General features: G+C 45.1%; 2 protein-coding genes across 3 annotated transcripts; one reads left to right on the forward strand and one right to left on the reverse strand.

Annotated features, from left to right (window-relative positions):
• Window positions 1–5,385: 5,385 nt before the first annotated feature.
• On the reverse strand, window positions 5,386–60,449 carry PRIMA1 (proline rich membrane anchor 1). Of its 2 annotated transcripts, XM_049828816.1 has the most exons (5): window positions 60,252–60,449; window positions 53,857–54,007; window positions 29,902–30,031; window positions 13,296–13,526; window positions 9,762–9,828 (listed from the first exon to the last, which is right to left on the reverse strand). In XM_049828816.1, exons 1-4 carry the CDS (start codon window positions 60,342–60,344, stop codon window positions 13,511–13,513), a joined length of 390 nt encoding a protein of 129 aa, XP_049684773.1. In that variant the 5' UTR covers window positions 60,345–60,449; the 3' UTR covers window positions 9,762–9,828; window positions 13,296–13,510. The 2 variants fall into 2 exon arrangements, with proteins under 2 accessions (XP_049684772.1, XP_049684773.1); XM_049828815.1 differs by lacking the exon at window positions 13,296–13,526 and having other exon boundaries at window positions 5,386–9,828.
• Window positions 60,450–117,179: 56,730 nt separating this feature from the next.
• On the forward strand, window positions 117,180–118,049 carry FAM181A (family with sequence similarity 181 member A). Its single transcript, XM_049828806.1, has one exon. It carries the CDS (start codon window positions 117,180–117,182, stop codon window positions 118,047–118,049), a length of 870 nt encoding a protein of 289 aa, XP_049684763.1.
• The last annotated feature ends 1,755 nt before the right edge of the window (window positions 118,050–119,804 follow it).

The raw sequence follows: 119,804 nt of genomic DNA on the forward strand, positions 1-119,804 counted from the left end.
AGATATCCAAAGATGAGAGCATCTAACTCTCTAATTATTGCAAATATTTGGAGTAAACCTGCTAATTTTGAACTGAATTTGCAAATGGTTTTGATCCTCCAAAACTAGAGTTTTTAAAACAAATGAGTTAAATTGCTGTTATTCAGCCCTACCCTTGACTTTATTCACAGATATTGAATTGATTAATTCTTGGACAAGAACTGATGGAAATTCAGTGTCTTAATTCTAATAGGAATGTCAGACACCGAGCAACCTCACCGCAGACAGACTTTTCAGAGGATTTACCTGTCCAGCTCAAGTGGTCTGTAAGGAAGGGAAACCGTGAGTTTCCAGAGGCTTGTAACTGGCAGTAAAAGCATTGATCTGCTTGTCAAATCTAATCCCTTCTCCAAAGACTTGAGGATTTAGAGATTCTCAATAAAACAGTCAGAAGATACTGTTGAGTTTTGTTTTAATATCTTTTCCCAAAATATCATTCTTGGAAGCAACGGAATTGTTCTGCAACTCCTAGATGAATACAAAGGCCAGCTTGCAGCAGACAGTCAGCATGGAAAATTTCAGCACAAACGGTTCACACTTGAATAGGTTATAAGCACACTGGGCACCAGGTCTTCAAATAGAAAGGCTCAAGGAAAATTACCACGGCGTCAGGCATCCACATGTACTGTACGTACTTTTTGGGGTTTTATTATCCAAACTTGGTCCTGTATAATGCTTAAAACGAAGAGGGGATGGGTGTGATACGTTCCCGAAAATTTTGCAGGTGAGTTTTCCTCCTCCGGTAATTCTCTGAGGAGCCATTGAAGGGACACCAAAGGCATGTAGCCTGCCAGAAAAGTTTTACTTGATGATTCATGATGCTTTCATCACCTGCCTCTAAAGTTGTTTCCAAAAGAATGACTTTGAGCAGCCCAAATCTGTGTCCATCAAAGCAGTCTTGCCTGCCAGCCAGCCGGTCGATAGGTTAGCGTGACCTTCTGCTTCCAGGGCAGTTTGTTGGGGAAAAGACAAATAGCTTTCCTTCCCCTGGATTCAGAGGTCACAAGGGACAACGCACGCATTTAAAGCAGACAAGGCTCTGAAACATCCTTGTTTGAAATTCCCCCTGCAATTCTTGCATAATTATTACAATACCCAGTGTTCCAACATGACGAAGCTATCACCCAAGCAGCCAATATCTCCATTTTGTGGGCACAGAGCCATGCACCCCGTGGTTCCCCCCCCCAGGGATCTGGCTGCCGGCAGCCAGCCGGGGAGCGCAGGGCAGTGGACACCGGGCTCGGCCCCTGACCCCTTGTAGGCTCCACGCGTGACACTGGACAAGGGGCCGTGCAATGCCTTGCCGTCTTTGAAATGGGCACAGGGACGGGTTTTCCTGCTCTCCGACTTCTCCCTCCCGTCTCTGAGCGGGCCACAGGTCCGGGCAGGACTTTCTCCTGCTGTGCGGGCACAGTGACGGGACCTTGGCATCAGGCGATGCCTCCCGAAGCCTCAGTGCTATTGAGCATGGGCAGGAGGGATCCAGCGTTCCTGAGCAGCTGCAGCTCCCTTCCATTTTGCTCCGAAATGCCTGCCTGCCTTTCAGCTACCACCACAGAGGTGGAGCAGGTGGGCGATCAGGTGCAATTGTATTTTAATCTCTCTCTAAAAGGAACATACAGGCCTTGAAATATTCTGTTAAGCAAATGGCTGCAAATTAGGTGTGAAGACCCCAACCAGGGTATACACCTCATTCTGCCGTTTGTACTTCTCTCACCCTCCCTTGTGTCCCCTCGCACCCCCTCCCCCCTTTTTTTTAAAATTTTCCAGAAGGCATCAATTAGGTGAGGGCTTTTCATTTTAAACATTGGGATTTTTACTTGGCCTTGCTAAGGCTGTCAGGTCTAGTTTGCTGCTGAACAGTTCATGCTTTGGTGCTGGACAATGCATGAATGTTTAAATTGCTTGAAATGTCTAATTGAATTATCCTCAAATTACAAATCAAAATGGGAAAGGCTGTCTCTGGCTCACAGGCTCATTCACGGGGATGTGTCTGCCATACCGCTGCTTTTCTTTATATTCTCTTTTCTGCTTCCGACTATGACTGTGTTAAATGAAACCTTAAATACTGAAAGCATTTCTGTTTGTGTGTGCAGGGGGAAGCGATGTCGAATGTAAAGGGAAATTTATTCACGTTCTGGCTCCGAGTTCTTTTTGTGCTGCACGAAAACGAGTTCATGAAATTTATATCAATGCATAGGAAAGCAAAACAGCCAGCTGCTATTTACAAAGGAACTTCCTTTCTCTTTCAGCCACTGTGATATATAATATAAAATACTTTCAGGCAGATACATATAAATACCATTTAACTGGTTTTTTTTTGTGAGCTCACAGATTGAGGAAACCAACAAGCCAGAAAGAAGATTTGATCTATCTAGCCAGCACTCATGATAAAATCAGCTCTTCAAAGCCTTACGATTTATACAGTGAGGTAGAAATTAAAGCCTGTAGGGTTTTCTTTTATAAGTTGTTAAGGGAGGCAGAGCTGGGTCTCCATGCATGACATTCGTCCTGTCCAGCCCCCTCCCCAGCAGCACCAGAGGCTGATCAGAAACTCTGGTCAGTGTAATAATACTTCTTTCACAGGTATAATATTTTTATGGTATTTTATAATATACGATAAAGGGAGCTTGACCACCTACCCCCAGCATCAATCATTTCGCCGCTATACCTTAACTTGTCCAGTGACTGACTGTACTGGGGGCACAAAGTGGGTGTTGGTGCTGCATCCTGTGCCCAGCAGCTGGCCCCATCCCTCCCTCCTCCCAGAAAATATGCTTCAGGGGCCGCACACTTCATCCAGGCATTGGTGCCTCCCTCTGTGGCTGCCAGGACATCCCATGTGTTACACGTTAGCTGCTCAGGTAAGGAGCCCTTGCCAGGGCTCGCAGCACCGCGTGGATGCTCACACCAGGACGAGCTGTGCCGGGAGGACACCAGCGTAGCACAGGCACTGCTCAGATGCTCAGTCTAATCAGGAGAATTGCTAATGCCCATGTATATACCAAACTGTGCCACAGTGCAAGATAGGAGCAGCAGGACAAGTGTTTAAATGTGGCAGTGAGTGCTTTTGTTTTAACTAGAACCAAAAATAAAACAAGTTCAGAACATGCCAGGAATCTTGGTATTAATATTCCCAGTATTTTTTCCTGAATACTAAAAAAAATAAATTAGACTCAGGCCACTTTCAAGGGCAACTTCTCTGTTAGCTTGAAACTAGACAATTGTTTCTGTGCTATAAAAATGGTTGAAGACATAATAGTTATGAAAGAACCTTAAGGAAATTGCTTAGATAAAATCTTATTGAACAGAAGGTCAACTCTGAAGGGATATTTTTGAAAGAAAAGAAATATCTATTAAGAATGTTAACACTTTAGTGGCTGAAGACTAATACATCCTAAAACATCAGTTGTGGGTTTTTTTAAACATCTGATTGTTCTGGGACCAAAGATTACACATGCATGAATCAAGCATGCCCAAATCAAAGCATCTTTCAGAAATGGAGACGGCTGCAATTTGAGACTAATTGTACCAGACATCTATTAAAATGATGTAGACCTTGGCAATGGACATGTCCAGATGAAACCAGTGAAATGCACTTCATAATGATTAGTTATTACCAAAATCACAGAATACACTGCATGTGTCATTACAAATCTCTTGCTCCCTCTCCAAATAATATCAAAACCCAGTAATCTAATTTCTCTCTTGGTGTCATAACACTGGTTCCCAGTGATGGGGCAGTGGAGGAAGAGCACTCCATGCAACACGAGGGTCTTCAGCATGGCAAGTTGTGGTGTCTTGTATTATTTACCAATGTTTTCAGCTATGCCCAAGACATAACCCTGGGTTTAGGTTTGGAGCTCTTCTGCTATGCTCTAGTCCAATCAGATTTGCACCAAATACTCCCATTGCTTGCTGAAGAGCACCAGTATTTGGGTCATTTTTTAACGTGTTCGTGCATCAATTCCTGTGACCATCTCACCATGACTAAAGCATGATGAGAACTCAGCCAAATGGCTGCGAATACTGGGCTGATATTTTTACTGTTAGTAGGACTTCAGGGACCTCACCTGAATTTCACCAGGGCTGTGCCCTACCTTTTTCTGCTGACTGGTTTCCCAGTGGTCGCTTCCCAGTCATGGCAGTCTCCTCTTCAAAGTGACGTCCTTCTTCCTCTGCTGCAGACTGGAGGTACGGATGTTGACCTGGCAGCTTTGATGCCTGAAGAAGGGGCCAGTGCCTTCCAGAGGCATTTTCATTCTCAGTGGTCACAGGGAGATTTTAACGTGAAAGTTTTCTTTTGCAAAACATGTCTGATATGTAAGCCTGCTGGATATCGTAGTATATGGCATAATGGTTATTTCTGTAATTCATGAAACTGCCACCTGAGCACTTTGCATTACTGTCGGTCTGTCTCATTTAAGGGCTTCCTTAAACTTGGGATATGAAATCATTCCCAAGGGACCAATGAAAACTGTTAGGGAGTACTGTCTTGGGAATTAAAGGCAACCAAAATGTCTTCCCATTTAAAATAAAATCCTCCCACCCCCTGGCTGGTATACAGCTGACCTCGCTTAGGTACCCGGTGGTCCCTGGGGAGTTACTTTAGCGTCCTTCCGTGGCTGGCAAAGGAAGAGCTCCACCGTGAAGGAGGGTTCAGGTTGTGATGGCCCCTTGGCTTCAGAGGACCTCACACAGACTGTGTTCTTCACCCCTGTCTGGTAAAGGCATAAAACTGTAAGGGGCAAATCCTGGCCAAAGGATCTGGGTTTAGCTACTGTAGGTCAGTGTTGATCTGCTGAAGAACTGGTCCATAATTTGCTTTTGTTCTTGTGTGGAAAAGGGAGGGTGAAGTCCACACAGGGAGTTATAATATAAAATGGTGCACATCATCTCTTGCACCAAAATAAACAAAGGCCCAGCGTATTATGTGAAAGATAAAGAATTCACTCTAAAACTAGAGTATGTTGTTAGGGAAACTTGCAGCACCTTTGGCATAAAGAGAAGGGGTTTCTTGAGCTTGGGGGGCTGCAGGAGTGCGCAAGTGTAACTCCTTCGTTTATGAAGCACCAGCGGTGCGTGCATCTGGGACTAAAACTGCAGGGTTAGGTGAGACAGAACCAGAACCCAGCTGGGCACAGGCATGAGCAGCAGCCACGGGTTTCTCCAAAACCAGAACAGAAAGTGTTCACACAAAGCAAGGTTAATTTGAGCAGTAAGAAATGTCCCTGAAGAGGCACTGCAGCCATTCCTCCCTTCAGCCTTTCTCGTCAATGTGTAAGACTCTGTTCTCAGCTACATAACTGACAGGACACAGGAAACTTTTTACAAGTACATTTTTATTTAAAATAAAAATTAATTATGGTGCCTTTTTAAAATAGGGTACTGCACAATCTGTATATGCAACACAGTTTTTGGTACGGAACATACTTATTGAGCAATATCCTTAAATACTAAATATACATTAATGGCTTGTTTGAGAAACATGACAACATTTATTCTGATATTTTTTTTTCTCTTTAGTCATTTAACCACTGATACAGATTTCCTATAAACAATATTTGTTTTCATCTGTACATGTGGTACACAGTCAAGAAGGCAGATCTTAGAATATTTACATTCATGCATTGATTTAAACACACTATTTTGCAGTTTAAAACAATATATTTTTGTCTGTACAGGTGCAGGGAGTATTGTAAATACATATCTACCATAGGCCTGATTCTCCATTGCTTGGCAGCATCTATGGTCATGACCTGGTTGGAGCAGAAGGCCCACACTCGCTTCACATGCTGTGACCATATGGCATGCAAGACTGGACAATTAGGTCTCTGTATAGATATATATAAATATATTTATATCTTATACTTAGTAGAACTTTCCTCTTTCCTTCCATGTCTGTTTCTGCAGCATCTATCCAAGGCAGAGATGCTTTCCTGGGCACACCGCCGTGTCGGGTCTGGGCGAGGAAGGGCAGCAGGGCTGGGGCTTCAGCTCTACCTTCCCGGCGCTGCCGAGGACCGAGGAAACTCACCACTTGGCAGTTCAGGCCCTTAAAGTGCATTCCCTGCTTGCGTCTGCCAGTGGCGATCCTTGAGAAGAAATTTTGAGTTGATGCTCTCCCTCAGACTGAACACCGCAGTTTTCTGAGTCTGTCTGGTGGCGGTCAGAGCAGAGCAGTTTTAACTTCTGCGTAGAAATCGGCCACCTTTGCACCTGCTGGGGATCTGGCTATTTTGTGAACAGAGCTACGCAGGACCTTTCTACGCCTGATATTTTGGTGGCTAAAAACAAACTCAAAATGCTTGTAAAGCTGTATTTTGGACTGCCAGGTGCCCAGATCCAGGGTCACGGCTTAGTGAAGCCCTTATCCATCAAGCCTACTCCTTTCCCTTTGTATCTAAGTATAGTACTATAAGGAAGCACAAAAGCCTCTTTTAGAAAAGCTTTGCAAGTAGTCTGTAGAGTGTTAAATGCAACCTTAAACCACATCAGCAAACTTCGAACACCATTCCTCAGTGACACCACCTTTCTAGCCTCTCTTTTCTGAAGACTTACATCTGCTTCCAGTTTACTTTTCCAAGTGCCTTTCTGAAGATCACCTTAAATTTTGGTGCAATGTAGTCAACTGTACTTAGTCAGGAATCTCAAGGCAAAACTACCCCATACAAGATTTCCCATCGTTCCCTGCCATGCAGCTGTGTAAGTGCTGAGAGCTAGAGAAGCAGAGGAGCAGCTCTCAGCCTGTGTGCTGCTACTCTTCTGTGGCCAACGGATTATAAAAGCACAGTGGGGAATGTTTGTTTAAGAGATGCTATGGCAATGATGTGGCCAAATACATTTATTTAACGTCAGCACGTTGGATGTAATGATAGTGTATATCTGCCTGTACAAATAAGATACATCTATATCTCTCAAAATGCTGTCACAGAGCTGGTAAGTATTTTTATCTCGATTATACAGATGGGTAAACTGAGGCACAGAGAGGCAAAATTACTTGCTAGTAAACAGCAGATCAGTGGCAGAGTTGAAAATAGATCCTAGTCCTCGTGCTGCTTCTTGAAATGCCCTGCCTCCCTGCTCTCCATGAAGTTTTTAATGTTTATGTTCTCCTGAGAAGACCTCAGGGGGCCTGGGGTGGGTTTGCTTGTGGGCTCTGTCACGCACCAGGGTTTTCTCTAGTGAGGACACTTTACCATTGACATCACCGAAAATCAGACAGCATTCAGTGACCATCTCTTTAGACTTTTTCTTGCAAAAACAGACACATTTTTATGGACATAATGAGCTACAAATCCCTTTTATGATTTTGGCCCTACAGAACATGCCTTTAAAGCTGTATTAGGAAATAAATAAAATCAACAACCTTTAGGAGAAAGTGCTAATCCTGAGCCAGTATCATGCTAAACTCATCTGCATTTGTACTGTCTACTCTCAGCTAAACATGCAACCAGTCTCAAACTCTGCCACACTTAGGCAGAAACAACTGGAGTAAAAAAAGAAAGGCAAACATAGGTAACTACACCAAAATAAATGTTATAGCTTAAAAAATAGTCTAGAAATATACTTGCAATATTTTTATTATAGTATTTAGGGGCTAAGTGCTTTAGGCAATCAACATTTGGGATACTAGACTCAAAGTGTAAATTCAGTCATTTTTATCCCACTTTGGATCTAAGAACATATCTCTGTGTCTTGTGCAAGTACACAAAATGAATATGGCAGGGACTGATCGTACTCTTGGGCAAAGGGTTACTTATTCCCTTTCACTTTTGTAATTGCATTCACTTCTCAAGAAAGTCTAGCCTTTAAAAAATAATTTTATGAAGCTAAACTTCTACATAGTGATGACAGGCTGAAAAGCTAAATTAGTAACTCCATAAATTCCTCAACAGCAGTATATAGCAGCATTTCATTTTATCATTGAAAAGATACTTATATTTACATACACCTTATTATTCAATAGGTAATAGAAAACTAGGGATGGGCCTGAGCTGAGACTGCTGATTTGAACATCCCGGAGCTTTTTTGGAGAAGGTCTGCAGAACATTGTCTTCCTCTACCATCAGGCTGAACTCTACATCCTGGCGATAGACCAACCGCAGACAGGAATGCGTTGGAAATCAAGGTCTGATTTCTGCAGTTCAGGCACATCCTTATATAAAACTGAAAGCATCGGTGTGTAGCAGTACCGAGGGACGCAGCAGCCGGGGCACAGCCATTATCCTGGAGCGAGACTGGGTCGGTGCCTGGGAGCTGCTCACAGACACGGAGACCAAGTGATATCGAAGCTTGATGTCCAGACAAGAAGCCAGCGTGGAAATTTGTCTTTCACTGCATCGCTACTTTCAGCACAGAGGTAATGGAGACATACATGTGGCGGTGTGACACGAAGGAAAGTTTTCAGGAGGTGGGGAAAGACCAGTTTCTCAGCTAGTCTCATCGCCTTTATCCTAAGGGTTACTTACCAAGTCTAACCTGAGATCCTACGTGAAATGAATTTGGGTGGATTCAGCTTTGCTTTAGGCAGTATGCAATCCACATCATGGAAAGTACACCACTAAGCTATTACTCTGAATTTGGCACAATCGGCAATCTCTGCCCAGGAGGGGAAGAGACTGAGTTAACGTGGGCACAACCAGCTTACCAGACCCCCAAAAGGGGTCCTCCAAGCCATACCTACAACGTCCTCCATGGGTCAGTTCAGGAGACTCGACACTTTCAGGAAACAACACTAATCAGTGAATGAGGAGGACTTCAAAGGGCTGCTAGTCCTTTCAACAGAATCCTGCCCAAATACTCACACCAAGATGTAAGCAACATCTTTTCTGTGGGGTCTTGCCTGGGGATTCAGCGTGATGCAAACACAGAGAAACGTGCAGAATTTCACAAAGGAAGAACTTTTTTAAAGACAAAAAATAAAGTGTGATGCAAAAAAGGAGGCTGATTAGGAAGTAATAACGTACAAAGCACCTCAATAATATCTCCCTTTCAATAGCAATGCTAATTGCTAAAATCTTACATTTTGATTTCTTTTGCCTGAAAAGTCTTCAGCCATGGAAATTGCATAGTCACCAGACCACAGATGATTTTCCTGGGATAAGTCACAAGTTCATGCAATTTTGGGTTGCCTGATGGCTTAACAGAAACCTTTGTTCCCTTTTTAATAATGAAATAGTAAGAATGGTAAGAATGAAGTAGAAGCGTATAAAACTGCACAGGCTGGAGAAGCACGTAGGTGACACCTCCGACCCTTGACCCTCAGACCCATTTATAATAAGCTGCTCCCACTCTGGCAGATCACCTTCTCCTCAAAAGATCCTACTACTTCAGCAGCTTTTTGTGGACACTCAATTCAAACTGGAAAGTGCGGGGGGAGGGGGGGAGAGGAAGAAGTGGGAGGCATCGCGACATTGCTTTCACGAGATGCAGCATGCAATGCTTATGCCTTTGTGAGGCCTTTTCTCTGGGCAGCCCGGTTGGGTGAGTTTATCCTCCCTTGGAGAAGCAGCAAGCCTGAAGAGCAGCCTGCTTTTCTCTTCTGAATCACTGATGCACGTGCTATTTCTGAAATGAAGTCCTTGGCCACAGAGCTCCTTTCGTTGCCTTATTTCACCCACCTTGCATACTCCGTGTGTGTGCTTTGAAAGTTTACCACCTCCTGCGCCTCGGCGGGGTTTCGGGGATTATACGACTGCATTGTTATCAACTGTTTTGCTGTTTTGGGAGGAGGTCATTGCATATTCAGCTCGACTGGTTCCGTTCTCTTCTTTTCTCATTGGTTTCCTTGGGTGATCCCAGGTTCAGTGATGTATAGGCAAAGTGGAGGAGAAGAAAGGACAGAGATAAATATCTTCTTTGTCAATACAGATTGAAAGCAAGGACATGTAACGTGCATCATAATACTGAACTTTTCCTGCCTCTTTTTCCCTTTCTGAACACAGGCCAAACCAGCAGTTCATTTTGTCCAGCCTCATGATCCACCTGGAAGGTGAGAGGTCTGCTCCTAAGGCCTCATGATAGGCTGTTGGTCTCCCCATGCTAGCCTGTATATAGATACAGGCACGCATGTTGCATGAGACGAGGGCTGCTGGAAGGAGAGCCCTCCATCCCCACCTTCATCCCTGGAACGGAGTCTGGGGTGCTGGGTCAGGCTCTGCCTTGGGGCAGTCCTGGACCTTTCTCCTCAAGGTGGTACATCACTCAAACTGGGATGACGACCCGTCGTGTCCAGTAAGGATCCAACTCACGCATCAGTCATCATAAAACCACCGTGCTTGGTCACTAGGAGAGGACTCAGCTGACCAGCGTAGGTATGTACATCTGTGGTGACCGCCCCAGACTACCTTCACAGTCAATGGAAAGAAACAGGAACTCTTAAAACACAGTTCAGAACAGCTTAAAGTGGATACCCAAAATAAGACAGATGCTTTGTGCCCAAGGCATTCATGTTTCTCTGCATCGTCTGTGAAGGAAGGCTAGTTTGCTAGCCCAGACACAGATGTCCGTGTTCTAGGTGTCTGAGTTAGTGACTGAAACATGGTGCCCTGCTGTGATCTACCAGCCCCCCAACACCAACCACTCTTTTTATTTGGTTTGGTGGCCACTGGTACCATTTGGTAACACAGTCCAGGACCACCAATGTGAGACAATTCAGGAAATGCCCAGCAAGTGCGGAAAACTAACAAGCATCTGCCCATCACAGAGCAAAATCATCTTACTTGGGATTTTAAAGTGACTCTGGAAAGGGAGACCTAAGCATAAGTCCTGTAACAGACGATGTTACATCATGTAAGTGTTTCCCCTACAACTTCTCTTCTCAAAAGTGGCGTGACCTTTATTTAAAGCTGAAGCTTTAAACATAGTAGGAGGAGAAAACTTTGTGTTTTCCACCCAGATATTTCAGACACTAGTGCCTTGAGTTTAATGTGCTTCTGAGGGCAAAAAGAGGACCAGATAAATGTAATACAACAGTCAGTCTGTGCTATTGTTCTTGACATTGTTTAACAAAACAAACAACAATTAATAAAAAATGGTTAATGGCATTTAATTTCAGCAAAGTATTAATGAAAGATTTATGGACAATGATTACAGGAAGATAAATTTGTTTTGCTTGTCATCTCAAAGAAAATACTTCTGGTTGTGATACCTTATGCCTCTTTTTAGCCGGTAAGAGTTAAGGCTTGTTAGTATCAGCCACGATTCCAGCAGTTAGAGAATGGAAATGGAAAGGAAATGGAGACTAAGAGTGGTTGAGACTAAGGGTTCGTTGAACCATTTTTCAGCCATTAACATGCTGTGCCTGTCTGTATCTGACACAAGGTCCTGTGGCTCTGTCTTTCGTGACATTGTAAAGCACCCATCCACCCCGCCACATCCCTGACAAGAGGAATGGAGAACCTGATGGCAATAGTTCTCTTATTTTTTCCTGGGCAGGAAAAATGGTGTGGCTGTCTTTAAATTCCTCTGCTGCTTTCAAAAATTCCATTTTTTTTTCTTTTTCTTTCCCCCCAGTTCCAACCCTGACGATCAGGTCTGTGAATTGTCAAAAAATGAAGACATTTTGGCCACTTCTACTTGCTCTCTGTTTGTCTCCTCTTTACCCCTTCTTTATTTTGGTCTCCTATGTGTTTCTGCACATCTCTAGTTCCATTTTCTTTCCCTGTCTAGCCTTCTTCTTTCTTCTTCATGTTAAAAAATGTCTTCATTTTTATCTACATTTTTATTTTTTCTAGAAGTGATTTCAAGACTGACTTCTTCAGTCCTCCTCAAAGTCTTTTTCCTTTCCTCCCTCTTTTTTTTGCTTCAGTTTCTCTTCCCTGAGAGCTGTCATTTGGTCTTTCCCCTCCCCAGGCAGCTCTCCCAGCACAGACCTGGGAGTTTCAGAGACTCTCCTCCGATGGTGAGACCTCTCTGCTGGAGAGGTTCCTGGTAATGTTACACCACTGGCACTAGCATGCATTGGAAATGTATTTTTTCAGAGCCTGCAAATAGTTGAATGGAGATTTTATCAAGGTTCTGCCTTCTGCCTTATCAACTGCTTAGGGCTAGTGCTAGCAAAACAGAGCAACTACTTTCTCGGGTCTCAATGGAATGGCTATTTGAGGCAGTTATTTATTTTTGGCAGACACAAATGTTCAGACTTGGAGACTGCTCTGTGTAACTCCTTCACTCAATTTGTTTCCAAATGCATGTCAGGTATGGCTTTGGGGTCAAACTTGACTCAGTTACACCATTTAAATCACTGGTTTGGCAGACTTGTATGCACTTGTCACAGTGATTAAAATTGACCGATATATTTAGATACACAAAGTCATTTTGGCCTGTTGCGATTTTTCAACTGCAGCTCTTTTTGTGCCACTAGCTCTGTGTGTCACTAGGGTTTTTTTACCTCAAATTTCATTGACTGTTGTCCTGGTTTCGGCTGGGATAGAGTTAATTTTCTTTCTAGTAGCTGGTATAGTGTTATGTTTTGGATTTAGGATGAGAGGAATGTTGATAACACAGTGACGTTTTCAGATGTTGCTAAGTAGTGTTTAGACTAAGTGAAGGATTTTTCAGCTTCTGATGTCCAGCCAGCGAGAAGGCTGGAGGGGCACAAGAAGTTGGGAGGGGACACAGCCAGGGCAGCTGACCCAAACTGGCCAAAGGGGTATTCCATACCATGTGATGTCACAGCTAGTATATAAACTGGGGGGAGTGGGGCTGGGGGAGGATCACTGCTTGGGAATTAACTGGGCATCGGTCAGCAGGTGGTGAGCAATTGCATTGTGCATCACTTGTTTTGTATATTCCAATTCTTTTATTATTATTATCATATTATCATGATTATCATTATTATTTTCTTCCTTTCTGTCCTATTAAACTGTTCTTATCTCAACCCATGAGTTTTACTTTTTTTTTTCCTCTGATTCTCTCCCCCATCCCACTGGGTGGGGTGCAAAATGAGCAAGTGGCTGCATGGTGCTTAGTTGCTGGCTGGGGTTAAACCACGACAACTGCTGAGATCCAAACATGCAAGTTTTCCTCTTACACACCAAGGGGAACCCTTTTATCCTATTTTCTGCCTGATAAACTAGATTATGCATGATCTTCCTATGTGTAATAATCCAAGCCCCCTTTTAGATGAAGCGCTACGGCCATGTATTTATGCATTTCGTTTCCATTCCAGGGTTGCTCTTCATTGGTAAAAGAGTTGTTTCAAATTAGTGAGGGAATGAGTAGGGAACTGTTCACATCTGTGACATACTCACTTGATGGTAGGTGAAACAGACTGTTCGCTAACAAGTGGTTTGCATTGCTTTACAGTATGATTTGCTACACATTGTGCTTTGATGTTTAGCAAACAAATTGGAGCGCTCTTCTTGCCAAACATCTGCGAATGAAAGGGACATGCAACTCTGTACAGCTTAGTACACGCCTGAAATGATGCGTCAGAGTCCATAATGACCTCTCCACCATGCATGCATTAATTTGCATGAGTCCTAAAATCAAGAAAGCATCAAACAGCCATTTAATAGTGTATTACACGTCAAACTTAAATTTCACATGAGGTTCTGATCACATTATAACTTATTTATCAAAGAAATTCATAGTGGCTTGTGATATTGGCTTGTACCAGTTCTCTCCAGAGCCCTGCATAAAGGTCAATGTAATGATGCACATTCAAACGTAATTTGTATGTTAGAAAATTTCCTAGAGGAAACACAGTTTTTGGCCCTTTATCATGTCTAGTCACTAAACTCAGTTGGTATATTTGACAAAACCCTCCCTGCCAGCTTTAGCTACTGGTGTAAGTTTGGCATAGACCTACAGTACGTATGGCAGTTTTGTGGTAGAGTACTGGGGGAGGTTTTCACCTTGTGTCTTACTTGTACACACTTAAGAAAATATCTATATATGGCTTTTCAGACAAAATCAAGCAAAAGCTGAGCAGACTATTCATTTAATCTGGACTTTATTTTGCCTTGTTACTTATAGACTTATTGAAGCTTTGAGGAGAATAAGATCACCAGGAAATGGGAATAGAAGTTTTGTGCAGAAGAGTAAACTGCAACAGAGTTTAAAAGACACAATGCAATCCGCATGCTCATGCTCCTCAGGGTGCTTTGTGCTTGGAAGGGATGAGAGTTTAGAATAAAACCTGATTTTGTAAGACAAGCCTGAGCATTGCAAACCTGTTTCTTACTGCCTACCTCCATAGCAATGTCTTTCTTGAGTGCCAGTGCACCACGGCCAGCATCTAGGAAGGTTGGGCCCCAGAGAAACCCAGCCAAGCTAGGAGGGGGTGACCTTGGGTGGACAGCAGAGAAATGAAGGGATCTTAAATTCACCTCCTTCTGGGGCTCCCATACCTGACTCAGCACTGCCAGGAGATGCCTGCCTCCGCTTAGGATCTGTTGCCCTGGATTATCCTCCAAGGGAAACACCTATCTTGTTTCTTACAAAATGGGAATAGCATCATTCTTCTTTTGAAATGCAGTTAGAGGAGGAAAGGCTGCTTTGACCTCCCTCTGCACGTTGCTAGAGGAGATGCCCAGTGCTCAGAAGACCACGGTGCAACTCCACTCTTTCCTGAGCAGTGGTACAAAACTGTAAATCGTACTTAAAAGGAACCTGTAAAAACATATATTAAAAAAAAGATTGCACTGTATGGGTATCAGTATCAACTGATAGAGATTTTACCAGCAGTGAGATCTGTGAGGCATCTCTGTACTGCCTTTGCACAGCTGTACCTGTGCCAATGTAAAAGGCACCTGTGCCAAAAATCCTTTCGCATTTTCAGTTCCTCTCATGAAGGTGCTTTTAGTAACACGTAAAGAACTCGTCTCTCCTCTCAAAGCAGTTTCACCTCGAGGTGGCTCCTACCATGAGCAAAGCTGCTACCAAGCTATGCGGGCAGCCCCACTTTTGCATGTCACAGCACAGGGCTGTGCTACGCGGAAAGATAAGCAGCCGGAGAGCTGCTGTACCGGTGAGCATCACCGCGGCTCGCATGTCCCTCCTGCGTTGGCGGTGGCATGTGCTGGGTCGCGTCTGCGCCTGCCGATCCCTGGGGCAAAGCGGCAGAAGGGAAGAGGCAAATCAGAGAGCTGAAGATGTATTGCTTATACGTGCAATGACTTCAAAGCTCTTCTCCATACCAATGAATATTTCATTAGCTATCAACACATAAAAATTAATGATTTTCAATAAAATTGGGTCTCATGCGACACACCCATTTGCTTCATAGGATTGGTCTATCCTGATGTGCCCCCAGCACGCAGCAGAAACATCCAAGCTACCTATATACCAGTAGAGATACAACTGCAGCAGCATCTTGCTGGGTTAAAAAAGTCACCCAATTTCGAAACAGGGCAAATATCTGGTAAGTGTATTTTCACTCAGCTCCATCTCCTGGGCTAGGATGCTAGCAGTACCTTTGGCAGCTATGTTTAGAGCTCTTGGCTAGACTTCACTGCTGGAAGCCCAGACAAGATGATGTGTGGGCTACAGTCACACTTCAAAAACATCCTTATTTAGCAGATACAGGATGGGAAGAATAAATTTTGTAATGTTATTCAATTACTAGACCATCTCTCCGAATAACCTGAATGTTTATAAGAACATAAAGAACGTGAATGGAGGTTGTTTACATCTCAGTACTGGGGGCGTTCAGCAAACAGCCACTTGATTCATGCCGGCCATCAGCTATCAGAGGTCAATCAGTTCCCACAATAGCAACTGGTGGGAGAAGCAAACTTGCTTTCTACGACTGGTTTGTGAACAGGACCCCTGCTACAGGGGCTCGGTGCACTGACAACAGTTGCTTTCTGACACACAGCCATTGAATTTATGTGCAGCTGCCCACAGCGAGCCTTGCCTAATGACTCACCTGGGCTGGCTAGCCTGCTGCTATGGCCCAGATATATGGGACTTGTTAAAGAAGGACACTCCTCTGGAAAGAGTCATGGAAAGAAAGTCACATTCTGACTTCTCCCTTTGACTCTCTCAGAGTGACCAGAAAAATTCAGTCTGGATATTCTTTATTTGACAATGTAAAGATAGAAATCAAAGAAGAAACCCTAATGATGAAAATTCCCTGAAATCTTGGTTTTTTTCTATTAAATTAGTTAACAGCCATATGTGGACCATCTATCCGTCCAGAAAACAAGCAGCACACTATTCATTACTCGTAGGAAGAGGTTACTGGCTGAACTACCTCCCACGTACAAAGCAAATGTTTTACAGTTATAAAAAAACCCAGCAGCTCCATCTGGACAACTTTCAGCAACGCACTCACTACTACTCAATGTTTGTCAAGGACCAGTGTTCAATACTCTCAACCTCACAAGGCTTTTACATGTATTCCCTGTATTTGCATCTCCAGTCTGGTAAGCGAGACAGTCCAGCATCTAAAAGACAAACAAACTGTCTTGCCCCAGTGTTTATTACTTATTATCACAGTATGTGATGTTTCTGCCTTACTCTTCCAAACTAGAAAGTTTTATAGGTAAACTGGATGATATTACCTGCACCATTTGGAAGGACTATGTATATTGGGTTATTTTCAGTTGGGACATTTGATGGAAGCCTCCTTCCTCAAGCTGCATTGCCCCTTTGCTCCTTATGAAGAAAAAAGAGGTGTCTTTTGTGAAGCAGACAAGGCCGTTCTTTCCCTAGAGACCTTTGAGTACTTCACTCTTGGCCAAACAAAACTAGTGGTCAGCTGATAAATAAGATTTACAAGAGAAAGTAAGCACACAATTTTTAACATCTTCAGATCTTTTCTGTCTGTCTTTTGTGTGTGGAGAAGGGGAGAAGATCTGTACAAGTGCACAGTGCTAGGACCATTATGCAAAAGGGGAAACTCTCTTCCACAGTACTGCAAGTCATGTTGCTGCAATAGGCTTTGATCTAACCCCAAGATACCATCTCGTAAGGAGGGTTTGTTCTTTTCCGGCTATTCACATGAGCATTTTCAAGCCATTTTTAGCTGACCAGTTTCTGGAGTATATTTAAGCAAGCCCTGCAGGCCTGTGGGTGATTTCTGTTTTGGGATGGTTCCTGCTCCCCTGTGACAGTCAAATCCCCCTTGCTGTGCACGGATTGAAGATCTAGCCTTTGCTGAGTGCTTCTCTCAGGGAAAAAAAAATCCACACGGAGCCACTCTGCAGCCATTCATCAGCACTTAGAAGTTGCCTGAGCTGGTGCGTGCAGGCTGCAAAATGTGGTGGGCAGATCTCTTTCTGCAGAAGTGCGTCTATCCCAGCCTGCTGAAGTCGCTCTGGGTATATCTGAAGGGAGGATTTGGCCTGTTCAGATTGCAAGTAATTGCAGTAGATTGCTGAGCCACACGTGAAATTTAAGAAGTGGAGTTTAGTCTTCATTTATTTTCAGCAGTGCAAAGTCAGAGTAATTCCACAGACTTTGTTGGACTTGAGGAGATTTTGTTCTGATGTTACAGAGGAAGATCTGTCCCTGGGAGACTAAGGTGATGCAATCACATTTCCTACTAGATCTTCAATTAAGCTAACTTCAGAATTATGCTCCTGCACAAAACCAATCTTAAGGAAGAGAAGCACCTTTATTATTAGGATACTGGGCTATTCACTGACATAATTGATAAAAGTACTTTCAGTGACCCCTCACGTTAAAAACCATTCTTTGCATTCCCTATAATGATCCTTAAAAGGTTTTATTGACTGGAAGGATATTACAGCTGATGTTATCCATCGGGTGTTCTCAGTGCGGAATACATCGTCGATATGTTTTGATGATAAAAAAATGAATGGGCCTAATGTAAAAAAGTAAGCTCATGTTGCTAGCCTTCCAGCCTGGCAAAAAGCCACTAGAGGAAAAAAAAAAAAAAAAAAAAAAAAAAAGACATTGAATAGACATTAAATGCACGGAATGAAGGCATGAACAAAGCCAAAACATGTCTGGAGGATGGCCATGGCCATGGCTGGCAGCGTGCTGGGCACTGGCAGTGCCCTTTGGGGATGAGCTGGGCACACTCCTGCACCTCAAAGGCTTTTTCAGCTGCAGAGCAGTGTAGGCAGCTAAGGTACATTAAGGGAGCTCAGTTCATGCACCACGCTCTGCCAAGCAATGCAGAAACAGCCTCGGATTGTCAATATATGTGTAGCACCCAGATAACTGGGATTACATGTAACTTTATTGCATTAGGCACCATCTGCTCTAACAAGTCTATAATTTACAGAGTAGCCAGCTCAAATTTCTGTCCCACTTTCTTATAGAAGAGAATAAACAAGCTTGAACAATCTAGTCTAATGGAAAGAAAGAGGGGATGGAATTGGTCTCAGGGAACACCAGAAAAGAAAAAGGGCATCTGAAAGGAAGAAATGGGAAGAAGCCATAGGTAAATTTAGGCTGGAGATGAAAAAAGGTTCTTTTACTCTCAGAAGAATAACGGTTTGAACTGAGCCTGCTGCAGTAGGGAGCAGGGAGAGAGGGAAAACTACACAGCTTCAAGAAGGAGACTGATACGTTTATGAAAAGATCAAACACCACAGCGCCTGCAGTATCGGGGGCAGGCAGGGTGACCCAAGGGTCTTGTTCCAGTCCCATGTTACTAAGCTGTCTAGGCTGCCACCCTGAAGTATCAAAGAAGGCACACTGACTGCTTCAGGGAGCTGAAACAACCAATGTAACAGGAGAAATAATTTCACTGAACTTCAGATGCAGCCTCAGTTTCCCTGGGGTTGATTCTCAGCAATGAAGGCAATACCTATGGCCAGAGCTGGACACAGGGTGAGTTGCTGTACTATACCCAGGTCTGGGCGATGGCTGGGAGTAAGTAACAGCTAATAATGAAGGCAGTATACTCTCCTACTTTGTTTTTTCCCCATTTCATGCAGATCAGAAGGGGGAAGAGAGTAGCATTTCCCAGAGGCCTCCTCTGAATATCCTCCAGACTAGTGCAGACCAGATGCATTACTGCAGTAGTGGTATTATACTGGTGTCTCACTAAAATCAAAGTCATGGAGCTTGTGTAATGCTGGACAAAAATTTAAGGCTGCTCCCAAACTGGACTGTGCATACTCTGGGCTTTTCTGTCCACAAGGTGAATGCACATGCGGGTTTGATCCTTCATTTCTGCACACATCTGTGAGCTCTCTGTGACCCCCACAAACGGAGATATGCACGTTCTCACAGGTGCTGGCATGAAGGCAACAAACACTCCTCTGCTTATCTGCCACTCAGTAGTATAAAAACACCAGTGGAAGCCCAAACCGAGATCTTTCTTAGTCCTTTAAAATTCTCCAGTCCTTCTAGAACAGATTGAACAACACTAGCACTATTCAATGCTTTCTATCTTCAAAGTGCTTAACAAACATTAATTAGGCAATTTGGAGAAGCATGTTTTTCAAGTGCCCAGCTGTACCAATCCTGATCAATACCTTGTTTTTTTTTTATATAGACAACACATCTAAACATATACATTGAACAAGACATGACAACTACCTAACTGCTTCTGCTCAGCTACAGTGAGGCCAGCAAAGACATTTATAAACTCTTACTTAGCTGGGCTCCCAAATAGAAGTTGTCCTTACAAAAAGGTATCTATATTGGAAGGGAAAGTGCAGGAGGGAAAAGGTGCAGGAATCCCCTACCATGTCTGCAAACTGCCTGGGTGGTGATGCCCCCTGCTCCAGGTCAAGGTGGGCATCGGTACTGGAAAAACAGGGGATTGGAATAACAAGGGGCAGAGAGAGGAGATGAGCAAGGCCTGCTCTTCACTGCTCTTTCACTGTCTCTGAAGGACAGTATGACTCGTACCAGCCAAGTGACTGTAAATACTGCCATTTTAGGCAATGAACATTTTCATTCCCAAAACAAAGTTGATCTTCTGTGCTACTTTGTGCTTAGATTTTTTGCTGAATGTAAATAACTACCTTGCTATTTGGTCCCTTGCAAACATAGGCAACAATTTGAATGATGGACTTGATCCATACAGAAGAACAAGGCTACTGCTATTTCACAGAATCATTTAAATAGAATTTTGCAAAATTATTTAAATAGTAATGATCAATTTCTGTGCAGATGAACCAAAACTCTCTGCAGCTTTTCTGTTACAGAAATGTTTTTAATAGAAAAGTGTCTGCAACACAAATAAAGGCAAGGAGCTGAGAAGAAAATTAAAACTTGTAAAATGAACTGACCTTTGCAACTATCTAGATCACTTTGCATTTGAGGCAATCTGTCTCTGCCACCAACTAGAGTAAGACCACTGATTTCCAAGCAGCTGCTTCTGACTTTCTCCACCCACAAAGAAGAGACTGCAGAGCCAGACCCTGCTCTTTACAGGATAAATGCAACCCACTGGAAGTGGACTGCACAGGGCGGTCCCAGACTTCCCGTGCTCTAGGTGTGCAACGGGGCAAATCCATACGGAGGCAGAGCAACCAGCAAGTCGTGCACACCTTGATGTCTATGCAATGATGTGATTTTGTGCAGTTTGGGAGCCAAGTGGCTTTAGACAATTGTAACAGGACAATTTCTGAGGAAGGGTTTGAGTTCAGCCAGTCTCCACACTAGCTTCCCAGGGCTCAGAGCAACTGAAGGGAAGAACCAGGTTAGCCTGCACGTCCTGCTTCTTGGGAGCATTAGCATCTTTCATGAGGTTTCATGCTACTGCCTCAAAAAGCAAGCACCAAAGGCGGCACCATTTCTCCACCTGGGACCTCTTTGCATGGCCTCTTTTCAAAGGCCACAATGAGGAATGTCCCTATTTCCCCACTCTTGCCTTGCACACAGCTGGGATCAGACCCTTTACATCAGACCCCCTGTTAATGTTTCACTCCATCGCCTGGCCTTAGCTTGGGGAACGGATGCTGTGATGCTCATCTCCACAAATGCTCTCTGACATGGCTATTTAGCCAACAACTCTCCAAGACGGACAAACCAGGAGCATCATTCTCCAGCCCAGCCATACCAGGGGTGGTGGGTGGCCACATGCCTGCTGACAGAGGGGACACTGGAGTCAGAGTGAGGTGAGCATGTGGCAGGACCACCCCAGCAGATGCCATCTTCTCCCACCCCCAGTTCTGCCCACGCTGACCTACTGCGTGTCTCGCCTTCACGGCACCGCTCTCCCGAGCAGGGAGCTGTGTGCTGCTTAGCAACCCCAGAGCATGATAAATATTTAGCAGTAAGTATGGGGGGTGCAGAGAAGGAAGGACGGAGGTAGCAGAAATCAGACGGTGCAGCCACAGGAGCGGTGGCAGCACAGCCGCGAGGGGCTCGAGGGCGGCTGCCGGCGATCAATGTCCGCCCGAGGAGCGTTGCAGCTCTGCAAAGAGGGACCCTGCCTGCACCCTTTCCCCTCCCAGCAGTGTGGCTGCACGGCAGCAAACACACAAGGTGGGGGTGTGTGTGATGTGACCTCCCTTCAGAGCAGTGGGGACCCCCGAAACCAGCTGGTGTGGACAAGCACTCCTGAGCCTTCCTTTAGCGACACCTGCTCTCAGGTAAGATCAGGAAAAGCTGAGATCTTGTTTGCACACCAAGTTGTGACTAGTTAGACAAAGGTGTGAAACTAATGCACATAAATTACAGCGGGAAGTAACACTGCCGCCGTCAGATGCCTCCTTACCTCTGGCTGAGAGTCCCTACACAGGAGGAAGCGCGTCCGAGCGCAGCTCCTGCCATTCCCTGAGCTCTACCTTTCCCCGGCGTCTCTGCACACACAAGTCCCAGTTAGAGCAAGGCATCAAAATCAAAGTCAGCAGAAGCCACGAATTAGAGGAGCCAAGGGTGACACCAAGCCAAGGCTGCTGGCCAGAAGAGTGCCGAAAGGTCAGGCAGGAAGGGGGCATCTTCTGCGTGGTCATATCTGGGGCAATGTGGGGGTGATGCAGGAAATAAAGTTCCACAGGAACCAAGAAAGGGCAGAGACTGGGGGGGAATGGGGCATGCACATGGGGCTGAGAGGTGTGCTGAACCGTCCTGATCATCCCAGAAGGTGGCTGGATGCATGTGGTGGGCAGGGCTCAGACTGGTGCTTAGCTGCTCCACGGTGAGGTCTGGCTTCTTGTCACCCCGAGGCGGAGCAGAATGAGTCTGGGAAGAGCCTGCCTGGGCATGTATGGGAGCTGCTAGGGTACTCCCATACTTTTCTGGGTTTCTCCTTCTAACTTTTAGGGTTTTAGAGCTCCTGCAAAGCCAACGTGTCCATTGAACCCACTGGGAGCTGCAGCTGTTCGGCCTCTGGAGACAGGCTTTACTGCTTTTACTACAGATGCACTGCAAATCCTTTGTGGAAAGCGAAAGGGGGCAATAAAGGCACCCAGCAGGTTTCTATGGGATTCTTGTTGTGTAGAGGGAATTGATCTTGTTGGGTGACACAGAGCTAGAGTAACAGATCTACACCCCCCACCCTACTATTGTGGGTGCAGTTTCCTCTGAGGCATAAAAAAAGATTGTCCCAGGCATCCCAGGATGCTTCTGCTGGGTTCTTGCAGGCTGTAACAAACACAGTCCTAAGCTCAGATATCCCAGATAATCAAGCCAAAAACTTTCTTCAAATGTCCCTGCACACTGTGCTGGGTACATCTCAGCCACAGCTGTGGCTTTTTACCAGCAGGGTCAGCCACAAGTGCCCCCGTGTCAGCTTGTAAAAAGTACGATTGGCTTAAAAATTAAATGAATTTCTAAGAAAACTTTATTTCTTTGCCTTGTAGGATTTTGAATGTGTAAGAGTCCTGAGTTTAATGTCACTTTTTAGACTAGTAGGTAAAGACAACCTTGATCTCATACTTATTCAGATTTCTTCAGAAGTTACGGCTTCAGGAAAAAATGTAATAAAAAACTTCATGGTAAACCTGGCAACTCTCCTATATGTCTCAAAGCTCTAGTATCCACTTGTATCTTCTAACTGTGCTGGGGTAAATCAGGAATATTTCAAGCAATACAATCAGACCAGCACGAGCATCACATTCTGGCACGAGCCTGTAAAATCCACCCATGGCTATTACAGAGTTGCACTAAGGCAGTAACTGTACAATACTTAAATCTATCACAAGACTTCGGCCCATTCGACGTGGTACCCTCATCCACAGTAGAAAACAGGAAAATGGCAATTTTGTTTCTGGTAACAGTGAAAAGTTAATTAATCACAGGATAGACCATAATGCTCTACAGACATCACAAATTAGGAGTGATCAGGTGAAAAATGACCCGTAGGAGAGTATTCTGTGAAACATTTGGACCACTCGTTTTATGCTAAGGACTAAGGCCTCCCTAAGGCTTCCAGTGTTCCCAGTTATGAGAAGCAGTGGGGCATTTTACTCATTTATGACAGCAAACTTCCTCCCTAGCAGAATGTGACTTTGGTATACCTTAAAAGAGACAGAGAAATCCTGCCCTGTAATAGTTATGCAAACACGTAGTGCTTATGAAAATCCCAGACTGACAGCACTGAAGAGCAGATCCTCCTGCTTATCTGACCAATGCATACTGCACAGGTAACAGCAAAACAAACTTCCCTGCACAGCACTGCCCATGCGGCTTGGCTCGGCCATCTCTCCGACTGAAAGGGTATTTCATCCACTTCACTCATCAGCCCTTGATCTCTCAAATGAACCTGCTAACAAGTACCAGCAATACTTTTGCTATTCTATTTAAAAAATGAGGCCAACCCTTCCTCATCTTGATGCATCCAAAAAACATAGGGCAGCGCCAACTACTAAGTCCCCCATCCAAAATCTCCAATGATGCCATGGAATCAGCAGAAGAAATACAGCAGAGCTCTGGCATCTCCAGTGGGCTTGGGTCAAGTTGTAATGCTGTTCAACAGCTTGTCTCATATATACTACCCTGGAAACTGTTGCACAACCAACACCCAGGGTTCGATACTGTTTGGAAGAACAACTGATTTTCCTTGTACTAGCACTCCGTTTTCATCAAGCAGGGCTACATTTAGTTTAACAAGTAGTGATAGCTTTGAAAGAACAGCTCTAGGTGACTCTGTTAGAGCAGAAGTTTGGACTAGATGATCTCAAGCTGTCCCTTCCAACTTCAGCCATTCTGTGATTCTATGAACTCATTTCTTGATGGTTAAAAAATGGGATCTCCTGCAGAAAGATTGGTTGCTGGTTGCTCAGGGTATTTAAATTGTCATAAGTAGATCATCTGCAACATCATTCCAAGGATGGGAGTAAATTCACCACTGGGACATGATTAGGCATAGACGCTAAGCAACACATGGGGACATTGGGTTTTGGTTAGAGGTGACGGAAGACCTGGACAGTGGTGCTCAGCAGTAGATGCTGAACCTGTTGTTGATAAGCATCAACATTCAGCCAGTGGAAAAGATAATCAGTCTACAGTGTGACTGTCTTTTCCTTGCTTTTCCAAAATTTTGAAGTTTGTCTTTCTTTCAACTGCCCTCAGTGATGCTCCCAGGTCTTTCCAATGAAGACCATCTTCCCTTTTGAATGGCACTTCTTTGGGCTTGACCCCTTTTGCAGAGCTGAACTGGTTTGATGTCAATGAATTGCATCAAAGACACACAGATCTGCCCCCACAGACTTTCTTCTTCTTCTTCTTCCCTTTGAGTGTCCCCCACTCAAACAGTACTTTTTAACTCGGCTTTTCCACGAACTCTCTCACTTTACCTTCTGAGTAATTACTGTCTTTCCAGGCACCTGCTGAGAATTAAGGCATCATTTCAGTACGAACCCTTCTAATGTGTCAGGGAGAATAGAAGAGATTAACAATCTCAATTCACCTTGACCTGTCTGTCTTCAATCATGACGTGAATATCCACTTCAAAGCAATTAAGTAAGTTTAGGACACTGTTCCATCTTCTCTCCCCGCACTGAGAAGCATTGTTTTCTTGCAGTTAATAATGATTTTGGACTAGATTGTGGTTGGTCTCAGTGGCTCATAGGAGATGGCCATGTGAAGGACTACACAGTCCTTGCTCTTTGGGGAGTAAGTGGTACAAAATGGGCTGGGGAAGAGGTGCAGGGCCATGGCCTGCTTAGTGGGACATACACCCCTGCACCAAGGGACACGCTTACTGCAGCCCCAACTCCCACTTTTTGCCCTCCTTAGGAAAGCCTCAGTGTTTTCCCCTCGCAAGCACCTGCGGCATTTTGTATAAACAAAACCAACTTTCAGAACCTTGCTCCCACTACAGAAACTAGACCTTGCAGTATACAGGGTCCATAAATCATACACTAATGCCAAGTACCCTAGAAAATACCTGAGCAATGAATTTTAAGACAGTTTAAATGCGACCTGTCATTTTATTTCAGTACAATGTTTTCTTCCATTTAATTATTATTGAAGGTGACCTCAGCGCCTATTTAAGGAAATGCATATGTAGGCATTTATGGTACCTTTCTTTCAGGCTATGGGACACATACAAAACAGTGGCTTGACAAAGTTAGAATAGTGAGTAAAAGGTATATCATGTAAAACTTTGCTATCATCAGCCTGCTTTCTTGGCTGACTTAGCAAGAGGGCTCTTTGGTAGCAAACCCTGCGGCACATCTGAGAGCAGAGGTATCCATCCTACCTAAAATCCAGCAGAGCTGAGAAGTCACATCCCTAGGCATAAGGGGCTGCTCGTGGGTCATCTCAGACCACATGGATGTTCTGGAGATACTAAGTACAGGTTTTTCATGTGTTGGAAAACCATCTGAAACACCTCCTGCCAGGTTGCATAGCTGGTGCATCAGCTGGCATGGAGACCAGGATGCTCAGCTTTGCTTTCCCCTTTGAGGTTTGAAAGATGGCTCCAGTACCTTAGTTTTATACAGGGAGCCAGGGATTTATTCTTCCTGCTTATGCAAATATCTTACTCCCCTCACAGACACTGACACACCAGTGAGCTGCAGAAATAGGAGTACGTACTGTAGGTCCCTCTCTCCCCCATCTCAGTTGCTTATTTACCAAACAACCCTTGTTAATCCTCTTTACTGTGTTTGCTTCCCAATTCCCTCCCGTCTTACTGTCTAACTATTATTCAGGTGCTTGAAGATGTTTAAAAAAAGCTTAAGACACAGTCACCTCCAGGGCTGACTAAAATCAATTGAACTCCACTGATTGTTTTTTGAATCCACACTGATTTACACCAGATGAAGGTTTTTTAGAGCTGCTGGCACTCATGGTGCACTTGACCAAGTCCACAAACCATGTAATAGTGAAATGATCCAGCCTCCTCTAGCCTGTGCTAGTTTATGAATTGTCCTTGGACCTGCTGCTTCTGCTTCTTGGTGACAGTCTTCCAGGGAAAGAGAAAGAACGGCAGGCTTTTACAGACAGACACATGGTAAAGAAATACCTGCAGGTATTCCAGATTTTGAACCAGTTATTTGTGTGCTCTTGCTGTGTGTTATAGAAATCGCTAGTTGTGAGATCACTTTCCTTATCCATGAAATGAGCAGAAAAGTCCCACTGTTTACAGTGGGTCTGAGCCCTAGCCAGTGATTAAGCTTGTCCTAGAAATCTACAGATGTCACAGGCTGTGATTGCTGTCGGTGCTAAGTGCCAATCCTTAAATTTTTTTTAAAGTGCCATGGAAAAGTTTCTTAAGAGAAAATTTACATTTTGTAAGAAGAGGAAATACCCCTCTGTCACCAAGACCAGAGAAAATAGCTGTTCCTCCACTGCCAAACTGAGGGTGCTATCACCACATGTGTAACCATGCTGCAGCACAACACAGTATCACCTGCGATCTCCTCTGGTGCTTGATCTGTGCAGCAGCACACATCTGTACCTGGTGTGCCAGTCATGCAGTGTCCAACACTGCAGACACCAGCATCACACATAGGAAATTTAGAGGCTGCTTTAAGAGCCTTCGAAGAATTGCCCCATATGTGTCTTCCCAAGATTTTAACCTGTCTAGCAGTTCTGAGTATTAAAGCTGATCGACAGGTTTTGGTATTAGTTCCCTCATGGACCAGAGAGGTCAAATCCATCCACCGGAATGGACTTCAGCATTTCTTATGACCATTTCATATTGGGAGAACCTGAGTATTTCCAGGGGAGATGCAGGGATGGAGGTAGCAGCATGCTTGCTTGGTTCTGGTAGTTATTTTATATGCAGAAACACCAACCCACTAGGTTGTACTTTATCACAAAAAGCCTTAGTGCCTAAAATTGGTCATATGGTGAAGTTTTAGCTTTTACGAGGGAAAACAAACCAACCCAGGAGAAACAGGTTTTATATAGATTGAATAAAAATACAGTTGAGTTATGTTACCTAGAGGACAGTCACTCCCTCTCCTCCTGCTACAGAAAAGCAGAGAGTTTGATTGGGTCTGGGCCTTTGAAACCAGTAAATGAGATTTTAACGCAATAGGATTTTTCTTTTTCTTTCTACTTCAAGTTCGATTCTTATGAAAGTGAGGGATTAATACAACAGATCCAACCTTTATGCAAAGAAATCCCCGCTTGCACTTTCCTGCTAAAGTATTTAATTCTTGCTACACCCTACAACCAGATGACTGCTGTTATTTCACTCTTCAGTATCTCTTCAGTGGAAGTGGGAGACAGATTTTTCAGAGATGCTGCAGTGACAGAGGTCCCAATTCCTGGACAAGGGCCCAGGAGGAGGACTGCAGAGGAGAACTGGTGGGATGGGGGTGTGAGAAAGAATGGGGCAGAGCACGGTTGTGGAGCTGGAGGCTTGGAACACACTGGAGGGACTCCTGGCTTCAGCATCACCCAGATTAATCCCCTTACTCTCTCTCTAGCCACCTCTACCTCCCAGCAAAAACTAGAGTGAAGGATTTCTCACACTAGCTAAAGCCAATTCAGCTCAACAATACGTGATAATACCCTGTGTCAAAGGCAGAGATGCTTCTCTTGTGAAAAGCCTTATCTTATTTCCAAGCGTTTATCAATAGATATCTTTTACAGTGGATTAAGGAACCTGAACTACTAGGGAATGCTGCCAGGCACTTTAGGGCACCCTTTTAGCAGAGCTGTTTTAGGAAGGACTCATTGATGAAAAGAAATGCTCTAGTTTTCTGTAAAAATATAATTAATAAGATCTTATTTTATAGCTGTCCAGCCCACATCTGAGCAGTTTTCAGCTTAGCGTTTCTCAGCAGTATGAATGTCAACAATAAGAAGATCTAAGAGGAATTTTCGCTTCTCCCTGAGCCTAATGCCTATTCAAGTGGCTGACTTGTACGTTGATATTCACACTGTTGACAAATAATGGGTGTCTTCATCAAGTATTGGTATTATTCTTCTCCGACATGAAGCATGAGACTGTTATGTGAACTCCCAAAGCCTTTTCAAGGCAGCTCTGAATTTGTATGCTTGAATTTCTTTTCTGTTCCTCCCATCTACCAGCATCACAGCAGATTTGAAGAGCAATTCCTCGCTAGCCACAAGTTGCCCTGGAGAGTTACTGCTCCTGTAGGTGTATTTTGCAGCCTTGGCAGAAATCATTCACAATTTGGCACCAGGCAGACCAATACAATAGCTGTTTTTGAAACTAATACAACTTTCCACATGGAATTGGATCAATCCCCTATGAGCAGCCAATGGTAGATTAGGAACTACAAGTAAGAGATTTTGCACTGTGGTACCAATCCAATTGGACTCCAATCTCAGTCATCCAGAGACGATTTTTTAAAAGTGCAGTTGCTAGAGTGAAAGCTTTCCAACTCCTCAAAACTAATAAGCATTCATTTTAGCTAAACTAGAATAGCAAAGGTACTTATGTAAATTTAATAAGAAATTAAATACAGACTTCTGTCTTCTCGTTTGAATTCTCCCTTTTTGATGCTCTTGGATACACCATCCTTCAAATCCTGCATAAAACTTTCAGACAACCATAAAGCATGTGCAATGCTCCACCATTCCAATATCCCTGATAAAGCTCATAAAAAAAATCTTGCGATCACTTTGCACACAGATAACATTTTTCATGAAAGGTACTTTCATTTCTTTTCCTTTTTTTTTTTTCCCCAAAAATATCACTCAAAAATCACAAAGTTGAGAAAAAACATCATTTAATCCAAGCCACAATTCAGATGTCACTGCAGTATCTCATGAGTTATGGATTGCATATTGTATTCTCTACTGCAGGCTGGGTGTCCCAGCTGTACTACCAGCTCCTGCCCAAGACTCCCATGGTATAAACCAGTGACACCATGAAGCCACGACTGTGGCGTGTTGTCAGAGCTGTACTGAAAACAACAGAGGAGAAAAGAAACTCCATCCATCTGGGCTACAATTCCCACAAGTTACTTTCTTCTCTAAATCAAAACTGTGGACTTGCAGTTGGAGCCTTCATACAGAAATGTTCAAGTTTTGACTTTTTCCACCAGAAATATTAAATATTACTTAGGTGAAGAAATTATTCCCACTCCCATTTTTCTATGTAACTTTCTAACTACTGGAGGCCTATGCAAGCTCATCTATTGCAAAGACAGTGACCTGAAACGGTTACTACACATCCTGTTGTACATAAGCTTCACACAAGCTTTTACATTACAAGAGACAAGCTTTGAATTTGATTCAAATACTACCAGAAGTGGATAGGACAGGGTTTCCTACCTCTACACTTGGCCAAGCCAAAGCTATTGACATTCCCCAGCAACCTGCAGCAATTTGACTTCGGGGAAGTTCTTATTAATCTGAACATTGTGGCTCTGTCCCACTTCTAGTTTTTTGCCTCCTCATGCCTGTGACCGTGCATTGAACCTCACCCTTTACATAGGCAGGATACAGTACATAAAGTGACTTTCCAGTGAAAACACACATTGACTACAGGATGTATTTTGCCTTTAGGATGCCTTTAAACAGAACACGGTGTCAGCCAAGTCTTGGGACAACCTTTGTGGGGCTGCATTGCCCTAAGCATAGCAAAAGCATCTGGAGTCTTACCTTTTTATGGCTTTGTAGCAAATGATGACAACTACGAAGAGGAACACTAGTGTGGCGCAGCATACTGCAATGATAATAACCAGGCCTGGCCACCAGGTCTCTTCAGTGGGACAAAAGGTAGACTTGGGAGCTGTAAAAACAGTGTGGAAAAATACATGAGTTCTCCCAAATGAACAGTGTATAATCAGATACGCTTCAGTCACCCATGCAATAGTACTATGCCAGGGCCATAGATACATGCAAAGAGGTTATTTCACATTTAGGACCCATTTTTTTTCCAAGCAATCAACTTCTCTGTTTGGTACTAGATATTTCTTGACATGGTCCCCAGATGACCAAGCTCTCTGTGTCAGTGTTGTCCACAACTGGTGCTCAGCATGAAACAGAAAGGCTCAGCTCTGCTACCCATGGGAAACCTCTTCTCCCTCTGCATGTACCATCTCCTGCTGCATCAGATTTAGTTTTGGAGAGAGATGTTGGGGCTTTCAAACCCCATTAGGGGAGGTTTATCAGGGAGCTGCAGCAGTGCCTACCAATCAGTATTGCAGCCGCTATCATTTTAACCTTGGAGCAAGGAAGGGGGATTTGTTTTAAAAGAACAGGAATTTTATTACACTTATTAATTGCTTTTAGAGGACTAGAGTTGACAAGCTTCTCTCCTGTTGCATTGTCTTTGAATTGTAAGTCCAATAGTTAAGAAATGTTAACAAGAAGAAACATTAACTCGTGCAAATACAAGCAATTATTATTACATTTTTTCTTACTCGATTTAGGGCTAGACTTGTCTTTGTAAGTACTGCTCAAAACAAGCAGTATTTTGCATCGGAAGGAATACTGGTGGCATTTAGTTAAAATATTTTCCATCAGGGCCATATTCCTTTTCCCATGCTTTGAGGAGACACTTGCTTCCTGAAGGGTGGTGAGCAAGAGACAATGCCATGTGCAGTACCAGTGTATTGCAGGGGGGAAGAGTGCAACACAGTGTGTGTAACCCCATAAACTCCATGAGAAATTGGGTCGCTTTAAATGAAGTTTAATAATGAATCAGTCAACAGGACTATCTAAATCTACATGTTCAGTTAAGTAGGGGAGAGAATTAAATATAGCAAAAGGTGCTTTTTTTTTGTGAGTCTAATTATTTGATCCAATATATCCTGTGTTCTGAACTTCCTGTTATACGCATCACAAATAGCTGCACAAGTTCAAATATGGCATCACACCTGCATCATTTATTGTGATCTGGCATCTCCTGTGCCTCTCGTGTTTGATTAGGAAAAGACATACACATACTCTTTGGTTAATCCTCATTAGGTTAAATCCTGAAGTACACAACTACTGAGAGAAGATTTTTTCCAGTTGCATGATCTATAGAAGAACTAGCCACATTCACTCCGAGAAATCTGCAGGAGCACCTTAGAAAAAGACTAGGTAAAGAACTGTAAGAAGCAATCAAAATAATAAAGCCAACAGCTTGATAATTTATAGGCAGTTCAGCATTTGTTGCCACATAAGAGGTCCTATCTTTCTCACATGCATCAGCCTTCAACATGTGCTATCAGCATGATCATACTCGTCTAGCAAAAATTGCCTTCAATTTATTGTATATATATTGACTGTGAGGGTGGGTTTTTTTGTGTTTGTTTGGGGTTTTTTTCCTACAAGAGAGAAAAATAAAGCTGAAAAATTAAGTGATTTGAAGAACTAGTGGTTCCTGGCTCCTCTTTTGACAATGTGTCCACTCCCAGACTATCTCAGCAACTGAATTTCTACTTTATTACTATGTCAGCTGCAGAAGTCAGTTTTCAGTGGGTGATGGAACTATTTATTGTGTTGTGATAAAGCTAATGTTTTTAATATTCTCTGAAAGCTTTCAATATTGTTGTTTTCTAAGATTCCAGAACAGAAGGCATTTCAAAGATGACAAAATATTTGCATGAAGGAGCAGGCAGTGTCAGGGCCAACTCTACGCTCCTGGTGTTGTCCTGAAAAACACAAAAGGTTGCCGTGAAATCAAAGAAAACACATCCATCAGCAGATGCCATGTAAAATTAGATGAGATCATAAAAAAACGGGGCAAGTACATGTATCCTTCGCTAGTCCTTGTTCTTCCTCAAAGGCAGGATCAACCAAACTAGTTGTAAGGCAAAATGAGATGGTGAGACTGCGTTGTTCCTCAGCACAACAAATGAGACTGACAAATGGCAGGGACAGGGTATAAAGCAAGGCTTGCCACGTGCTTGTGCACCGCGTGCTCCTTGATGGTTTATTGCAGCATTTTTACATGGAGAATAAACAGATATATGTGGGATTGGATAGTGAATATTACTCCTGACAGCCTGTATGTAGTTATTAATGACAGGAAATAAGAATTGCTGATGTGGAGGCGACCCCTAATCCACCTGGCTCAGTTCCCTTCCCCACTGACCCAGACCAGGCACTCAGAAAGAAGCGTAAGAAATCACACTGGAAGCTATCAAAGTCAGTTTCTTAGTGGCTGGTGGGTTTATATAGCTTTAAAAATTCTTTGCTATTTCTACCCCTTATTATTCCAGTGCTGGGTAATCTTGTTTTCCTTAGAAATGTCCACTCTTTTTCCAATAAGCTCCTAGTTGCGTGCTCTTTTCTGCATTTCTCAGTAGGCATTCACACAGCCCTCGTTACCGTGGCATCCTTAATGCATTTCTCCTCACAGTTATCCTCTGAGGAAGAGCAGAGCTGCCTTTAATCCCCTTGCGCTGATGGGAAACCCAAGCCCGGCCCGCATGGATGCCTCTGTGTGCAGCTGGGAAAGTCAGCCGAGAGGGGAACTTCCCCAAAAGCCAGCAAGGTGCCCGAGAAGCGCCGTGTCCTCCGAAAGGTGCCTCTTGGTGAGTCCCACAGTGAGCTCTTGACGTTAGGGAGGCGTTGATGACTCCGTCCCCTTGGGCTGGGGCTCACAGCTCTGCTCCCTGGGGCAGCCCAGGGCTGGGGAGGTTCTTCCTCCTGTGCCTGGGTCCCAGACCCTAGCTCATCACCGGCAGTGTAGAAAGAACAGGTCGCACCTGGGAGGGGCTGAGCCTGCACGTGTCATGCCCTCAATCAGAAATTATCCTGGGGTGAGAACACCTGCAGCACCCTCTTGCAACTTTGCATGGAATAGCAATGCATTTCTCGGGAGCTTTCCGGAGGAGCGAAGACATGGGTCCCAAACCCTCCTCTACGGAGATACTGAAATTATTACAAAAAACACCGAGCAGAAGATGTCCCACACTACCGGTAACAATGACAATGTCCAGTTGTTTCATCGTCTTACAAAACCCTTGACAAAATGCAGGAAAACACTTCAATTCTCATGGTCACCTCCTTCTTTGTACCACCTCTTTCAAATCCATTAAAAAAACCCCAAAACATGTATGGTTTCAGAACCCAATTGTGCCCTTTCCCCCTTGTCGTGTAAAGAAACAGCCAGCCAAGTACTGCCGTCATTCACAGCAGCGTATTTGGGGAGTGGAGGACATCCCTGGGCACAAGGAGTCCCTTCGTCATCACCACAGGACTACCAAGAGCTGAGGGCTGGCCAGCCTGGCCGTGGTGTTTGCTCCCTTGGCACCCATCGCTGGTCTCATGTGAGCAGTGTCAGCTGCTCCCAGCGTGATTGCCTCCTGGTTTGACTCATTCCTGGCTGCTCTTCATTGGTCTCAAAATCAGCTGAATAGAGAAAGTGATTTTCACAGTGCAAAACAACTTGAGGAAAATGTGCTTTTCCTTCTAAGCCCTGAAGTGTCGTTCTGCACGTTGAACACACTGTTGGGTGGAAAGTGGTAGGAAAGTGGTGACATTTTAAAGAAGATAAGCAGGGTGAGCTAAGCAATCACAGCCCATCATCCTGACAGAAATCCTGCCAAAATAATGAAGATCTCATTCAATTAATATAATATTATAATAAATAATTGATGCTAAACAGCATCAATTCTCATGATGTGTTTAGGAAAACACATCAAACTAACTACATATTTTCTGAGAAGAGTACTAGTTTGGTAAATAGATGTATTAGATCTGGTCTGATAACTTCAGACTTTGGTTTGACTTTTGACTTAATTCCACATGATGTTGGGGTTATAAAACTATAAAGCTACACAGTAAGCGTGGCACACATAAATTGAGTTAAAAGCCAGAGAACTGGGATGTCTCAAAATCTAACTATAAATGGAAAGTCACTGCTGACAGAATTTGTTTTTTAACAATGACTCCCCCCTTCCCCCTAAAATAGGGTGATGGATACTGGTAGAGTTTGTAAATGACTCAGGAATGTACTCCATTACAAGTGGAGACTAAGCATGTTTAGATTAGAAATAGGGTAATTATTATCATTACGGGTAATTACCCATTATAATAGTCTACCAGCTCTGGTGGAGTATTTAACTGAAAAATTTAGTTTAAGGTAGACTTTTCATTTTCCTAAAAGAAGTCTAAATTCAGCTAAAGAGACTGGACTCAGAATAAGAATTAAGTAAAGAAAATGCTCTGTCTCTGGAAAGTCCACATGACCACAATGCTTTTTTTCTCTTGGCCTTAAAATTTATGAAGTACAAATGTTGGTTAAGTTTACTCTTAGAGGGCCAACACCTTCTCCTATCCCCAACAGTACCAGGCCTAAATAAATACAATGAATAAATAAACCCATTGCAGATCTGCAGTGGGTGGCTGGATCCAACTTACTGAAAACAAATTAATGAAAAAGTACTTTTAGAGCAAAGGCATCCCGCAAACTATTTCAGCACCACAAAAATCTTATACACTTGCTTTCTTTGACTAAGTTTGTTTTGAAGGCTCAGCATAAAGACACAGCTCCAGTTCTAATGTTAGCAGGTATTTGTACACACATGGCTCTAGCCAGAAATGTGCATACCAGGAAAGTTATCTCAGCTACAGAGGGTTTCCCTCAATGTCCAGGCACAAAAATAGAGGTTGTGTCACTGGAAAGGAAGTTTCCATAAAATTACAAAGAAGGCTCTGATTTCTTTTTAGCAAATCTCAGAGTGGGTCACTCTCAAAATTGTCCTGAGCTACTAAAACCAGAAAACAGTGATGAAGCTGTCTTAATCTTCTGGATTAAGCATCGTTTTGTGTATGTTATAAAAGCCACACATACTTGTACTGCCTGCGACAGAATACAGAAACGGGACTTGGAATCCTTTGATATGCCCTCAGGTTATCTTTAGTGGACAAGGCTGTACTTTATAAAGCTCAGATTTTGGAAACCTAGTACTCCTGTCATTTATTTTGATTAGGATTATTACTTTCCATTGCAATATGGGTTGTAGGCTAATGGCTCTTCACATGGGAATGCCGGGACATTAGCAAGTAAGACCACCAAGTCTGTCAGGAGAGAGTAAGTGCTCCATCAAGGGGGTTACACTGGGCTGAGTGGGTGCCTGTGTGCAGCCCTCAGCAGCGACGCCGAGGCAGGGAGCCTGCATCAGGGCATCTCTTTCCACTGGCCCTCGCCCATAGGCCAGCCCAACAAAGCAAAGCAAAGCAAAGCAAAGCAAAACACAAACACAAACCAAACCAAACACAGGGCTGAGCTGGTGAGTGTGCATTGATGTGATGTGGAGGGGTGACAGTGACCACCCTCACCTCTCTACGACAGTAACTTCATGCCTAAAAAAGGAAGAGTGCTTTCAAGATAAATCAAAACTGACTACTGTTTTTCCTCCTGCTTTTATTCCTGTTCTTGCAGAAAGGTCAAGAGTGCTGGCGTAATCATCTTTATCAGACATCTGCCCGTTTTTAATAGTGTACACTCACAACAGGCTAAACCCTGCCACTCTATGCCTGCAGCACTCCTCTTGCTATTGTAGGGCTGCCTGAATCAGCCATGCACTTTTAATTAGCATGCTAGGAAGCGAGACTGGATTTTATTTTGAAGGCAGGATCATATTCTGAGGGCCTCAAGTGTTTTATCAGTCTTGGTTGGAACTTAAAAAGGAACTGGAGATGCAGGCAATGTGTTTCTAGCAACCTCTGTGTATGTCACATACTTCAGAGACCTGTTGATCTGGTGGCTAAGACAGGGTTTGGGGTTATAGTCTCATCTGCATTCTTATTTGCCTTATTATTTCAATATATTTACATAATTTGCATGTTGGCATCTCCATTTGCAAGACAGAGAGAAGCCACTAGTGCCTACAGCCATTATCACACTGGGATGCAGGAACAAACCCAGAAAACGTGGAGAGGTTTAGATGTGATTTCAGATGTCAAAAGTATATGAAAAGACTCCCAGGACACTCCATGCCCAGTTAAATACGGAGAGGTATTTTGAATCTATTGCAGCCTGGGTCTCTTCACATCAAGGTGTCTCATCCAACCCCCTGTGGAATAGAGTTTAATGAATCCCCTTACTAATGTGAAATAACTTGGGTTGTGGGAGGAGAAACCCTACAGAAGAACAGTTACACACACAGAGACACCAAGGCTCAGACGCTAACTCTATAAGCATTGTATTGTGCAAAAGATGAGAAACAAGGAGAGCCTCCTCCATCACATGCCCACATCTTTTCTGAGAAAGCTGATTTCAGTGCTGAGCCTGAGGTCACTTGTCTACTTTTTCACGTAAGGCCCTTCACTCCCCCCAGCAGTGTAAATTCACCCCAAAGTGAGCGCTCATTAACTTAATGCTGATTAACTTAATTGTACATCAGAATGAAGCCTTAGGCAGCTAATTAAAAAAGGCCAAGAGCTCAAGTGATGTAAACTGGTAGAAGTCCACCCACTCGTGAGACTGGAGACAGCTGAGGACCTTGTCCCAGCATCTGCATGATGACAGTCATAAGCGCTGCTCCAAATTTTGCTGAAGGTCAGGAGCTCAGCCCCCAGAGCCCTGGAGGCTGTGGGCTCCCTGGGTGCAGTTTTGTTACCTAACCCGGGGTGACGTGGAGAGATCTGTGAGTCAGTGTCCGCTCAGGCGTCCCCTCTTTGTTTGCTGTATTTCGTCACGTAGGAACCGCTACAGATGTGTTTGGGTAATCCACGTGGTAGGAACATGCTGTGTGTACCCAGGGCTGCTAACAGTGAGAGGCGGCCAGCACAGGAAAACCAAATCCTTCAAAAGAGCCTTCTAATGAAGTTTGTGGTACTGCTAGACCTTGATACAAACATAGATCTTCAGCTGTTATTCTAAAAGGCATTTCAGGAACAGGCAAAGTCTATGTTCCCTTTGAACCATATCCATCAGCACTCTTGGATTTGAGGGGAAAATTTCCTGCAAGGACAGGGGACCTGGATATGGGGGGGTCTTGGTGCCTCCTTCCAGGGCAGAAAGACACGCAGGCGTGCATGCCATGCAGTGGCTCCTCCGCTCACCTCAGCCTCACATTTCACCCTGACACGCAGGCCCTGGGGCTTGCGCGTGGCCAGAGGGAAACCTCAGCTCGTGTTCACATCGCAACCACAGCTGCCCACAAAAGGCAATGCTCAGGCTGGTGATCAGGAGAAAGACAGGCTCACAGAAGGAAGGATTGCCATTTTCCATGGGCAGGTGAAGAAGAGGCTTGTCTAACTGTGTCAGGTTTCTGTGTGCTGTGAGAGGAGCTCCCTGGTGTTTGTGTATATACATATATATACACAATATATATGCATACGTATATGTATATACATATATGCATACATGTATGCATGTATATTTCTGTGTATAAACACACATATATATGTGCAAAGGATATATATGATATATATTTTTAATGTATGTATATAAAGGGGTATACATATGCATCCAGGTAAATGAAACTGCTGCCAATAATTTTGTTAAATGTGTTTGCATTCTGAGTGGCTCCTCAGGATTAATTAGTAAGTGTTGGTGACAGAATATGTGAGAAACTCTACCAACTCCTTTTCTACTTCTCCCTCTTCCCTGCACTTGAGATTCCTTACATCGGCTGAACATGTAAAGGCAAACATCCACATTTGGGGCACCTCTGTATGTGTCTGAAATGATTCATTTTGAAGATACAGGAGCTAGAAGATATGAATGGATGCACTTTGCTGTCTCCCTGGCAGGTCCAAAAATCACCTCATCAACCTCCCTTCACAGCTGCTGCCTGCAGACAGCGCACCCAGCCACGCTTCAGCTGCTGAACAGGAGATGCAGGAGCACATCACATCAAATGCCAAAGGCAATGCCGGTATCAACGTGAGGCCCGGGGCTGGGTCAGCCCCGCTCCCCAGCTGGCTGGCCATGGCCCTGGAGGCAGCCCACAAGAGGCCATAATCCTCCTCTGCGCTGCCTCCAGACCGCACAGCAAATGCAGAGCAAAGACTGTGAGCAGACTCAGGGAGGGGAAGGTAGAGGCATTCCCAGATTTCAGCTACGGGGGATCCAAGACAGGGGCAGTCCGCGCAGGTCCAGCCTTGATCAACCGCATGAGCTGGTGGTGGCACCAGGCGCCACTGCCAGCAACGTGTACGCACAATTAAACGTTGAAGAAAGATAAACTGGATTTGGCCACAACTGCAATGGGGCAACTTCTTTGCCCCGTGGTAAGCCACGGTCATAACCAAACCCACCTAGCTGCTGGCTGGAGGCCTTCGGGCACAGACTGCCCCACTCCTGGCACCCCAATGGCAGCTACAGTCTCGGCCCCCCAGCAGGTATGAAATGATGTAGAGGAGATACTGGGAGCAGACCACCTTAGAGGAGTAAGACGGTATCACACGCACTGCCATATGCTTGCACATATTTGCCCAGAGAAGTTGTGGATGCCCCATCCTTGGACGTGTTCAAAGCTAGGTTGGATGGGGCTCTGAGCAACCTGGTCTAGTGGAAGGTGTCCCTGCCCATGGCAGGGGGGTGGAGCAGATGAGCTTTAAATGTCCCTTCCAACCCAAACCATTCTGTGATTCTATGATATTTAAATGTCCAACAGGGAGGTGCTTTGGCATTGCAGCTTCTGGGCACAACAGTTAGGATGTGGCCCCAGCCCTGCTGCTGCTTCGTCCTTGCTTCCTCCCCATGAAGCACAAACAAAGCAAGCTCCAAAGGAGAGCTCCAAATGCTAAAGCAGTGTCGAGTGGATTAAATCCAGCAAATACAATAAAATATGAGATTCCCACAGCACTGTGGCTTCCCAGGGCTGTTCTGCTCTAAGCAATGGACATACTGTTACCTGTTTAGAAAGTCTGGGGGAAAAACGGTGCAGGATGGACAGCACAGAAAGCCAGACCTATTAACAGCCATCATTAACTTAAGGTACCGGGCCAATGCAGCGGGAATGTAAAGCAGGAATGGATGACAGCTTCAGTAACAGATGAAGTCCACTTGGGGTGAGTTCACCTCCAGTAGATCCAAACATGATGGAAAGGATTTGGATTACCACAGTTCTCAAAGAGCAGTGACCCAGAAAGCTGCTTTCCTGGACCTGTTCCCTGAGAACCTGCTACAAAGAACCTCTACAGGAGGAGCCAGCGAGGAAAGACGAAAGAACTGTTATAGATCAGCAATATCCTATCCCACCACCCTCACCTCTGGAGCATGGCTGTAATTGTACACAATGTGCAATAGACTGGCTTAAAGAAAATAAGAATCCCCTAATTTTGGAGCAAATTTTGATCCAGAAAAAAAAAACCAAAACCTATGTGGGTTTTCTTTCATTTTTTTACTTCCTTACAGATCTGCACCCTTCCTGTTGCTTGTAAACTTAGGGCCATTTCCAGAGCGCCATGAGCTAGTCGGGTAAACAACTACTACCAGGCAACAGTGGTGTGCTCAGCAGAAAGCCTGTCCTGATTTACTGTCTCCCCGGAGTAGCTAGATTAATAATACTGGTAGAAATCAGCTATTCCTGTAGCAAATGATACTTCTATTTATCACATTATGTTGCAGACAAGTTTATATCATGCAGCTGCTCTGTGCATATGTTCCTACTACAATTTTAAGGGGGATAGTGCAATCACTACGCAGTGGGAACTTCTGCTATAACAAAAACATGTGTGGGATGATGCCGGAGAAATTCCCTCCCCCGCAGCTTTTACATTGTAGACGCTGTTATTCTACACTCTTGGTTCCCTTATCTCCTTAGTTTTCTCCCCCTTTCTAAAAATACTTCCCTTCTGAAACAAGAAACATGCTCAGTTTTGTGCTTAGTTTTGGAGACTGGAGTTTGCAGGAGGTGGAGGAAAGGGGCAGTTCTACAGGAGTTTTCTGAAGGTCATGGGCAATAGAAGAATGCGTGGCTCATTGCAAGAAACAGGACTGGAACCGCCAGTGAAAAAAAATGAGCCCGGATACAGCCAGTGAAAAAGAGAGGACCTGGGTGGGGGAGTTTTAAGTGTGGTGCTAGGATCTAAGCTTTAGAGGTTATGGAACCTGCATGCATTTAGGTTTGGGTTTTGCAGTGGATTTCACTAAAGCCCCATGTTGCTCTGTTGTCTTGGTAGGTCTCGTGCAACTGCTTTTCCCTGGCAGATTTGAGAGTCCTTTAGATAATGAACATATCATTAGGACCAAAATAAAAATAATAGCAGATGAAAGTATCGGTCGCCCAGGCAAAGGTGAAGCACATTGTGAGGAAATGGCTTGCACAAAGTCACCGCAGCTCAGTGAAAAAGCCAGGAAACAAAATGTCTTTTGACTCCCAGCCAGTCGCACCCTCTGGATCATGTTGCCTCCTCCTTGAGATTAGACGCAAACACTGGATTTGGCCATAATTACATTACAGGGGTGGAACCAGCAAACTCCCTTGTTGACTTTCCAGGCAGGTGCCAGATCTCTGCCCCAAGCCTGCCCCCGACCTCTGTGAGGCTGAGACCTATGGGCAGAAACAAGGTGGGATCCCAGAAGGTGCCCAGGAAGGGCTGATGCTAAGCTTGTGGGATAACTTCTATTGGTTTTGCACGGCTGCAGAGGAAAACTAGTATTTCAGTTGAGAGTCCTACATGCTTATGGAAAGACGATGATGCATACAGCAGAGCAGCCAAAGGACTATCAAAAAAGTTAGGGAGGCAAAGTCTGTTCTCCAAGCGATCGACAGGCTGAGGGCCAGATCTGCCAGCCTTAATCCTATTTAGATTGTTGGTGAAGCTCATGGGACCTGCCAGAACTGATGTACGACCCCACAAATAGGAGCAAAACATGGTTTCAGCTGCCAAGGTCTTCTGGAGGAGAGTGGGGTTAGCGAGCACAGAGGGACAGTCTGTTCTCTAAAGCATGATCTGGAGAAGCAGTAGCATTTAAAGGCCTTGTGGAAAAAAGGCTTTTAAGGAGATTACATCATAGCTAGTTTCAGTGTTAACACTCGGCTCTGGCATTTATCTTTACAATGGACACTCACGTCAGCCACTGCCCTCTGCTCTGACTTTGTCACATGTTTTTCTAACCAGCAGTCTCCCGATGAGATGCCGTTTCTCCCTCACCATCTGATTCTCCCTCAGCAAAAAGGACTGAATTGTTTTTACCCTGATTAAATCACACACTATCGGTTTCTGTCCCAAGCAAATGAGAACTGAAGCCTGTGCCTTGCAAGGCAGTCTCCTCGCAGCAACGTGGTCATTCTGGAGGGCCTCGTGGGCACCGCCACATTTCCCTGCTCTCCACAACCTGGATCAGCGCCAGGCTGGGCAGCACCGAGATAGTCCTAGTGACACCCCCAGATAGTCCTAACTGCTGCCTCCCCATGAAAGCTGTCACTCAGGCAAATCCTGCCATACTCGGTGGCCTGCTTTCTGAAACGCAGGAGTCATCGATGAGATTAGTGGGTATGTGGTGCCTCTAAGAAACAGGTCACAAGTGCCTGAAAATCTGCTGTTAAATTAGTAGCCTGGAATTTATTTTAGAAGGTAACCTGATTTCCAGAGGTTCTGAGCACTCAAAAAGCCAGGATGCTCTAACTTGGCTATGTAGCTATATAACCTTAAGTTTAATCTTCTGAGTTTTATCACATAGGATTTAACCTCTGTTTACTTAGGCAGAGTGTCACTGTGGGTAGAAGACAGAAATTCCTCTCAGCTTTCCAAGCTGTTGCAAGATGTAGGGATAAAAAGTGCAACATAAGGCTGCATGTCAGCACTGTTGTTATTCCTTTCCCAATTCTCTGATAGGGTAAATACGTAAATTTTTAAGTACTTCATCTATATTTCTACAAGATCTAGCTGTATTTCCCTGACCTTCCCCTCAACTACCTATTCAAGCCAACACAGCAGCGAGGCCATGGTCTATGGCAGAACAACAGCAGCACAGCACTGACCTGGGGACAGTAATTCTCAGTTCTTTTGAACAGAGGCACCACTGAGAGGCACAGAGATGTGCCAGCACAGTACCATCCACTTCATTGCACAAACACACAGTCTGGCTCTCCAGCGGCAAGCAATGCACACAGAGAGCACCGGCTATTCTTCAGTGGGGAAAAATCAGTGCTGAGGATCATCTGCTTGCCCCAGCAAACTGTGGGACCTCGTCCCATTATGGCAGTGAAAAGAGCATCCTGGAGAAAAGAGGCCTGAAAACACTGAACATTCATGCTAAGTCTGCCTTTGCCATTTCGGCACTCTGATACCTGAAAGCATATTAGCATCAGTATTCATCAAGCACACACACAGGCACACATACCTACATACATAGAGATATCTATATATTCTATATATATCTATAAACATTCTGCTTTGGCTGGCACAGATTTCCTAGAGAGGATCTAAAAATGAGTATGATACTTATGAGTGAACTCCCAATGTGTTTTAAGAATGAACTTAACGCCTGTAACAGGCTGTAATCAGCCTTGCAGACCAAGCGAGTAGTACAGCCCATCCCCTGCCAGTGTGTCCCAGGTATGCCTGTCTCGTGGCCACTTCTGTAAGGAGCTGGTCAGCCACCCCGCTGTGTGAGGCTCTGGTTTCCTCACTGCATCTCATAACAAGGTTGAAGAAAATCAGAAGCTTCTGTTCTGGCATTTGCTGTGGCAGGCCTCCTGCCTGCTGAGACCCGCAGAGCTCAGTACAGGTGTGAGCAACTTTAACATGGGCAGGGGGAGGTTTGCTGCTATGAATCAAATACATGGGGACTTCTTCAAGCTTATTGGGAAAAGGGCTACCTTTGCTTGCAGGCTTGTGGCACTGGGCCCCAAGGCATTTGACATCAGACAAAAGTAGGGACCAGCGAAAGAAGTAAAGGGTCACTTCCAAAGTGGAATTCACTGGGGACAGGAGATGCATTTTCCCACAGCTTTCCTCCTCCATCACATAGCCAATATCACCTCCCATATCTACCACAGTAAGATAGGTATGAAGAGAAATAAGTCTTCTGGACAGTTGTCTCCCCCAGTCAACCTGGCTTGCTTTCAGGCTGTTTCAGAGGATGTTTTGGGGCAGAAGATGGGCTCGTGACCAGCTACCAGGTATTTCAGGGAGAGACAGGCTCCTGCATGGGGCAGTGCAGCTGCAGAGGGCATCTCATGACGAAGTGACTGCCAAGGAGGAAAGACATGAGTAGAAAATTAGCCTCACCCTCCTGGCATTCCCCCTCGTGACCTGCTGGCCACACTCGCCTCAGATCAACAGCGAGGAAGTACTTAGTAAATAGCACATAGAAAGCATCTGTCCTCTCCAAAATAAGGTGGAATGGGCCACGGCTTAGGACACTTGCTGGGAGTTAAGTGGTTTAGAGAGCTCATTCAGCACCTACCTGCGTTTTTAGGTGATGAAAGCCCTTAAAAAGCTAGCCCTTGCTTTTACTGAGCCACAGGCACCCTTGGATGAAATCCATGACCCAACAGGTGCTGTCAAGGCAGGTACAGCTGAGCCCATTAAGGTACTGTGGTAGTGGCACCCGTATGGACACTGTAATTACATATAGTGATAGCCCTTCCAGGCTGTTAATTCCCACATCTGCCGATACAGGCTCCTGTGTCGGGGTTTTGCTGAAGCCGTATCATCACTGATAGAGGAGAAATAAGACCTGACACGGTGCTGTTTTGCACCATGGGTTCTTGCCCAGCCCCTCAGGCTGCCTCCTTCCTTTCATCACCGTGCCGTGGCGGCGTGGCCATAGGCTCTGCCTCTTGCTCCCGGCATGGTGAACGCCTCGTCCTCCTTGCTGCGTGGTGGTGCAGCCTCCTCTTCAATGGGTGGTAGGACAGGACATAGCTGATCAATTCCATAGCAATTACTGTTCACTCTTCAGCCTAAAAATAATAATAATCTTCAGTGCTTGAGGTCCAGTAGTCTCAAATCCAAAGTTCATGGAGGTGAAAAAACCCCCTCCATTTCAGATATGATAACTCTGAGTGGCTGATAGCACGGTTGACTTTCTTGGGACCTCTCAGCAGGCTGGTGGCAGAGGGAGAAGCAGCACCCTGGACTCTCTTTCCACCATTCCCCACAGGGTGGGCAGGACACCACCTTTGCGGGAGTCACAGTACATCACTGTCGAGTCTTCTGAGAGCTTATCCACCTTTCAGCTCTAGCAGTGAATCCTCAGGCCTTCAAGGGAGGGATGATATAGGCTGAAATTCAAGCAGCTGAAATAAGATATCAGAAGTCTAAGCTCCTACATTGATGACCCGTCTTTCGCCACCAAATGACTAATAAGATACCTCAGGGCTGGCAGATTCAATTCCACAGAAAGATGACAGATCTTCTTGGTATAATGTTTTATATATAGATCAAATTAAGGTCCAAATCTGCACAACTTCTTCAGGCTGAACAGTATTCACATGAGTGGTGCCGTCAACGTCACAGGCTATGAAATGTGAGTAAAATTCAGTGCTACTGGTATGATTAAGATGATATCTCTTAGATCCTTAGGGGCTTTTTAAAGAGCTCAGGAACCTCCAGATAACAGCAAAGATTGGACAAGCGTCACATCTTAGAGCTGAAACTTTTTCAAAATTAGTGCCTTCAGGGAAGGCAGATACAAAACTAGCTTCAGCCAACTGCAGACTGAATTTCCTGACACAGATTGTGGAATACTTGGAATATTTTCCAAATATGTTAGTAGCAGCAGTTTCTAAGGCACTGTTTTGTGTCCATTTCTGAAAGATTAATGGTTTGCCTGTTGGGCATTCAGACACTATAAGGAGAAAGTGACTACAATAGACATATAATTTAGATTGGTAAGTATAGACAGCTTTAAAGAGTTCACTTTACAAAGAAAGCCATATTGCAAGTCATATGTCTGAGCTTTAGGGAACAGCCGGCAGACTATGTAGCAGATACTTCTGTTAGTGTATGGTATCTATATAAACATAATCCTCCTGTTTGATATTACATAGTTTATTTGTTGTACCAATTCAATGGCTCAGTTATTGCTGAAAGGGCCACAGCTACTACTTAAAAATGTCCCTGAGGAGACCAATTAATAATTTCCATACCTAGTACACTCAAGTTCCTTTTCCAAATTGTATTCAGGTCCAACTTAAGGGAAGCAAAATTCATGACCCACCCAGAGTAAAATGGAACTGAAGTGTGAAATGCCTTCCAAACCAGGGGTTTAATTCTAATAAAAATAAAATTACATCTATCAACTGATAAATTTTCATGCAGTTTCCATAAAATATAGAATACTTAAAATGACAATTACATCACATTAACAGATCAAGTCATTTCAGCATATCAAATGCCCAACATGAAGTACTCAATCACCACTCGGAGTATATTTGTAACTCTCTGAAAGCTAAAAGACAAGGCACAGGCCACCTTACAGTCACAAAAGCTAGCAAATTGGTTGCTATCATCTGCGCTTCCCTCAGGCTTTACACAGGAGTCCGAACCTGCACAGCTAGGTGAGCTTTTGCAGAGATGCTGCTCACCATCACTCCCTACTGAACTCTACAGCAGTAGGCAGCCAGCGCTGCAGAATGATGCCCGGTAAAGCTGAGGTAGAGCACCTGCAGCTTGCCAAATCAAACCGAGGGTCAAACAAAACCCTCCCTTTGCTCCACTGATAGTCATTTCCTTTGGTAGTGGCTATGAAATAAGATTATGCACTGCTTCTAAAAGGAAATGAAAATGTCCAGGGATGATTCAATAGAATCTGCTCCATTGGTGAAAGTCCAGTTTAATAGCAGCAGTGCTCCTGGTAAAAGTCCTGTTTAATAGCAGCATTTGTCAAGGAACAGATTTTTGTGTAAAATATTTCTAACCAATGAACTGATGAAATATCAGCTCCATTTAAAAGACACTTCAAAATTATAAAACCATTCATTTTAATAACAATTAGGAATTCACAATTTGCTACTATATATATGTGGTTATAATGTGGTACGATTTAATAGTGGAAGTGTTAAACTAACTTGCATAATTATTAATGACAGTTTTGGGCAGTGGCATCAGTTATTAACCTATGTTTGTACTATATTAATGGACACTATGTACTCATTTTGGGATAACATCCTAAATGTGCAGACTGCTGCTTCCTTGATCTGCTACATTGACTTAGAAATTACCCGTAAGTTGCAATTACACAGGCAGTCCAACACCTTTATATCATGTTTACAACAAAGACAACGCACAAAACCATTCCAAGACCATAGATTTCTGTGGGTCTGCTTTACCAAGGTCAGTTGCTTAGCCCTCCCTGTTAGAACAGCTTACTTCCGACTTGCTGAGATGAGGCACTACTTCTTCTGCCACGGACAGGGGAACCTACAACTACTTGTAAATCAGCAGCCTCTGACTCAACAGTAACTTCACTAAAGATTTGTTATCTTCTTAATCAGTGAAATGGTAGGCATGTACAAATGGACTGCCATGCACACAGGGAATTAATGTCTTCGGCTTAGCCAACTCCTTCTGCTTAAAAAAAAAAATAATCAAGCTGTTGGAGTATGCATCTCAGAGTACAAATTGCAGAATCAGTTTAATACCTGATGCTTCTTTTTTCAAAATCAGACAATGCTTTTAATCTATAGATAACAGAACTCCCACTGATTCCCGCAGTGCAAAATCTAGCCAGAGGCTCTTACTTTTAAATACTTCAAAATGTATGAACGAGTGCATTTTCAAGAGAGTGGATTTTTCCATAATATGGATTTATTACTGCATGAAAAATTCAAAACAAATCTGCAAGGTCCCAGAGCAGGGGGAAGATTCATCACTTGCCTAAACAAAAATTAGACTTGACAAAACATTTCAGAATTTATTGTGGTGAAAAACTCTGAACTGGGAAAGCAATGGAAGCTGTGATTGACAGTCTGATCTAACCAGTGTTTTACAAAGACAGACAGAGAGTTTACGACAGCTTAATATGAGGAGATATTAGGTGCACGAGTGATAGCAGAATCCTATCATTAAAGTATTAGCATGAACCTTTCCAGTCTTATGGGCTTTCTAGTCACTATCCAGCTCTTCAGACTTACTATAACATCCCAGATGTCCAAGCTACTTCAAACTTCATATTTGATGGCTGCTTGAGATATCTCCTCACCCTAAATTATCCTCTCATTTTGACTGGGAGGTGAGGACTTGTCACTTTTATTCTTATGCCAGAAATAACTGTGCTAAATGCAAAAAAATTTTAGGATTTTGAAGTCTTTATGTCTTTGGTGATAAAATCAGAAGTGGGTGCAGTTTGTGGCAGGAAATTTAATCATTGCATTTCTGATTTAGGTGGGTGAACTCTGCCCAAATCCCACCTTGGATGCTTAATGATTTGTTTCACTGTACTAACAGAGAAGGTAGTGTCTGTGATGTGAAAACAACGTGATGGGGAACTGGACTAGACTCTGCATGTGCCATCATCCATGACTCCAGGCTGCAGGCCTGGATTTCAATTTAGATTTGAAAGCCTCAAAATCCCACTGCCAGTTCTTAGAGTCACAATCCTTCAGTAAAATGAAAGTGTATGTGGGAGAAGACAGGAACTGAATTTTGGTTTTGCTTTGTAAATTACAAACAATGCTCTCACACAAGACTGTAATTCGCAGTATGACAGCTGCGTTACCAAAACTGAAAGGGCTTCCCTGTTTCAGCATTCTGCTTGCATTTAAAAAAATCACTGTCTAGACCAGACTTGTGGTAAAACAATATTCTCTCACAGTAGCTGTCATTACCATAAATGTCTTGGTGTAGCAGGCAATGTGCCCCCTGCCATTTTGGTGCTACTATACTTCTCTTTCATAACTGTTCAGTGTTGGTAGTCGCTATGTTTTATGAAGTATGGAAGAAAACATCTTCCCCATATTATAAAACAAAACCATCCCCATCTGTTTGCTAGCAATTCCTTTGGGCATCAGCACTTGGGAGAAGTTAATCCAAGACTCGTCAAGTGTGCCCAAGTATCTCAAAACTACTCACAACTGGTCCTTCTGGCAGAAGGGTGGTAGGTAAATGCTGGTGCTGCCAGCTGAGCCCTTAAGGTCAGAATTGCATTTGCAGCGGCTGTTTAGAAAGGTGCAAAGCACTCACAAGACAAAAGGCCTTCCCAAAGGGGAACTTAAGGTCAGAGCTCTTTGAGACGCTCAACCCATATTGCAGCAGCTACACCAGACTGCCTGCAGCAAATTCTTTGGCACCTCATGTTTTAAAACATGTGGTGGCCTCCAGGCAGATTTCAATTCAGTTTGCAATCACAACCTCCCCTCAACTCCTGGGGGACAATCATAGACCTCTGCCAAGGACAAAAGTCCTTTTGGCATTGTGTAAGCAAGCGCATCAACATCTGTACCCATGCAGTACAAGAAGCGATGTGGTATAAGCATCAGGACCATGCTCAGCTCTCCTGCTTGAATGGCCATGTGGACACAGTGCTCAGCATGCGGCTCAGACTCATTCTCTGGGTCCACACTGTCCATTCCACCACCAGGATTTAGGTCGTAGAAAAGCCTAAGGAAAAAACGTTTCTTACTCTTTTGTGTCCCAGAACCATACGTTTTTTAATTCTATAAGAAGTTCCTGCTGTGAAAGGCTATGTTGTTAACAGCCAGCAAGCCAAATCTGCAAATTTTACTTGCTTTAAAACCTACTCAAAGTTTAAGAAGTTCCAGAGCATTCCTGTACTTCAGATTCCTGCCTATGTGCACACATTGTGACCATCTGTCCTAAAAGATCCAAATGTCCTTAGCTTTCCTATTTGCAGTGAAGGGATGCTGCACACTTTCTGAAATTAAGCTATACATCTGTGCTGATATAGTTGCCAAAAAGTTGCACCCTTCCTGCAGTTGGTCATTTGTATTTTGGCATTTTCACCAGCCCAAATAATTAGTTAATTAGATGCACTATCTCCAAAGATAAAGAAAAAGATTTCACCTTGAAAAACAAAACCATACAATTACAGCCTGGAGATTAGAATCCTCTGCAGTGATGTCATTCACTTTGGCTTTGCACTGACTTGATTGTGCTTTATCTCAACTGATAGATCAGGGCAAACTTTCATTGAGGTCAGGAGCTGTAAAGGCTTCGCTATGTACCTAGGTGCAAGCATCCAACAAGTCAGAGGATGGTTCATGTATCCAGACTCAGCTGCACTAGTATAGCTTGTAACGATCTCAGACAAAAACTTTTATTTAAGCTTCCTCCTCTAAATTTTGACTGAAGCAATGTTTGACTGGACACTTCCATCATCCAGAGAAGGCATGGCAGTACCATGGACTCCTCACCCAACGTGGGAGATGGGTAGAGCAAGTAGGAGTTCATGCTGAACATCCTTTCTCTTCCTTGTACCATTTTGAAGGAGTCACTTCTGAAATGTCTTTTCCTCAAACGTTACACAGGTTAAAACTGGTACTGACTGCAGTGTATGTCTAGCTTTAACCCCTTCCTGTTTTGAAAGCCTAGCTTCTACTTCCGAACAAAGTTCTTTCTTCCTTGCAATGCCCCTGGAGAAACCTGCGTGCACACAACATGTTCAAGAATTGACAACAGCAGTATTTTAGATTTTGAAGGGTCAACATCATTTGAACTAGCTTAATCTCATGGGTCTGTGAAGCTGAATTAGAAGTGCTGCCTAAACAAGTACTCTATCCACCTTGCCTTAGTCCTGGCTGAAATCCAGAGACAAGGAGGAAAGCAGATGAGGGGGGAAAAAGAAACAGTTAATTAAAGGCCAGGTTCTGAGCATCTCTATCTCCTTCAGGTCATTACAGCCACATCTAGGGAACACACTCAATTTCACTGAAAGTTCCTCCTTTCTTTGCTGTCAGCATCTAAGCTTAGTTGGCCTTAGGCCCCTGAAAGCCTCATGAGCTTTCCCTTCATTTCATCAACGAGCAGTTTTCTAGGCACAGGTTAAAGAGCAGGCTGCTGCTTGCGTAAGGAGAGTTACTGCGGAAGCATCAATAAGCCAGACCATCTGGAGGAACCGCAACTGGCTCAGCGACCATGTCTCCTGACAGTCCCCACCACCCTAGTTACTTCCAATACAGGCTGAAGCCCCTCTCCTTGAAGCCCCTCAGTAAGGTACACATCTACACTGAACGATACAGCAGTATCTCAGTGGGACGCCAACAAACTGCATCTGGAATGAAGCTCGGGAAAGTCAAAACTGAAATGCTCCATGTGTCCTACTTTACAGAAAGAGGCAAGGCTGAATTAGCAATATTGAGAGAACCAGCATCCACAGGGAGAAGCAAGGCTGATCCTAGCCTTCATTTAGATACAGCAAAGCAGACATTCACTGGGGCAGACCAGGAGTCCTCCACTTAGCGAGGAGGAGGCACACAGATAAGCTGCCATCAGGGAAAGTCCCATGACAACAGCAGACCAGATGCAGCGAAGGCAAGGACAGAGGTTGGAAGGGACATGGGAAACGCCAGTGGTCTGTGTGAAGTAGTTGTTAGAAATGTAGGAAAAGGAGGCCTGGGGTCATGGCTGAAGGAAGACAAAAGCAGTTTATGTTTTCTTCCCTGGGGCCTGGAGGTCTGGTGGCAGAGATGTTCTCTGAATTCACCAGTCCGTAACTCTGTTGTCCATATTTGGAAATAAACGAGCCACATGATCCGATTTAATTTCCCATATTCATATTGTTGAACAAATGATATGCCTTCTCAGGGTGCACTGAAACACACCCCACACATTGCTGTTGTAAATACATGACTCTAACAGTGAGGTGTCTCCTAAAGTCTGTAAAGTTGGTGTTTCTACTACTGCTCATGTATTTAGACTGACTGCTAAGCTGTGTGTGATTCTACTCATCTTCTGCGGAGGGAATTAGCTTATCGTCCCTCAGAGTAAACACATTTACCAGTCATTATACGTGAATTCTGGAATTCACAACATTTAACAGGTTTTGTATGAATCTATCTGCAGGAAGCAGAGCTAAAGATTTGTTGCCAGATCAACCTGTCAATATTGAAATGTCTAAAGAGACACTAAATGCAGTGTAATTGTTCCTGAAAGTCCGCAGTTGTCCTCAAGCACAATAAACACCTTTCAGGACGCGATTCAGCTGCTCACAAACAGTTACTCAGTGCTATCCCATACATCCAAGTAAGGTTTGCGAAACATTCAGGTGGGACTGATAGAGAGGACACAAAGAGGGTCCCCTGCTTTTCCATAGCAGGAGCTGGGGACCAGACAGGACATGTCAAAGAGCATGAGATGGCTTCATTTAGCAGATAACTGAGCTGTCAGGGTCTGTAGTAACTGGATGGACAGGAATTTTGTATCTGTTGGCTTTCATCATCAGGCCCAAACCACAGTAGCTGTTTTAGAAGGATGTAGAGATGATCTAAACTTTCAACAATGTTCAGTTTGATTGCAAAAAGAGCTTTTAAGAACAGTGCCTAGCAGGCTGCAGCCTTTCGTGGCTCACAAAGCCTCTGAGAGCAATGCCAACATCTTTATGAAGTGCCTCATAGTGCAGGCACGGTACCTTGTAAAGGTAAAAAAAACTTGCAGCTCCTGGGCTGCTGCTTTTTTGCAGAGGTCTTTCCAGTACTTAATCACTTAAAAAGTGGAAAGTGCAAGTCTAGCATCCACCACTTAACAATAGCTTGTCTTGCCCCTTTACTGCCTTCTCCTCTGAACGCTGTTTAAAAGCAGTGTCTATAACATCAATATTTAACCACGAGGGTTGCTCATTCTCACAAGGATGGGGACTGCTGTACATGTGGGCTAAATCACAGTGCCTAGACAGCTGATAATAATGAAAGCATCTTTCAAGATGAGGCACTCGATTGTTACTCTAAAGCTTACTGGTGAAAGGAATGTGTAATCTATTTTTTTTTATTGCATTTGAAATGAAATAACTTGTTTAAATATTAGTCATCTGGATTTATACAGCTCATTTTTAGAACTGGGTTAGCACCTGGCAGTCCAGCCTGAGTAAGCATCAGGCTATCCCAGTCGCAGGCCCATTTGATTTCTCTTTCCTCTTTTTGCAATGTGTGACAGACTTCTTTTTTTCTGATGTGATTTCCTTCCCACTTCACAGGAGACAAATCCACGTGCTCAGCCCCGGCAGCCCCGGGGAGGGGAGGCAGCCTGGCAGCAGTGTCCCCCTCCCGGCACAGCTGAGCAGCAGGGCTGGTCCCCGAGCTGGCACTGCTCTGCCACGGCTCGGGTGGGCAAGAGCAGCTCCCGCAGGGCAACGGGGTACCCCGGGGACAACAAAACAGAGTGGCAAAGTACTTTATTTTCTGACTGTGGGAAAAAAGATCAAGGGAATTTTCAATATTACTGTCCATGACATTTTCCTGAACATTGAAAGAGATTTTTCCTGCTATACAAAAACCCCTTCATCTCTGCTTTCCAAGCTGACTTTGTACTTCCTTTCCCAAGTGTTTCACTGTTGGTTTTTTTCCTGCCTTTGCCTTAAATTTCTGCAGTGTGGCACAAATACAAAGCATGCTCCTGGCAGAAAACACACTGCAAAATTCTGCCTGTCTTCTGCCTGGCTAAAAGCTGTGTCTTCTGCACATCTGGGGGTAGCGCTGATAAAGACAAACAGCCAAATGAAGTTACCTAATGATTTCTTTTCCCTTGGGGGAAGCGCTGAGAAGGATACTAGATATACTTTGCAACACTGTTCCCAGGGGAGTTTATCTAAGCAGGGAGAAGAATTAATAGGCAGCCTTTTAGGGAGAGACAAATTTGCGAAGATACAGAAGCGTTAAGGAGATTTGCTGGAATACCTGAGACCTAAAAGTGTCTGTGCAGGGTCGAGCCCATGTCCCTGCACCCAGTCAGTGCAGGTAGCACCAGGGAGCTCCGTCCCACTGTGGAGGGACTGCCGCTTTGGGGACCACCAGCGCACCTATCGCTCTCCAGAAAGGATCTGTGCGTCGGGGATCACAGAAATACTGAGGTGGAAGGAAGCTGGCAGAGGTGGCCAGCAGGAACTGCAGGCACAAGGTGTGCCAGGCATGGGGATGCACAGCTGGAAATTCAGAGGAGCTTGGATGGGCTGCATAAGGCTTGGGAGCACTGACTTGTATAAAGAGAAATAGATGAGCCTTAGCCTGTATGTGCATTAGTGGGAAAACTGCCCACTTGCCATTGACTCCTGACATGCCTCTGACTTTTGTTACAGTTGTAAGCAATTTAAAACCAGTGAGCTTGACTCACTGCTGTGGTAAACCAGTCGAGCTCCGGTGTCTTGAAGACAGCCAATCTGCAGGATGGTCTAGGCAGAGTGTTTGAATTTTTGCCTGCTTATAAATTAATTTGCCCTGGAGCACCCAGACCTCCAAGCTGCACACCTGGTGAAACAGGAGGTCACGTAACTCAGGGGGAAGCACAGCGCTACATCGCCATAGGAAAGCATTTCCCAGGGCTAGGGCATTAGGGAACCATTCAAAGCTAGGGAATCATACATAATACAATGAAAGCAGGGAATTTCTCTGGCCTTCCTCCAAAAGCCAAGCATTATTCATTGATCAGAAAACAGATCTCCATCTCTACTGAGAACATTTTTTCCTCCATTTGCTAAGTGGAAAATGACAAACGAGCTAGCTGTGCCCTCTCCCACATCCTTTCTCCTTCTGTCTGTCCAGGCATCCCCATCGCTTCACCCTCCCTCAGTGCACTACAACCATACCAGTGGCTACTTACTCGGCACCACTAGCAACCTCGGGGGCGGTGGAGGTGGAGGAGGCGGTGGTAACGGTGGAGGTGGCCGGCACTGGCAAATTTGCTGGCAGCTCTCTGTGACTTTCTCTGCTACAGGCTTGGAGCATGACTTCTGGGGCTCACCCCGAGTGACCTGTGAAGAAACAAGTCATTGCATGAGCAGCAGAAACGGTGAAAACTGGTTCTCCATGAATTGTGTTTCTCGGACTCGAGTACCCGAGTGGCACCTCAGACCTGTAGCGAGAACCGAGCTCATGTTCCTCACTAAGGCCACTACAAGGAGGTCTCTTCCCTACATGGTTCCCATTTTTTGTTTTTTTTACTTAACACAATATCTTCAAGACCTCTTTCCCTCTGTCAAATTTGTTTGAAATTGGCCAGCTGCTTTCTGAGTTATTACGGGGTAAGGAGAAGGCGGGTAGTGGCAGACAATATGATTGCGTAAGCCTTCTTTCCTTAGGAAAGCCATCTAGCAGCATGCATTATTCACAGGGTCGTTGCTGCCAGCCAAAGAGAGCTAATAAAAATTACAAGACAGTTAGGGTCAGGATTATGTTCATTTTTCCTTATGGCAGAACAGAAAGCCAGAGATCTCTCCTCTGCTTTGCCAGCCTGGCTTTGATGTTCAGAGAGCGTTTCACAGTGTTTCCACTTCCCACCAGGAGGAGAGGGAGCCCACATTTTCCTCATCTGTGCACCACAGCAATGACATGGTCAAAATGGAAATGCCACAGACTGTGAGTTGTAGCTTCTGTAACATGCAGTGTTGGCTAGTAATAAAGTTGAAGGTGGGCACTGCAGAACCCAAGTGTAGGTAACGCTTGGCCACGGACAATGATTTAGCCAGTATTGGTATACAATATATTGAATGGGTTGACCTAGTCGTGACAAGGACCATTTATTAACAGCACATTTTTCTTACCATCGGTAACATTTACATGACTAGGGATTTAAGGAATATTCAGTAAAATTCTTAATCTAACACTACAAAATGGAGTAAGTCCCTAATGAAAAGGAAATTTGCTGAACATCGCAGGAGCTTCTGAGAGGCGTTAACTTCAGAGGTCTCTAAGCAGCTCTTTTTGAATGGACTGATAGATGGAAAATACTGGATACAACTTGAAGGAGACAAAGTCTAAAAGATGAATAAGCACGTTATCGAACGAGCACTTTGAATGTAGGATTAGGAGACCACCTGGGACAGACTTGTGTCTTGCTTAAGCTAAGGATACTTATGCTAGCATTCAGCTGTTGCCTTGTCTGGTTCGGTCTTGGGCGGGTTATTGTCCTAATAGTTTTGGCCTAACATCATCTTCTTAAATTAGCTCTTTTCCACGACATGTTGTCATTACAAAGAGGATGTCTCACACCACGCTTTCTGACCTGTTTTAGGCAGGCCTCTTCTGCCTCCCTGCCTACCCCCAGGATCACCCAGGGCTGCCTTCTGCCCCCTCCTCTCTCCTGCCCAAGCTTTGTTTCCCTTCCCCTGCCAGCTCCGGGCACACAGTCTGTCTCCTCTCCCCTTTCAACCCTAGCCCCCAGCCCCCAGCCCGGCCAACCAGCCTCTCCCACCACCCACGGCTGGGCACCAAGAGTGCTGTGCTGCCTCTTGGCTGCAGGAAAGCTGTACACAGTCATTTCATGTATTTCTGGCCAAAAAGAGAGACGTGGCTAATTAAAACAACATCACTGCACAAAGGACACGTTCACATGCGTAGGAGGTTTCTAAATGCAGAAAGATGCATTACTCTGGCCTCGGGGAAATGGAGGTAGGGCTTTGTTGCTTAAATATTAGAGAGAGGGAGGAAAGAATAGAAGAGGCTACGTGTAGCTGAGTTGGAAGGATGGCTCGGCACAGCACAAGTCAGAAGGCTCGGCTCTTTAAACAGCTTGTCAAAATCTATTACCAAACACAGGGAAAAACAAATTCAGCACAAGTGCTTTCCAACTTTCCCCTTCACCATCAGGTAACAGTAAGAGAACAGTTAAAGACCATCCCAGACAGCAGCCAGCAACTTACACAAACTCTGTGAATGCTCTAATGAATCAAAGTGACTCGGCTTCATAATCCCTCACAGCTGGTAATAATAAATCTGTCTGCTAAGCAGGCTTATTTATTTTTCAAGTAAGTGATCACAGGCAGCAGAATATCCTCCATACTGCTTCAGCTCTTCCAGTGCTGTTCACACGCTGGGTTGGGGTGTTAGGGACTCTCCCAAGAGGAGCTCCGTCAGAAGAGCACCCGCTCCGCACAGTGGGGTACCCCCTAGTTGTACGGGTGTGACAACATTTGCTGTGCTGGCAGAAGAGGCAGGGTGACATCTCTCCACTGGCCCCAGCAGCTGATTAGGAAGCAACGATTAACTCCTAGCTACAATTACCGTCCCCTACCTGGTTCCCCGGTTGCTGACCCCTACGGCTCGCTACAGTCTCGCAGGAGCCAGTGCGATGGGAGAGGATAGAGACAGGGCGGAATAACATTCAGCAGACTTGGAGCCAGCTGTTTCTGCAGACCAGAAGCAGCTTTGTGTATAAAAGTCTGAAGACGGTGCTGGTATGGAAAAGCATTGACTTATTGCTCTAACTTAATATCAACCAGAACCAAAGGCTTGCTCTGTCTTTTTTTAGAGCTATTGACTGCTTTTAAACCTCTGGAGGCTCTCCTACCTTAGGCTAGTAATAGAGTGTCCTCAGAAACCAGTGGATATTTTTCTCAATTACTTTGCAGACAAGATTAACCCTATACATGCCCAGCCACTCCCTGCTCCTGTGTACTTGTAAAGTATTATTTGGGGAGGGGGAAGTTGCTTTGTCTCTCAATATCTTAGTCTGAACCTTTATCAAAATTCCCCATGATCATTTTTAAATGCTCATTTAAAAGCGTGGGCTTTATCACCTGTTTGTTTCCCTTCTCTTGTCACTCAGTAAAATGTCTGGTTGTTAGAAGATACCTGTAGGAACACAGATATTACCTCACCAGGGGTTTGTCTTAGAGGGTTAGTTTAAAATAACAGAGATATCATAAGCTGGCTGAAATCTGTCAGGAAAGGGAAAGACCCAAATCGAGGTTGAGGGCCTCGAGGAGGAGAGAAATAGTCAAGGACTGCTGCAAGAAGATTAACTAACAGTAGCAAGATAGAATTAAGAAAAAAATAAAAGACATTTGGCTCCTTTTCAAGAAAAAAATAAATCCCACTGTTGATGTCTATTAGTCTTTTTATGAAGGGAATGAAGGCTATTACTTGTGTCTTCTAAAGGTAAGCAGAACAAATCACTAGAAAATATGCTTTAGGGAACAATCTTGCTCTGGCAGAGGATGATGAAATAAATTACTCCATGTTTCTTTCTTACTGTCTGCAATTCAAAGTAAGCTGCCTTTACAGGAGATGGCAGGAGAAAAAAGGCACATTGAAAGAGCCTAATCGTTCTCTGGCCAGGTCTGCTAATTTGAGCCTGGCCTCAAACTTTACTGCTTGTTTATTCTGGTGGACACTACGACTTTGGAAGCACTTCACAGATAATGACTAACCAGACACCCACCAGGCTGCCAGGCAGTCCATGGCACAGAGGTTGCCTTGGCAAGAGGTCATCTCTGGAGATGGACCACACAAGGCTTGCTCCCTAGCTGTTACTTCTGCATCTTCCAGCTGTTCCAGGTGCAGGAGGAATGCAGGTGTCTCCTCGGCCTGCCTAAAACTTGGTTGCTTGTTTGGCATGAGGCTTTCTTAACGCACTCGGCAGTTGGCCGGTTTGGACATATATGTTGCCTGGATTTCAAGCTGATGCATTTTTTGCCCTGCTCTGAAAATACATAGAGTTGATTATATGGATCTGAGCACTTGATATGAACATGCCTTGCAAAAAGGACGAATGTTTTTAAATACTCATGGAAATGAAAATCTGATCCACAAATGTCCCAGGAAAAGCAAAGAGAAAGTGGTAACTGATGGTTTCCTTTTGCAGCCTCTCTGTTGAAGTTTGTGCCTGTGACGTATTTATTTTTAATCTGACGTTTCATTCGGAAACGGTGGTCCTAGTCCTGCTTTGCACAGAGTGGAAGAATAAATCTGCATGTGGTCAGAGCTGTTTAGTATTTCAGTAGAGTCCCCTGGGGTTGCAGCAGTCCATGAGCATGCTCTACAGAGTGGGATGGGAAAAGAGGATTAATACAGTCCCCAGAGGGTGGCCCTCTTGTGACTTTTTGTATCAGGTAAAAGGAGGAAAGCTTGAACAGAAAAGTGCAGTTGACTGAAAAGGCACAGAGACCTCTAAAAGCCTGCTGATGTGGCAAGAGCTTTGTCTCTTGGAAGCAGTCTACAGAGATGAGATCTCAACACTGCTGCGTAAATCCCAGGACGGCTCTGCATAATTCACATCAGAGTTAATCCAGATCCATGTTTATGAAACCAGAAAAAAACGTGACCCTGCTATTTATCATGACACTTACTGCTCTTTTTTTTAATTATGTCAAAAGCCTCAGACAGAATCATCCCTACTTTCTCGTCACAGTGCTGGCTACGATGCTAATAAGAAAAGATTGTGGGTTCTGATTCAGTTTTGTGGGTTTTTTTAATCAGATAAATGCTTCTCCTCTGATTAGCATCTGACTGATTCTCTTAAGTGCCTCGAGGCAGGGCCTGAGGAGGGAATGCAAAGCTGTGGGAGGGAAGGCCACACCGCCCGTAAGTCATCGCAGGGACGAATGGCTGAAGAGGGGCTGGGAGAAGAGACGCGAGAAAAAACGATGGCTACTACAGATGGAGCAGGGGCAGAGGAGCGACATGATGCGACATTACTGAATTACTCCAGGAGAGTATGGCTTGTGAGACTCGGAAGATAAGAGCAAGGATTATGTCTCAACATAGGGAAACGAGTCACGGGAGGGATTCAAAGATGTGGGGGTTTCAGTCACAGGAAGGCCGGCATGCCGGTGAGTGCTCCACACCTGACCTCCCCGTTGGCACCTGCCGATGGGAGCCTTGGATACCTCCTAGTTTGGGGAGAGCTGGGAAAAAAGCTTGAGTATGAGGAGATTTATTGACTGCCCTTCCGCAGAAGAGCAGGCAATAGCACAAGTACAGTTGACGAATGGGACAACAAAACTTCCAAATTATTGCGAGGAAAGGCTGGGCCCCTTGGCTTTTGCATTTCTTAGAGCCTGTTTCAATTCTTACAAATGTTAATTATTTTTGAAGGATTGGCTTAGATCATCCGAGTAGTTTGCCAGAAAGATATTTATGCAAGTTTTTTTTCTTTTGCCTGCTTGATTGACTGACTGATTCACAGGAGAGAGGTTGCAGAAGGCATCTCTTTTTACACAACTGCACTTTGCTTAAAAATGCAGTTACAGTTTTAACTTTAGCTTAGCTACCTGAATACCTGAGCAGGACAGCAGGAAGGTGGCGCTGGCAGAGACTTCTACGACGGGGGCACTGGTTTAAAGGAGGTTGTTTTTATTGTATTTCTGCTCGTTTTAATCTCTAAGGCGCACAAATCCTCCTTGTCATTCACGGCAGGAGACAAGATGCTAAAACAAACACCATCTCTCTCTAGTCTTTCGGGAGTCGCTAAGTTTAGAACAGGGAGTAAGAGACGTGGAGTCTCCACCGTGTTTTCTCCGAGAAAGAAACTGCAATTGTTCCGTTCCTGAACAGCACTTGGCTGGCTCATCAATCACTCCTCTGAAGACATATATTATAAATAAACTTCAGAATATCGAAGTGACGCATTTGAGTCGAGCTTTGCTGCCGTTCCGATTCTGGGAACTGGATGGGCGCTCTCCCTCACCGTACGTACACGCATCTCTCCCAGCCCGCCTCGCCGGCCACCCCACACTGCAAGCAAGGTCACACGACATCACAGCCCCGGAGTTGGCGACAGCCGATTCAGCCCTTTACCCAGGGAATCCTCAGCTGGCAATCAACACCTCAAACCCACGGCAAACCATTACCAAAATCAGGCTGCCGGAGCTTCGCTCCGCGCACCGCTTCCCCCCGTGCCCCTTGCCGCCCACAGCAAAACGCGCTCGCAAACCCTCCGGCCGCCGGCGCGCCGAAGAAAGTCAACTCCCTCTCGCCCGGGGAGCCCACGCCGAGCCCGGCGCCGCCGGGGGCTCGCAGCCGGCCGCCCGGCCGCCGCGCACCCCGTCCCGCAGCGGCCGCCGCGGAGGGGGCACCGCGCCGAGAGGAGCAACAGCTCTTCCCCGCGCCCGGGGGGCCGCCTGCGCCACCCACACCGACACCGCCGGCCCCGGCCCCCCGCGGCCGGGGGGGCTCTGCCCGCCGCGCCCCCCGCTCCCGCCCCGCCGCCCCCCGCTCCCGGCAGGCGGGCGGGCGGGCGAGGCGCAGCTGCCGGCCGGCAGGCTCGGGCGGCCCTACCTGGACGGAGCCCCAGAGCGGGTGGAGGGCACAGTGCAGCAGCAGGGAGGGCCAGCAGCAGCGGAGCAGCCCCAGCAGCTCCCGGAGCAGCATCCCTCCTGGGCGGGCGGGGGCGCGGGCTCCGGGCGACCTGGGGAGGGAGCAGAGCGAGCCGGCAGCAGAGGCGTTGGCTCACACCCATCCCCGGAGCGCGACTGTCCCAACTTTAATTCTGGAGGGGAGGGAGGGAGGGGGGGAGGGAGGGAGGGAAGAGGGAAGGCGGCGGGGGGGGGGGGGGGAGGGAGGCAGGGAGATGGGCGGGTGGGGAGGGGAAAGGGTGGTCGGGAAAACCCAGCGCCCTGCAAGTCCCGGCTCCCCCAGCAGGGAGACGTGCCTCCACCCCCGCCCTGCCCGCCCCCCTCCCTCCCTCCCTCCCCGCCCGCCCCGCCGGCTTCCCCTCCCCGGGATGCTCCGCCGGCCGCTTGCCCGCGCCGGGGGCTCCCCGGCCGGCGCTCACCCCTGAGCCCGGGGCTCCCTCCCACCCCGGCGGGGGGAGCGGGCGGCGGAAAAAGTTTGGAGCCGGGCGCGGGGGTAGAGGCGCCGGGCGCTGCCGGGGGCGCTGCCGGAGCCGGAGCCGGAGAGGCGGGGAGAGCGGCGTGGCAGCGCAGCCCGGGGATTGCATCTCCCCCCTGCCCGCCGCCGCCGCCGCCGCTGCTGCAGTGATTTTTCAAGCCCATCGAGGCAGTCCCTTGCGCGCTCGGCTCCCCTCGTCTCTCCCTCCCCGCCCGGGCTCCTCCCGGCGGCGGCTTCCCGGCGGGGCCGGCCCGGGGCGGGGGCGGCCCCCGCGGCGGCTCTGGGGGGCCCCGGCGGGGCCGGCAGGCGCCGCACCCGCCCGCTCCCCGCACCCGGCAGCGGGACCACGCCGAGGAGGAGGCGAGGGATCCACCGCGGCACCCCCAGTGTCCCGGAGGAGCCTCATCCCAAATTGCAGCCAGGTGGTTGGGGGGGGGGGGGGGGGGGCGGGTGTGGGGGGGGCTGGGGGGTTTTTTGTTTGGTTGGGGGTTTTTTTGTTTGATTTGATTTGATTTCTTTTTTTTTTCCCCTGGAGCGATGCAAGGGCTCGTCCTGTGACAGGTGGGAGTTGTCCGGTCTGCGTCCCCAGCCCGGTGTCTCTGGGATGCAATGAGGAGGGCACTCCATGGCATTCGTGTTTCCACGTAATAACAAAGCACGCGGAAATGTTTTACCAGTGCTGGGGGGGAAGCGGATAAAGCGCCCCCCAATATGAAGGCGCCGCAGCCTGGCCTTCCCATCCCCACAGAAAGGAAACAGTAGAGAATTGAAGATGGAGAGTACAAAATCAAAGATGAAGATGGTTTTGCTTCCAGTGAAACAGTTAATGAGCAGAACAGTTGCTGTGTGAATGGTGGCCGTTGCTGCAGCTTGGCCTTGGTGGGTATCAGGATGACCAATAAATGTCTGCTGTTGGGCCCATGGCACAGGGGTGCTGCTTTCAGTGTTTCGAAAGCAGTAAGCAAATGGGTTTGGACAAAATGTTGGGCCCAGGGTTTATATTTCATACCCAGAGATGAAATGAGTTTAAGGATACTGAGTTTAGTTTTTCTTTGTACTTCTGGCACCCACTGAGCCAGGTTTAATAATCAGTTTCATAAAAATCTGCTCAGTGAAGCAGGAATGGAAATACATTAACCTCTCAGCTGATAGAGGGCTGAAATTCTCTTTTCGTACCACTGCTACACCAACCTATCTCCATTCATTTCAGCCCCAACAGACGTTGGTTTAAATGTTAGGACTGTCAGGCCCAGCAACATCTTACAAATGAGAACGGCGTAGTGGAATTTAAAGGAGTTACACCTGAGTTGAGGTAGACTCATTGAGCCTAGACATTTATTTGTAAATCCCCATCTTGGGGGGTTTGTAAGGGCGGAATACAGAGAGGCAGAGATGTTATGACCACGGGTATAGGCAGTAATTGCACAGCAAATATAGTTTCTGTAATGATGCTGAAAAAGATGGCGTCCTTTTCTGTAAGTCTACTGCGTAACACGCAGTGCTTAATATATTGTGCTCATTCAATTATAGTTTTAGTGAGCTGGACTCACAAGGGACAGCAAAGCTTTTCAGGCTTTCTGGTGATTTCCTGAAGGTATTTCAGCACTTGGTCACAGTACAGAACATAATAAATTGCACCATCTGTATACATAGTTCTTGGTTCCTGACAGAATGAGAGATAAGGCTTTAGGCATTGTACGCCAAAAAAATACAACACAGATTTCTTTTCTTTCAGTATTTACAATGCCTTAATGTCAGAAGAACGGTGGATTTTTCTGCCATTAGCAATTGTCCAAGTAGCTGTCTCAAAGCGTTGTTCCTGTGCTTCAAAGACAACCCAGGGAACTGAGGACACAGAGTCGAACTCGACCCTCAGTCGCACGGAAGCAAGTGCAATCAGGGATATTGTTCTGACACAAACAAGAGCATAGTTTGGCCCAGGTAATCAGCATCTTTTCTGTTTTGCACTGGTAATTGACAGTTCCCTTGGGGAAATGATTGGGCTGTGGATATATTAAATCCAGTCTTTGGCCCCAGTCATGTGGTCCACACACAGGCATATTTCCCATTAGACTGAATGGCTGAAGAAAGGGCTGAATTTGTGCCCTATTCTTGTCCACATGATACCAGCTCTTTTCATTAATTGCATTGGCTTCTATTCTGTAGTTTCTATGGAGAGAAAATAGAGTCCAGGAGTTTTTCCCACTTATGAGGAAGATAGATGACATGGTGCTTGTAAGACTGCAGGCCCTGAATCAATGACAGGCTTGAAAGGTGTTTTGCTTAATAACACATTGAGTGTTTTGTAGCACCAGGACTGGTATGAGGAAGAACGTGACGATTTGTCTGCAGCAGTCACACTACTGAAGTGTTGAGGTGGATATTGGCTCGGGGTACGATGCCTGAACCAGAACCAGGATTTCTTGGGTTGTAGTCCCACTACTAGCCACGACTTCCTCTGCTGCCTTGGGCACATTTTTAAAGTTACCTGCACAAGGTTCCCTGCCTGTCAAAACAACATGGCCAAATCCAGCTACCTGAAGGCTGCGGTGTGTTTGGTGGTGGCGGCAATAATGGGGTCCTGTCCTCCAAGACATATTTAGCACATCACAGAAATCAGGAGCAATGCCAGATAGTTTGCTGGTGTGATCAACACAGGTCCATGCTCTGGCTCTGTGCTCTGGAGGTGAAAAGTGCCTTGCAAGTAAGTGTCACAGCTCAAAATAATAACTTAAGCTATTTGAAAAGATTGTTTTGTTTGTTTTCAGAAAAAGACTGCAGAAACAGCATCATTCAAGCAGTCTCTCAAAAATTTAAGATGAATATTAATACTCAATAGAATGATGACCATTACTCTTTCTCCCTTTCATCTTTGGTTTTGTTGTCAAAGAAAAGTATTTATCTTGCTCACTTTGTGGGGTTTTTTAAACAATTGTGGATAATCAGAACAATCATGATTAACACTCCAATACAGCAACTACTCAGGCAACATTAGTAAGGACTGCAACACTGATTAGCTGTACAAACAAATATTACCGTACTCCTTTAATCTAAGTAGCCATAATGGTTATAATGGACTCTAAGAGGCTGTTTAGTTTATCGGTATAGATTGAGTTTACGACATGTATTCAAGTGTTCAGAGGGCACAGGAGAAGGTTCTCTTCCAGGTTGACTTGTCAAAACTTCACTAAAATCAATAGATACTCACCAGTCTGGCTTCAGGCAGAATTTGTCCCTATGTCTTCGGAGTGGGCTTTTAGCCGGAGCCAGCAGCAGAGGAAGCGAAGGTGACCACTTCTCAAGCTTTGTGGTCAGTCAGGCCTAAGAAGAATCCACTTAAGCTGTTTTTGCTAATGACATTTCTGGATGTGAGTCAATGGACTCAAGAAGAGTGTCCGAACTGATGAAACACTAGCCAAAACATAAACAGAAAACATTTCAGCGCTGAGATTTCAAAGCCTTCTGCAGCCTGAAAGCACCATCTCTCAGATTAATTTTTGGTTTTGAGTCTAGAATATCATAAACAAGCTGGTAAATTTACAGCATCACTTTGACTTGCACTGAAAATACTTTTGTTGCTATTCTTTTAAAGATATTTTTATTGGTCCTTATATCTAAAGTAGTGCTCTCAGCATGTGGAAAGCAAATTTATTGGTTTGGGGTTTAGAGTCTCTACCCAGGAATCCACACCTTACTGGGAAGTTTTTAGGAGATCACAAATTAACAAAGGTCACAGCAGCAGAAACAGTGGAGGAATTTGCAGTTTTCCAATCACCGTCATCAATTCTCAGGGAGAGGAGAGGGTTCTTCTCGATGATCCCAATTACTTTAAAGAATACAGAACAACACTAGGACCCTTAATTTTATTTACATACACTAGTAACAGATTTGATTTTTGGAAGACTTCATCGTTCAATTGTTTGATAATTCCAGCTTGTGGAAAAAGATTCCCAACTTTGAGCACATCTAGAACAAATTGTTATAACACTGATTCTTTCTTTTTTTTTTTTTCCTATTAATTTAATAGTTAATCAAATTTTAGAAGTGGGTTTTAAGTTTTAAAAGTGTCTGAATTTCAGGAAGTGCTCTTCAAGTTTTCTCCCAGATAAATACGGGCTATTGCATTGCACGTGGAAAACAAAGGCAGGTTGTCTACTTTCCCTTGGTATAGATCAGGAATACCTTCATCAAAATCAATGGATCCACGTCAGTTTAGGTGAGGACTGAATAGGACCAATGTGGGAAACTGCATCATGTAATCTTTAGCTCATGCTCCAGCACCTGAAATTAGAGGACATGGCAGATTTGTATTCATGGCCAGAAAAGCTATGGCTATACATCGTGTAAGCATATTCTTGCCTTTTCAGTTTTCTAGCTCTGAAATGCTGCATTCAGTGATAAACAAGCCTCCTGCTCACTCACTTTCGTTTTTTTCTCACAATTTGTTGTCTTCAGCAAATGGATTGCTCAGCAGTATCACTGTTCTTTGTTTATAAATGTAAAGGTAAAATGTGTGGGATTAGTTATTAAAGTGTCCAGAAAAGTCCCAGATATAAGGAAGTGCTTGTATGTCCCAAATATGTCTGTTTTTTCCAGCTCTATCAATTGCTCAAACAACACATTGCTTCTCCTTACAGATATTACATTCTTAGTCCCTTGTGGCTACTATAATGAAGTCCCTACATGCTGAGTGAACTGCAGGTTGCAGGAATCTCTTAAGTGCTATGTCACTTTTACACTCAATATTCACTGCTGCTTAGGTTTCATCTGTCTTTACAGAAGATTAAATAGTTGTTATTTGAATGTGTAGAAGACAGTGTGAAAACATTGCCTTCACATTTACTCTTGGACTCTGTCTGGGTCCCTTGCAGATCCAATGTAAAAGACAGGACTGGTCACAAATTTCCGGGAGGAATTCCTCATCTGCTTTACCGGGGAAATCCAGTACAATTGCCTAATAGGTTATGGTCTGTAGCTGCTCCACTGGAAATGGAAATGATGGCTGATCAGGTGACAGATGTCCATCAAACCTTAGTAAGCCCTGGAAAGATACCACATTGTTTATTCCATACTACTATTAAGGATGTGTTTCTCTACTGCCCTTGAGGTTGTTATAGATGAAGAATAAAATAAGACCAGAACCATGATTGCCCAGACCATTATGGAAACTGATAGATGGCAAGGACAAGGCTGAGTAAACGTACGAGAGTGTAAGTAGTTCCAGCTGAAAGGCAAGGATGGAGAATCACTATTTCTAAGAAAAAACTTACCAGTATAGCTTCTTTTTTTTTAACTCCCCCTGCAAATAGAAACCAGCACATATTTTGGTCTAATTGTGTGGTCTGACTGATCTAATTTTGATTGTTAGTTTGGTGAATCCCAAGTATCAGAATCTTCCCCAAAACTACAAGTCCAAGAGTTTCTATGCCCAGCAAAAATATGATTGAATTGGTGACGAAAACCATTGTCTGTAGGTCTGTATATTTGACAAAGTTTCTTCAAAAAATGCTTGAAATATGGTCCATTCTTTCTGCCCTCTCTCTCTTATTTCTTACCTCTAATAGACATGATTCCCAGTCTGAACCATTGGGAACCAGATTTTAGAAAGCTGTCAGTCTGCGGATCTCAGGTGTGGATTGTCCAACCTGTCTTTGTGGCTGCGAGCACACAGACCATCCGGGTTAATATCTGGGTTCCAAACTGTGGAGATGCTTCAGCCTGAGCACTCAAGTGAGAGGATGGGGAACACGGTACAAAACCCTCAGAGGATGAAAGACGGCAGAGCAGAGCTGATTTATATCTACATCTTTTGCATTTTAATACAGACCATCGTGCTGCTGTGTGCGGTCAGGAGAGCGTGACTGGACGCAATCCAAGAAGAGCTTCTCAGACACAAGGTAGCAGGACAAACAGCAGCCAGCAGAGCAAAGCCCTGGCGCACGGAGGTTCCCCCTCGACCTGCGTGCAAGCACACCGTTTACACAGGAGGCAGGAACACAAGGTGCTGGTTGATTGATTCCAGGCCATAAGGGTGTTTGATGATAGCATAAACTGCAGGAAAAGCTTGAATAACATATGAAATTATTCAATAATTAATAGAAGTAAACAGAAATACTCCACTGAAAACAAGCTTTGTAAATAGTTTCTCCCCATTGTTTTTCTTTTTCCTTATTGTTTTGGTCAGTGGGATACATTTGAAACACGATGGCAGCGGTCCCTCCATTTTGACATATCACCTCTCTGCCTACATTTGTGTATGGGGGAATGGATGTGAGGGACTCGCTTATTGCTAAGCTTTCTGTTGCAGGTGAGCAGAAGAAATTGAAATCTGCCCCAGGAAGCCAAGCAGACGACTTGGCAAGCAAGCAGTTAACACGGGATGACAGAAGGGGGGAGTGACTGTATTCTCTGAAGAACTGAGCAACCCGTGCCACTGCCTTCACCTCTGTGTGAGCACAGACTTAGGAAGGAAAGGATGGAAGGTTGTTCTCGGTGGTCTGCCTCCCTCAGTTCTTCTACTGCTAGTGCACACCAGACCCGCATCTTGTCAGAGAGGGCACCGACTGTGAAAATCCTGTGCAAAATCACACTGGGCCATTCTCTTACCTGAGGATTATCCCACAGTGCAAGGGGCTCTGAGAGGAATATCCGTGTGCGGGGCGGAAGGAGAGAGTTACCCATGTGTGTATGCACATATGGACAGTCACTGAAAAGGGAAAAGAAAGTAACTTTCTAACAATGAGGGGGTTTTGAGATGTGTGTGCCATGTTCTCATTCACTTTTCCCCATCCCACCTACTCTGCAAGCCCCATCAGGAAGACTTGGAGATGCCTGGATGTCAAAGTGAGGTGTAGCCTGTACACAGGGAAGAGCGGGAGTGTGTCCTTACGTGGACGGCTGAAGTAAAAGGAGTTTCAGGTTTGAATCACTGTGGTACATGTACAACTATGGTTTGAATGTGCATATAAACTGTGCGCCCCAGAGAACACCTCCTACCGGTGAGCACCCTCCCCTTACCATCACTTAGAGTACTACCTCTGTCCCTTCGGAAGGGTTTGTAGCCTCCTCCGCAGAGATCCCTTACCAAGGGCACTCCAGGCTGCAGCAAACACACAAACCTGCGCTCCTTTGGATGAGCAACGTGGAGGCCCTTTGGCGTTTAGCAAAACATGACTAAACTCTGCCCAACTTCATCAGGGTGAATTGCGTCTGGCCCTGGTTTCAAGAGGAAATCACGAAGGTGTTATTAATTGTTGTAAAAAAGCACGGGTAGAAACACACCCCAAGTTATTTTTTTTTTCTCTTCACTTACCTGTAAGCTCCACAGTGGATTTTGGTAAAGAGCCATTCTACTGTTTCTTTAACAATACATTCAGCAAATGTGGCATCCATTGTGGCGAGGTGGATGTGGTAATTTGTGCCACTGATGAATGTGTCACATTTGTTAATGGCAGGGAAAGAAATATGAGGTTGTGCCAATGCCTTAACAGAGAATTTTGGTGAATATTTTATAACAGCCGAGGTTAAGAGTTAAGAGCCAGACTCCAAGCAGGTCAGATTGTAATGGGCCCATCTGTCTCATAACAAGAGCTATTGATCGGTTATTAGTCCTAGCTAGTGGGGGACTATCACAAAGATACCACTGGCAGCAGAGCTCGTGTCCTGGTTTCAGCTGGGATAGAGTTAATTGTCTTCCTAGTAGCTGGTACAGTGCTATGTTTTTGAGTTTGGTATGAGAAGAATGTTGATAACGCTGATGTTTTCAGTTGTTGCTAAGTAGTGTTTAGCTTAAAGTCAAGGATTTTTCAGCTTCTCATGCCCAGCCAGCAAGAAGGCTGGAGAGGCACAAGAAGTTGGGAGGGGACACAGCCAGGACAGCTGACCCAAACTGGCCAACAGGGTATTCCATACCGTGTGATGTCATGCCTAGTATATAAACTGGGGGGAGTGGGGGTGGGGAGATTGCGGCTCGGGGACTAACCGGGCATCGATTGGCGGGTGGTGAGCAATTGCATTGTGCCTCACTTGTACATTCCAATCATTTTATTATTACTATTGTAATTTTATTAGTGTTATCATTGTCATTATTAGTTTCTTCTTTTCTGTTCTATTAAACCATTCTTATCTCAACCCGCAAGTTTTACTTCTTTTCCGGATTCTCTCCCCCATCCCACTGGGTGGGAGGGAGTGAGTGAGCGGCTGCGTGGTGCTTAGTTGCTGGCTGGGGTTAAACCATGACAGCTCACCATTGAGATCTGCTGCAGTTGGATAGCACTGGGGTTAATGGGAAGAGTTTCTCTTCAACATCTGGATGCTGAGAACCAAACACTGCTCTGGGACAAACATTGGCGGTTCCCAGTGGCATTACTGGTAGCAGCTCCCAGTTCTCCCAACCAGTCTCTGTTTGGTATATAATACAGGCGTTTGTTTTATATATTAATTCAAAACTGTCCAGTACAGCTGTACTCTCCTGAAAATATACTGTGGTTCTGTCTGCAGCTGGGAAGGAAGATCTACCAGTTTGTCAGTGGTTTCTAGGCTTTTACAAGGTGTTAGGTCTCTGTAAGTCTTTTGCATCATCTATGTCTGAAGTCACCATAAGGCACGCACACCAATCCAGTTGGCCACTGCTGTCATTTCTTAGATCTCATGTGGTCTGTATCTATCTGAAGAAAGAGAAGAAAGACACCTGAACTGGTGCCTATGCTTTCTGGTATGCAGAAGATATACTGAGATCTGCCTGCTGACCATAGGATGGTAGGTTATCTTCACGTCTGGTAAGATATTGCTAGAATCTTGGTAGATTTAGGCTCGCCTATCTGTTAGGCCAGCCTAATCCAACAGCTGAGTAGCTGTTAGATTAGGCCAGTAGCTGGGAATGTGTTTCCTCGTGGCTTAGACTGACTATCAAAAAGCCACACGCAGACTGCCTGACAGACCTTGTCGCCTTCCTTGTACAGAAGACAGCCAAACAGGACTGGCTACTGCACTAATACTTGCTTGGCCTTTGAAGAACATAGATGAACACCATTACGGAAGTTCAAAAATCTACAGTAGAAAATATTTTAGACATTGAGGTACTGCAAAGCATTTTACTTCTCTCAGCAACAACCATGCTTGTGTTCCTAAAGCAGTCCTACCAGGCAGTATCCCATGGGTTTCTATTGTCCCCTCTGAGTATTTTCTAGGGTCAGAAGGCATTTGTCTGGGAGCAAGGCTCACCACAGGTGTAGGCCTGGTGGCATACACATTGCAAAGTATTTTCGCAGCTAGACATAAAGAAAAGACAAAAATATATTTAGAAAATTACAATTCTAAGGAAAAAAGTGTAAGTTCTGAAATGCTTTACAAGTTGTTACTAACTCCAAATTGCTTCCCTGGCAGAATCTTATGCAAAACATGTGGATGCTAGGATGTCCTCTTACTAAGGCCACCAATATCAGCAGACATTTATCAGTCTACAGTTTCAACACACCGTTGGTTTTGCTCTGGATCAGCCAGTGGATTTAGGCTTTATTGTTTTCTGAAAAAGTTAGCTCCTATCAATAAAATTTCAGTTCCCATCTTTAGCTTTCTAAGATTATAGTGTTCTGGTTTTCATTATTATTGGAAACATTCAAATCCTTGATCTGTTCCTTTTTCATCTTACCAAATACGTGCACTAGGTAGAAGAAGAAAGCTCTCTCTTTATAGGGCCTGACAGCCCATAGTTCCTCAAGCTGAAGAACTTACACCTTGGAGCACTCTTCATCTTGCAGTCTGCTTTGTTTCACCAAACAGTGAGAGAGCTCTCAGGAAGACAGGGGTTAAGGTTTCCACCGCCACATCCCCTAACGCCAGTGCCCACACTCTGTTCCACACAGATTGAAGTGTGCTCTCTCTTGCTTTAAATTTCCACCATCCCTGCTCAGTCTATGTGAAAAGGGATGAAAGAACGTGCTGCAAAATTCCCACGTTCTCTTCGGGGAAGGGATTTCTTGTTGTGTTGAGTGATGGGCCATATCATGTTTTTGCTGGCACTAATAATACTCAGCTAGTGAGTACATTTTCAGGGTATTATTGTGTTTGCAACATATTTGTTTGCAGCTTACCTGTAGGCAATGTGATATAATCAGAGAGAAGAAAGAGGCTGGATATAATTTTAAGTACCCTATCACTGGATATTTTAAAGGATATTAGAAATGCATCTGTAAGGATCAACAGAGGCTGAACCTGTTTGGGGACTGGAGGATGGATCAGATCCATCTTTGTCAGCCCTTCTTGTTGCTCAGACCACCAAGTATCACCCTGTGCCATATTTTCACAATGTTTTTCATTTCAAAATGGGCTAGGTTTTGAATGTTGGTGTTTTCACTTTTTCAATTTTTTTTGCTTGTTAGTTCCACTTGTCTGTGCAGGAGGTGGGGGAAGAGTCCGTGTGCTTTTTTTTTTTAAGTTTGCAATTTTTTTTCCACATTCTGATGTCTTGGAAACCCCTGGGAGCCACTGTTTTGAGGAACCTTCCCATCCATGTCTCTGATGCAGTGGTGGGAGATAACTGGTGTGCAAGGTGTCACGAAGAGATAATTGAGGCAACAGTAGCCAATCTTTGCTAATGACAACACATTTCAGATTACCCTGGCACAGCGTCCTCCTAAGCCCACAGACACACACAGTCTCAGATGTGTTGGCTGGGGACACTCACTCCCTGGGAGGTAACACGCTAACCGCTGGTACTTCTCACACTGCTGACCGCCCCTCACACTGTTCTGTCTGTCCCCATGTTTGAAGGTCCAATCCTGTTTAACCGACTGTTAGGCCTCTGCTGACGCTTCGTATGTCCTTTAGCTTATGCCTCATATCATCCCACCACTAGCAGCTGATTTGAAAAAAAATGCACCCAAAGGCCCCCTGTGAGACTGACATTATTTTGCATTCATCTCAGTGCCTCTGAAGCATTTTGAGATCCTCCAATGAAAGTCATTACATAATTGCAAAGCATTTTATTGTTAAAACTTTAAATCATGACAGATTTTGAATACGTATTTTTTGTGACTCAGTAATGAATAATCACAATTTGCATATAATATTTTCCTGTATTCAGCATACCCTTCTTCTCATTTAATCTTTCTGACTTGTGCTGCTGTAATAACCCCAAACCTGAATTACAGAAGCAACTGTGGATCACCTTGCTGTTAACTTGTTGATGAGTAATCTTGATATACTTATAGGCAGGAATAGTTGACAATTTTTTGTAGTGAGCAGGAAGGAAACCCATAATCAGAGGAAACATTTCTCTGTTTATGAGCAAGTGCGTCCATTTTGCTTTCTTTGTATCCAAAGCTATAGTGGCTGTCTAATATGAATATTATTTCCTTGTGCTTATTACTGCAGTGCCAAGGGATGAGCTAATATTGGGGCTTCACTTCATAAGGTCTTGGTCAAATACGGACAAATAGGCAGTGATACCCCAGTTCACTTGTGGTCTTAAAGAGCAGAACAGTGAGAAGGTATAAAATGCAAGCATTATTGGAAAGTGATAAGTAATTCTCTGTCCTTTATGTATATTTATTTGCAAAGGACAGTTTAATTTTTCTTGGAAACACTATGCTACTTGTCTAATCAGCTCCTTAGCTGCCCTTTTCTGGTTTCCCTTGAATGTATCAGCCAGGTGACAGCAGCAGTCCTGCAGAGACCCAGCTGTGGGAGAGGAGCTGAAATGCCTGCAGCAGCCTGCGTGTGCCCATGTCTGTAGAGCACTGTCCAGTGAACTGGAAATCCAGAGTCCAGCTCCACACACTTGTCCTAGACTTATAGGAACATAATTCTGCCATTGTATACTGGATATTGCAGGCAGGAGCGCGTTGTCTTTGTTACCTTCAGAAAGGGACGTGACCAGAGTTAGGACCTTCCTGGCCAGGAGGAAGCCCTGGGTCTGCCATGCTTCTTTCCATAACAAACCTCCACTGTCCTTTTGAAGGTCTTTGCAATGTGTCCTCCCAGGAAACAGGCTCCTGAAGATGGTATATCCTATGGCTTCTTTCATTATGGGGGATTTTAGCTAGGATGACTTCTTGCCTGGGGGAACAAATCTTTACTCAAGTAAAAGAATTGCCTCGCAACAAAGCTGTTTTACCAGATACTGGTTTGTCCCATCCCTCTCCTGCACTTGAGTATATTCTCATAATGCTCATTTTTGCTGAAATAATCCAGCATCAGCTATGCTGACAATCCCACACAGAGCTATTTAGAGCAGCTAAGAGGTGTTTCGGGTCCCAGAGCAAACAGGCTGGTTCTCATCCCCCTTTTTCCTTCCTCCTTTCTCCTACAGGTTAACCCAGTGCTGACTCCCCTCTCCCCAGCCCCACTGGTGGTGGTGGTGCAGAGGCACTCTCTGGGATGCAGCTCCAGAGTCCCAAGGCATTCACCCCTGCCCCCCCCCCCCCCCCTTTGGTGGGGTTTGACAGAACTGTTCAGGATATGCATTAGTCCTTTTCTCTCCAATTTTATGGTGCTGGAGCATGATTAGCTCTCAGCTAGTACAGGTCTCGCCCTCCTCATCTTTTCAAATGTAAGTCGGTCATCAGGCTTCTTCCCAGGCATGTCCAGCTACTGAATCCCATTTTGCTGTTTGAATCTGGAAGCTGAACTTGCCACTGCCAGATTGGAAAATAAGCCACCACACTGCTGCAGAAAGAGAATAATTGCACCAGAATGATTTTGGTTGGGATTACTTGGGGTAAACTGACAAATACTCTGGGTGCATTTTCACACGCTGGCTTCAGTGGGGTAACCCGCCTGCAGTGAGACACCTGCGTACAGAGGCTTTCAGGCACCTTCAGCCCTGCTAACATCCTCTGTCCCTCACAGTTCAAACTCATTTCTATAACTAGCTCAAGGGCAAGAAAAACCTGATTCCCCTCTCTTCACAACCAGTTTTAGCTAGAACCAGGTTTTAGGCAAGTTTTAGCTTTGGCTTGATTCAAGTAGAGAGTTCTAGTGAGCACTGTCAGAGCCCGCTGGCACCTACAGGGTGCGAAACTCCATCAGCAACAGGCACTTTGCATAGTTTTTTTTTTGGAAAGGGGGAAAATTTGTGTCCAAAAGCTTTCTCCAGTGTCAACCTTCTGCTTTCAAGAACATTTCTCTTTCTGCTATTTCCAGTCTGAACTGGGGGTGAGGTTAGCTTTTTTCAAATACTCATTCATGCTTCCTTTTCATTTGTTTAAATTACACTCATCCATCTTGTCCATCAATATGTTGCCTTGCTTACCACAAAGATAATAAACTCCTGCACCCATAAACACTTTGGTCCATAACTTTTCTCACATAAATATGCTCATTAACTTTTCTACAGGATGACTTGCATGAGGAAGATGACATATGTTCTCACTGGTAGGAAGATAAGAGTCTGAGGTAATTGGATTAGCTGTAATAGAAAAATGGGTGAGCTGCGGAGATGGAATTCACCCAGGACTGATTTGGAGCACAGAATATCAGTATACTGCAAATCTGGTAGCAAATGATGCTTGTTTAGATGGCAGTTCAGGAGGCTTTATAAGTGCATATCTAACACTGAATCTGTGTATCATCTGTAAGATGTATGGGGCCACACAGCTACAGATGCTTGCATACAGTATTCTTTGATGAAAAGGGGCCCTAATGAATACATTTATTCAGGCTAAGAAAACTATAGAATTTCACCATATTTCATAATCCAGTAAAAATAGCCACCCCCAAATTCTGAAGTAGCAATGTATTCTGCTTCTTCTTCTCCTCCTTAACTTAGCTCTCAAATCTGGAACAACCCCTGCTCCCTCCATGCCATCCTATTGGCACCAGCCGGGAGGTACTGCTTGTGGGGAATACATGTTTAGTTATGTGGGAGGTTCCTCAGAGGTAGCTTGAAAAGAACAGTATTGACCTTTAACCCAAGAAAGGACATTTAGAACCAGTTTTTTATAGAAGACTTAAATAATGTGATTCTCCCAGAAGTCTGGCTGCAGAAAGATAGAGCTAGGATAACTCAAAAAATTTAAAGACACTGCTACGTCCCTCTTCCCTCTCTCCAGTGACCTGCTCCTTGACCTGTGGACAAAAAATTCAGCTTTCCTACTGATCTCCTTCCTGGAGCAGAGATAATTATTCTCCACAGTGGTCTCCAGGACCTGCATGTGGCTCATGGAGACCTGAAGTTTCATGTTCAACCGTGTTGAAGGTGACCCAAGAGTCAGTTCTCCGGGGCCTCTCAACAGCTGAACTCAGCCGGCATTGCCATGACGCCTGCTTAGGGCTGTGTTGCCAGTGATGTAGCTGTTGTTTCCAAACCTTCTTTACCCTGTTTCACTTCCATTCAATTTATAGTTGTCTCTGATAGTTGAGATTAATGTGGATTTTATTTTATGAGCAAGCGTGGAGTTCGTTTGCAGGGTATTTATTGCTCCAGCCCCATAGAGGAGATAAATCACCTTTGAAAGAAAATGTCCTGTTGCATGCAATGGGCTCAGTAAATTTGTCTAAACTCTTAAAAAGTTGCCATTTAATCTCTGCCTGGGGTTAAGTCCTGTGAAACTAGGACTGAAGAGTAAAAGAGCAGTAAGCAGTACACAGGACAGGCAATGCCTGCCTCCCTCTTTCAGGAGTACTCACCCCTTTCTTCTTTCCACAGGCGCTTAAGCTCTTGTTCTATGCTCAGTGGAAACATATATAACATGCCCACAGCCCTCTCTTGAATGGAATAAATTCATTTATTTATATATTTACTTACATTTTCAGACAGTTTTCCACCCAAGCACATATGAATCTACCCATTTCTCTATTTTAATATCACCTGTGAGGTAGCTAGATATACATTGACATCTCAGTCTGGCTAGGATTGGCCATTTTGGACTTGCTTTATAGTAAAAACTTAGTTTTATTCTCTATTATCAACAAATCTAGTCCTTGTGCTTGTGTGATAGTTAGTTTTGGTGTCCGCTTAGAAGTGTCAGAAACACACGTGCCTTGTTACCTTGCTTAGTAAATGTAGTAAGAGACCCAGTCTTGGGTAATCCAGAATGGCAACTTCATCCACTACCTGTATGTTCATGTATGTATTTTGCTTTTGCACTTTGCAGTCCATACTGATTGTGACATACTTTCATGCAAAAATTAGTTGCCGTTACTGCATGCGTGGCATCCAAAAACTCCATGAGGCTGTTGCTATGCCTATAAGACTTTCTATTATTATGCTAAGTAAACACAAGTTTTCAAATAAATTTAACAGATCACTTCTTTTTGTCAGCAATTTACAATGAAAACACAGTGATCTTTTTATTTTTAAAATTTGTCATATCTCCAATCCTAGTTGTTGAAATATTGGAGAAAACCTGGTGTTTATTTTCAGACATTCATTCATTCAACTGCTTTTGATGAATACCCCAAAATGTCATGTTTGATTTTGCTCTCAGCTTCTCACAGAAAACTTGCCTGTTCCAAGGGGACCTGTTGGATTAAATTAAATAACCATTAGATGAGGGGGTTGTCTCACTGTGATTTAGCAAAGCAGAGCAGGCTCCTTCTGCAGCTCAGAATAAGAATCAATCCCCTTCTTGCCCCAGCACTGTGCCCATTCATATCTCTGGGTATTTATGGACACAATACATACTTGCAAAGAGAATACTGTAACCTTATTGCTCAATGCATACAGATTTGGGATGTATATCATTTCAGCCTCTCTGTGCTCAGCAGAACAACTGGAGAAGTCTGCTAGTTTACCAGATAAGACAAATAGCTAAACGCAGAGACTGAAGTACACTGATAACCATCATAGTTCTAAACCTCTGCTGTGCTTACAGTAAAAGCCAGGAGAGGAAGGCCCCCTTCTAAAATAAAACAAAGCAGAAAACAGAACAAGTATGAGCTGAAGTGATAAATTATAGAGGACTTCATGTGGAGAAACCAAATAAATGTCTTTAAATATTTTTAGCATGCTCACTTTCCTTTCAATAGCTCAACAGGAGGTTCAGTGGTCTCACCTGGCATCTTATTAATACTGCACTGATTGGTGAGCGTGCAAGAATAGAGCAGCACTGGCATCTTGGTTAATCACGTCTTCTAGGAAATTGTGAAAATGGCACAGGAGATACTTCACAAATGAAGAGCTGAAGTTTTGCTGGGAAAAAAAGGGTCTATTTTCACAGCAGGTGGTCAATAAATCTAGCACTGTTATGGATCATAGCTATAAGTCAGTTTTCAACTGTTCCCAACAGCATGTAGCATCTGTCTTATTCGGGAGTCTGATCACAAACAATCTTTGCTGCAAATGAAAGATGGAGTTTCTCTTGCATTCGGGCTTGCTTACTTTCCTTTCATTTGTGTCTTTTACTTGAGCTCTTCTTTGGATCCTGATATTTCAGAAGACTATTTTTGATCAATATAACTCTTCTGCAGTGCCTAGTGATTTCCTTATTTTCAACTAAAAATCTTTTTCATAAGCAATTCCCTATAGAAATGTTCCTTTTAGTCTTATGCACTACTTGGATTTTTCTTCAGGGATGGAATGTTATTTTTCTTTTTAATTCTCTTTAAACTGCTGACACTAATGCTTTCTATAAAACTTGTTGTGGGCCCTGCTCTGTATCTCGTATATATTTGGGATTAAGGAGAATTTATTATCATGTGGTCTTAAAGCAGCTTTTTCGTAAGTCTTGAGTACACTCTCCTGTCAGGTGAGTGCTGATTATATATCATAGGGAAAAAAAAGGTTTTAAAAATAGATCCAAGAATGAGAATAATCTGAAGGCTTGAGATGAACAGTTAGGAGAAACAAGACTGGGAGGAATTTGCAGCAAGAGAAAAACCTTAGCTCCCATGGAGGATGTTCAAGTGGATGATGCTGTTTCTTCTGAATGGAAGAACCTGTGGCCTAGGAGGTGACCCAGTACTGTTCGACACCGTGATAGCCAGACAAGACGAGACATGTGAGCTCACCTCCCACCCAAATACAGGATTTGGAATCTGGGGTTTTGATTCCATTCAATGGGGTTGGGGACATTCACAGCAGAAGCCAGACTCACCTGCTCAGAGAGCTCAATGCATAGGCACACAGACTGCATATATAAATATACAAGATCTTTTGGAACACTCATCAAGCTGAAAATCCACCCTTTGAATTGGGCCTTCTTCAGATACCCCAAATCAGACACCTAAATATGGAAACAATGCCAAAACCAATCTGTTTTGAATATGTTGGCCTGGTATCTCCACTGCTTTTGGGAGAGGCATGTAAACTCACAAAGACGTATTTCATGCCTTGCACTTTAAGTGATTTCAGAAGTAATCACTCACTGATGAAAAGAAAAAGAAAGTATACTACTTCTCAGTGATCTCTAAAACACACAGGTAAAACACAAGTCTTTGTGTTTTGTGAAGGGGAAAATATCAGAGGTTAAAGATGCAGGTTGCAGAGAAAAATGCATTTTAGTGCAAAAAGAAAGGTTATGCTAAATATTGTCATCCTAAAATTGGTATTACTCACCACAAGCTTGGGAACTGTTCAAAATTTATAACATTGATAACTTCAGCTACAGCAATATATATATAAGTGGATCAATTTTTAATATGTGTAACTGCAAATCTGACAGATAAACCCTTCAATGAATCACAGGCTCAACTTCTTGTTTGAAGTTAACAGTCATTTAATTAGATTTGACTTCAAAAAAACACCTTACCACAATTTAATGTTATAAATGATGAACTAGTTCAAATTGCTTGCTGAAAACATATTATTTAAAGATGTACTTTAAAAGTAAGCAAATGTAAGCAAGCTGTATATTTAACGGGTTACACATTTCATTCCCAGGAGACCATTTCACACTGGGAACTATCATGCCAACTTGTCAGTGTGATCTTGTGGTTTGAGCAGGAGCATAGAAGTTGGTGGTTACAAGGCAGCCAGCATGTGCCCTTGAGAAAGACATTTCACCTTTAATGTTGTTTTTTCACCTGTAAAATAGAGAGCAGGGGAAAAGTATTGAAGCTCTCCTTAGGGTCTTCACTAAGTTAATGTTTGTAAAACACTTTGAGGGTTGCAAATGGAAAAAGTGCCAGAGAAGTGTTATAACTTCACTTATTTCTAATTATTTTTTTTTCAAGCACAGGTCAGATCCTCAGATTTGGCCTTTTTAGGTTGCTTCTGTGTTGTAAAGAGATTGTAAATCTGCCCTCATAGGGCAGCTAGTGGAAATCCGTGCACACTGCAAAGCTGCCTTTCTATTCATTTCAGCTGCAGTTTGGTCCATACAGAAACATCCAGCTCCTTTTTTTACTTGAAAGTTAATAGAGACACATGATGGAGATAAAGAATTAAAATCTTTGTAAGAAAATCACAGTTTCTCCATTCTTGCCTAAACCGACCTCCCAGTGTATCCATCATACTGGCTGCTCTAACCAGCACTGTCACTCACTCGTTCTTGTCGCATCATAAAAGCCCCAAATCATTCATTTCCATTGCTGTTTCTTAACTCCTTGAACTAGTAATTGGCACTAATGACTTTTACACCAGCTGTCTTGTTAGTTGACTTTGATTCATCCATATACAGACAACCCTCAAAAGCATTAAATATTTTTAACACATCACTCTTCCCAGCCTTGCAGGCTCCAGCTATAATTTCCTTTCCCGACTTTCCCATCAGCAAAATTTCCACCTTAAATGTTCTGTAGCTCTGAAGCCAAATTGCTGCACATGTCATCTTCTGGTAATGTATATAAAATTTAGCTCCACTTAAAAAAATACCTCCAGAGCACTGGGTTTTGTTCATGTTTTTCTAAATATGAGGTTTGGACTGTGCAAAAACCTATTTTTTTGTAATCATGAGAGATCAGACATTAATCTGACTGTTCATAAAGCAGTGATCAAAATTGTAGCAGGACAAGATTATGGCACGAAGAACATCCTAGTAAAAGGAGTATGGGTTCAAATGCCCCATACAAGGTCTGCTGCCACAGGGCACTGCAATGCTGAATCCTGGTCCTTCCCCTGGTTCCTTCTTGCTGTGGTTACTGGGGACCTGATGACCCCCTGGAGGGTCCTGTACAGTCCAGGACATTGCCTGGTAAAGGACTTTTGTAGTCCCTGCAGACTGGTCACTTCTGATTCATATTCCCCTCCAAAGGAAAGGTACTGATACATTATAAATAAAAAATGTCTCTTGTGCTTGATTAGTGCTGGCTCTCATGAAACCCAGACTGCTGGGTCATATGCTTTGAGTCTGCCACCTCTTTTTTTTCTCACAGTCATAAAAAACCTTTCAGGGAGGCAAATTTAATTGCAAAACATCATTGAAACATGGGCTAACTCTCATTGCGTAATTGTAACCTCTGTCTCTGGGAGTTATTAGCTAGGATGACAGGCTTTGCACTTATTTATTCTTCCAGTGGCAGTGAGAACATCAGAGAGCAAAGGTCCCTAGGGGACAGCTCCATCTCATTCCTAATTGGGGTATTTAATAGTTTCTACCACAGGCCTCTTAAGGTCGAATGCGAACTGTGTCCTATTAGCCAGAAACCACTGTTCAGCAAAGTGACAGTCAAATCTTTTAGAAAGGTATTGTTATTTTTAATATACTGGCCTAAGACTTTTGGGTGAGAAAAAGGGAGAAATAATTGCTTAGCACTGGGAGGCTCAGGCACAATTTAGGATCCGTCCCTATCTATTAAAGTAGGATAATTTCTATATTGTATATCCAGAAGAATAACCAGAAATTAGATTTGCACTTACAGAAACAAATGGCCTTTCTTTTATAATTGGTTCCTGCTTGGAGGAAACCTGTCAGCACATTCTGTGAATGTATTTCAGCCCAATCCAACCTGGAAACACCTTAGTGATTGAATTCTTCTCCTGCAATACTTGGTCTCTAGGGGACTTCCTCAACCTGGCACTAAAACTAACCAGGCACGCCTTGAGGTCTCAGAGTTCAAAGCTCACTCCCAATTCAGTGCATTGCCAGAATCCAAGAGGGGTAAAGTTTTTTACAAGGCTGTGAAGTTTTGCTGTCAAGGATGCTGGCTTTTTGTTCCAGTATTGAATATATCTTGTAGAAGACCAAAGCGAGAGGCTTTAAGTCCTCAAAAGTTCTCCAAACATTACCTGCCTGATGTTGCCCAACAAATAGCTAAGACTTGAAGTTCAAAATAAACATGACTTTCACCCATGTGTTTTACTGAAAGGTGATTTACAAAAAAAGAAAACAGAATGAAAGAAGCTCGTGCTTCTTTCTGCTTCTTTTTGATGAGTAAATCTTGAGAAATGTCTATTTCCATCTTGTGGCATTGTCACAGTCAGTCACGTATCAAGCATGTGCAGACACTATCTCACACATCAACCTATTTTTGCTGGGTGTCTTCTTTATAGCTCCCATAAAAGCTTTGTAATGCCCAAACTGCCAGCCTGCAAGATGCTTTGTGCTGGTTGGTATTTCCACCCAGATATTCTCTGGAGGACAGAGAGTACGTAAAGATAAGGGATAGAAAGGACTGCATTAAGGTGAGAGGGAAAAAATTACAGACCATGCTCAAAACCAGGGTATTTAAGATATGGTTTGAAAGTACAGTAAATCAGAGCTATCCTATATTCAGCATGGCTTATTCCTTCTTTTGACGTATATTCTACCACAGCAGTAAGCATCCAACCAATCACCTTTGTTCCGATTTTTATGGTATTGCCTTTATGTGCCAGTGCGTTGTGCCAGATTTTGTAGTGTATCTGAAACAGAAGGTCATGGTACAGATGTCTGACAAAGCAGAGAGGTCACGTGGAAAGACCTGGTTATTAATTTTGAAGAAGAATGTGTGCACACGGCAATAGCAGCCAAACAAGCTGATAGCCTTAAGGAAAGAGGACATACTGAGGGCCAAACCTGGAGTATGGTAAGCGTAAAATCTCCATATAGATCAACAAGAGTTTTCTAATTAACTTCAAGGGGGAATGGGTTAGTCCTTAGTCTAGAAGGTCATGATTTAAGAACCCGTGCTATTGTACAGCTGCTCCTATGTGAGGGAACATATGGACCAAACAGCTTTATGTATAACCTCTTACCCCAGCTTCATTTATAACCCCTTACCCATCAAACACTCCAGAGAGACTGCATTCTTCCAGCTTTGTGGAAAACAATATGAGACAACTGATACGCAAGCAAACTGTCCTGAGATATGTGCTTACATTAAAAAAAAAAAAAAAAAAAAAATCCTCCTGCCTTGTTCAGCGCCTGTCTATAAATCTTTCCTTGGCAGGGTTATTAAGAACAACTGGCTGAAGCAGCACTGTTGTTAGCTGAGATTCTTGCTGTCCTATGAACCTGTCAGCCAAGTTATAGGAGCAAGTATAGAGAATCAATAGTCTTTTTGGCAAAGAGAAAGAGTCAACATTGATTCTTCCAGCTCTGGCAGCTGCCTTTCGTGCTCTGCCCTCTGCGGTGCGGTCGAGGCCTGTCTTAGGCGTGTCGTGGTCCCATTACAGCCTTGTAGGTTGTTCAGCATAGGAGGAAGAAGGAGAGCTCTACAGAGCCATATCTTCCCTAACTCCCATGAGATAAGGACTGGGCGAGTTTGACAAAACTTCAGACTTTCAGAGGGATAGATGGAACTGGGTGAAAAGGCTCCTCTCACTCCTTTCTGTCTCAGATGTTTGACCATCTGGCAGTGTTCTGATTTTGAGGAAGTGCCCTCAGTGAACTTCTGGAGAGGTCTTCTGTCATAATGTAGTGTATCTGACTAGACAACAAGATATGGTCCAGAACCACCATTAAATTAGTAACTGTAGACTACAGTCCCAGGCTATGGTATAGGCATACAAAAGCTTGAACTTGCAAAGGAGCCAGTTTGCTGAGATTTAACACAGGCAGAACCAGAAAGATGATCTATCCACGTTATGATAACAAAATTTGCAAGGCAAAGAGTCATGATATTGTTGCTTCTTTGCCCCCATACGTTCCTATCACTGCTCCTTAAAACCAGTAAATAATACTGCACTTAACTGATGTTGCTTTGCAGACCTTTTGAGTATTTGCTTTTTCTCAACTCAGCTGTGTTTTAAAATGCTGTGCACCTTTACAAGAGCCCAGTCAGAGGAGGGTAGAGGATTTACTTTGTAATGATTATTCTTAATACTAAATGCCACCTCATAAAACAATCACTCATAGTTTGACTTCATTAAGCATTCTTTGTTTTACATCTTTAATTCATTAACCTTGGCATTGTCGGCATGTTGCCACAATCAAATGCAACTTATTCCGTGTTGTGCAATGAGAGCTGAGGGTAGGTCTCACACTGGGCTGTCGTCTAATGGACTTAAAGCGCCTGTTAAATGTAATGACGCACTGTCCTAAATATAGACATCTAGCAAGGGGAGAGGATGTATGTGCTGGAGATGACCGGGTATACATCCAGGTGCTGAGATGGGCACACCCAGTCCTTTAATCCCAGTTTCATCAAATACCTGACAAATTTCCTAAAGCCGAGACTGATTCCACCCTTGAGCTACTGCTAAACTTGAATTCACCATGGGACTGTTTCATTTTGCTTACTTGGATGCTGTTCTTAGAGCAGGAGAGAACTGACATATAGGCTTTGCTCAACATCTGCTGTACTTTTCAAACTGCAGATAATCAGTGGATAATGCAAAATGATATAATTTGCATCAGAAAGATAACTGAAAAGCCTCTTACACTTATTAGGGGGCATAATTTAGCCCTTTGATGTGAGAACAACAAAAGAATATTAAGGGCAAGTTCTGCTTTGTGTAATATGTGCTGATGAAATAGCTGAAGCCAGTGACATCCTGCAGATCTCTGCCACCTTTTTTTCATGCTGGCCTGCCTGTGGCCAGCTCCCAAAGGTCCTTGTAGAGCAACATGGGATACAATAAGCCCTGGACCCAGCTGTTTGGAAAGGGTAACTTCTTCAGCTTAGGGAGTCAAAAGACCTGCTAAAGCCAAGCGCCCTCACTAGTGCTACAAAGGGAAGGAAAGTGATAAAAAGCACCCTGAGAAATTTCTTTTCAATCTTGCTATAGGTAAGAATAATTGAACTGCTGAAAGCTATCGTAAACAATTTGTCTCTATGTTACAGACAACAGGCCTGTTTTTGAAGGTGATGATTACATTGACTTCCCAGCAGAAGCTCAGTCAAATCTGTGGTTATATGGTTTCCTTCCAAACTGGACAACATGGCAATGCTGGTGTTATTTTATAGTGGTTTTGTGGGCATGAATTCACCATATGCCTCCTAGTTGGGCTTCCCTTTAGTGGTCATGTCAGTTCAGACTCCACCAGCAGGAACACCCCGTCTCAGCTGGACATGCCGTTGTGCTTCATTCCTGACTTTCTGCCTAGTGTGGCCAAAGCAAACACAATATGCCACAGTGTTTAGGCCACATCAATAGCTTTAAAGAATCATCATTTCCAGCATTATCGCTACTCAGGAGATAGCATGGTGAGAGGAAAGTGCTGTATCTTGTAGGCTGTGGCGCGTTAAAGGAAGATAAAGTCAGCTGATGCCATGCATGCAAACAGAAGAACAACACTTAGCACTTTCAGCTCTATAAATCATGTTTTTTTGTTTCAACTTCTGCCCCTTCTCTACAGCTCATATTCCAAGAGATCACTGAGGTTTCCACCAGCTGTTAGTCTTTAAAGACAAAAGATTAATTCTGTTTAAAAAGGTAAAAAAGCATTTGTTTCTTAAAAAAAAAATAACAATGCAAAGATGGTAGATTTTACAGATTATGATACTTACAGGAATGAACAAGCCCTTCTGATACCTAAGATACTCTTTTCCAGAACTCCAGGGTTTTATCCAGCCTTTTGACAGTGTCATTTTATTACTGCAGCTGAATCAACATATTCTGCTAATAGCAAGGCCCATTGCCTTTTCTGCTTAGTACCCATCTGACACCTATTTATTGACTTCATTCTGGTGTCTGGCCAGAGTTGTCCTTAGGATATCTACTCAAAGTATTCTTTACTTTTTAATTGCACCAATTAATATTCCAAACTGCCCATCAGCTACCGAACTTTCAGCTGGAGGCCTAATGATATTTTATCGCTAGTGATTTGCTGAATTCAAGCTATAAAACAGCAATCAGTGTTTTGATGACAAATAATGCAGGTATTTATCATTGCAAATAATGAACGTAACTTGCACTTCACCTACTTATTCAGATTATTGCTGAGCTACACCAGCATGCACAAAATCAAATGCCCAGTCTTCTGGCACTGGAGACCAACATAACTTCCATGGAGTCAGTAGAAGATCTGGCTGCAAGGGTAACTTAACTGAATGAAATGGCTCCTCTTACTCTTGTTAAACTCAATGGGAAATACCTACTAAATCAACAGGATCAAGATCTGTCCAGCTGGGGAATCTCTGTTTATAGAGAGAACAATTCTTCTATTTCATGTGTTTTGAACTCCTCAAACTCCTCTGACTTCAAAGGAATTAGTCTGGATTTACAGCTGTGTAAATGACAGGAGAATCAGACTCCAGAGAGAAAGAAAGAGAGGCCACTAAGTGGATTTGTGGATTTCCTTGGGGAAGGTAAGAAAGTACAGACAGTGGTGTGTGTGTGTGTGTGGGTGGTGTTCTTTTTTTTTTTCCTTTTTTTTTCCCCAACAAGTATTTATTTACATTCTATGGTTTCTTTTATTATTGGCTTTCAACCATACACCTCAACATTTTGGTCCCACGTGCAAAACATATACCTGTTTTTAATATTCCTAGCACTGGCTTATAAAAACTTTTAAGTACAAAGCCCTAAATCAGTAACAAAAGCCCTCTCCTGTCTCAAGAGGAATGACTGATGCATATGAAGACTTGAAAGTTGGCACAAATGTCTTTCTCAAGCATATAATGAAAATGTCTCCATATAATATATTTGGGGTAGGAGGAAGGTGGAGGAGACCAAAGGTGCTTCTGTGGCTGGCTGGCTGTCTCGGCAGCAACCACGTCATAGGAGCCCGGGTACAGTTTTATCTGCTGTCTCTGACTGAATTAGGAGCCTTCCTCCATGGCTTGGGAGCATGGGAGCCTTGTGCACAAAGAGAAACACCTACCCCCCCTGCCCCAGCCCTCTCCATGCACCAGTAACAACAAACTACTTCTTAAAACAAATATATACCCTTGCAATTTTTTTGGTTGGTTTTTTTTTAGCATTAATCAGGGATAAAGTTTGCTTTCCAGGATAAACCTCCCTTCTTTTTAGAAGGAATTTATCAAAAAAGGGATTGTAGGTCTTCCTGTCTCAACCACCTTCCCTTTTCCTGTACTTAGAAGAAAGGACAGTAACAGAGAGCAAAGACTTGTGGGCACACTGAGCCTGGGAACCGAATGGTGTGTTTCTCATTTGTTGTTTCTTTCCATAGTACCTGAGATAATTTGTACAAATCACTTCACCTCATAGTGCTCATCCTCCCTATTTTTAGGCTAGGGATAATAACTCATTCAAAAGAGGTCATTAATTAAAATATCAATGCCTGGTGGCAGGTATCGCCTGTTATTACCATAGTTTGATAAATTGCAGGCAAATCCTGACTTCTTTAATGGGCAGGAGCTTAACTAGATACAGGGTGTGGGGGTTTCTTGCTCATTCATGCCTATGGTGTGCACTGAGATATTATGAGGAGAATGGTCCTGAAATGTCAGGTCCCTCTGCTATATCAGTACTCAGTCTTGTGTGCTTTGATGGTCCTTTGCCTACTTGTCTCAAGTAGCACTGCAGCCTGACTGCAGTCCCAGAGTCCCTGCAAGGGAATTTAGAGCTTGTTCAGAGCTTTCCTTTCTTGCAAGGACTAATATGAGCAATACAGGCTGGATTGCAACCAACATGGACCTTGACATGGCTTCTTTAATTGCCAAGGACCTGCACCGTCTTGCCCTGGTGACAAAACTGATTTCATTTAACTGGTAACAGCATGGTCACTCCCTTGGGATGTAACAGAGGTAAACACATAGCTCTGCTCCCAGTGGGCTGAAGCAGTATTGTGAGCCGGAAGGTTCAGTAAACTGTGGAGCAGAGAGTGAAACAAATTGGGGTTTTGTTTTTTTTGTTTGTTTGTTTGTTTCATTTTGTTTTGCTCTATTTTGTTCCCCCCCCCCCCATCTTCCCCCTTATTGGGGCATTGGTTTGGGACATGAGGCAACTGAAGCTGTAGTTGCTATTCCAGTGAATAATTAGTAGCCGTTTCTGAGTTGGTTTTTTTAATGTTTATGAAAAACATGGGTTAATCAAAGCTAAGGAGTCTGATGAAAACTTTTTGCTTTTGAGAAAGCCTGCACTGGTGGAATATGTTATGAAGTGTAATGAGAACAAACACCTGAACCTCGAGTGTTTCAGAGACTGGGTCCCCAGCCAGAAGGAAGGCTATTTAACTTTGTTCACATCAGCAGTGGCCTTGGGAAACAGAAGTTATCAAGCAAGGCTACTGCTGCTGGTTCTGTTGAAATTTCTCAGAGATGGAGAAATGGGATTGAGGGCGGTGGGGCATGGGGAGAGACACATGGCAAACTCTTGCAGCAGTTTCAGGGCACATTACACCCCAGGCAGCAACAGCAGGGCTTGCTCAGGTTGTAGCAATAAAGCTTTGGCAGTCCCATTAAAGCAGCAGAGAGCAGGACAGCAAGGACAGGCCCCTCTCAGGCCTGTGCTCTCCATCCTTGGCCTGGAGATGCTCTGCTCAGGTGCAGTTTGCGGCGAGACATTGCATCTGCTGATCTACTTGACATGATGTGCCCTCTGTAGTGCTTAACAGGCCTTGTGGTCCCCGGGAGAAAATAACTTCCTATTTAATCTTGGAAATACTCCTACTGAATAAGTGGAAATACATTTGAATACTTGGAAGATGTCCGACTAGTCCTCCCGCGCTGCTATCTGCCTCCGACTGCAAATGCGCAGCAAGGCTGAATGCTCCCTTCTGCCTCGTTGCTCAGCTTGTGTGCCAGCGGCCAGGCAACCGATGCTGTGGAAAGAGGGTCAGTGGCGACGCACAGCGCCTCGTGCAGGCAGGAGTGTCTCTTGTCTGTCCCTTTTCTACTGTAATGGCACACGCTCAGGGCCCTAACAAAGCCACAGCCGCCTGCTGAAGGTCTTAATTTACTCACTGACTTTACGAAATGGGGGTGGAAAACACATCTGCATAGAGGAGAGCTGAGCAAAGCTCTGACGTGGTGTTTGAGGTGTGTCCTGGTTTCAGCCGGGATAGAGCTAACTGTCTTCCTAGTAGCTGGTACAGTGCTATGTTTTGAGTTCAGCATGCAAAGAATGTTGATAACACTGATGTTTTCAGTTGTTGCTCAGTATTGTTTAGACTAAAGTCAAGGATTTTTCAGCTTCTCATGGCCAGCCAGGGCACAAGAAGTTGGCACAGGACACAACCAAGGCACCTGACCCAAACTGGCCAACGGTGTATTCCATACCATGGGACGTCCCATCTAGTTTAGGAACTGGGAAGTGGGGGGGCAGTGAATCGCCGCTCGGGGACTGGTGGGGTGTCGGTCGGTGGGTGGTGAGCTATTGCCCTGCGCATCATTTGTACATTCCAATCCTTTTATTACTACTGTTGTCATTTTATTAGTGTTATCATTATCATTATAATTTCTTCTTTTCTGCTCTATTAAACCGTTCTTATCTCAACCCAGAAGTTTTACCTTTTTTCCCGAGTTCCTCCCCCATCCCACTGGGTGGGGGAAGTGGGTGAGCGGCTGCGTGGCACTTAGTTGCTGGCTGGAGTTAAACCACGACAAGGTGTCACCACAACTAGACTGGAGGCACGCTCGCGTGCACGCCTATCTGCAGGTGCACGGGAGAGCTCCCTAGTGCCCTGGGTGTGAGCTGAGCATCCTGACCCTGGCCTCTGTCCCTCGCTCTGGTCATCCTCCCTGCCTGCACGGGTCCAGGCGAGCCAGCCTGCCACACTGTGCTCCTGCACCCAATCTCTGCAAGGTGGAAATTGCTGCCCACTGCTTTGACTCCAGCTGGGCAGCTCACGACTGGCAGGAGGATGGGTCTCAAAGTCCCCTTAGTCCTGTGCATGTAGACAAGGAAGTCATACGGCTGCATATATCACGTCATTGGTGTTGGGAAGGCATTTGCAGTAAAGCTGAAGGTGATGGGGACTGGACTCCCAGGCTGCAAATTAACATAACATGCAGGGGCATCACTCTGAGTCCAGGGAGGAATGGGTGGCACTTCTCACTTGAAAGGCTTCAAAAATGGCATAAGCCAGCCTTTAGTACACTGCAGTCTTGTTTAATTGGCAATATTTCTTTGCAAATGGATAAACCAGGCGGTTCTAGAGGCAATGGTGATCATTTAAATTGGTTGTTTGTTTTTGTAGAATGGCTTGCCACTGTTTTATGGAACAAAAATGTACTTTCTGCAGCTGCTCTCAGTCAATGCTTCTGAAAGTTTTAATGGGGTAGTGTCTAGTGTCTGACTATTCCCACGGATCAATCAGGCCCCCATTCCCCCCAGTTTCTGTTCTAAAGTCCCTAAATATGTTTTGGTTTTACTTTGGGGAAATCTCTTTCTGGGGTTTTTTTCTTTTCTTGTCATTCCATTTTGCAGCATTGAGCAGTGTTGGAATAATTCTTTCCCATGTTGTTCCTGTGCACTGCGCTTTTTAAATTAGTCCATGCAGCTTCATATTTGTTCAAGCAGAAATGCTTAAAATCCCTGGCAAGGGGTGTTGTTATCAGGGGTAATCACCCCCCTGCAGAGATGTGAAGTACAAGGTGTAAATGAGTACCTCGGCTCCCAGAGTCAGTGTTAGCCAGCAACAGCCGCGCTCCAGGAGCCGTCTTAGAGGTATTGTGGAATGTCTTGTTTTTCGACATAAATCATTTAAATAAATTACCATGATGGCTGGAAACTGCTGGCTGATACTAAAATGTCTTAAATGAAGACAGAAAGATAAATCTTTTAAGCACTTACCATCATGCCATATTCCATTAGTCCATTATTATTTAATTATAGGCAAGGGGCAGTGACAGGGAGGGGAGCAGGGGGTTGTGAAAGGACTTTCTCCTTTAGATAGGACACAACCAGAGCATGGACTGGGGGCAAGCTGAGGACACTACACTTTCGAAAGAGGGTGAAGGATCCTGGCATCCCTGCCCTGTAGTGTAGGGGTACCCAAGGTGGCTTTAACCAGATTGCTGGGGCAAGCTTGCCACCACGCAGACCTCTGTGTGAGCCAGTTTTGCTGCTGCTTTGCCAGCTCCTAGTGCCGCTGTCGCAGGAGATCTCCTGACCTTGTTCCCTCTTCACATCACAGGGCAGGTGTCAGCCTCAACTGCACGGGCAAGGCTTCATCTCGATCCATCCACCTGTGAGATGGACAGCGGTACCTGAAGTGCATGGTGACTTTAGTCTGCCTAAGTTGGAGATATGCACGTTTCGCTTAACGTCACTCCCTTAACAGCACTCCCTTCTTCCCATCCTTCATCCTGGTGATGGGAAAAAGGGTGTTGAAAGACATTGGGAAGGCTCGGATGCTGCTAGCTCGAAAGAAGAGCAATAGGGCACATGTAGGGAGAGAGATCCGCTGTGCTTGAGATGATCTCTTCAAGCAGGTTGCCGAGGGTAAAAGACCAAGCTATGAACAACGTGGCTTAGAATCTGTGTTCAAAATGCTCCAAAGCCTGGGTCTTCCAGGTGTGGATGCTGTCTGTGGGCTTGCAAAGACCTTGATACTTGGCACACCTGGTTGTGACTCATGATTTACAGCTGATAAAATTACATGGGAAGGCATATTCTGTGATTCATGCGCCAGGCTGCATCCATTGCGCTTACTCTTGCAAAACAGCCGCAGGCCATATGTGATCGGAAGCGGTCTCGCTGACAGCAGTATGTACGGGCCCTGCTAATGCTGCTCTAGAGCCACCTCTTCCAGCCAGTTCACCATCCATGATCCCCCTGGCACAAGAGAGGGCAGTACTGTCAGCTCTCCATCACCCACAACTACTTTATCCGCACTGTGGATTAGCTGCTGCACAGAGAGAGCCACAAAAAGCCAGTGAGGTGCTTGATGGACCTCCTCAGGTACCTCTGGCCCAGCCTGCAGCAGGCTTTCCCCCTTTTCCCTTTTCTGAAGCACCCCAGAACAGAGCTTGTGACCCCAGACTGGCAATTGGCAAGCCTGGCTGAGGCAGGAGCAGGGCTAGCACGCTGGAGACAGGGTCCTGGAAAGGAGGGGGCCATGGGCTGGCGTGTGCTGGCATACTGGGGCAGCCACAGCAGATATGAAGAGGCATTAGTGGGTCTGAAGTGTCTGCAGTTGTCACAGCACTAATGTCTGTTGAGCATCAAAAGTGTTTTGGAGGCAGGGAGTTTGGCACCTGGTACTGAGGGTGGACCAGGCACCATCAACCCCCACCACTCCCTGCCAGTGATGGGAGAAGCGTTAGGCCAGTCCAGGGCTCGTTGTATGTCTGCAGACAGCTCTCTGCTATACACCATGGCCACCTGCAACTCCTCTGGACCAAGGATCTCTTCTCCCTGGGTTTCTTTCTTTTTTTTTAGGACTTTCCCTACTGGGGAGAGGTCTGGATTGGGCCAGATTCAGATGTAAAGGGAGGAGAGAAGATCTCTGGGGTCATACAACTAGTGGTCAGAGCTTCTTGCGCCAAACTGAGCCCCTGCCATTGGCATTACAGGAAACTCCATACATCTTTATAGGCTGCCATGGGGGGGACAGGTTCTATATTGCAGAGAGCCCTGTGTCGCAAGCCAGGAGCGACATGCTTGTGGAGGTGTCCTTGGTAATAACTGAAGGGAGGTAAAAAGCTTAGGTCTAGGTCTAAGTAAGCACAGAATGTGTATATAGTGTGTAACTTTCTGCCTTCACGTAAGGCTCATCTGCACAGTCAGGGACAGTTTTCTTGCCATGTAAGCCACGGAGCACCATGTGCCCAAAAGCGGTATGGGGGCATGTTAAGGTCCACCAGTGGGACAAGGAGGTGATGGAGCTGAGTCTTCTTTACGTTGAAAAGTAGCCAGATGGGAAGCCTGTTGGAAGTAAGAGCCTTTATTTGCTGTGAATCCCAGCAACTGATGTGTCTATCAGTACACACACCCTCCTCCATGCTTGCAAAAGTCCTCCCCTCATCCCCCATCTTGTGAAAAGCCCTTATATTATCTATATTATCTGTACTAAGCAGTCTGTCATTCCTTCCTCTGTGTTGTGGTTTAACTCCAGCTAGCAACTAAGTACCACACAGCCACTCGCTTACTCACTCCCCGCCCCCCCAGTGGGATGGGGGAGGGAATCAGGGAAAAAAACCCCAAAACTCGTGGGTTGAGATAAGAACAGTTTAATAGGACAGAAAGGAAGAAAATAATAATGATAATCATAATAATATGATAATAATAATAAAAGAATTGGAATATACAAAACAAGTGATGCACAATGCAATTGCTCACCACCTGCTGACCGATGCCCAGTTAATTCCCAAGCAGCGATCCTCCCCCAGCCCCACTCCCCCCAGTTTATATACTAGCTGTGACATCACATGGTATGGAATACCCCTTTGGCCAGTTTGGGTCAGCTGCCCTGGCTGTGTCCCCTCCCAACTTCTTGTGCCCCTCCAGCCTTCTTGCTGGCTGGGCATCAGAAGCTGAAAAATCCTTGACTTAGTCTAAAGACTACTTAGCAACATCCGAAAACATCAGTGTGTTATCAACATTCCTCTCATCCTAAATCCAAAACATAACACTATACCAGCTACTAGGAAGACAATGAACTCTATCCCAGCCAAAACCAGGACACTCTGTTTGCATAAGATTTGTGGATGGATGAATGAAGGGAGTGAGAGACGCAGCTCAGAAAGCCCGCTGCCCTACCACAGGGCTGGGAGTCTCGGGGGGCTCACAGGCACAGCCACGTGCTGCCCCTTTGCTGTGCTCCCCCCCAGCCTGGCTGGGCACCAGAGTGGATTAATCCCTTGGATTCTGCTCACTGCACCGAACAGTCCATCCTGAGGTGTCACCCCTGCATGAGTTCATTGAAGTAGGGGGTTTTATTCTCTCATTATGGCAGTATGAATGGGGTCGGACTGATCCTGAGTACCTTCCTGTTTGATGTGCAAAACAAAATGGGATAGCTCAGGATTATGCCCTGAAAAATGGCATCTCTGTGTATTTAAATGAAGTAGGGTGCATGAATTCATTATGATCTGAAAGCTCTTCAAACACTGCCTAAGTAGGTACAACAGCCTCAGATGAGCCTCAGGACTAGTTGCTGATGTGCGTAGTTGAGAAAGTTTCCTTGGATTTTTCCTAGTGCCTACTTACAGCTGCAGAGCTCCAGCTTGAAAAGAGCATCCACGCAAAAGGAGGTACACTAAAAGAAGCCAAAAGCTGTAAAAATATCTTCAGCCTGATTTAACTCTCAGCTGCAGGTCTGCAATTCTCAGGACTTCCCCTCCACTATGTAGACAGGAAACAAACTCTGCCTTGGTTTAGGCATTACTAGTGATAATGATTATATTAATGCTGTGGCAATGAGCAGACATTTTTATGTTGCACAGAAAATAATAACCTTTCTATAGCATCACAATTTTGAAGCTTAAGAGGTTCACTACAATCATAAGATTACTATAATCATCTTCTCTGACTCCTTGGTTTTATTTTTGTTTGTTTGTTTGGGTTTTTTTTAATAATTTGATAAAAATTGTATCTTGCTGTAATTTTGATAAGGCTGCAGGCAACAATCCTGGCATTGCTATTTCCTACAAGGAACCAGAATCAGACCCCACTCTGTCTGACATTTGTTTATGTACTGGTATGTAGGAAACTAAGAGTGAGCCCTGTAGCTGTGATTAAAACATCTCCACTCCCTTGCTCGTTGTGTATGTTGTCTTTATAATTTTGTTCACAGAGAGCTTACATCTTCATCTAATTTTTCATCTGTGCTAAGGAAGCACTGAGCACACGGGTTCCTCCTCATGCAGGGCACAGGTTGCAGACTGCAACGGTTTGGTGGGAATGCAAAACTTGGCTTCAACTTTCCAAACCCTTGTGGCCGTTATGGGGGTTTCAGTCCATTCATGGGATAAACTGGCGACAGTTCTCAAACCCTCCCGGTGGGTGAAACATTTCCCACCACAAAATGGCAGCAGAAGGCATGCTGTGGGGACAACAAGATACACGCTATCGTCACCTGGCTGGCACTGGGGAGGGAGCTGCACTTGGGCTCTGGTGGGTCTCCTCCAGCTAGCCATCCCTCCTGCCATCACCAGCCTGTGGTGTGGGGTGCCCTGGTGTTGGGCACAGCTGAGCAAGATAGAAAGTGCAGCTGCCTACCCATGATCCCTCACGTGTTATTTCTGACCCTGACTGAGCAAATCCCCAAGTCCCCTCCCTTTGCAGGGTAACTTCTTGGTCCCAGACCAAGACCCCGGGAAGTGAAGTCCTTTCAAGTCCTGTTTTCAAGAGCAGCTCAGCTCGCTGCACATCCCCAGACGCAGGCAGAGCGTGTTTTAAAGACAGTTCTTCACTTCTAAGAAGAAAAGGTCATGAATATCAGTCACTCTCAAATTCAAAAGGCTTTTTCTTCCTAATCAGGGAGGTGAAATGTCTCTGGCTCTTCTTTGCAGCCAGCGCTTTGCGCTGGGAGTGTCAGAGATGCTCGGTGTTATCGCAGACACCCCCACACCCCAAACGAAAGGGGATCGCTGGCTGACCAACAGCCCCCACCTCCAGGGACCAGGTCTCTTACCACAAGTCCCGCTGAGCTGGACACCAGGCAAAGGCATGCTCACGTCCACAGTGCAGTGCAAGTCAGTGGAGATGAAAGACCAAGAGATGGGGGAATAAGGGACATACCTCACGCCCTGTCCCTACCCACAATGCGAGCAGTAAATCACTACTGCCACGCTGGCAGAAGCTGAGCTGTCTCGCTGGAGCAATAAAAAGCGAGCAAGAAAGAGTCAGAGAGAAACTGAATCGCCTTTGATCAGCAGCCAAGGGCTGATGAAGACCCACCACTTGGGTCTCCCAAATAGCGTAGAGCAGATATTTAATTTTTCTACTTGCAGTGGATGTTTGCAAAGAATAAGTACTTGATGGACATGCTGTTCAACTGGATCAACTTCAAGTTTAAACTTGCAGCTTGTCCAACAGTTTCTCAAAGTTCAGTCTCTTCCTCCTGCATTGTTGGGGAGTAACCACAGCTTTAGCTTTAGAAAGGACATGGCTGTCTTGGACAGATAGGGGCAAGTATAAAGATGAAGCCTACTTGTGCAAGTGGGGTGGGACTCAGGAGACTCAGAAAAAGGGAATTAGAGAAAAAGTGGTTGTTTTCTGTTCCTTGGACTCTGAGTGCTGGGGCTTTCTACAGAGCAGCTCAGCTCAACTACCGGAGCTCACTCTTTCCCTACCACCATGGGGCCATTCCCTGTTTCTGAGGAGGTATATTCCCTATTGCTCAGCACCTCCAATAGGCCGTTGGAAGACGGCTTATCCTGGTGGGAAGTAGGGAATAGATCTTTGTTGTTTCCTGGATGGGAGGCAAAAGCAACTTCTCCCCTCTTGGGGGCTGGTGTGTGTCTTGGAGGAGCAGGTGATGCATGGGAGACCTCACAAGCGGAAAAATGGGTGGATCTGCCTCAGCAAGAGAGAGCACACACTGTCTCCTTGCATATTATTAGTTGTATTATTAGTATTGGTTTATATCTTGCAAAGAGTAGGTACAGCACTCAGCTGTGCCCAGAGGCAGCTTTCATTTGTCTGACTGTCCCTTGCTCAGCCCAAGGCAGCCAAGCAGGTCTCCCTGACCTTGGCAGCTTTACGGGGATCTGAATTTCATGCAGATGAACTGATCTCACACAGCTGCTCCCCACGTGTGAAGTGTGAGCATTTTCTCTGCCCCACGTATTTTTTCCCTCCTGAAGTCTAGCTGGCTGCTGGGCTATTGGCTGGGAGCTGGGCAAGGTCTGTGGTGGCCAGGTCTCGGGTCTAGCGCTGGAGCCACTGCAGCCTGTGTCCAGCCGAGAGCTTGTCCTGCTCCAATGCTGTTGCCTGAAGTTGTGCAGAAAGAAAATCCAAATCCAAATGGATTCCAAATGGGAAATCCAAATGCAGTGTGTGCATTAGGGAGAGCTTGGAGATCATTAGCTCTCCTGACCTAAAGCGCCCAGGGTTCCACACCTGAGCAGCCTCCTCCAGCCCAAATGGACACTGGGGAGAGGTGACCAGCAGTCACAAACATCTGTCACATCGGACTGAAGCCAAACTGCAGCGCTCGTGCGAGCCCCGGTAGAGAGGTATGTATGCTGCCCTGCCCTGCCCTGACTTAGCCCACAGATCGTATTCCTTAATAATCTTTCCTGCTTATGTCCGTTTTCTGTCGCTTCAAGCTACCACAGTTGATCTACAATATTTCTAAGAGCCCCAGGTGTCAAAATGTAAATGTTGAGCTGTGGAAACCTGTCAATTGCCCTGAAAATGTTCCTATTCGGGCTGCAGAGCAGCAGCCCTTGCCGTGCATTCAGCCACTGGCTGCTCTCTGGTGTGTCAGTTCCCACCTATACCATGGCGAAACAGCTGTGGTGTGTGGGAAATGATGGCAAAGGGCTCAGGCTCAGGCAGGAGGCATCTGTGGGGGTATCATCCCTTAAGGCCACCTTGCCAGGACGATTGGTATTAGAGATTGATTGCTATCTCTAGACTAATACTAGAGAAAGAGCCCTTGTTTAATATTAGCATAACTAAATTAGGTAGGAAAATATCTTACCTCCTACATCTTTTGCAAACACTGTAAATTTGTTGTGTATTTTGAAGCTGTGAATAAATTGTTTTATTTGTGTTTTACCTTAGGCTGGCTTGACCCAGACAACCCATGATAACCAGACAGCACCAGGGACCTGCTGTTTGAGAGAGAATATGGCAACCCATGACCAGGGCACCTTTATGAGTGTTTTAGCTCTGCCAGATGGAGGTCCCCAAAGTAGCCAAAGGGCAGCAAGATGGGACATTGATTTTGCTGCATGAAGGACTGGTGAATGGGTATCTCAAGGATCAGGAGAGGCAGAAGACTTTTCTGGGTGTTGCCCTAGATGCTAGGACCCCAAATGCACCTAAAGGGTTTGCAGCAGCTTAGTGTGGCCTGGGTTTCAGCTGAGAGAAAAAAGGAAAGGTACGTGGGAAGCTGCTGCTACTGAAATTAAATGAGGGTGAGGCAGTAACTGTGAAGAGCTGGGCCAGGCTCCTCTGCCAGCAATAGTGAGAGGAGGGCATTCCTTAATACCCCAGTAATACGCATATCCAAGAGGTCTGAGGTGGCCCAGTGGGGCTTCGTGTGTGGTCTGGTGCCCCCAAGCAATGGCAAAGGCAGGGTGCTGGCAAGGGAAATGCTCTCCTCCTGCCAACTACCATTACATTTGTCTCTGCCACTTAAGTTGGAGCCAACTGTTCTCTCCACTGTCATGCTTCACCCTCCTGGGCAACCATTAACCATCTCCTTCACACAAGATTTCCAACTGAGAGAATACAGCATCCCCTGGGACTCCCAGCTCCTAGACGTCAAAACACCACTAAATTGAACAGACAAAAACAAGGACGCCAAGAGGGAAGAAGACTCTGCTTCCCTCCTGAACGGTCCTCATGAGACAGGCTGTACCTGAAAGCGAGCCCCCCGCAGCTGTGTGCACCGCAGGGGAAGGCAACAGCGCTGCTGAGACCTGGGCAAGGCTGGGTGCTCAGATATGTACAGTGTGTATGTACAGTGATCCAGCTGCAAACAGCATGGGCTGCGTTTTGCTTTCATCACTGTCCAAGAGCATCCTTGGGGTAACACTATTATTATCCAGAACACCCAGAAACTCGAGGGACATGAGGGTGCTGCTGTCCTGCTCTCTCTCGGTGGCCAGCAGCCCCAGGATGGACTCCAGTGGGTCTATGCCCCAGCAATAGATAGGGACTGAAAATGGACCCAGTGCTTGCACTAGGGGCACAGAGGCATATGAGGAAGAGATAAAGATGCTCTAACACCTTTCACTTTACTCCAAAGCTGCAGCTGCACACCAGTCTGTGACCACACCCAGGTAACGCAGTGTTTGGAGGGCTCTAGCAGAGGGTTTTGAGCAGACAACTTTAGTCATGTCCTCAGGATGATCTTCACTTACTTTCAGTTTTATCTGTCAGGAACTTTGGTTCCCAATCTGCATGGGTGTAATCACTTTCTTCCCTTCAGCTGGGAACAGGGAAGAAGGGTATCACAAGCCAGTGAATGTGGTCTTTCTGTACTGAGTTTTTTGCTTGGGTGAAGCTTTGCAGCATCCTCAGTGAGATGTTCTTGAACTTCTTGCATTTTCCAGGCACTTAAAGACCCCATGAATTACAATGTAATTGAAAAATGAGCCTGTTTCTTAGAAATGAAGTGTAACCAATAGCCCCGGTCTGCTGACTTAATAGAGAAGCTTAACATCATTATATCTATATTAATAACAAGGCCAGTCAGCCATTAGCAAGACGAGTTCATTCATTGCATCTCTCTGATGCTTTCCAGCTTGCTTTTTTTCATGGTAAATGAGTGTTGCTTGTGCTCATTTTCTATTCAGATAATTCCCATTAGCAAGATAAACATACGGGTGAGAGATCATACTTTCCTCTACCTCTAAGTAAGAGCTGTTAGCAGGATGATGATAGAAATAATATCAATCTATGACAGAGGAAAATACAAAGAGAAGAAGGACCCATAGAGAAAGCAGTGCTGGTGCAGGAGAGCAGAGGAGTATCAGGAGGAGCTCTGAACCAGAGATGTTCAAGCCTTTCTAGCAACTCACCCCAAGCTAAAAGAGACTTGCTAATGGACAGAAGCACTGAAGGGCCTGGGACACAGAGACAGACAGCTGAACTCACTGGAAGCTTATTGTGTTTAGCTTTATAGCAAGCTCCTAACCGAATCAATATCAGCCACATATATTCCCACTGGTCTTTCATTCTGCCCCACAATCTTGTTTTAAATAAACATCTCAGCATTTGAGAGACATGTCAGACAGCTTGGATGTATTTCATTGACCAGACATGCTTAATATAATCTGCTTGATATAACAATGTGAAGGATCTGTTCCATTTTCCTTGTCACCGGTGGATAATGTGTACTCAACGGGTTAGCTCACCTCTGTAAAAAAATCACAGCTCTGCTGGAGACTAGACATTACCAACTTAGCAAAGATATCAGTTTTGTGGTATATAATAATCTCCTTGCTTCCCCTCACAAAGCTTCTCTGGGGTTAGCTGTTTCTTTCTGGGCTGCAGGACTTCATCGTGTCTCCTCTTGCTCCATTCACCTGCTCCATGGGTACCAGCCAGCCTTTGCACGTAATCAGTCAGCACCATTGTTTAATGAATTATCATAACTAAATTAAACTCAGCTTGAAGCTTGATGCCTGTTCCAGACCCAAAGAATGATCTCTGTGTTCGAAAGCTTACCTGTATCAGTATATTTTCCAACTGTATCAGTTGCACTGATAAGATTAATTTCTACACCCTTTTGCCTTTCTTCAATCCACCTGAAGCAGAACAGTGTGAAGTTGCACTGATAAGATTAATTTCTACACCCTTTTGCCTTTCTTCAATCCACCTGAAGCAGAACAGTGTGAAGTCTGGCAAATGGCAGTTTTTGAAGGAAAAGCTATTCAGCTTCTGATGTATAAAATGCAGATGCAACTAAACAAAGTGCAGCCTTGTTTTGTGTCAAATACACGGCAATCAGACCTTATTTTTTCTACAAGCCTTCTTGGAAATGGATTATCTAAATCTTCTGCCTGCAAATCGATATTCCCACTACCAAGCAATCTCTCCAGAGCCAACAAGCATTCAGACTTTTAATGCTCACCACAGTTGCTAAACACCAGGCTGATACGGCTTTTGTACTGGTGATTAGGGCTGCCTGCACACTGCAAACAGCGTTTGTAAATATTTGTGAAAACCCCCAAACACTGCTGGGTTCATCCATGTTCCTGATCCATACACTAGTTACTTTTTCAGCTATTTCTAGAAAATTCCCCCCCTCCTTTATAATTGTTGGAGAAATAGATTTTCATAACTGAAGCTCAGGCCGTACAGATGACTAAAGCAAAGGACAATGAGGTCCTGGTAAGTTAAGGCTTCTCTGTACTACAGTTGCAAAAATAATGCCGAGTCGTTGACGGGCACACTTGTGTGTTAAAATACAAAAGCAATTTTAGGAAAAAAACTCCTTAATTTGTTCAATTTTCAATTGTGCAATTTGTTCAATTTAAAATTGTTTTACTGTGTTTTTCTTTATTTTTACTCATTTTTTGGTAACAGCTATCCCTGGAAAAGGCATTCAGATAACAAAATTAGACTCAGTCCAGTGGTGACAACGGGTGTTTAAAAGGTTTTAAAAAGTCACTGATAAATAAAAAAACCCCAGATAATAGCACTGATCATGTTGTAGGGCCAGTTAATATTTTTTTTCTACAAAAGCTTTGTAAAAGTGGGATGTTTCATTCAGAGCATTTGGGCCAGGTCCGCAATGACTTTTTCAAACTCCACTTATTCCCTGTGCAGCTGGTGTGCTGCATTCACCCCATGGTGGCTGGCTGCACTGGCCTGGATGTAATCTTGTTTGCATAGTCAGTCACACACAAAACCAAGAATTACTCTACGGTATGAACAAGGTATTCAATACTTGCTATATCCCATTTTAAAGGCTTCATTCACCCAGTTAAGAAACGAAAATGACATAATGTGACACAGCTGAACCGACATAAAATGAATTAGCCCATTAGCTGGAACTTGGGTTACCTAAATGGTCCAGGAAACCATAACTGGATAATTAATGACTAATTCTTAGAAAGAAAAGGAGCTTTATTTTAGTCTCAAGTAGTTTCTCACCAGCGTGCTTGCATAGATATGGACTAAAGTAATAGCAAGAAGAGAAGGAAGAGACTAATGCATCTGCATCAAGCCAGTGAGGCTACCATGCCAGAAATCCTTGATAGTATTTAACCAAACCTGACCTAAAGGTGGCACACAAAAGTTAAACAACAAAAATTGTCCAGGGACAGTTTTGTTCCTCAATGTTCTGGGATCACACCAGGCCAATTCAGCTGACACAATAAGCCTTGCCAGACTCTTGATAGATCTATCGCTTCTTCCCTCAAAACACATTTAACAGCATCTCCAGTTTGGTCCACCAAGTTGTTTGCACTGGTAGAGACCCTGCACAGAGAACACGTTCTGGTCGAGGATATGGCACGGTGGGCCACCCCTATTTGAAGCAATCCTACCTGGTGACAGAGGTGGGACACGCACTTATCTGTGCTGCTTTTCTTAGCAAGTATCTGGATGCAGTGGCCACTAGATTGCACAAAATAGTAGGTGTATTCAAAATCTTGGAACCATCTTTTCTGTTAGAAGTCCTTTTGTCAGCTTTGTCCTTAGAGTGACATTGCAGAATGACAGTCTTTAACGTTGTTGATTCTGAAAACAAACTAGGTTTATAATAGCAAATCCCTTCAAACTATGAGTAAATCCAATTCCTGAAGATCATGAGAAATTCCATGGAAAATAAAGATTCTGCTGAAAGAATATTTCCACCTGCAGACTGCTATTACCAAGCCTTGGCTATTCATGCTAGTGGTCAACTCTGGTCTCTTCGCAACTCTTCCATACCTGGAAGAATGGTTGATAAAATTCCCTCTGTTCTGCCAGACTCCTCCAAATCTTAAATTGTACAGAGAGATGCACATCGTTTCATTGATACTACTTATTTATTTCTCTTTTCTATCATTTTAGTGAAAGCTGTATTATTGCATAGCCATTTCTCTTACTCTAAACATTTTTTTTAAGACTCCACCAAAGTCCAGCTGCAGCAAAAGACATGTTTATGAGGGTGTATATGTGTTTGGAAGGAGATCGGACAGCTTGTGAGTTATCTAGGCCTGAAAAGCTGACAATTGGGTTCTAATGTTTGAAATGAACATTGCTGGTTTCATTACCAAATAAATCTTTGGAAATGTTCTGGGAGCTGACGGGGTGCTTCTTTTTGTGGACAATATTCCTCCTGCTTTCCTTGCCTTTCATTATTTATACCTCCCTGATATTGTACCCCTGATGTTCCTGGTATCCATTTATTAGAAAACAAGGAAAGGTTACTTTCCATAACAGCTTTTCCACTCTGCCTAAGGTAGAGTGCAAAATGACTGCTTTTTGGCTGGGAAAAATGAAAAATTTCTCTGTTGTCACAAATCACTGTCTGCGTTTTACGATACTATATCTCTCTGAGCAGCTGCAGTCTAGTGTAGGGATTGCCCTTCAGCAATACGAACGTGTTCTTAAACAGCTGGAGATAAGCACATTCAGAGCCTTACTGAGAACACACCATTGCATTTACATTGGTAATGAGCAAAACATCTACAGTACTTTCCATCTGAAATGAGCTTTACTGTAAGCTAAAGATACCAGCAACCAAGAAAAAATATCATGTCAGGTGTGCAGTGGCCTCCTGAAAGCAGAGTGGCTCTTGCCCTTATACATTAGCAATCAAATTAATCCCTGGGATATCTCCATTAGACACATACTTACTTGCACCTACAAGGGAAATTTTTCTCATTCCTGGAGTTATAACAGAGATGATTTTGAACCAGAGAAAGGTGTAAGACTGTAAATAGCAGGAGGACTACATGATACGGAGATGTAAGAATTACACAGTTGCTGTACACAGATACTTCTATTATTATAATTTTTTTTCTCTTGCTTGCTGAAGTTCTGGTTCCTGTGTTTACATGGCAACTTCTGTCAAGGACTGTATGAGACAACAAGCTGTGCAGCAACACTGCATGAGCATAGGCTGCATTTGATGTTTCTGCCATAGGATCAGGGCTCATGGCAGAGTCTGGATCCAAACATCTCCCAGAATCAGTGGGTTTCTGAGCTACTCCCTCAGGTCACATACGGGCTTGTGCGGACAGCTGTGGTGTTGCTCAGGCTCGCGGAGTTCCTTCTTTGGGCAGGGAAAGAGGAGTCCCCTCAGCCACAGCTGGGCTGCCAGCATGAGTAGGGCAGGCTGGGTTTGAGCCTCCAGGGATAAAGAAAGGACCCCATGCTCACCTGCCCCAAATTTACTCTTTATGCAGGAGTTAAGAAATGAAGGAAAACATGACTTGGGCATCATTTGCTCCCCTGATCTTAGACCGTTTTGGTATGGAAAGCTCCTGAACTGGCTTCATTTCCCACTGGCTACAGTAAGGTTGGCAGCAGCCAAAGAGCCTCCTGAGTAAACAATGACGGCTCCTACCACTTCCATGCTCTGACAACCTCCCACATGGAAACAGGGCTGGCTGGCTGGAGCAGGAGCAACATTGCTGAGTCGAGACCCCACAAGTAATTCTTACTAAAGGGAATTCTAATGACACATCTTTCTATCTGTTTTTCCATGCTAAAGCAATACAAAACCACCCTCCACTCCATCCCTTTTGTAAATGTACCTGTGGTGGTTGACTCACTGAGACAGATTAAGTGACCCTACAGCCAAACTTTGGGATACACAACCAACACTCACAAACATTACTGGCCATTTTTCCTTTGTAGGCACTGCAGCACTGGCCTGGGCTGTGGGCTAACCATGCTCTCTGGGCTCTTCAGGACAGCCAACGTAGGAAGAGGCACCATCAACCTCCTCCCTCAACAACGAAGTTCCCCAATCCCCATGCTATGGGATCAGCCTCTGTGGATACGTGCAACAGGAGGAGTTGAAATGAGGTGTCTGGGTGAAGCCTTTGTTTTCCCTCTTGTGTTAAACTGCCCCTCATGCCCCAGTGCCCCTGGATTCCCGCAGGAGGAGAGGCAACCCTCAGTGGAGAGGACACAGGTTGATGGCACATTTTTTATTTGTGACTCTGCGAGTTAAATGGGAGGTAGTAAAGCTGTATCTGGATTTACATGAACAAGCCACCCATTGAAACACTTCAGCATTTGCAAAAATCCTGATTAAAAAGTTGGACTTCAGTTCTAGCTCCAAGCAGGCAAGGACTGCAAATAAGACATCGCCTCTCTCCTCTCACTCTTCTATTGGGAGAATTTTACATAAATTAAAATTAATGCATTTTTTCAACTAGGTCAGTGGAATGTAAATGTTCTGTTCTAGGGAGGATTATACATTGTAACTCGGTTAAGGCACGCACAGCACAGATCAATCCTGCTGCATTTATCAAAGCTGAGCTGTTTGGAGCAGAAAGCAACCGAAGTTTTCCTACCAAACACTTCACTGCAGTATCTGAAGGCTCATGGGACTGAGGATGGGTATTTGTCTTGCTCCTGGGAAATCTCAAAACCTTTGGCTTTTGTCTATGTATCAAATGTGTCTTTAAATATGGTCATGAAATTTGTGTGAATAAAATGGGACAGCAGAAACAGCCCCATCTCAATGCTTTTCAGCTCCAGTGGGAACATGCCTCCCCTGCATTTGCAAACCAGGCAGAGCAGCTGGACACTCAGCAGCAAGTTGAGCAAAATTGAATTTGTGCTGCCCCAGGAACACGGAGCTTGGCTGCTCCTGCTGCCAGGCCCACATCTGGCTGCTGCCAGCTGTGCGCTGCCCTCAACAACTGCCTACTTTGTTTATGCCTTAGACCCCATAGTCAGACACTTTGTCACTGAACCCTTGAAGGGGTCTGCAAACCAGTAAACAAGAAAGAATGTAATGTTATGTCTCTCTCTCTCTGGCTTGGATTTTCTCCTGGGCCCCAAATCTGCAAGCACATACACACTCACATGTACTGAAATTAATGGCCACCCTGACTTCCAGCCACACTGGAGAGAGGTTTCGGAGGTAAGCAGGTGTGTGGTAGTTCGTAGAACTGGACTAGGGCTTTTGTTTTCATGGGCTCAGTACTGTATATTCTGGTGTAAGAAAAGATGCTGTGACTGAGACCATAATACAATAGCAACTTAAACAAAATCTTCTCAAAAAAATAATGTATTTTTTCATGATGGATGACACTTTGAATTATGTTAGCTCCCCTTAGAGCAACCTCATCTTTCTTCTAAGAAAGCATCATAAGTAAATCTTTCTGAGTTGCAGATTTCCTTTTATGAGCATCAAACCAAAATTGTTCTGAATGAAGAATAGCCCCAAACAAACTTGTAAATAGTAGGTGGAAGGAAATGGGACTTTTTTTCACACAGTTCCTGTACACCCTTTCCTTGCCTTGCACTGCACAATCATACCCAGGATGTATTTTCCCATTCTTTCAGATAACAAATGCTCTAGTGAATGAGATGAAAGGTCTCTCTAGTCCAGTATCCCACCTCAGATGACAGCCTATGTGGATATTTAAGGAAGGACACAAGGACAGGGAAAGTACAGAGTGATCTGTACCCAATATCCTCTTCTGGCTTTTGACAATCAACAGTTTCAGGAGTCCCTGAGGTACAGGTTGAAGCTGGCTTTTTCAGCTTAGTAATGGCCCTATATGACATGACTTAGACAAAGTCTTTTTAAAACTCATATATACTTTAGCAACAAGTCCCACATTTTAATGCATCATGTAGAAAATTCCTTCCTTACGGTTTAGAGCTACTGTATGATAATTCAGTTTGTTACTTCTAATTCTTGCATTGGAGAAACACAAAGTAACCTTGTCCTCTTTACCTTCACCATGACATTGATGATTTTACACACTTCTGTCAAGTCCCCTCAGGTAGTTTTCTTTCCAAGCTGAAAAGGTCTAATTTAGTCTTTCATCAAAAAGAAACTGCTCCAAAATTCTGACCATCCTTGCTACCTGTTCTGTATCTTTTCTAAAGTTATTAGCTCAGGGCTGTAATACTGTTCTCTGATCTATTTTATTGTGTTCTCTCATTCAGCAATTCTTACTATCCAATTTGCCTTTTGGGTGTTGCAGGGCAATAAGTGATGCTTTCAGAAACCTCATACCTTAATTTCAGTTACCCAAGATCTTTCCTGAGTGTTGCTATGTAAAATCCGTCACTGCAGATGTATAAGTAGAGTTATTTTTTCCCTAAGTGCCTTACTTTGCAGTTGTCAATACTGAATTTCATCTGGCACTTCACTGTCAGTTGGTATTATAAGCTCCTTCTGCAATAGTCAGCTTTAGCTTTGATTATTATGAATAATTTTGTGTCATCTGCAAACTTTGCCAGTATTCACCCACTTTGACATGCCACATACAGAGATGGTGAACAGCACTAATACCAGCATAAGCCTTTGGGGCACTCCTCTGGTAAATCTGCCTCTAGTCTAGAGGAATTGTTGTTTTATTTATTCTGTTTTTCATACAACTATCTATCACATTAATCACCTTTGTTCCATGGGGGTGGAGGCTGGTGTATTGGGAGCTCAGCAATTCCATATCGGAGCTCTTTTAGCACACTTAGTTGAATGCCATCTCGTCCTTGTGGTTTGATCCAGGTCAATTTATCCAAGAGGGTCTGCTTTTCAGAGGCTGTCTGTGCTTCTCTTTGACCAAAGATGTTCCACCTCACCATCAAAGCTCCAGCTCTAGGAATAAAGCAGGTGTAATGACTTGTTTGTCAGAAAATGTCAACCTTTTGCATCTTCCAGCAAAACTAATCCCTAAAAGAAGGGCCCTGTACACCTAGGTTAAGCTTTTAGACTGAAGGTGCTTCACCAGCTCAGGCCTGGGGACTCCTTCAGTATCCAAAATTTAAGTTCTACCAGTTACAACCGGCGAACTGTTTTAAATACATCACATTGTAATCCTGGAGTGCTGGAATTAGCATTCTGTTGAGCACATAACACAGCGGAGTAATGTCTTTCTGAGAACTATTGCCAAAAGAAAGCGGGGTAGGGGGAACTGACTGCTACTAATAAAACGTTAATTTAGTAGAGGCCATCTGAGTAAGACTGCGTTGACATCCAGAGAGCTGCACGTAAGCTTGTGCTCATGTGTTCCCCTAAACTGGGATCTACAGCAACACATATATGGTTATACCTCTTCTTGTAGGTGGGAAGGAGACTCCTAGCAGGACAGCAAGCTGAGTTTTGACCTTTCTTTTTCCCATCTATTTTCAGTGCAGGCAGCTCTATGGTCTACAGATCTTTCTCCGATAAGCAGATGCAGAGCTTTTCTTCAGCCAGGCTGGCAAACTGGTAAGCCACTCATCTCTTCTAGTTTACTTTGTGTCATCCCTCTGTGCTAGAACAAACAGCAATTGCTACACTGAGGTTTGCCAAAGCTGAGCCAAAGTATTGCTTGCTCTCCTTGCAGCCCAGCAACACAGTATACCTCATGAAGAAAATAATACAAATTCTGACTAAGTATTTGAGGTATAAAAGCCTCCTCAGATATAAAAGCCTCATCACATATAAAAGCCTATTAGATTTCGTTGCTAAGGTGCACATCACAGTGCAAGTAATAGACATTTAAGCTACTATTAGAAATAGCTACAAATACTTCTCATTCACCGTGAGCAACTGATAATAGAATTTTGTGAGTGAAGCGCTACTTTAAAGCATTATCTATCTGGACTAATTTCTGTGGCCCCCACGATGGGTCAGACCTGCCTCCCCAATACCACTGTCTCTCATCTGGAGCTCTGCGCATGCATGGTGGCACAGATCTAGCTTGTGCAACAGTGATAGACTTTCCAATGTAGCAGATCCACTGGGGGAGAAAGAAAACAAGACAAATGATAGACTTGGCACCAGACTTGCAAAGTTTGGCCACCCAACTTGGACAATATATTCTTATTGCTATTTGTCATAAACAAAATATTCACCTTGTTTCTTTATTAGCATTCTTTCTGCAGAAGATGGTTGAAGAGACTGTGATAGGGCCAATAAACATTCCTTTTTTTTTTTTTCTTTTTTTTTTTTTTTTTTAACTTCAGCATATCGGTCTCCTGTTCTAAGTCCTTTACATTCTGCAGGAGCACATACCAAACCCTGCTGCCTCCCATCAACACCCACGTGTAGGATCCCAGTGGATGCAAACACCGTGATATCCCAGACAAGCAGAGTGCTAACGTGCTCCAAGTACAAGCTCTTGTGTTTTTCATGGAAAACTCGTGGGGGAACCTAATTTGGCACCTGTAGAAATCCATGCCCAGCTCAAATTTGGCTTCAGTGGGAGTAAGGAGCCCAGAACTGCTGTAGCAAACACCCGAGCTCCAGCAGAGACTCAGCAGAGGCCAGAGATCACTGATGCTTTGCTTAATATTGGCTTTGCGATTTGTTCAATTTCTTCAGTGCAATATGTACTGCAGATCCCATTTCCCCCTGAAACTCTTCCTGATGCTTTATGAATGCAGGATTGGTCCTGAAGAGCTGGACTTGAGCACCTGGAAGGTGCTGAGCACACTTGGGCACCGTCGAACTGAGGGAGCTTTGAGGCTGCTCAGGGTTTTGCTCAGCATCTTTGAACTTTCTGCTTGTGCAAGGGACTCCTGAACGCAGAGGCTCATTTGTTCGCCTGCAATGGCTACTCCTACAGCGCATCGTTTAAGAAGCAGTACCGTGTCAGGAGACCACCTCCCAAATGCACTCCGGCACCGCGGTGTGAAAGGTGAGAAGAGAGTAAGGGAATTTTCCCCACTTGATTTGTTATAAATTACAATTAAACCCCTGACGTTGGCTTTTTCGGCTGGAGTGATAGCGTTTCTTCGGCTGCTGGGAGGATCGTAGCAAAGAGGAAAGCAAACGGCGCAAACTTCCTCCAGGCGGGAGCAGAGCCGCTCCCAGCTCCCGGCTCCCGGCTCCCGGCTCCCGGCTCCCAGCCGAGCTCCCAGCTCCCAGCTCCCAGCTCCCAGCTCCCAGCCGGGCTCCCGCAGTGCGCCCTAGCGGCCCCTCCGCGCCAGAGCCCGGGCTCGGCCTCAGCCGGAGCCGGCAGCCTCCCGCCTGAGCCCCGGCTCCGGGCGGCCGGCGGCAAGGCTCCTCAGGAGCACGGCAGCCATGCCCACGCTGCTGGCATGTGGATCTTGCTGTGAAGCCACGCTGGGAGTCAGCGCCTACCTTCTCTCCCCGAAACGCCGTGATCCTGCCTTCAGCCGGAGATGGTTTGTCGGGCACGAGCGCTCCGGCTCTGCGGCTTCGTGGTATTTATCCGTGGTACAAATACCGTCAGCGCACCCCTGAGAGAGGCACGTTGACGGAGGTGGCTATTCCCCGGAGCGGAGGGACGCGGCGTTCTCCCCAGCTGAAGGCCACGTACCTGTGTTAGCACAGGCTGTGAATCAAATGCATCGCGCTGAGAGGCAGGTCCTGGCATACGGGGTTAGCCCTGAGGTGCTCAGCACAAAGGTTTGGGCACTGTCACGGCAGTGAGGATGGCAGCAGCCAGCACGGCCGAGAAGCACCTGTTTCTCCTGTCTATATGATAACCTTTGCCTCTCCTGGGGAAGTTTATGCACCTACCTACCTTGCAGAAAAGCAGGCCCCGCGAGGCTCCTCGTCCCCAGGTTGGTCAGCAAGTGCAGCATCCTGTTCACATGTCCTGGCACTCACCTCCCAGGGACCCTTCTAGGGGCTCCTGGCGGTGCCCCTCACCAGCAGCTGCAGCCCTCATCAACTTTCCACACTCCTTTGCAGCATAAGGACAACTTTAGAGAAGGACATTTCCAAAACTGGGATGGAGGCATAACACTGCAGTCGGTACAGGCTGGTGCTACTTCCTCGAGCAACTGCTGCCTACAGCAAAGGTGGCTGAATTTTCCAAGCTATGCATAGTGTTAAAGCTATGAGTCAAGACAACAGACAGCATAGAGAAGGTGTAGAGGTCTCTCTAGAGTTTTTGCTAGGCCTTCTGCATGCATAATTCAGCCCAGCTAGGCTGGACACTGTGCCTACATCCTAGCATCCCTCCGGAAGGGACACTTGGGACTGAAGAGCTCTCTGGTAGCTCCCATACTGCAGTCCACCAGGAGAGTTGAAGATCTGGTCCAAGAAGAGGGGTGTAGTTCATCAGCTATTTCTAGCTGTCATTATAGGTTAGAAGGGATTTGGGGGGGGGTTGACAATAATAACCCGTGTCATTTCTAACTTTGTTTCTCAATAGAGAGAAACTAAAATAGTAATTACAGTAGTTTTTATTCTCTATATCAATGTTATGTATGAAGTACCTCAAAAAAGTGTGGATCTGAGGGCAATTTGTACTGCACAAACACAGTCTGAGCTGCGACTGCAATGCCACAGAAACACAGTATTTTACAGCCCCTGTGGCCCGTTAACGCAGGGAAGGGAAGGAGATCAAAGACACCTCTCTTGCTCAGACACCACCTTGCTCACCCTCAGAGGGGATGGCAAAGGTGCTTCAAGCAAAGCTCAGCCTCCCTGAACTCCCTCTGTGCTGAGCTTATACACCCACAGGTCTGTGGGTGATGCTCACCCACCGGTCAAACCAAAGCTCTTGCCCTGCTCCGCACTCTGCAGGGTGCTTCGGCAGCACTGGTGGGCAGACACCATGTCTGGAAATGCAACAAGAGAGGCAGGTGGGAGGAAATGTTAGGGATATAACCACACACCAGTGCCTTGCTAGATAGCTGCCCGCCTGCAGCCTCATGGCCAGACCCCCACAGGGTGCCAGCTCAAGGCAGCACTGCCTGGGGCTGCCTGCACCTTGTCCCATGGCCAAGGGCTGCCCAGCTGCCCGTCCAGTCCCAGCCAGGCTGTGGGGCAGGGGCATGCCCCCAGGTAAGGAAATGCAGGTGCAGGAGTGACAGGGGTGTGTTTTGGACTGCACCCAAGCTGGAGAGCCTGGCACTGATTTCACAGCAGAAACACCCGCGTGGAGAAACTCTGTCCAGGAGAGTGGAGCAGGGAACAGGGCTGTGAGCCTGGCCAAAACGTGGGCAGGCGGAGCACTACCCTTCTGGTCTGGCATGGCTCCTCTGTACTGTAGGCTCGAGATCCAGACTCATCCCCTGCCCAGAGCTCACTGTGCATTTCTTTTTTTGCAGCTTTTAAGAGAAGCCTTTTCATGTGCTCATATTCATGTCTGTATTTTTTTTAAATCCCTTTTGCAGCACTACTTCTCATCAACAGAAGCTCCATGTAGCATTTGGCACTGAATTCACCACTGATCTTGAAATACTTAATTACTCCAGACTTATGTAAAGAAACCTATATTTGGCACTGCTGCTGCTTGTCAGTGCATACCTGCTGTGTGGGGAGGCTGGATTTAAACCTCCAGAAGGACCAAACCAAGGCCAGGCTCATTTTTAAGCGTTATCTAATTTACCAGAGAGGCAGTGAAAGGCAGGATGGGCTTTGATCACGCCTAATTATAGAGTGTAATATTGGATACATGGATACAATATTGCCATGGGTGGGTTTTTTTCTGCACAGAAAAACAAAATTTTCCTTAAAGAAACAGCTGTGTCCTGCCTGCAGCCTGCAGAAGAATGGCATTAGTCACGTGCAGTCCAACACGTAGCACAATTGTAAAGTTCGCTCTATGAGACTGACAGGAGCTATTCATATTGGCCCCCTCCACCATCTGCCTGAATGGCAGGCTGCGGGGTAGCAGCAGCCCCCCCTCACCACCTCTGCGCGGCCTCAACACTTAGTGCCTGCTCAAAGTCTGTCCCCAAGTGCAGAAAATCGGGGATTGAAAGCAAAGGGAGGATGTCACTCAGGTCAAAGCAGACTGTCAAGAGGAAAAAGAAAAAAAAAGGTGTGGGGTTGGGGAGAGTCAAAGCTTGCTGTGGTGGGAGTGCCAGGTTGCTCTTCTCCTGGGAGCAGAGGTGTTGGCTTCAACAAGGAGATGAGAGGGAGAGCGAAGGGGACAACTGGACAACACGAGTCTGGGGAGAAATACCATATTCTCCTTCCTTCTTCCCTCCCTGAGCTTAGAGGACTCAGCTCCTGGGCAGGACCAGGCTGCGTGAGGGTCAGTGCCAGGGCAAGACATCCCTGCTGCTGTCTGCAGCGCCTGCATGCTGGGGTGCAGGAAGGGATGCCAAGGGCTTTGGCTGCACCCCTGTGCACACACTGTCAGACATCCCTTGGGAGCTGGTGGAAGGGACCACAGACCTGCAACCATGCTCACCATTTGCCTGTCCCAGATGCCCTTCAGGTCCTTGGACTGGGAGCCAGACTGCTACCTTTGCCTACACCACTTTTCTCACAGATTAATTTAATCCTCAGAAATATTTATGAAGGTAACAGAGAGATTTTTTTTTCCCTTTCAAATGAACCTGCAGGTCCTGGGATGGGCAGGCTCAGGTCCTAGGCTGGGGCCAGGCTCTGGTTCCAGAGGACAACCTGTTCAGAGGCCTGAACACCATCAATACCCCCTCTTAGAAGTTCAGACTGGATGGAGAGGGATTCTTTTTTGTCCTATGACCTGTTTTTCCTTCTCATTTTCAGACAGTGACATCTTTCCTTGTGGCAGAAATTCCTGCTATCAGTGCCTGAGGTACGTGGCTCTGAGTTACTACAATCCTTTCCTCTCCCATTGCATTCACTCCTAAGGTCACCCAGTTCTTGCAGTATGATGTTAAATAACATCTTCCATTTTTATGCCATCAGCGCATCATTAACATCCTTCCACTTCAGTCACTGTCAACAAGAAATCTAAAATCCAGACTCCTGAGGAAGAGCTTTAGTGGTCTTCCTCCATCCCAATACTTCTTCTCTCCAAGCCAATAATTCTGGTTTCACCATCAGCCATCATCACCACCCCTCAGGCTCCTGGCTCTCCTCAAAACCCTTGCTCTCTCTTTTTCCAAGTGTGAAGGCAGAGCAGAGGCTTAAGAAACAGCAGGTGAGTGAAAAGATATCATGCAACTGAAGTATCTTTGCTTTTATCTGCCCTTAATGGACAAAGAAAAGGGACCATTCAGGCCATCTGGGAATTTTCCAGCTTATTTTCTTTTCATGTTTCAAAACAATTGGAGCCCCATTTTCCCTTTGCTTCAAGGTGCACATTCATGAGGTTTAACAAGGAGTCACAGGATTGTGACCCAAATGAGGAAAAATAGTTGAAATTTTCCACAAAACAATGGAAATTTGTTTTTTTCCTCTCCTCTCCTCTCCTCTCTTCAACACAAACAAGCAAAACCTCTAGGGAATTTCTGAAGAAAATCTTTTGACCATTGTTAAGAAGCCTTATTTTTCAAGTAAAAATCTGAAAGGTGTGTTTTGTTTGGTTTTGTTTTGTTTTGTTTTAATTAATGGAGGTTGCCTAGTTTTAACACCCATGGGGAGGAGATGAAGATAACAGCGCTTACCATACAGATGTGTACCTCAGACAAACAGATACCCCAAATCAGGGAGGGCAAGAAGCCGCAAAGAGCTGATTTCAGTCCAGGGCTGCCCAGAAAGTGTACCATGTGGTACATGCATTTGTTATCCTGACAGTGGAGTGAACCCTGTGACAACACCTGTTGCTCAGGCTAGGATGGAGAAAAAAGTCTGTTTTAGCGGAGGAAAAAGAATTTTGAGCAAACTAGTATCAAAACAGTAACTTCTCTAGCACCTCTGTACCGCTAACCTGTTCACTGACCTGCTTTTTGCTTTACAGACCATTAAAATAACAGCAGTGATTTGGGTGTTCGTGCTATTTGAACTTCTCAGGGCACTTATGGCAGAAAGATCCCTACCCCAGTTAATGGTGTGCACTGCTGTTAGTGGGTCTGCTTGTATGGTCCAGGCCAGCCTGATGCTGGAATACCTTTGCTGAATGGGCCCCTCAGCCTAGAATTAAGCTGTGGGAGGTTTTAGTGTAGAAGTGGCTAAAGGTTGACATCACTTACAATGAGTGACACTTTAAAAACACTTCCAAGGTATTTCTGTGTAAGAAAATCTTCTTTTCTGTCTCTCTTATTCAATCTTGAAGGAAATACTACATGTTTAGGAGAGGCCTGGCTGCAACTTTGAAGTGAATGGATTTATTCTTGTGCTTTACTTAAAAAAAGGAGTTAGAAAACTTCACATACCAAAAATTCCCAAGAAGACAGCTGTCAGGGGGTGACATGTCGGATATGAAGTGGCTCTCCAGCTGGTCCCTGTCTGCATGCTGGGAAGGCATGTGGAGACATTTTTTCAATTGCTGTACTAGTTTGACATGTTCACAGTGGAAAATGATGTATCATTCTTGAGCCTTTAGTTGGTGGACACTTCAAAGTGCATTGGATCCTCGGAGAGGAGTGCCCTATTGTTAATTGTTCCTTTCACATGTACATTGGGATGAACATGGCAAGAGCAGCGAGGAACAAAAGGGCTCCGGTGGCCTCTTAAAGAAAACCCTGTGCAGCTCAACCTGAGTCTGACCTTGAAAGGGTGGGTTGCTCTGGTTTTTAAATCCCGCTCGCCAGTTCATTCCCCTCCAGCTCCCCACCGTTACCCAGCTGCAGGGGAACGGGATGCTGGAGCAGTGAGCGCAGCGAGGCATGGGGAGCCCCTCCACTGCTGCCACGTGGTGCCCAAGGAGCCATCTCCTGGGCAAGCGTCCTTCCAGGAGGGGACAGGCACGGCTAGTGTCTAGGGGCTTGGAGAGGGCTTCTGCAATGGGCGTGCTGGAGGGATTCTGGGTTTCCCTTATCCTCCGGCAAGCAGGCAAGTCATATCCACCCTCCTCAATCTAACTGACCCACTAGCCCTCAGTCTCACAGCACAGGCCAGGGGCCTTGAGCCCCTATTATTGGATATAGGGTCTCATAATACATGACATGAGTTTCCCAGGCCTCTGAGGACACAGTTCATTGACATCCTGAGACAATCCTTTGCTCCCAGGCACCTGTCCCACATCTCTCTGTCTCTCCCTTCACCCTCTTGGGCAACTAACTAGCTGTATTGGGAGATTGCACTGTGCAACGTGGTGTCCAGGTTGGGTTCAAAAGCTCAAGCACAGGAAGCAGTTTGTTCCTGCAAAGAGAGATGTAATCCCTTGGTGTGCATCTCTTTCAAGGAGCTAGACAAAACCTCTCCCTGTAGCCTCAGCTGCACAGAAAGATCTGTGTTGGGTCACAGAGAGGCCAGGCTCTGGCTAGCGCATGCCAAAACAGATGCTCAAGCAGGTGACTGGAAATTGCCCCCCGAAATGATCCAGAAGGAGAAGATGGCACAGAGATTTGCGCACTCACATGAGGCAGATGATAGAGGGTGCAGGCAGGACTAGCTGCCCCAGGCCTCCTAAGGAATGAGCTCCTTCTGAAATAGAAACTGGGAGGAAAGAGGCATGTCTGTGGTGGCAGATCAGCCACCGTGTTACAGTCCACCGTGGTACCAAATTCTCTGCAGCACATTCTGCTCCAGGATGTCCTGGCCCTGGGGTCTCCCTAGACCTGAAAGACCTGAGCCTTGGCACCAGCACATGTGGCTGAGGACAGACTGGGAGAAACAATGTGGATAGGGATGGTGGCACTGGGTGCACCAGTACAGAGACACCGAAGAGTCATCCCTGAGGCCTCTGCCCAGAGTTTGGTATAATGGCACAGTCTGGATCTTGTCCTGCTCCGAGGAAAATCAGAATAATAGAAATACAGTAAAGTAACCGTAAGGTGTAGATCTTGTCAACCCTCAGTGCTTATGCCTTTGATTCCTCACATCAGTAAGGTAGATTTTACTTGCAAAACAGCTTGGACTTCTGTCCCTTCTTTCCCCAGGGCATGTGTGTGTTTGTTCCAGAGCTGGCAGCATCTCCCTGAGGGTAGGTGCATGCGTCCTCTGCCCCTCTCCGCTCTTCTCATCCCCAGGGTGCTGTGGGCTGGAGAGCAGGAGCAGCACTGCTCTGGCCATGGGAGGCAGTGGGTCCTGGGCTGGCACACAGGCTGCCACCAGCTCTGTGTCGGTGTGTCCGGTGCACAACGAGGGCAGCCCTTCTGCTCTCCTCTTCCTCCAGCTCTCAGTCTTACCATGCTATTAAGTTATTGCCACCCCTTAGGGACAAGCCTGAGAGAAGGCGGAGGGCTCGCATAACTCCGGATCAGTAAAGGAAGCAGCTCAATTAGCATTTCACACGCCTTTTCTTCCCTCTCTTCTTACCTTCCCTGCAGCGGGCATGCTTTCCCCTTAAAGGATTGTCCTGTTTCTGCTCCTTGCCAGCGTTGGCAGGGTGACAGTAGTCGAGTGTGCAAACTTGTGCTATTGTCCCCAGGCCAGGGGGAGTCATGGAGACCCACTAATATGACACAGGAAAATGTTTGCTGATGGCAATTCTATGGGCTTTGTCTAACTCTTTCTCCATCATGACGACTCGATTTAAGTCTCTAACTGTTTGACTACAGATGCAAGAGTACTATCCAACTCCATCCTTTTGTCTGGGTAGTTTGAATGGGTAATTCAGCTTTTGTGTAACTCAATTGAGGGGGCAAACATAAAGACAAGATTCTTGAGCGCTCAAGCTCCCTTTCCATGGATATCTGCACATCTCTTTAGAGATTTGTTCCTTTCCTACCTTTTTCTGACATCATCCTCCCCTTTAAAAAAAAAAAAAAAAAGGGCTCTGATGGGGAACGGTTAAAAGTAGGCTAGCCCAGTCCCCTGTATTACATTGTCCTGTGCCAATGAAGCATGGTTAGTATCAGCCCCCAGACAGCTTCAGGGAGTGCAGAGAAAAGGGTATCTAAACTTTCCTAACTCATCCTCAGCATTTTCACTTCAGATTGTGTAATTTTTAAAAAGAAGGGCCTCTGTCGGGGTGAAGAGGATAGGGAGAATGGTAGAAATCGCGGGGAAATGATTGTATTTATTAGCTGTCTTTCTGTGGCTGTCCCCATGGTGACAATTTGTGATGGCAAAGAATGCGAGGAGGGGAGGCTGATGCCTGATTGGGATGCTTTGTATTTGGCAAAGTGGCTTCTGATTGGCCTGGGAGAGCCCCGAACTCGCCGGAGTCGATATTCATTCAGCTTGCTCAAGTGCTTGCTAAACTGCATCCAAACACTGGCGGGCCCTGGCTGCCTCCACCGAGGTTGGCGGTGTGTAACCTGCCTAACGAGATTAGCGGGAAGGGGCTCTTCTCCTCAGCGACTCTGCAGCCGCCAGCACCGGCGAGAAAAGCCGCCGCGCGCCGGGTGAGTGTCCGCGCTTGCTTACAGGGAGATGGGAGCGGCCGCCCCGGATTCTTTCCACCTAAGTGCTATCTAACAAGATTAGGCGCCGGGATGGCTGGCATTCGTGAGCCAGTCCCTGCGCTGGTGTGTGCTGGGGCAGTGGTGCGGGGCGGTGGGCCGCAGGCGCGCGGTGGGTCCGTCGGGAGTTTGCCGGCACGGAGTTGAGCTGATGGACGACTTGTTTGCGTGGCTGAGAAATTCGACGTGTCCCCCCACCCTCCCTCCATTTGCTTGGTGCTGTTCAAACCGAGGCTTCCCGCTCTTAAGTCTGCCTGTCGTGTTTCGCAGGTTTGCCAAGGTTTGTCCGAAGGCGGATTATAAACTTTTCATGGGAAACTCCGCACGGCACATCCACTGAGATGGCATCGGACAGCGAGGTAAAAACCCTACTGAACTTCGTCAACCTGGCCTCCAGCGACATCAAGGCGGCTCTGGATAAATCAGCTCCGTGTCGCCGGTCGGTTGACCACAGGAAATACTTGCAGAAGCAGCTCAAGCGGTTTTCTCAGAAGTACTCGCGGATCCCACGGTGCCACCCCAGCAAACCCCCTGAGTGCAGCTGGCGCAGGGGGGCAGAGGACCGGGGCCGCGGCCCTCAGGCCGAGGCACCTGACCTCAGCCCCCACGGCGGGGCTGCCGCCGAGAAGGTGCTGCAGACAGCCGAGGCGGAGGACAGCCTCACCGGGGAACGGGTGTTGCAGGAGCAAAACCCTGAGGCAGCCAGGCCGGACCAGGTGCCCATGAGGAAGCGACAGCTCCCCGCCTCCTTCTGGGAAGAGCCACGGCCGGCCCAGAGCCTGCCGGCCAGGGCTTTTGCTGCTGGCCCCGAGGGGCTCCCGGCCCCCAGAGACCCTCCTCCTTATGAGGGGAAGAAAAGTAAACGGAGCCCGGATGCTGCTGGCCCAGAGAGCCCCCCTGAGCCTGCCCTGCGTGCCGGGGAGAAGGACCCTGCCGGGGTCCTCTCAGGCCGGGTGGGTGCCTGGACCTGCTGCCCCTTCCCCTGCCCTGGGCCGGGGGTGTACCAGCCCCCGGGCACGCTGCCCCCATCACCCTTCCCGGGGCTGGGGCTGTGGAGGAAGAGTGCGGCCGCGCTGCCGGTGGAGGTGCCGCACTTCTGCAAGGAGGCCGATGGCACGGGGCAGAAACTCTACAAGCCCGTGGTTTTGAAACCCATCCCCACCAAGCCTGCCGTCCCCCCGCCGATCTTCAACGTTTTTGGCTATCTTTAGCCGGGGGGTGTTGGAGTCACACTGAACACAACAGCTTCTGAGAGTGAATTGAAGCGCCCAGTCGGGCACCAGGCGTGAGCTGCTGGCAGTGTGGAGCGGTGAGGGGAAGGAGCCCGGTGATCACACCCTCTTCCTCATGGGCGGGCTGGAGCGAATTAGTAATTGCTGGGAAGCTACTCGAGCTCCACTCTTCTCTCAGTACACGGGTATAAATCGGGAATAAGCCTTATGAAGCCGGTGTCACAGAGCGTGAGGCAAACCCCGGCTCTTTCATCGACGGGCATTGTTTGAGCTGTGGCGAGCGGGGCTGCGGGCCATTCATAGCCACACTTGTGACACCTAGGAGACCTCCTCCATGTGGGAACATCTTTCTGGGGTTGCCCTGCGGCAGCAGCAGCGAAATGAAATGAATTAAACCCATTCAAAGAGTTTTTGTACTTTAAAATAATTCCAGAGAAGTCAAGATATTCAGGTCACTTCCTTTTGCATCCAAGAGACTGGAAGGACAGTATTTAATGTAGAAACCACACTTGTGAATTGATTTAAGCTCTTCTTGTATGTAAATACTGACAGAATTAAAAGAAAAAATTAAGGGAAGAAAGCAGGTAATTTTATTTTGGTGCTTCTGCAAATGCAGTCTGTTTATTTTTGCCCCACTTGGTAGACACAGGTTTGATTTGCAACTGGTGGGTAGATATGAGGGCTGAAATCTCTGCCTATTCAGAGTGATGTAAATCAAAAGTAATTCTTCTGGGGCTGGGAAATTAGCTAGTGTTAAGCTGGTGCAAACAGAAGCGGGATGAATTTCCACATCAGAAACTGTTCTGCTTCAACAGAACAAATGAGAAATTGTATTAGTTGAATACAAAACCGTAAAATATGATAGACTAAAAAAGTGTATAGAATAGCCTGCCTTGATTTCTGGCTCACAGACATCTTTTATTTTGTCTGATTTTAAGATGCTATCACAAGACCCGGCTGCGAATGATTTGCCCGGTATTTTCCCAAATATTTTAACAAATTGGCATTAGAAAAGTTAAATGGGGATTTTTTTAAAGTTAGATTTCTCTTAAACCCATGGAGAAAGTGGTGCTAAGGCACAGAACATGAGATCTGAAAGGTTTAATATCGCAGGCCTATGTATCTATTCAGTTACACTGGTGTAAATCACTGAGGTCAAGAGAAGTGTATTATACTGAGGGGGGAAAGGGCCAGAGAATGGACACCTGTGATTCCCAGGGCCTGAACTAAAGCTAATGGGAACTTCTCCCAGGATTCAATAAAAAGTAGCCTCGATTGGCTTGGTCTCTGGCTAGCATAGCTCCCTATGACTCTTGGTATCTCCATAAGGGGAAAAACAGGCAACACTTCTCATATGCACATTGCAGTCATGAAAAAATTATCATCTTAAGCAATTGTAGAGTATCGTTTTGGATCTTCTGATGGGGCTTGGTGTTATATAACCAGGTTGCAGCTTTCGTTAGGATATGAACTACTCTCAGGCTAAAAGTAGCTCATTCTTTCCCCAAACCTCACAGTATATCGCACCAATGTTTACTTTTACAGAAACAATGGCTGTAATGTGTTAGTCTAGGAGGCCAAAAGTAGAAATGGAGATGGCTTTCCTTGCTTTCTCCCTGCTACCAGCACTTAATATATGTATCAAGCTTGTATAGACTACTCCTATAGGAGAGAGAGCAGGAAATGGCTTTGGTAACACATACCTGCAACTACATGCAAGGTGAAAGGTGGTAA

The sequence above is a fragment of the Accipiter gentilis genome, chromosome 25, assembly GCF_929443795.1.
Source record: "Accipiter gentilis chromosome 25, bAccGen1.1, whole genome shotgun sequence".
Lineage (NCBI taxonomy): Eukaryota > Metazoa > Chordata > Aves > Accipitriformes > Accipitridae > Astur > Astur gentilis.

Bases quoted from the DNA above. Each gene is read 5' to 3' on its own strand.
- FAM181A (XM_049828806.1), top strand. From the start codon at position 117,180: ATGGCATCGGACAGCGAGGTAAAAACCCTACTGAACTTCGTCAACCTG.
- PRIMA1 (XM_049828815.1), bottom strand. From the start codon at position 60,344: ATGCTGCTCCGGGAGCTGCTGGGGCTGCTCCGCTGCTGCTGGCCCTCC. The intron at 54,008-60,251 runs GTAGGGCCGCCC...GTTTCTTCACAG, and splicing joins CGCTCTGGGGCTCCGTCCAG to GTCACTCGGGGTGAGCCCCA. The intron at 9,829-29,901 runs GTAAGACTCCAG...GGATCACCCAAG, and splicing joins TGCTACAAAGCCATAAAAAG to GAAACCAATGAGAAAAGAAG.